The sequence below is a fragment of the Salarias fasciatus genome, chromosome 3, assembly GCF_902148845.1.
Source record: "Salarias fasciatus chromosome 3, fSalaFa1.1, whole genome shotgun sequence".
NCBI lineage: Eukaryota > Metazoa > Chordata > Actinopteri > Blenniiformes > Blenniidae > Salarias > Salarias fasciatus.
In genome coordinates, this window is record NC_043747.1 from 23,023,622 (window position 1) to 23,156,445 (window position 132,824).

Here is a 132,824-nt window from a genome sequence, read left to right on the forward strand (position 1 = left end):
AGGGAAGCGTTGGACTTCAGAGCTGAGACCACATGTAAACAGGCGAAGTTTGTCAAACTACACCACGGCAGCCTGAATAAAGAGAGAAAGAAGTGAGATTAGAGGACAGAGTTTGATGTTGAAGTCATGGAGAGCTGGAGAAGTTTCAGACTGAAGAGTTCAGAAATGTAAAGTCCAAACAGCTGAAGCCAACAAGAGGAGAAGAGCTCTTTTCACACACATCTCGGATCTCCAGTTAACACAGCAGCTACACACCGAATGCCTCTTCTTTTTTTTCATGGACACACATGGACTGAGATTAACAACAAACACCAGGAAACAAAGCAAAATTTGCTCTGACTGTACAACTCTTGGTTCAACATCTTTTATTAGTTGGTGAGCACTGATGAAATGAATTCATGACACACACACACACACACACACACACACACACACACACCAATTAGATGCACCGTGAGAGTAGCTTTGTGCTGCGTAGAACTCTTTGCATGCGAATGTATACTTTCTTGTCAAATCAGTTCTGACCGTATTGAGTGTGGTGTACTCTGATAATCTCAACACGGCACACCACACAAAACCATCTTTTTCACCACCGATCAAGAATTCAGCCCTCCAAGCCAGAAATGATGAGACATGATCCAACTAAAACGAGCAAGAAGAAGCAACACAGGAATAACCACAAAAAAGGGAAGTGCAACACGCAATATCAAATTTTCAGGCTTTTAGAAACAGTTGCGCCGGTGGAGCTGGGCACAGGTGGTGGGAGAGCTTGTTTCATTCGCCTACACCGTCGGCGGCGGGCGTTCTGCGTTAATTCACTTCCGCATTGGTGGAAGCGCTCGTTTTCCCTACCCACGCATTCCAGGCTGGCCAGCGTTGAAGAAACCAGTTTATTAAAATAATCGTTGCCTACCTGTTGTGTTGTTTGGAATGCGCCTTGAATGCGCGAGGTAGAAATGAGCGCTCCCGTCAATGTGGAAGTGAATTAACACCGCACCGTCCGTGGCTGGCGGTGTGGGCAGACAAAACAAGCTCTCTCACCACCTGCGCCCCGCGCCACGGGCCGCTACTGTTTAGTATCTTTTGGTACATTGACAGTGAAATTCACACTGGAGTCAAATTCCTTATTTGTTGTACAAACTTAGCCAATTAAACTGATTCTGATTCTGAAAGAGGACATATGAAAGGATCTAATGATTATGTTCTTGGGATGATTCTTAATGGAAAGATCCCCAACTTTGTGTGTTGTTTTTTTTTTTCTCTGCTTCCATGTTCTTCAATCATTGGCTAAAATTTGTTCCGTGACGCAATTCTCAGAGTGACGACTCGGCAGTCGTTGGCTTTCCCCACACACAAGAAGATTTTTAGTCAGAAATATTGAACAGGTTGAACAATTATGATTGCTGACTCTGACCCGTTTTAGAGCCGATGCAAATTCACTCCTAACACACCTCAGACCACACGATAATCTCATGGATACTCATACAAATAAGATAATCTGTATTTTGTCCGTCCGATGTCAGGGACAACACACACACACACACACACACACACACACACACACACACACACACACACACACACCCACACACACACTCAGTGATTTGACTCCAACAGATTCTAACTTCAGACAGTGAACTGACCTCAGAGTCTCCAGTTTACAGTTTGGACTCTGCAGTCCAGGACACAGGATCTTCATTGAATGAAATAGTCAGGTGTAGTTGTTGTCCAGGTTCAGAGTGTTTCGATGGGAGGATCCGACGTTAGAGCTGAGGAGATCACTTCACAGTGAAATTCAGAGAGTTCGCAGATTATAAAGTCTGTAATGAGACAGAGAGAAGACAGGAAGGTGCAATGAGAGAGGACACTTTGTTGGATTCCTCCTGTTGACATCGGAGCTTCAGCTCATCTTCTCTGGTTTGACTTTGGATTCATGTGCACATAAAGGAGAAAACATGGGAGTTCCAGTGTTTTGATCATGTTCTCAGTTCTAAATGTTGAAATGAAGGTGTGGAGTGGGTTTGAAAAGTAGGGATGTGCGAGTACCGATACAGGTATCGGTATCGGGGCCGATACTGGCCTTATTTCAAAGTATCGGGTACTCGTGAAGGCTACCGATGCCAGCCGCCGATACTCACGGCAAGAAAACCCCACACGTAGTAAGCCCTCCTCACCAGCAGTTGGCGGTAGTGCAACCAAATGGGATGCAAGCTGCCGACAAACATGAAAGAGGAAGAAGCTCCTCTCTGGAGCGCTGACAGGCGCAGGGCTCCACTGCAGCGGGCTGACTTCTCCATGAGTCTCATCCAGAGCAGAGACAACAGGATGAATCCAGAACGGCTGCTTGTCTCACCAAAACTCCGCCGGTGTGGAAATTCTTTTATATAAGTGAAAACGAGCCGAGCTTTGCAGAATGCAAACTCTGCTATGCTAAAATTGCTAAAGGAGGTGTGCGATTAGAGTTGCCAACCGTTCCTTGAAAAACGGAATCGTTCCGTATTGAATGTAAAAGTGTGTGTTCCGTATTGAGCTGAAAAGGAACGCACTTTGTTCCGTATTTTTGTGAGAGTCAAAACGTGAGCAATGGAACATGCGCTTGTTTTTAAAAACTTACGGTAAATTGTTCACCGGCTCTCTGACGTTCTGTGACCAATGAGCTGACAAACATGGCTTGACAACACATCTCATTGGTCAAAAAAAGACCGTTCCGATTAGGCTTCAGCAGTTCATTGGCCAATAGTCAGTTTCGTCACAGAGCGCATGGAAGAAGTAAATCACAACATTACTGCAGCGCGCAGCATGGCTTCCATAGACACGTAAGTTTGTGCCGTTTCCATATCGGATATATCATGTTTAGTTCATTGATTTGTGTCTGCTGCTGCAGACTGTGGAGTGTTTTCAGTTTAGAAACGGAACCTTGTTGGTTTTTCTGTTCAGAAGGTTTTTCAGTTTTGATTTTACACTTTTTTAGTTGAAAATAAAAAAAAGAACATGTTAAAATCCAGAAGAGACAGCAGCTGATTGATGTTATTTTGCACATTTAGCAATAAATATAGAATAGAATAGGAATAGAAGACTTCATTAATCTCACAGTGGAGAATTTACAGGTGTATAGGCTTCATAGAGCCCACAGCGGGGTGCAAAGTAATGAATGGTGCAATAATTAACAAGCTATAGTGCAATCAAGTAGGATTGATGATAGAAGCTAAAGACAATGAAGATCAAACTGTATGTACAACCTGAATCTTAAAAATATAACAGGAAATATATAATATATACAATATATACAATACAATAGCAATAATAACTATACAGTATGATATAATATGTACATATGTTTTAGCAGAGTGAATGGATGATAAAGTGTCACTGAATTTCTGAAAGGGGGGGTGCAGGATATTATAATGTCCAGAATTATTGCACATATTCTACACAGTAGAATTGTACAGTCTGACAGCGGTGGGGATGAGAGACCTGTGATATCACTCGTTCCTGCACTGAGGGTCTCAGTCGGCCTCTGAAGGAGCTGCTGAGCTGCTCTACCGTCCGGTGCAGTGGCTGAGAGCTGCTGTCCATGATGGATGATACTTGAATGATAACTGTCTCACTGTAGGCCTCAAATACAAACTGATCATGAGTTATTGCAATCTTGCTACTGTAGGTGTAATGCAGTAGCCTAATGTGTTTTTATAGTCTGTAATAGGTATAACTGTGGAAAAATGCTGTTATATATGCGTTTTTGACCCCCCAAAAACCCAGTTTTTTTTCAGCTGCCCACGAGAGGTGTTCCTTATTTCAATCTCTGGGAGTTGGCAACCCTATGTGCGATGTTGTTCATTTACCACTAGTAATTTGTTTAAACATCTCAGGGCAAAGCTTGTGGACGAGAGTCTGACGCTGTTGTGCTGGAAAAAAGAAAACTCCGGCAACAACTCGACGGCAAACTCTGCAGAAGACCGAGAAACTGAAGAGCAGAGATCCGAGAGCAGCACAGAGAACACCAGCAACTCTTTAAACTTCTATCTTTGACTTTAGTTCATAACAAAATCATTAAAATTAGTACATTCAAAAACCTTAGTTTATGTAAAGTGTAAAACTCAGAGAAAACTGTTTTATCTTGCACTTAATTTCATTTAAATAAGTGTAAACTCAGTGTTTGTTTTATTTTTCAGACTATTATTTTGGACTTAAAATAGTGGCTGGGCTGCCTTTTTATTAGAAATAAATTTCATTTTCAAAAATAATCTGTCATTGCATTATTTTAAATTTTATATATATAAAGTATCGGTATGCAAGTATCGGTATCGGTGAGTACTGAAGATGAAGTACTCGTACTCGGTATCGGTCTGAAAAAAAGTGGTATTGCACATCCCTATTGAAAAGAGTTTTCAGCTGGTACTCAGTTCAAAAACTGGATTGGTTGTCCTGTTTGTACACCCTCTAGTGGACAGAATATGTATAAACTACTTGATTATGATATTGAAAGAGAACACTGTAAATTCATGGAATAAATCAATTATCAGTGATTTTCCATCAAAAAAGTTCATTTTAGCTTTAAATATATTTTATAATGACAGACCATAATGTATTTAATAAGAACAGGAAGACTGACAGACCAAGATTATATAAATACTGAAAACTACAATCCCTGAGAGTTATCCAAATTGTGGAACAACAAATTCATTTTAAACATTTTAGAACAAAATATCCTCATTTTCTTTTTTTTTTCATAAGAAACCAATTGAAAGTACATAATCAATAATTGACCTTTTAATCACAGAATGAAAACCATTTCATGTTCTGTAGTCCATATTAGAGAGTAGAATATCAACACCATTGATTTTTTTCTTCAGGACGGATCACTAAGAAACATCTCCACAGAGTAACTACAGAAACTTTAGTAACACTTTACTTGAAGCACCCCTGTATAACACATTCTAAGTACATTATAGCACAAACCTCAGAAATGATCATAATGCTTTATAACATCAGGACCTAACCCTAACCCTACCCCTAATCCTGTACTATACTATATACCGTATTGGTCCGAATATAAGACTCCGATTATAACACACCCCTATTTTTCAAATATCATTTTGTGAAAAAAAAAATGCTGAAGACAATAAGGTCACTCATAAAACAACTTTTTATTATACAATTATAAACTCAAACACTCACAACTGAGATAACATTTCACGAGATATGAAATGAAAAAATATTACTATAGTACTGAATAAAAAATATATTCTCTTTCTCAAAATAAGAAACAATAAGCAACAAATAAGAAGCCTCAAGGGGTCCAAACTACATAAATGATGTAAATAACTTTCCAGTGCCTTCAGCTGAATCAGGCTCTGGTGGTGGACATTCCGTCTTTCCGTTTTTCAGTGACGTATTCACTCACCCTTCTATCAGTCTCTCTGAAGTGTCGCTCTTTGGACCACGGAAAGCTTTTCTCATAGTGTTAGCATCTGTAGGCGTTTTTTCTGTGCTCTCCAATAATGGTGCATTCACACCGGACGCGTCGCGGGCGTCGTTGACGCTTGGGACGCCTCGAAGCTGACGCTTGTGACGCTTTAAACACGACGCTTGACACCGGGTGGTCACAAAGCTCGCGACGCTTGCGACGCTCTTGATGCACGTCAGTTAATTGGCACGCTGGAGGCTGATTTCTGTTTCCAGCTATGGCGGATTGCATCAGGAGAGCGGCTTGGCTTTATTTGTTAAATAAAGCTAGACCGCGTCGTCGTCGGAAAAGTCGCTATTGGCTGCTCTGCTCCTCTCTGCTCTGACTGCAGCAGGGAGCGCTGCTGAGACTGACCGCTTGTGAGCGCTTTGGGACGGGGGAGGGGCTCACACAGCACCCGCTGCTCATTGACGACAGCAACGAGACGTCCTGTCACATCTCCAGAGCACCAGAGAAGGTTGCTAGATTTGTCGCTAGTTGCTTTGACAAAAAAACGTCGGCAAGAGGCTTTGGAAAGTCGCCAGATTTAGCGAGAAAGTCATCAAGTTAGCAACACTGGCTGGTTGGACCGCATCGGTGCTCGGATCACTCGTAGCGACGTAGCACCGGAGGGATCGTCTCTGATTGGTTGACGCTCAGCGGCAGCGCGTCGAAAGTTCAGTTTTCCCAACTCTCAAAAGCGACGCTCACGACGCCCCTGACGCCGGGGACGAGCGTCGTGGGCGTCGACGCTCGAAACGCTGGAAAAGCGACGCTCATGACGCTCCTGATGCGCCGCCCCGCCGCCCGCCACTCCACGACGCTCGTCCACCATAGACTTTGCATAGAAAAGCGCCGCTTGCGACGCGTCCGGTGTGAATGCACCATAAGAACGAGGCACTCTGCTACACCAGATCTCCTGGCGGCTTGGCAGTTGTTTGATGACTCTGCTGCGTTGATCACCATCAGTTTAAAGTTGGTATCATAACTTTGCCTCTGTTGTTTGCTCAGTTGTCCAGCGTTCGAGCCCCTTTGTTCCAGATGATCCGCCATTTTTCATCAGATCATTTGATCTCATTTCATCACTCCACTCGCTCTGTGGTCAGTGATACTTTGGCTCCATCTAACGGCGCGGATGGGTATTGACCATCTACCGTAAGTCCGCGATTATAACACGACCCCACTTTTGAGGGTGCAATTTCTGGGAAAAAACATCGTCTTATATTCGGGCCAATACGGTACTTCACCCACCTTGCAGAGTATGAAAGTTGTGACAGTGAATGGTTGGTGGTGGTCGGAGGGGCCGATGGCGCAGATTGGCAGCCTTGCTTCCGTCAGTCTACCCCAGGGCAGCTGTGGCTACACTAGTAGCTTACCACCACCCAGTATGGATGAATGAATAATGCAATGCAATGTAAAGCGTCTCTGAGTGTCCTGAAAGCGCTATATAAAACCAATGCATTATTATTATTATTATTATTTATTATTATTATTATTATTATTATTATACCGAGTGCTTCAAGTAAAGTGTTACCGAACTTTTCCTACAAACATCACTGCGATATTTTAACGACATGCAGACTCACTCAGCCTTCCTGCAGTTCCTCACAGCCGGAACCAGTCTCCTTCGTCCTTCATCTGTTGTGTTGTACTTCTTTAGGTCCAACTCCTCCAGGACCTGGTCTGATGTCTGCAGCATGTAGGCCAGAGCTGAGCAGTGGATCTCAGAGAGTCTCTTCTCTGATCTGTTCTCTGACTTCAGGAACTCTTGGATCTCCTGATGTACTGAGAGGTCCTTCATCTCCATCAGACAGTGGATGTTGATGCTTCTGTCAGGAGACATTTCATTAATGGTGATCTCCTTCAGGTTCTCAATGATTCTCTGGATGGTTTCTGGACTGATCTCTGTCTGACCCAGCAGACCTTCTAAGAGTCTCTGGTTGGATTTCAGAGAGAGGCCATGAAGGAAGCGGACAAACAGGTCCAGGTGGCCGTTCTGACTTCTGAGCGATTTCTGCAGGACTTTCATCAAGAAGATGTCTAGAGATTGGAAAGCATCCTCCTCTCCATCATCATCATCTCTCAGGAAGGCCTCCAGTACGTCTGTCTTCCTGCTGGTGAACAGTGGAACATGAAGACTGCAGCCAGAAACTCCTGAACACTCAGATGGACGAAGCTGTAGACGACTTTCTGGAAGATCACAGACTCTCTTTTGAAGATCTGAGCCAGAATCCGAGGACAGCGAGGCCTCAGTCACATCCAGACCACACTGCTCCAGGTCTTCTTGGTAGAACACCATGTTTCCTTTCTCCAGATGTTCAAAGGCCATCCTGCCCAGCTTCAGAAGAAGCTCCCTGTCAGCCTCCGTCAGCTCCTGTGGACCCGTCTCAGGTCCTTCATGGTACTTGAGCTTCTTCCTGTGTGTCTGAACCAGCACAAAGTGGGAGTACATGTCAGTCAGGGTCTGGGGCAGCTCTCCTCTGCTCGCTGTCAACATGTGCTCCAGAACTGTAGCAGTGATCCAGCAGAAGACTGGGATTCCACACATGATGTGGAGGCTCCTGGATGTCTGGATGTGGGAGATGATTCTGCTGCTCAGCTCCTCATCACTCAGCCTCCTCCTGAAGTACTCCTCCTTCTGGGCGTCAGTGAAGCCTCGCACTTCTGTCAGTCTGTCCACACATGTTGGAGGGATCTGATGGGCCGCCGCCGGTCGGGAAGTGATCCAGACCCGAGCCGAGGGCAGCAGATCCCCCGGATGAGGTTAGTGAGCAGCAGGCTGACTGAAGACTGCTGGGAGACGTCAAGCAGCCGCTGGCTGCTGCTGAAGTCCAGAGAAAGTCTGCTTTCATCCAGGCCATCCAAAATGAACAGCAGCTTGCAGACAGCCAGCTCTTCTGCCGTCAGCTTCTGGAGCGTGGGATGGAAAACAGCCAGCAGCGAGAGGAGACTGTACGGCCGCTCTCCCAGCAGGTTCAGCTCCCTGAAGGAGAGCACCACCAGCACACTGACATCCTGGTTCTCCAGGCCCTCGGCCCAGTCCAGAGTGAACTTGAGCACTGAGAAGGTTTTTCCACTGCCGGCCACGCCGCTGGTCACAACCACTCGGATGTGTCTGAGCTGCTGGGCCGAGGCTTTGAAGATGTCCTGACACCTGATGGTAGTGTTATGGAGGCTCTCCTTCCTGGAAGCTGTCTCCAGCTGTTGCAGCTCAGGTTCCCTCTGAAGCGCCTCACTGAGTCCCTCTGTGATGTAGAACTTAGTGTAGATCCAGTTGAGGAGGCTTCCTCCTCCTGCTTCATCACTTCCTTCAGTCACATGTTCAAATCCCTTCCTCAGACTCTTCTTATGTTCTTCTCGAAGCTGCTGCAGACCAACACCTGCTCAAAGACAACAACAACAATCAGACTGCACATAAACAACAAGCTTTCATGTCGCTCCAGTCCCTCAGCAGACACATGTCCACTCTTACTTGGTGCAGCTCTGCTTCTGGAGCTTTCTGGCTGCTCCTCACAGACATCAGTCCTCTTCTCTCTGTGGACACAAAGCAACATTTACTCTGAGCGACACAGAAACTCAGGAGGGTCATCATCAACACAGTATTGAAGAGATGAACCATGACAGAGGTCAAAGCCCAATCATGAATTTCAGATGTGGCCAAACTATTGTGTTGGATCATTGACAGGTCATGGAGGTTCTGACTGAAGTTTAGCATGAATGAATGTTCACTTTGAGCAGACTAAAACACTGCATCTTTTCTTGTTTTGGTGTTCACATTCATATCATTCGTTTCAATGTCGCACTATGGGATACGCCCTCAGCGTATGCCTCAAAAGCGTTTATCTCATTACGCTAATCCTGATTGGCTGTTGATCGCGACTCCTGCAGAGCTTGGAGCAACCAACCTTTAAGTAGCCTGCGTCATCTACGCAGCATCACTCAAGCAAATCTCACTTCGTGTGGCATATTTCTATCCTCCATGATAGCTGGCTTAACCGTTCACAGACTGCTGCTGCATCGCAGAGCGATCGCTGCCACACCTTGCGACCCTCCAGCCTTCATCATAGCCTGGAGAGTCCACTGCCTGACCACACCACGGGAAGGTTGACACAGTTGAGCTCACCAGCTAACACCGTCCTGCTGAATTAGCATGCCAGTTAATTCGTGGCACTCCGGGTTAGCTCCCAGCTAACCACGAAGGACGCCCACACTTCTCATGCCAGAGGAGATGGAGACTCCGGGGCCTGGCTCTGTGCCTGCGGCAATAAGATATCGAGCATCGACTCACACCAGGTCTGGTCGTTTTGCCTCTGGCTGCAACACGCCCGGGAGGCTATCGAGGCCCCAGGCTCCTGCGAGCATTGCGCCCGTCTCACCGTGAAGAGTCCCTGACGATGCCTAGCACGCCAAGCTAGCTTGGGACCCCTTCATTCCTGTGGGTGATACGCCTGTCACCAGTGGGAAAAAGAAAGGTGAAGACGAAGTTGTCAGCCTGTGGGCTAGCGGCAGCTAGGGCTCCCAGCTGGACCTCGCTGCTCCGACTCCGCTCGCGGAAGACGTTCTAGAGTTAGATTATGAGGATGACTACGAGACAATCTCACAGCTCCTCGTATCCGAGGAGGAGAGTGAGGATGATGTCCTCATTCTCTTCATTCAGCTCGGCACGCCAGGTGCGGAGGCTGTCCTCGGGGTTGAGGAGGGAAGCGCACCTGCCCCCTCCGCTGTCAGCATGGCCGAGTGCAAGCGTGCTGCATCCCAGCTGAACATCCTTTGCCTGAAGCAATAACGGAGACCACCAGGTACCGTATTAGGCAAGAATTTCCCACCTGCTGTGAGGACGGCTAAGCAGCTGCTCCGCAACTTTTCCAAGCTGCTCGAGTTGTCCTCCTCATGGAAGGATCGCCCATTGGGCGGCAAAAGCTCCACATGGAGCTTCCTCCCTGAATTGTGAGGGTATGGAGTAGCTTGGTATTCTCCATATGCCCCCATGGAGCTGATAGTCAATGCGCATTTGCACCCGCAGCTAACCGTTTGATCGAGGGATCCCACACTGCCCTCCAAAGCAGACCGCGTCCAGTCTGCCATAACGGAGCGAGCTTACAGGGCAGAAGCGCTTGTCGTCAGGGTGCTCAATGTCTCCTCCATGCTGTCCGCTTACCAAGCGGAACTGTGTGAGGACATGGCAACCAAACCTGAAATCCACAAACAGGAAATCCACTTGCTATTGGAAAAGAGAGCAATATGCGTGGTGCCTCCCGGACAATTCAGAGCGGCTTTTATTCCAGGTCTTTCCCAGTACCCAAACGAGGAGGGACCTCGATTCGCCCAATTATGGATCTCCGGGCTCTGAACAAATACCTCAGAAAATACCCGTTCAGGATGCTCAAACACGCATCCCTGCTGCATATAGTGCGTCAGCAGGCCCGCCGACAGTGGGGGACAAACGGGTTGTTGCCCGGGCCCAGGGTTGGGGGTGGGGCCTAGAATTAAAGTTGGGGGGCCCATCCAGCACCCCACTCACGGTTCCTGACGCAGCAAGCAGGCACCGTGGCTCCGCGCCCCCCCCCCCAGGAGCCGGGACTGGGCCCAATTAACAGTAAGTTGTCCCGGGCCCAGGAAAAGCTGTCAGCGGGCCTGTTCGTCGGGATGACTGGTTCACGTCACCTCAAAGACACATATTTTCACATCCCGATTTATCCCCCTCACAGTAAATATCTGAGGTTTGCTTTTCAGGTGTTTGTTACAAGTACAGAGTGCTGCCCTTCAGGCTATCTCTGAGCCCGAGAGTGTTTGTACGTTGTACCGAAGCAGCCATTGCCCCACTGTAGCGGCAGGGCATCAGGCTTGCTACGTACTTGAACGATTGGGTCCTTCTGGCACAGTCCAGATCGGATGCCATGGTGTAAACACACACCCTCATAAAACACCTGATCGACCTGGGTTTTATGATAAACTCGGAAAAGAGTGTGTTGTCTCCAGTGCAGAAAACAATCTTCCTGGGATTATCACTCGACTCAGTGTTTTTCACAACCCATCTGTAGGCGGTGAGAGTGAGCACTTTCAGAGCCTGCTTCACCCTGCGCAATCTGGTCTCCTTCAGATTATGCCTCTGACTACTGGGGCTCATGGCTTTAGCCATCCTTGTAGTCCGGCTCGGCTGTCTGCTCATGAGGGATTTTCAGGGGTGGGTGTCCTCCCTCAGGCTGAATCCTGTGCGTCATGGCACATGGAGCATGTCAGGCTGGGGTGGTATATGCGAGGACGGTTACGTGAGGGGCGTTTGGAACGAGGATTTCCAGCACGCTCACATAAACTACCTCGAGCTCTTGGCGCTGTTTCTCACCCTGAGACGCTTCCTCCCGTTTCTCAGGGGACATCATGTCCTGGTGAGAATTGACAATACAACGACGGTGGCATATATCAACTGTCATGGGGGTCTGCGCTCCCGGCAGTTACACATGCTGGCACGCAGACTGATTCCATGGAGCAACGGGCGACTCCGGTCTCTGAGAGCAACCCACTTCCTGGGGACTCTGAACAGGGGGACGGACCTGTTGTCCAGGGGCCTGCCGCTCTCAAGAAAAATGGATATTACATCTAGCCATCATGGAGCAGGGTGGGCCCGCTTTGGCAGAGCTGCTGTGGATCTGTTCGCGTCAAGAGACAACGCACAATGTCTGCTTTTTCTCAATACGCGATCCAGATGCGCCGCTCGGTGTGTATGCGCTCACGCACATCTGGCCGTCGGTCCTCCTGTATGCCTTTCCCCCACTGACTTTGATTCCTCCGACTCTGGAAAGAGTCAGGGAGCATCGCCACATGCTGGTTCTGATAGCTCCACACTGGCCGGCCATGCACTGGCTGGCGGAGATTTATCAGCTCCTGTTGGGGCAGCCGTGGCAGCTCCTCTTCTGCAGGGACATGCTGTTACAGGCAGGGGGAGCAGTATTTCACCCACACCTGGAGCGCCTGGCACTTTGAGCCTGGCCCCTGAGTGGTGTCATTTAAATGGTGCAGGACTCCTCAGAATGTGATCACACTATTCAGAGTGCTGGAGCAGCCCACTAGGTCTCTTTATGACCGTAAGTGGAGGGTGTTTGAGGAGTGGTGTCGTGATAAAGGACACATCTCCTTTCAGTGAACTGTTGGTGTTATTTTGTCATTCTTGCAGGACCTGATTGACAAACGTAAAGCCTTCTCTACAATAAAGGTGTATCTCACTGCGATTGCACATGCCATTTGGGGTTTGGTGGAAAAACGGTCAGCCAGCATCCTTGGGTCTGTCGTTTCATGAAAGGGGCACACGGGCTGCCTCCTGTTTCCAGGCCGCTGGGGCCCCCATGGGACTTGGCGGTGGTTTTAAATGGGCTCTCCGGGGCTCCATTTGAACCACAGGAGGAGGTTATCTTGAAGCATCTGTCTCTGAAGGCAGCGCTGCTTCTAGCTTTAGCCTCTGCCAAGCATGTCAGTGACATTCATGCTCTCTCAGTGCACTCCTCATGCACTCAGTTTGTCCCTGGGAATGCCAGGGCATCATTGAAGCCCCACCTGGCCTTCATGCCCACGGTGGTGGGCTCATGCGCTCATTTGGTTCTTACAGCATTTTCTCCACCACCTTTTTTCTTCTCTGGAAGAACAGCGGTTGCACATGCTGTCTCCAGTCCGTACCTTGCAGATTTATATGGACAGGACAAAGGGGTTTCAGAGGGCCTGGCTGCATTCTGGGCCCTGTGTAAAGGGGTGTCTATTCAGGAGATTTGTGCAGCAGCGAGATGGTCTTCACCTCTCACCTTCATCTGTTTTTATAAGCTGGACATCCCTGCTTTGAGCCTGGCTCATGCAACACTTACTGCAGGGCCGTCTTAGGGCAGAGGACCTTTCCTGAGAGCTGGTGGTTGATCAAGATAAGCATGTCTGTCAGTATTGAAGGTTCCATATCCCATAGTGAGACATCGAAACGAATGCTATGAATGAGAACTTTAGGTTACCCCGGTACCTCTTAGTCCCGGTTTGCAGAGCAGCATGAGTGAGAAGTCTCACCAGACTGCCCTTCTTGATGGGCGAAGTGAGAAGTTCTTATTTTGAGTGACGCTGCGTAGATGACGCAGGCTACTTAAGGGTAGGTGGCTCCACCCTCTGTGGGCGTCGCGATCACCAGCCAATTAGGATTGGCGTAATGAGATAAATGCTTCTGAGGCATACGCTGGGGGCGTATCCTGTAGTGAGACATTGAAACGAATGCTACTCTGAGAATCGAGGTTACGTTAAGAAACCTAACGTTTTTGTGGCTTCTGGACGTGGACTCTGCAGGAGGAGCTGACGTCTCTTACCTGTCCACAGACTGTGATCTGTCCTCTTCATCCACACCAGACATGTTCAGGCAGGCTGAGAGAGAAAGTACCATCAGTTCTCATTGACAAAATATGAAATGAACCAAATGTGGAAACAAATGTGAAACATGAAGCATGAAACGCCCCATACGTCCAGTTTTAAGGTTTAAATGACACGAAAAGTGCAACTGAGGCTCATTAAAACTCACTTTTTCCTCACTACCGGTCAGGATGGAGCAGAGATCCCTGGAGAAATAGACGGAGTTTCACTGAGATTTTAAATATAACCGTTTTTTTGTTTTTTCAGATGAGATTAACAATCACTATAAAGAAGAGAGGACCCAACAAATTAAGTGCGCAGCATGCAAGAGACAGCACTTCTCTCTCCAGTGTAACAGGATTTTTTTTTTTTTTTTAAAGAGACAGTGTCCCTGCTGCTGCGTCAGGACAGCGGGTTGCCAGGCGTGACACAAAATCAGCAAACAGTACATAATAGAAACAAATAAAACCGTGTTTACTGTCCTGCAATTCTGCTCCAAACATAGTGGATTATAATCTTAAAACAGCATGATTATTCAGTGAGCCCTCAGTTAACCTTTTGTAGTGCCTCCAAGCAGTGTTTTAGTGTGAAATCAAGTAGGGACACTGCGGACCTGGCAACCCTCTGTGTGCGTGGTGTGGTGTGTGAGATAGCGAGAGAGAGAGAAAGAGTCACACTTCCCCAAAGTAACACGTGTTTTCACAGAAAGAAAGAGGAACCAAATGACTTTCTTTCTAAAATGAATTCCGGACAGATAGATCTATAGATAGATTCTATTTGTCAGTTTTCTGTAAGTCCAGGACAAACAGAGAAACCGGAAGTGTTTCTCTCTCACTTTGTCTAATATCTAAAAACAAATTCAATATAAATAAGATATATACAAAACATGTGTGTGAAATATTAAGAATATCTCAATGGGGCCTCAGTAGTAGAAGGAGTGCATGATGGGGGTTGGGGGGGAAGGACTCGTGCTTCCTGAACTTGTGGAGGAAGTAGAGGTGTGTTTGTGCCTTCTTGGCCAGTGATGTGTTGCTGGCCCAGGAGAGGTCTTCAAAGATGTGCACTCCCAGAAACTTGGTGCTGCTCACCCTCCACGGCTGATGTTCGGTGGGAGATGGGAGATTCTAAGAATTCATCTACAATGTCTTTGGTTTATCCACATTGAAGAGAAGGTTGTTGTCTTTGCACCATGGACCAGTTGGGTTATCTCACTCTTGTCACTGGCTTCATTGTCATTGGAAATGAGACAAACTACAGCCACGTTGTCCACAAACCTGATGATGTGGTTGGTGCTATGAGACTCCACACAGTTAGGAATCCTGTAAATGATCTGATGAGGAATAAGCTGGTCCAGACTCAGAGTTGGTTATGTGTCTTTTGTTCTGCACAGAGGAGCAAGGTCAGGCCAAATGCAGGCAGTGGAGTTCTGTTACCCATGTCAACACAATGCACTATCCTTTAATTCTGTATTATTTAATGGGGAATTAATTCAGTGGAAATGTAGCCACAGAGTTTTGGTCAATTCTGAATGACTGTCCCTAAACAATGGGCTGGGAACTGGCATGTGTTTCCCTTCACACCCAGAGAGACCTGAGAGCCGAGGTTTGGGCTTTGAGGGGATCATGTCCTGGATCATCTTAGACCGGTTTGCAGAGGGTCACGTTTATTAGTGCAGCCCCACGTCACATTTTCTGATCTTACTGCCAAGCAGAATACAGGCACTGTTCACGATCACCACAGTCTTAGAGTTCTCTTCAAACATCATCTTAATTACTCTCATGTTTAAAGTGTAACATCATTGATAATGTGATTGGGGATCTAAACTGGGAAACTAAACAGACTAAACAGAAGCATCTCCATGAAGCTAAAAAAGAAGAAAAAAGAAAAGAAAAACTATTTGTATAGTATTATTTATATGTACATTGATTTTATTACTTATTGTTGTTGAGCTTGTTATCAGTGTGCCGTCCATTGGCAGGTCTTCATATTTCATCAGGCCTAGATGCATGATGACAATAAAACTCTTAAACTGAATCAAACATAGGTCCTTCACCTCCTGCTGGAGACTAAATTAGTGACCTGTGAATAAATTGAGAATTAGAAAAAGAGACAAACTCAGAACGATATATAATTTCTCAAAGCAGTGTAAACCTATCACAGTTCTATTCTTGGTCTCATTTATTACAGCCACATTATTGAAGAGAAATTGGAATATAATAGTCTTTCTGTGAGTCATGCTACCTTTTGTTATTTGTGTCCCGTGTCTCCATCTGCTGGAGACCTGGCAGGCAGCTGAAGCTGGTTGGACCCTCCTCCTGGTGTGACCGAGCCTTCAGAGCGGAGTCTCATAACTTCTGTGTGAAATCCTAACGTTGATGGTTCGGTTTATCTTTAACTCTGACTTCTCTTCCACTCTCCTCCGCTGCTGCTGCACAGTTCTGCACCGGCAGGCACATTCCTGTTCGCCCCAGCGTGTGTGTTGGTTTAAGATGGCAGAGCTTGAATTGTTGATTGTGTGCGAGCATGGTTGACCTGCCACCAAGGTCAGTGTGTGTGTGTGTGTGTGTGTGTGTGTGTTGTGTGTGTGTGTGTGTGTGTGTGTGTGTGTGTGTGTGTGTGTGGTGTGTGTGTATTTGATTTGTCTCACTTGTGTGGACACAAAGCAGGGCCCTATAAGAAATATTTAGAACAAGTTTCATCATTTTTGCAGCAGAAAAGTTTCAACGACCGACACAGCAACATTTTGAAAATTAAAGCCGCAAGCGGCATTGGACGGGACCTCGCCCTCTGGCAAGGTGGCCCGACTGAGGTCGTCCTCGTACCTTGATGACCGAAGTCCAAGTCACTGGGAACCTTGCTCCTCCATAGACTTCCAGCACCCTCTCACCCACTAACATGGAGTGTTTAGCATCCCCCATCCACTGACGTGGAGCTTTTAGCATCTGTCATCCGCTAACATGTAGCTGTTAGCATCCCCCATCTGCTAACAGGTAGCTGTTAGCATCTCTCATCCGCTGGCAAGTAGCTGTTAGCATCTCTCATCCGCTAGCAAGTAGCTGTTAGCATCTCCATCCACTGCACATGTAGCTGTTAGCATCTCCCCTTCCGCTAACATGTAGCTTTTAGCATCCCCCATCCGCTAACATGGTAGCTGTAGCAATCTCCCATCTGCTAGCATGTAGCTGTTAGCATCTTCCATCCCGCTAACATGTAGCTGTTAGCATCTCCTATCCACTGACATGGAGTTGTTAGCATGTCCCACCCACTAACATGTAGCTGTTAGCATCTGTCATCCGCTAACATGTAGCTGTTAGCATCTCCCATCTGCTAACATGTAGCTGTTAGCATCTCCCATCCGCTACATGTAGCTGTTAGCATCTCCCATCCGCTAACATGTAGCTGTTAGCATCTCGTATCTCTCACCCGCTAGCATGTAGCTGTTAGCATCTCTCACACCGCTAGCATGTAGCTGTTAGCATCTCCCAATCCGCTAACATGTAGCTGTTAGCATCTCTCACCCGCTAGCATGTAGCTGGTTAGCATCTCTCACCCGCTAGCATGTAGCTGTTAGCATCTCTCACCTGCTAGCATGTAGCTTTAGCATCTCTCACCCGCTAGCATGTAAGCTGTTAGCATCTTCCATCCGCTAACATGTAGCTGTTAGCATCTTCCAATTCCGCTAACATGGTAGCTGTTAGGCATCTCTCATTCCGCTAGCATGTAGCTGTTAGCAATCTCCCATCCGCTAACATGTAGCTGTTAGCATCTTCCATCCGCTAGCATGTAGCTGTAGCATCTTCCATCCGCTAACATGTAGCTGTTAGCATCTCTCATCCGCTAGCATGTAGCTGTTAGCATCTCCCATCCGCTAGCATGTAGCTGTTAGCATCTTCCATCTGCTAACATGTAGCTGTTAGTATCTCTCATCCGCTAGCATGTAGCTGTTAGCATCTCCCATCTGCTAACATGTAGCTGTTAGCATCTCCCATCCGCTAACATGTAGTTGTTAGCATCTCCCATCCGCTAGCATGTAGCTGTTAGCATCTTCCATCCGCTAACATGTAGTTGTTAGCATCTCCCATCCGCTAGCATGTAGCTGTTAGCATCTCTCATCCGCTAACATGTAGCTGTCAGCATCTCCCACCCGCTAACATGTAGCTGTTAGCATCTGTCATCCGCTAACATGTAGTTGTTAGCATCTCCCATCCGCTAGCATGTAGCTGTTAGCATCTCCCATCCGCTAACATGTAGCTGTCAGCATCTCCCACCCGCTAACATGTAGCTGTTAGCATCTGTCATCCGCTAACATGTAGCTGTTAGCATCTCCCATCCGCTAACATGTAGCTGTTAGCATCTCCCATCCGCTAACATGTAGCTGTTAGCATCTCCCATCCGCTAACATGTAGCTGTTAGCATCTCCCATCCGCTAAACATGTAGCTGTTAGCATCTCCCATCCGCTAACATGTAGCTGTTAGCATCTCCCATCCGCTAACATGTAGCTGTTAGCATCTATCATCTGATTCAGCAGGGGCCACGGCAATGGATTGCAGTGCGGGAAGCTCCATTGCCGTGGCCCCCGCTGAATCGGTTGGATTTAAATAACTTCTGAAGGAATCCAAGCTGCACCATGTTTGTCTGAGTGAGTAAATGAGCAGGCACACACCTATAAATAAGGTCCAGGTATCAAAAAAACCGGAGTTGCCCTTTAACACTGTTGAATTTGAAATTATCCCTGTGCTTTGTTAAAAATGTCATATTTTGCAAAAATATGGGGTGTGAGGCTCTTATTTTGATAGTCATGTCTGCTCCACTGTGTCAAACACCAATATATCCATGTGAGTGTGATTCCATACATTCATTTGCCTGTTTGAGCAGCAATCCATCACTCGTGTGATTTATGGTCACGGAGCGCCATCTACTGTGGAAAGCAGGGACAACATGCAGAATGTTTTACAGCAGCTCTCAGATCAGCCCTGAGGCTCAATGCCCATATATGGCATAAGTAGGTCACATGATGTTAGAGTGTGACTCGGCAGACACACAGTTTCTCTTTGGTAAAAACAGCTGGGGAAATGCATTCCCGTTGCCCAAAATGAAAAAAAACACCCTCAAGTTTGATAGGCATTTTAGTTGTCTTTACAAATGTCAAGTTTTCAGAGCATTCAGACTTATAATTTTGACCATGGAAGCCTTAATTGGTGAAGAAGGAGAGAGTTTTTGAGCAAAAATGTACAATAAAAGTGTGAATGATGGACTTCCTGTTTGATTTAGGTCATGGGCACGAGTGAGTAAGTTGTAGATCTCGATGAGACGAACGCGTGCATATGTTTCTTTTCTCTGTACGACACTGTGAAGGGTGAAACAGTCCATATTAGTGGTTTTTGAGTGAAAAGTGTTTTGAGGCACATTTGATTTGACAGGAAATAACGGACTTCCTGTTGGATTTAGGTATAGGTATGTCTCTTGGTAAATTGTAGAGCTCGATGAGACGAACTCATCCATGTTGATTTATTTCTCTGCGACATTCGTGCGGGTCGCACTGTCCATTGTAGTGTTGCAAGTGCGTTTTCAGACTTCAAACTTTAAGGGTTAATAAAATCCACACCCTGAGACTTTTGAAAAAGTTTTTAACAACTTTGTGAGAGACACTTGTCCTCTTTTATTTGGCACCACACTGACGTCTCCACGACAAGCGGTCTCGGAGCAGATAATTTTTAAAGGAGGAGTCATTTTCGGCTGATTTTCATCAAAATTTGACATATAACTCGAAATAGCGGACTTCCTGTTGGATTTAGCATAAAAATATCAGATCCTTTTTTGTAGATCTCAAGGAGACGAACGCATGAGAGTTGGTTTGATCTCTCTGCGACATTCCTGCGAATTACGGTGGGCTTTTTTCACGTTTCTAGGTGGCGCTAGAGAGCGGATGGAGTTAAGGGGTTAATTTTTCAATTGGATAAAATTTTTTGCCAGTCTGCATGTGCCTGCCAATTTTGGTGAGTTTTTGAGCATGTTTAGGGGGTCAAATTTGCCGTCGAACACACGGTATGTATAATTAAAGCCGCAAGCGGCATTGGACGGGACCTCGCCCTCTGGCAAGGTGGCCCGACTGAGGTCGTCCTCGTACCTTGATGACCGAAGTCCAGGTCACTGGGAACCTTGCTCCTCCATAGACTTCCAGCACCCTCTCAACCACTAACATGGAGTTGTTAGCATCCCCCATCCGCTGACGTGGAGCTGTTAGCATCTCCCATCCGCTAGCATGTAGCTGTTAGCATCTCCCATCTGCTAACAGGTAGCTGTTAGCATCTCTCATCCGCTAGCATGTAGCTGTTAGCATCTCCCATCCACTCACGTGTAGCTGTTGGCATCTTCCATCCGCTAACATTTAGCTGTTAGCATCTCCCATCCACTCACATGTAGCTGCTAGCATCTTCTATCCGCTAACATGTAGCTGTTAGCATCTCCCATCCGGTGACATGTAGCTGTCAGCATCTCCTATCCGCTAACATGGAGTTGTTAGCATGTCCCACCCACTAACATGTAGCTGTTAGCATCTGTCATCCGCTAACATGTAGCTGTTAGCATCTCCCATCCGCTAACATGTAGCTGTTAGCATCTCCCATCCGCTAACATGTAGCTGTTAGCATCTCCCATCCACTAACATGTAGCTGTTAGCATCTGTCATCTGATTCAGCAGGGGCCACGACAATGGATTGCAGTGCGGGAAGCTCCATTGCCGTGGCCCCCGCTGAATCGGTTGGATTTAAATAACTTCTGAAGGAATCCAAGATGCACCATGTTTGTCTGAGTGAGTATATGAGCAGGCACACACCTATAAATAAGGTCCAGGTATCAAAAAAAACCGGAGTTGCCCTTTAACACTGTTGAATTTGAAATTATCCCTGTGCTTTGTTAAAAATGTCATATTTTGCAAAAATGAGGCTCTTATTTTGATAGTCATGTCTGCTCCACTATGTCAATGTATATATCCATGTGAGTGTGATTCCATACATTCATTTGCCTGTTTGAGCAGCAATCCATCACTCGTGTGATTTATGGTCACGGAGCGCCATCTACTGTGGAAAGCAGGGACAACATGCAGAATGTTTTACAGCAGCTCTCAGATCAGCCTAGAGGCTCAATGCCCATATATGGCATAAGTAGGTCACATGATGTTAGAGTGTGACTCGGCAGACACACAGTTTCTCTTTGGTCAAAACAGCTGGGGAAATGCATTTCCGTGGACCAAAGTGAGCAAACAATGTCAGAAAGTGATAGGAAATGTAGTTGTCTTTCACTGTAGAGCTTTTCAGAGCAGTCAGACTTATAGTTTTGAAACGGGAAGCTTAATTGATGAAGAAGGTGAGATTTTTGAGCAAAATTTGAGCAAAATTTTGAGCAGAAAGTGTGAATGACGGACTTCCTGTTTGATTTAGGTCATAGGCACGAGTGAGAAAGTTGTAGATCTCGATGAGACGAACGCATGCATATGTTTCTTTTCTCTGTACGACATTCTGAAAGACAAACAATACATTGTCTTGGTTTTGGGGTGAGGAGTATTTTCAGGCACATTTGATTTGACAGGAAATAGCGGACTTCCTGTTGGATTTAGGTATAGGTATGTCTCTTGGTAAATTGTAGATCTCGATGAGACGAATTCATCCATGTCAATTTTATTTCTCTGCAACATTCGTGCAGGTCGCACTGTCCATTGTAGTGTTGCAAGTGCATTTTCAGACTTCAAACTTTAAGGGTTAATAAAATCCACACCCTGAGACTTTTGAAAAAGTTTTTAACAACTTTGTGAGAGACACTTGTCCTCTTTTATTTGGCACCACTCTGACGTCTCCACGACAAGCGGTCTCGGCACAGATAATTTTTAAAGGAGGAGTCATTTTCGGCTGATTTTCATCAAAATTTGACATATAACTTGAAATAGCGGACTTCCTGTTGGATTTAGCATAAAAATATCAGATCCTTTTTTGTAGATCTCAAGGAGACGAACGCATGAGAGTTGGTTTGATCTCTCTGCGACATTCCTGCGAGTTACGGTGGGCTTTTTTCACGTTTCTAGGTGGCGCTAGAGAGCGGATGGAGTTAAGGGGTTAATTTCTCAATTGGATAAAATTTTTTGCCAGTCTGCATGTGCCTGCCAATTTTGGTGAGTTTTTGAGCATGTTTAGGGGGTCAAATTTGCCGTCAAACAGGTGGTGACGATAATAATAAGAAGAAACGAACGAAGAACAATAGAGGCCTTGCCCTCAGGCAAGGTGGCCTCAGTTGAGGCCACCTCGCCCTCGGGCTCGGTCCCTAATTAAAGCCGCAAGCGGCGTTGGACGGGACCTCGCCCTCTGGCAAGGTGGCCCCACTGAGGCCGTCCTTGTACCTTGATGACCGAAGTCCAGGTCACTGGGAACCTTGCTCCTCCAAAGACTTCCAGCACCCTCTCACCCACTAACACGGAGTTGTTAGCATGTCCCATCCACTGACATGTAGCTGTTAGCATCTTCCATCCACTAACATGTGGCTGTTAGCACTGAAGTCCAGGTCATTGGGAACCTTGCCAGTACATAAACATTCATTTTCATGACTTGACCTCATTTTTTGTTGTAATTGGGCTTTTAATTTGAAGGAACTTTGGGCTTTTATTTTGGAAAGGCAGTACACGCTGTCATAATCACCAGCTGAGCCCTTGGTACTCCATAAACATACATTTTCATGTTTCTACCTCATTTTCTGTTTTAAACGGGCTTTTCTTTGTAAGGAATTTTTTTATTTTAATTTGGAAAGGTAGTACAGGCAACTTCGGTTTTTTGACACCTGGACATTATTTATAGGTGTGTGCCTGCTCATTTATTCACTCAGACAAACATCGTGCAGCTCGGAGTCCTTCAGAAGTTATTTAGATCCAACCGATTCAGTGGGGGCCACGGCAATGGAGCTTCCCGCACTGCAGCTCCGAGAGTGACTTCTGACATCGCTGAAACTCTGAAAGAAGGATGAATTTGTTGTAAACAAGCTTGAATACTATGTTTTGGGCCTTCAGAGACCTATATGACATGACTGAAAAATAGCATCATATGTACCCTTTAATCACAGCTGCTGTCGACTGCACTGCATGCCCAAATATGGTCAGTAGTGGACTTCCTGTTGGATTTAGGTTATTGGTGTCAATGGGTGATTTTTAGATCTAGATGAGTTGAACACATGAGCAATTGGTTTTATCTCTCTACGACATTCCTACGGGCCACAGCTTCCGTTTTTTAAAAAATATGACTTTTATTTTGAAGGGCTGATAAAATCCACACCGTGTGACTTTTGAAAAAGTTGTGCACATCGTTTGTAGAGAAACTTGTCCTCTATCAGGCCATGCTACTCTGACATCTGTTCAACAAACAGTCTTGAGTGGTATAACGTTTTCATGAGAAGTGTTTTTTACATTGAAAGGGAAATAGCGGACTTCCTGTTGGATTTAGGTAATGCATGTCAATGGATGATTTTTAGAACTTGATGAGACAAACACTTGAGCAATTGGGTTGATCTCTCTAAGACATTCCCACAGGCCGCAGCGCAGGAGTTTTTTTTTTTTCCCAAATTTTACACTGAAAGGGAAATAGCGGACTTCCTGTTCACTTTAGGTATAGGTATGTCTCTTGGTAAATTGTAGATCTCGATGAGACGAATTCATCCATGTGAATTTTATTTCTCTGCGACATTCGAGCGGGTCGCAGTGTCCATTGTAGTGTTGCAAGTGCGTTTTTAGACCTCAAACTTTAAGGGTTAATAAAATCCACACCGTGAGACTTTTGAAAAAGTTTTGAACAACTTTGTGAGAGACACTTGTCCTCTTTTATTTGGCACTACTCTGACGTCTCTACGACAAGCAGTCTCGGAGCAGATAATTTTTAAAGGAGGAGTCATTTTTTGCCAAATTTTACACTGAAAGGGAAATAGTGGACTTCCTGTGCGATTTAGGTAAAAATTGTCTAGGCCGTAATTTTTAGATCTCGAGGAGACGAACGCGTGAGCGGTGATTTGATCTCTCTACGACATTCCTACTGGTTGCTGTGGCTATTTTACTGTTTCTAGGTGGCGCTAGAGAGCAGATGAGGTTATAGGGTTAATTTTTTCATTATATCAAGTGGCCACCGGTCCGGATGTCCGTGCCAAATTTGGTGAGTTTTCATGCATGTTTAGGGGGTCAAATTAGTGCTCGAGTGTGACAGTAAAATAATAATAATAAGAAACAAACGGACGAAGAACAATAGAGGCCTTGCCCTCAGGCAAGGTGGCCTCAGTTGAGGCCACCTCGCCCTCGGGCTCGGTCCCTAATAATTAAAGCCGCAAGCGGCATTGGACGGGACCTCGCCCTCTGGCAAGGTGGCCCGACTGAGGTCGTCCTCGTACCTTGATGACCGAAGTCCAGGTCACTGGGAAATTTGCTCCTCTATAAACATCCATTTTCATGACTTGACCTCATTTTCTGTTGTAAATGGGCTTTTATTTTGTAAAGGTTGTACATGCTGTCATAATTACTGGCTAACCCCTTGGTACTCCATAAACTTCCATTTTCATGACTTGACCTCATTTTCTGTTGTAAACAGGCTTTTCTCTCGAAGGAATTTTGCGCTTTTATTTTGGAAAAGTTGTACATGTGCTTCCATGAACACTGCTGACCCTGAAAATATCTATGTGTTTTGTTAAAAATGTCATATTTAGCAAAAATGTGACTTTTATTTTGAAGGGGTGTGAGGCTCTTATTTTGATAGTCATGTCTGCTCCACTTTGGCAAGCATCATTGTCACTGTGGTCCTTTACCATTGTGGAAGGGTTTACACAGCAGATAATGCTGCTCGCAAGCAGTCGACGCCATCGTGTGGTGAAAATTGGTTACTACACTTTAATATGAATTATCCCGGTTTTTCGTGTTTTGAATTGATGTAATGTAACCAATAGAATTGTATTTGGTGAAATGTTTAACTCTTTAAGCTCGGGGCCATTTTCGCCTAAAAGTTCAACTGAAGACGTACCCAAAGTAAACTAAATGCTGTTCTTGAACTGTTTGGAGTACATGCATGGTTGGGGTTTCAAGCTGACAATCTGTATTTTCACCCAATGCAGTCAGAATTACTGTAGGTGCTACTTGTACAGAGTTATTTATGTTGCAGCACACTGAATTAGGATGAATTTCATTCTCAACTGAATTTTTTCCCTCATAAAACACCTGGAAATAAGTGTGGAAGCATTGTGGAAGCTTGAAAACACAATTTTGCTAAAGCCTGGGGTCTTACAAAGTTCAGGTGAAAATGTCAGAGCAGTACTACAAGAAATGAGTGTTTCACACATGTATTTGTACTATTATGCCCTGGCGGGGTCAATTTTGGACATCCTCTGTATACCCTCTGGATGCCCTCTGTACAATGGTATATGTTGGTTTTTGGCCCATTTTAACATTATTTTCACTCCAAAAACTCATAAAATACTCAAAAAATCACTTCAGAGAGGCTTCAGTGTGGGATAAGGTCCTCAGACTGAGAGGAGCAGGGACAGACAGCAGGTGCAGCCCTCAGCAGATATCTGAGAAGTCACAAAACCCCGGTAGCGGGCCAGCCAGCCATTCAGCAAGCTCATTGGCTACCAGCCCTGTCAGTCAAACGTTTCTACCGACGTGATTGGTTCAGAATACGTTGATGACGAGTGATGACGACCGATGACGTGGGTCCATCAGTTTCGGCAGCGGTTGGCTGGTTAGCCATCGGAGGGCGGGATGAGTTACTTGATTGGTTGAAATATGACGAATAAGCAACGGAAACCGATCAGTCGCCATATTGGATATCCTCAGCGAGGTGTGAGCGGTCTGGATGTTTTTATCTGATAAAAAAATGGATTATTATAGGACGCGCACGCGGAGAGACGCCCCGCGTGTGCGCGCGGTGGCGCGTCTAATTTTGGATCATTTGCTTATTTCAAGACATGTTTTGGACAAAATGCCGTAGTTTCTAGCTTTGCCTGGATGCATACGTTTGGACTGTGGCAGTTTTTGCTGGATTATCTGCGCTGTTTACTTAATTGGAACTATTTACTAAAGGTTTTTATAAGGGATTTAAGCCACATTATCACTTAAGCTGCAAAGAATACGAGTATCACGATAATAATCCACACAAAGAACAAGAAAAACAGAAATATGTGGACTTTATTGACCACTTCATGTTACAAAAGAGGTGATTCGTGTGTTTCTGCTCTTTTTTATAGACTTTTAAAGCATTTTTTTCTTTCCACAGTTCGCGTTTGTCTGTCTCTTAAAACGGTCCTGCCTGCATTTTTTTCAGTCAGTTTTATTTCCCCCGTAATGATCTGCTTTCACGCGAGGTAGAAACCAAAATTTTATTAAAATAAACGTCACTGCTAAACTGTAAATGGGACGCACTTACACTAGTTCATGTTTTGTCATTTTTATCGGCATTGTGTTTAAGTCCGTGTTCCTGTACTGACTTGGTAAGGGTCTGAAAAAATGACCAGCAGGTGGCAGTAGTGCAACAGCCTGCGAAGTAAGCTGCCGTTAAGGTCCGACGAAGAAGAATCACTTTTCAAACACCAACCACGAAGAAGAAATCGCCATTTCGCACTTCACCGGAGGTAAGAAGAGTTCCTTCGTATTGTAATTCCTAATTTAAGCTTTATGTAGCTCAAGGGTGTCGAAATCGTGTCAGAAAGGACCGAGTGGCTGCAGGTTTTCGTTCCAAACAGGCAGGAGAACACCAAACTCCACTTATTTCATCAGGTCTTCAGTGTAGCTTGATGAAATGAATGGAGTCTGGCGTGTTCCTGTTTGGGGGGGGGGGAGGCGTGTGGTGTCTCTGCTAACGGGGCTAACTCCGCTGGTGTTTTCGGACTGTCGGAGAGTTTTTTTTTTTTTTTCTCTCCTCTCCGTTGTCCGGGCGCTGTACAATTTAGCGCGTGCGGCGTGCCCAGACGTATCTTGGATATCTTACTTAGCCAGCAGTACCGGCCATTCGTGTTGTTCTCTCGCGGGGAGCTGCGGCTTCTCTCCGTCCGTTCCTCGTGTTTTGCTAGCATTAGCTTCTCGGTGGATGGCGTTGTTAGCTTCCCGGCTGGTTTCGGTGTTTGTTTGTTTTTGTTTTTGTAGCGGCTACCGGCGTTTGCAACCCAATCGGTTACTATATTTCGTCTGGCCAGCTGGCTTCCTAACCGCTCGCGGTGTTAGCTTATCGGTTAACCGTGTTCAGGGTTACCCCCAGACAACTTGCTCAGCCTGGTGGTTGGACTGCTGGAGGAGCCCGCCGCAGATCGGCCGGGGGTGGGGGCGTAGCGGCTTCAGAGCGCGTGGACGCGGGTCGGGACGGGTCAGGGGGAATAGCGTGCCCACTATTTTTTAAATAAATACACTGCAATGTATTTATATTTTTTGGTGTTTGTTGAAATAAAGTGTCTTGTAACAAATACAGCGTTGCAGTTATGAATATATTTTATGAACAAGAACAAAATGATCAGTAGTGTAACCAAACTAAACAAAAATGTAAAGAGGAGAAAATAAAGTAAATAATACAGAATAAATGGTGCAGTAAAGGGTTTGTGTAAAACTTGCAAAATGTTTGACATGTACAAAAAGTGCATATACAATATTTTAATGAAATCTGTCCTTATTTTTCAGGTCTCAACTTTGCGGTCTGGTGTGATTTGCTGGTTCTGAAGACGGTTCTCCTGCTTGTTCTTCTCCTGGTTCTCTTGCATTTGAGTATCATCTGCTGCTGCACCCAACATCGAACACTACACAAACATATCTAAACACATTTACGTGTATATTCCAGCACACACTCGGTAACACACACACACACACACACACACACACACACACACACACACACACACACACAGACTCTCACACCGCTGCTCAGTGGTAAGTGGTTTTCCTGCTGCTAAGGTAAGTTGAATCATCAATATCAGTGGATTCACTGGTTTCGCAGGTTTAATATCATTAATCGTGATTGGTCATTGACTGTGGTGTCTTTGTTGAACTCATTGGGTTTTTTCTGTTCTTCAGATGCCGAGAGCCCGGGGTCATCGGCGTGCTCAGGCCGCGAGACGCAGGCTGGCGCAGCCCCAGGACTGGAGTCCTGCACCTGCTGTTCCGGAGTTTGTGGCCCGTGAGTGTCAGACTGTTCTGAGATGTTTAACTGTTTACCTTTGACTCTGTTGTTGTGTTGTGTGGCAACGTTGCCAGATTGAGGAGAAAGAGTTGAAGAGTGATGTTTTTCACCATGAAACTTCTTAAACGTGATGTAGTGACAAACGCTGTCTATTTCCTTTGTCCTAAACAGGGCGTGGCACAGGCTTTCGGCACCGTGTGCGGAGATGGCCAACTTCTGTCCTGACTGGGAAGTCCCGCAAGTTGGTCACTCCTGCCCGGGATCCGGAGAAGAAGGTATGAGTTGTTATTTTTTTTATGCAGACAGCAATTGCTGGAAGGACTCACAGCTGGTGTCTCTAACCTAAAGCAATGTCTCTGTGAATGCAGATGGTGTTCGTCGTTGGAGACTCGCACCTGAGGGCCATGGTGGACGGGTATGTAGCTGTGCCCGAGGGACCTCTGTGCTTCTCCTATCTGTGTGTTCCAGGTGCAGTGGGCTCCCAGCTGAGGACGGAGCTCCTGCATGCTGACCTGCCCTGGACCCCAGATGCTGTGTGTGTGTGCGCCCCCAGCAACGACCTTGTGTCCCGGACTGTGGACAGTGCAGGTCTCGACTTCAGTGCTCTTCTGACCACGGCCTGCAGCTTCTGGCCCAAGGTGGGTTGATTTTCTACTTGTGGTTGTCAGTAGTGATGCAGAAATTAGCTCTTTATGTTGTGAAGCCACGGGGAGGAAGTTTGGGTTTAAAGATGGAGGCTGATGAATGTTCTTTCAGCTAGGACTGGGCGAAATAGCAATAAATGTGATTACAATATTTTTTTTCATATCATTGTATTTCAATTATAATCATGATATGTTATATTGTTTTTAAACCAGTTTTAAAGCATCTGCACTGAAAAATAAAACTATGGAATAGTTTAACATTTTATGAACAAACCAAGTAAATAGCAATGCAAATTAAATAATGTAAACTTAGAAAAATACAAGAACAATTTAACTTAACAGTGCAGTAAATGGGGAAAAAAAAATCTAGCTGGTGCTAGATTTTATTATCTTGGTAGATAATAAAATCTTGCGATGCACCGTTTTTTTCATTAAAAAGAAGAACTGAACGGTTGTTAAAGTGTGACTGTTTACAGCCGTGAGGATTCAAAACAAAATTCTTTTAAACAGACTAGTGTGGTATTTGTTTACTTGACGGTTTCATAGGCTGTCAGCCATCTTCCTCAGACTGTTGGTCACATGATGTTGCTGTGGCGTGTCTTGTCAGCTGACTTATACAGGTTTTGGCGCTATTTTCCCACTAATGGAAGTGGGAGAATAGTGCAATCTGCGGTTTGACTTCTTTAGTGCAGCATCCCAGGCGTGTGAAAGCACAGTACATCTGGTATGCTGTACTGAAGAAGTCGAACTGCAGATGGCCCAGGCCTGTCTTCACACCAAGAGCGTTGTCTAGTGGTTTCAGGGAGGAAACGGAGGCTCTCGCTGGTTGTGTTGGTGGTATTGTTGTGAATACACAGCTGCTGTGAGGAGACTGTTTTTTCTGCAGCTTGTTCTCCATCACTCCATTTGACTTCATGGCTAAATGTGTCTTTGTAGGTGTTCGTGCTGGACTTCCCTCCACGCCTGAACATTGAGCCTGGCCTTCAGGAGCTGCTGCGTCAGGAATACCATCGTGTCGCAGCACGTATGGGTATGTTAAGGTTTTGCTGGTGTGTGTGGTTGTAATGGTTGTCAGTCATCACAAATGGTTTTTCTGAATCTACATTTGATAACTGAAGGTGTGTGTTCTGTTCTCACTCTTCAGGTGTCCCGTACGTGTCTGTGGCAGAGCACTTTCCCCTGCACCGGTTGGAGCTGTGGTGCCCTGACCAGGTAAGCAGAGCATGTTTTGTTGTTCTGTGATGCAGACCACTCTGTGGTCTTTTTTGTGAGATACACTGGTTGACTAAAATGTCTCCTTTGCTCCATTGTCAGGTGCACTTGAGTGACTCGCATGGGATGGAGGTTTTGGTCCAGCTGCTGTGGGAGGCTGCTTTCCAGCAGCTGGTGCCTCCTCCATCCCAGGCACCGGTGCGTCCCCCTGCGCCAAAGCGTGCCAGGGTTGCTCCCAGGCTGGTGGTGACGGGACACGTCCCCGTGCCCCGTCACAGGAACCCCTGGGAGTGGAGTGTGGTTGGACAGGGGGGCAAGGTAAGGTGTTTCTGAGTTCATGTGTTGTTTAAAGTTTTTGCCATGTTTTCTCAAGTCCCAAAGCAATTCTAATCAATTGTGTCTGGTGTTGTTTTTCATAGGCTGCACGCCCGGCGGAGGGATCCTCTGCGATCCCTCCCAACCCGGTGTGGTTCAGGGGGCCCATGTTGGACGCCATGGAGAAGGTGTCCCCTTCTTCTGGCTCTGACGGCGGCCCTGCTCTCCCGCCAGCTGGCCAGGTAACTTTCACACTTATTCCATGATGACACTGGTTAACCAAGCAGGAAGACAGTTGTTGAAAAGGATTTTTTTTTTCCTTCTTCTTCAGACCTCCCGTGTGGTGCGTCGGCCAGCAGGTGTTGGCAGGAGGCACAGAGGGGGAAAGCAGAAGGTTGGTAGAATGTTTGTGTGTTTGATGTACAATTGGTTGTGACATTTAAGCTGGACATTTTGAAATTAAAAAAAAAAAGATGATAATTTCACTGACAGCTGTTGTCTTTTACTTTGCAGGTGTTGGCAACGCCTTCACCTGCTTGTGAGCCCATGTCTGCTTCTTGCCCCAGCCCACCAGTCCCCCAGGTTGGTTCTTGGTTTTATAGACTGCATGGCTTATTTGTAGATGACCTGCTTTATTGGTTCTCAGTTTGAATACGCTGTAAAACTTTCTGCTTCGTTTTTGTGTCAGGTGGAAGCACCAACCCAGGAGGTGGTGGAGGAGGTGTTGCCCCCGACCGCAGGCCCGGTTCCAGCAGCGGTCGGGGAGGAGGTTCCTGCAGCGTGCCCTGCTGTGCCAACGGAGCGACGCCTCATCCCCGAAGCTAAGTGTCCCGTTCTTGAGAGTTCCCAGTCAGGCCAGTCAGGTGTTGGTGTGAGCGCAGCGAGGCCAGCAGCAGTGGTTGATGTCAGGACTGGGATCAGGCTTCTGAAGGCTGTGCAGGGATCCTTCCATCAGGGCAGTCAGAGGTTTATCGATGGTGGGCAGCAATGCATGGCGATTGCGGGGTTGAGCTTAGCCAGACACACTTTGAACAGTGTGTTCTCGTGGGGGAGGCAGGAGCTTGATGATGCTTTGGTTTCGGGTGATTCTTTATACAAGTGGGTCATGAGCCGCCCTGGCTTCAAGCCTTGGTCATCTTATCTGTCTGCGACTGACCTGCCAGATCAGATCAAGGTGGATGGTCAGGTGCTGAAATTTACTATTGGCTTCACTGCGACAGGTTGTATGCACATGTCTGAAGGTGATTACACGTCTGAAGGTGCCCGCGTTGATAACAGTGTTTTGTACACTCTGCCGGGCGGACTAGAGAAGGTCTTTGTTGAACATGGACACCGTGCATGTCTGCTTACAATGTGTTCCAACACGTCTGCCATCATCTGCGAAAACGGACGGTTTGCTGTGGTGGACAGCCATCCACGGAGTGGTGTTGGCTTGTTTGACCCCAGAGGCACCAGCGTGCTTCTGCAGTTTGCAGATCTTCAGGACCTGGAACACTACATCTGTCAGTTGTTTGACAGCCTCAGTTCAGGGTCAGGCGAGCCGTACTTTGAGCTGTGTGGTATTGATATTGGTGGGGGTGCAGGTCCACCCCTGTCTGGTGGTCTTCTGGAGAGTCACGTCACTGAGACGAGTTCTGCTCCAGCACCAGAGTCTCCTGAGGCATCTGAGAGCAAAACACCGGCTGAGGCTCCTTCAGGCTCTTGTGTGTCTGAGAGTGATGTTGGTGTTGCTGCCAGTCCAGCACTGTCTGGTGTTTCTGTGGAGAGTCACGTCACTGTGATGAGTTCTTCTCCACCACCAGAGTCCCCTGAGGTCACTGAGTCCAGGACTGTGGCTCAGGCTCCTGCAGGTACTTGTGTCTTTGAGAGTGATGTTGCTGCCAATCCAGCACTTTCTGAAGTTTCTGTGGAGAGTTACGTCGCTGGGACGAGTTCTGCTCCAGCACCAGATTCCCCTGAGGCAACTGAGAGCAAAACATTGGCTGAGGCTACTGCAGACACTTGTGTCTTTGAGAGTGGTGTTGCTGCCAGTCCAGCACTGTCTGGAGTTTCTGTTCAGACTCTTGCCAGTGAGGTGAGTAGTACTTCAGCTGCAGAAGCAACTGTTAGTGACAGCAGGAGGCGTAAGACTTCTCGTTACACTCGTTTGTCAAAGAAATCAAAGCGCTACGATGCTCCTGAGCTCAACGCTGATGTGGAGTTTGTAGCTGCTGTGAGGACCGAGGAGCTGGTCTTCTGTCCTCTTGATGTTGATGTTTGTCGGACTTTGTGTAGCAGGTTTGATGTCGACTTTGAGCGGGTCAGTGCTTCTGCATCTAGCCAGGTTGGTTCGCTGGGTGTTCCTTGCAGGAAGGAGAAGGTAGTGGCTGATGGGAACTGCTTCTTCAGAGCCATCTCTCAGGCTGTGAGTGGCTCTCAGAAGCACCATCGTAAGATCAGACTGGCTGTCTGTAAACAGCTGGAGAAAGAGGCAGCTCAGTACCAGGGCTTGTTGAGGACTGAGTTCTCCTCTGTCTCCCAGTACATTCAGCAGTCTAGGATGAGGTTTGTGGGTAGTTGGGCCACGGAGGTGGAAATTCAGGTTACAGCTGACTGGTTAGGAGTTAGTGTGTGTACCTTCACCAATGGACGCTGGTTAAAGTACGGTTGTAGCAGGAATCAGTTGTCGCCGCAGTGTATTTATTTAGAGAATATTGGTGGAACTCATTTTGAGAATGTTGTTTGTGTTTGTGAGCCTGGACTGGAGAGCTGTTATGGCTACTGTAAAGTGAGTGAGGTGACTGGTTACAGCATGAGGTCGAGGATGGTGGAGGCTGTAGTTTTGGATACAGACAGAGCAGGATGTAAAGGTGATGAAAGTATTATTTGTAGCGAGACTATGAGTACTGTTGATCAGGTTAGACAAAGTAATATCCAGTCAAAGTATCTTAGACAGAAAAAATGTAGGCAGGAGAAAATTAATATCTTGCATGTAAATAAACGTAGGGAGGATCGCAGGAAGAGATATCATAAAAGTAACATATTAAAAAAGAAGGAAATAGCTTGTAGTATAAAAAAGTATTCTGAAGATTTATTACATAGGCAGAGAATTAAAACAATGAGTATTTGTAAATATAGAGATATTGAACACAGAGAAAGGATCAAAAAGGATAGTGTTAATAAATACAGAACAGACCCGCAGCACAGGCAGAAGGTGAAAGAAAGTAGTGTTTTTAAGTACAAAACAGACTCGCAGCACAGGCAGAAGGTAAAAGAAAGTAGTGTTGTCAAGTACAAAACAGACTCGCAGCACAGGCAGAAAGTAAAAGAAAGTAGTGTTGTCAAGTACAAAACAGACTCGCAGCACAGGCAGAAGGTAAAAGAAAGTAGTGTTGTCAAGTACAAAACAGACTCACAGCACAGGCAGAACACTAAATCCATCAGCAGAAAGAAGTACAGTGACAGTTTAGAACACAGGCAGCAAGTCATTGCTCGTGTTGAGTTGAGTAGGAAGCAGATAAAGGACAAGTCTCAGGATTTTGGTTTTGTTATGGATCAGTTTGTCGACAAGGTTAAAGACGGTCCAGATTTTGTCTGTTGCGTTTGCCATCGGTTGTTGTTCAGGCATCAGGTGCTGACTTGTCAGAGGGAGGTTTATAGTTCCAGGTCAGAATCGGCTCGTGTAGCGGAGAGGTGCATCAGTGACGATTATTTGCATTGTTGTATTGAAGAGTGTGCTGAGCCCTGTCAACTGGTTCCTTCTAGAGGACACCTTTGGATTTGCTACACCTGCCATTCTAAGCTCAGTAAAGGTGAGACTCCAGCTGAGTGCTGGATCAATGACCTGCAGCTTGATCCCATTCCACCTGAACTGGGATGCTTGCATAGTTTAGAGCAGCACCTGATCGCGTTGCATATTCCGTTCATGAAGATGTTGGCGCTGCCTAAGGGAGGGCAGAATGGAGTACATGGACCAGTCACCTGTGTTCCAGCCAACATTGTTCAGACGACCAGCGTGTTGCCTCGGTCGAGTATGGAAGGCTCTCTGTTACAGGTCAAGCTGAAGAGGAAGTTGACCTACAAGGGACACTATGAGTATCAGTTTGTGGATACTCTACGTGTCAGGCAGGCGCTAGACTATTTAAAGAGAACCAATGTTTATTACAAAGACATTGAGTTCAATGAGGACTGGGTCAATGAGTTTAGTAGACAAGAAGATGAGGAGCAGGAAGAGGGTGAGTCAGACTGTGAGGATGAGACAGTGAAGGAGAAAGGTGATATTCAGGTTGTTGTAGAGGGCGAGGTGGCCCATCAGGATGGTGGTGAGGTTCAGAAAAGGCCTGCAGTTGTTCATGTTGTTGTGGAGGAATCAGCAGACATAATTCAAGATGAAATGTTACATGACAGACAGCAACACTGCATGTTTCAGGACACTTGTCTTATGCCTGTTGATATTGGTCAGGAGGCTCTAGACCAGTATTTTGAGGACATAGTCAATGTAGCGCCTGCAGAGGGGAACAGTCCAGTCCGGATGCTTTCTGATGATTCAAACGAAGCCAAGTGTTTCCCCGTGTTGTTTCCTTTAGGACAGAAGACCTTCCATCATGAGCGGAATCATGCTTTGACGTTGTCGCGTTATTTTAATAACCGGATCATGCACGCTGATGGCCGTTTTGCGCGAAATGTTGAGTATATCTTTTTTGCTCAGTTCATGTCTGAGATGGACAGGGTGGTGTCTAGTGTTTCTGTTGCACTGCGTAAGGGAAAAGGTGATCAGGGCTCTGCACAGATTAGCCAGAGGATGTTGCAGGATGAGGAGTCTCTGAAGCAGTTGTTGCAGTTTGATGAGGGTTTCCGGTTCCTGAGGCCTATTAGAGGGACTCCTGCGTTCTGGCAGTCTGTGCAGAAGGACATCTTTGCCTGTGTCCGTCAGTTAGGCATCCCTACGTGGTTCTGTTCGTTTTCGTCTGCAGATCTGCGCTGGCAGAACCTTCTGACCAGCATCCTGAAACAGGAAGGCAGAGTGCAGACGGTGGAGGATTTGGAGTGGGCAGACAGGTGTGAGTTGTTGCGGCGTAATCCAGTTACTGCGGCCAGGATGTTTGATTACAGGTGGCATTGTTTTCTGAAAGAGGTTCTCATGTCTCCTTCTGAGCCAATTGGCAGAATCATCGATCATTTCTACCGTGTTGAGTTTCAGCAGCGCGGTTCTCCTCATGTTCACTGCTTGTTCTGGATCGAGGGCGCTCCTAAAATTGACCAGAACACAGATGAGGAGGTGGTCGAGTTTATTGATCAGTATGTAACGTGTGAGCTGCCCTCAGATGACGACGCGTTATTGGATATTGTGTCGTCGGTTCAAACACATTCCAAACGACACTCAAAGTCTTGTCGGAAGAACAAAACAACGTGTCGTTTCCATTTTCCAAAACCTGCTACTACGCGTACATTCCTCTGTAAGATGAAGGAATGTCGCTGTGACAAACAGAAGCTGAAGGAGGCCCAGAAGAATCCTGATTCAGAGAACAAGCTGGTCTGTAAGTGCTTTGAGAAGGATAACCCGATGAAGAAGGAGGTCGCAAAGGAGATTTTGGCATCTGTGAGCAAAGCTATCAGGGAGGAGGAGCCGTTTGATAGTGTAGAGGAGTTGTTTGCCAGTCAACACATCAACCAGGATATCTTTGAAACGGCCTACAGGAGGTTAGAGAAGAAGACCAAGGTTGTTTATAGGAGAGGCTTGAAGGAGGTGTGGGTAAACCAGTATAGCAAGAAGTTGTTGAAGTGCTGGAACGCTAACATGGACCTTAGCTTTGTCACCGACGCCTACGCCGTAATTGTTTACATCATTTCATATATTACGAAAGCAGAGAGAGAAATTGGCCTACTATTGAACAACGCCCAAAAAGAAGCATCCAAAGAAGGAAACCTCTCTGCTCGAGAAGCCCTGAAGAAGCTGGGCAGTGTGTATTTACACAACAGGGACGTTTGTGCCCAGGAGGCGGTGTATAGGCTAACCAACATGCACCTGAAGGAGTGTTCCAGGAAGGTGGTGTTTGTTCCAACAGGGAACAACATCGTGAGGATGAGTTTACCCCTCCATGTCCTGAAGGAGAGGGCGTCATCACGTGATCTGAGCTCAGATGACATGTGGATGACCAGCATAGTGGACAGGTACAGGAACAGGCCTGATGGTGGTGTGTTTGACAACATGTGTATTGCCACGTTTGCGTCGGAGTATCGTGTTCTCACCAGGAATGAAATTTCTCCAAACAGAATCGAGTTGAGGAACAGATTGGGCTTCATCTTGAGGAGAACACGGTCTCAGTTTGCAGTTGTCCGCTACATGCGTTTCAACTTGGACAAACAACGGGAGGCTTATTTTCAGGGTGTGCTGCAGTTGTTCCTTCCTTATAGAAGTGACTCAGAGCTCAAGCCCGAGGGCTTCCAGCTCTTTGAACAGTTCTATAACGACGGTGAGGTGACGTTTGGCGACAGCTCCGTCCATAGAGTCAAGGTGGTGGTGGATGAGAACAGGGCCCGGTTTGAGATCGATCCTGAGAACCTGGAGCGTGCTGAGGAGATCGCTCACCATGTCCACGGCCTTGAGGAAGACGCTTGGGGGGACCTGTGTCCTGAACAGGAGCTGGAACGCGACGAGTGTGCTGAAGAGTTGAGAGAGCAACAGGCAACAGAGATAGCAGATGAGCAGTTGGTGGAGGGTCTGGAGAACGTTCCAGATCTGCAGGAACGTGGCCGACAGGTGGCCCAGTTAGAGAGGAACAGGCTGGTGTTGTCTCGTGCTGAGGGCTTAGCTCTAGTTAGGTCTCTGAATGAGACACAGCAGGCTGTTTTCTACCAGGTGAGGCAGTGGTGTCTGCAGAAGGTGAGGGGTGAAAACCCACCGCCTCTGCATGTCTTTCTGACTGGGGGGGCGGGGTCGGGGAAAACGCATTTAATCAGGGCCATCCAGTACGAGGCAGGGAGGCTGCTGTCAACACTTTGTGATCAACCAGACGAGATCTGTGTTTTGTTAACGGCTCCAACAGGAATAGCTGCGTACAATTTAAACGCAGCAACAATTCACCACACCTTGAGCATCGGCAAACAGTGTAGTTTACCTTACATCCCTCTGGGTGAAGATAAACTAAACTCTCTGCGAGCTAAATTCCGTCACCTCCAAATTCTAGTGATTGATGAGATCAGTATGGTGGATCACCTTCTGTTGGCGTACGTCCATGGCCGCTTGAGGCAGATCAAGCAGACTGGAGACTTTTCCCCATTCGGTAATGTCAGTGTGATCGCTGTGGGAGACTTCTACCAGTTGCCTCCCGTTAAAGGGAAGCCTCTGTACAGCAGTCAGGTGGGTGTGGACCTGTGGTGCCACTTCAATGTGGTGCAGCTGACCACGGTGGTGAGGCAGAAGGACAGCGTGTTTGCCGAGTTGCTCAACAGGTTGAGAGTGCGTTCCAGAGACACCCCCATGTTGGAGAGTGACGTCCACATCCTGAAGAGCTGTGAGACGGGCGAGGAGAGCTCAGCCTTGCACATTTTCCCCACTAACCGTAAAGTGAATGAGCACAACTTGAAGCAGCTGTGTCGGACGTGTCCCGATCCTGTGACCATTGAAGCTCAGGACTTCATGAACAACAGGAGTACGGGGAAGCTGGAGTTGATGGCGGGGCATCACAGTGCGGCGTTGGACACGTCCTTAGAGGAGACTCTGAGTCTGGGTCCAGACGCCCGTGTGATGCTGTGTAAGAATGTGGACGTGGAAGACGGTCTGGTCAATGGAGCATGTGGCACAGTCACTCATATCCAGTTGAGACAGGGTGACAACTTTCCTCAGACAGTTTATGTCAAATTTGACGATGAGAAAATTGGCTCCCAGAGGAGGAAGAAGCGCTCACATGCTGCAGTGGCCTGCCGGCTCTCTACTGCCATCGATCCGGTGGAGGAGAAGGCCACCAAGCGTGGAGGTTTGCGTCGTCAGTTCCCTCTGAAGTTGGCCTGGGCATGCACCGTCCACAAGGTGCAGGGCCTGACGGTGGACCGGGCCGTGGTGTGTTTGGAGAAGGTGTTTGCACCTGGCCAGGCCTACGTAGCTCTGAGTCGTGTGAGGGATTTGTCTGGACTGATCATCATGAACTTTAAAGAGAAGTCCATTTACTGCAAGGACACCATCAAGGAGGCCTTGGACAGGATGCCTCCATTTTTGATTGAGCAGCCACAACCTTCATTAGACACGCCCACTCTGTCAGTGTATCTAATGAACGTTCAAAACTTAAGTCGCCACCTGGTGGATTTGGTGTCCTGCACACAGCATTTGCAGCCTACCTGCATTGCTGTCACAGAGACGTGGCTCACTGCACAGTCCTCACTAGACAGCGTCCAGATTGACGGCTACTCCTTCCACAGCCGCCCTCGTGCTCTGTGTTACAGCAGCAGTCAGCCCAAACTGTTAGAGCTGCAGGCTTTAGAACATGGTGGAGTTGGTTTGTACAGGCCAGCAGATTCAGACTGTGACATCCTGCAGGCACCCGATTTGGATCTGGAGTGTTTGGTGTGCCTGTGGAACAAATTCAACATGGTGATGGCAGTAGTTTATCGTCCACCACGTTACCCAAATTCCCTCTTCAAGCAGAACCTGCAGCGGTTGCTGCGTTGGCTTAATCCAATCAGTGACACCATTGTAGTCATGGGAGATTTCAATGAGAACATTTTAACAGGATCATCAATCAGCAAATTAATGGGAAGCAAAGGATTTGACCAGCTGGTGACACAAGCGAGCACAGAAAAGGGGACTCTGATTGATCACGTTTATGTGAGAAGTAGACGGTTTGATGTGGAATGTGCAGTGATGCCCACGTACTTCAGTGATCATGAAGGAATTCTGTGTAGTTTCAGAGCTGGAGGTGACCAGGGGCAGCTAGAGGAGCTGGACAGGTGGTTTGAGCTGGATGATGTGGAGTTTGAAGATGTTGAGGGGATGTTAGAGGACGACTTGGACTGATTGAGTCAAACTGAGCTACGTGGCAGTGGGCCGAAGCAAGTCTTGCTGTGTGTTGTTGATGAGTTGTATTATAGAGGGGACTGAGTCGTTGTGCAGCGATGCTGCTGTTGAGGGTTTTCCGTTAAAGCACTTTATCTGCCACTCCAAATCCTGTTATGTATTATGTGTATTTATTGAAGGTTTTTAACAAGTTTATTTTATGATATGAAATGAGTTATGTATGAATTACAAGATGGTCTTGCAAATATTTTGGTATTTAACTTATTGACAAGTTTCAGGTTGAACCTGTGAAGAATGTATTTGTTCAATGAAATCATGTATTTATAAATATTAGTGGAATCATGGCTCTGTACTGCCTGCAGTTCTTGGTGTCTCTCTGTGGTTCTGTTTGTGTTGTTCCAGGTGTGCCTCTGTGGTCCTGGACCTGGTCTTTGTAGTTGTAGGTGTAACTTTGGTTCCAAGTGTGGTTCTCGGCTTGGCTCTGTGTTGTACTTAGTGCTCTGTGGTTCCAGATGTGTCTCCAGCTGCAGGTTCCCTGGTTCCAGATGTCAGTCTCTGTTTGCCAGTCCTAGCTGTGCTCTGTGATCCACCTTGTCTTCTTTTCTTCCTGATGTGTTGCTTCAGAGTTCATCAGTCTTCACTGAGGTTTGATGTGTAAAATGTTATTGAACTCCAGTCTTTTAAAGGATGTACAGTCAGTCACTGATGAGACATTAATTTTCATCTCCAACATGTTCTGAATGAACGCATCAGGAAGACTTTCAGTGCAACAACTGAACTGTACATATTATTGGAGACGATGTTTTTTTGACTGGTCTGACATGTAGTTATATTATAGATGTTGTTTGTACAAATGTTGCTTTGTTCCCCCCCCCCCCCCCCCCCCCCCCTGAACAGAATCCAAACAAGACCTGTTATCCCAGAACTGTACTAACACCCCCCCCCCCCCCCCCCCCCCTGCCTGAAGGTCTCAGTCATGCCAGTTTAAAAGAAAACGCCAATGATGATCACTGGTGCTCTGAGCACTCTGTTGATGGAGTCTCTGAAATAGCAATGGTGGACTGAGAAGGAAATGTGAATCTGAGGTGTTTTCATCATTTTTTAAACATTGGTCATATCTGAGCAGCCAAGCAGACTCTCTCTCCTGTTATTCTCCTCTTGTGTGTCTCTAATCTGTGTTGTTGAATCTCCTGAATGAGGAATCAGTGAAGGTGTTTACTACAGGCATCTGTTTGCTTTGTTCTCTCCAGGTGAACCTTCTGGTTGAAGATGCTGCTGTGTGTTCAGCTGATGGTGCTGTGGAGGACACGCCACCACTTTGATGTTCCTGGTGGACATTATTTCCTGGACATGGGCGCTATGGAGGACACACCACTACTTGGATGTTGCTAGAGAGCATTGTTTCCAGGGCATGTATTGTATAAAATTTTAGATATACTAACATTTTCAACACAAGATTTTTTTAGGTGTGTGGGTAGGTTATTTTCTGAATGTAAACACAGTAAAGTTTGATTACTGATTACCTCTTAATAATTTTCAGTTGAACTTTCAATTTATAATTTAGTTAATAAATTTAATCTAACTCACGTGTGTTAGTTGTTATAGATGAATCATTGTGATGAGCTAACCTGTGATGATCAAGTGTTGAGTGTTGACTGTAAAATGTTGTCTGTCTATAAATCAATGAGGAGTTTCTGCTGTAGTGGATCTCAAGTGAGCTTACAGTTCTGTTACTTCACTGAGGAAAATTTGAGTGAACCATTCTCCAGAGATGCTCTTCAGTTCTGTACTTGTTCCTGACAAAGGCAGATGTTTTCCTGTATTCACAGCTGGAACGGAATGTTGATGTTCTCTGACCTTAAAGATGTTCATTTAGTCAAACTGGGGAATAAAACATTTTGATTGTGTTCAAGGTCATTTCAAAGTGATCTGAGTTCAATAAGTTTGTGTTGTGAAACTGTAGCGTGGATCATGACCCATGTGACCTGCTGAAAAACTGATTTCAAGTGTCTGCTGTGTTGTTTCTGCAGTGACTTAATGTAAACATTAACAATGGAAGCCACTAGGAGACTGCTGCTGTAAACCTGTAGTTCACACATTGTGTAGTGAATGTGAAGTGCATCATGCTGAGAACATTTATTTCACAGATGGGTATATGTCGCATAACTTGTGCAAACCAGTGAAAGATCAAAGTGAAGCCAATGATCAATGGTGAAAAAACTGCCAATGTGAAAGCAATACACCTTGCAGTTAAATGGCATTCTTGCCTCAGTCATGTGTCATTGTCACTATACGCCACCTGCTGTAGAAACCAGGTACAACATGCAGACTGTTTTACAGCAGGTCTCAAATCAGTTGGACCAGCTCCTATGCCCATATATGGTTTAATTAGGTCACATGCTGTTAGAGTGGGACTCGCAGACACACCAGTCCAGGTGTCCAGGTCATTGGGAACCTTGCTCCTCCATAAACATCCATTTTCATGACTTGACCTCATTTTCAGTTGTAAATAGGCTTTTATTTTAAAGGAATTGTGACCTTATAATTTCAAAATGTGGTACAAGCTTCCACTAACACTTTAATCCGAAATTATGAAGCTGCTCTTGAACAAATGTCATTTTTTGCAAAGATGTGACTTTTAGTTTGAAGGGATCTGAGGCTTTTATTTTGATAGTCATGTGTGGGTTATATATATATATCAATTTGAGTGTCACAATAGTGTCATTCCATACCATTGTCTGTCTGTGTATCAATCTATCCATGCATCCATCCATCCATCCATCATCGATACACCTGTTAAAGAGTGATTTCAGGTGTATGGTGTGTATCAGGTGATATTTCTGCAGGGTGACAGCTGTTTGGACCATTCCAATGTGTTTCAAGTGTTGCTTCCTCAGTGGCTTGCTGCTGCAGGGGCACTGTTGCTTCAGTCATGTGTGATTTGTGGTCACGGTGCGCCATCTACTGTGGAAAGCAGGTACAACATGCAGAATGTTTTACAGCTGGTCCCAGATCAGTCGGGCCAGCTGCTATGCCCATATATGGCTTAAGTAGGTCACATGATGTTAGAGTGTGACTCGGCAGACACACAGTTTCTCTTTGGTCAAAACAGCTGGGGAAATGCATTTCCGTGGACCAAAGTGAGCAAACAATGTCAGAAAGTGATAGGAAATTTAGTTGTCTTTCACTGTAGAGCTTTTCAGAGCAGTCAGACTTATAGTTTTGAAACGGGAGGCTTAATTGATGAAGAAGGTGAGATTTTTGAGCAAAATTTGAGCAAAATTTTGAGCAGAAAGTGTGAATGACGGACTTCCTGTTGCATTTAGGTCATAGGCACGAGTGAGAAAGTTGTAGATCTCGATGAGACGAACGCGTGCATATGTTTCTTTTCTCTGTACCACACTGTGAAGGGTGAAACAGTCCATATTAGTGGTTTTTGAGTGAAAAGTGTTTTGAGGCACATTTGATTTGACAGGAAATAACGGACTTCCTGTTGGATTTAGGTATAGGTATGTCTCTTGGTAAATTGTAGAGCTCGATGAGACGAACTCATCCATGTTGATTTTATTTCTCTGCGACATTCGTGCGGGTCGCACTGTCCATTGTAGTGTTGCAAGTGCGTTTTCAGACTTCAAACTTTAAGGGTTAATAAAATCCACACCCTGAGACTTTTGAAAAAGTTTTTAACAACTTTGTGAGAGAAACTTGTCCTCTTTTATTTGGCACCACCCTGACGTCTCCACGACAAGCGGTCTCGACACAGATAATTTTTAAAGGAGGAGTCATTTTCGGCTGATTTTCATCAAAATTTGACATATAACTCAAAATAGCGGATTTCCTGTTGGTTTTAGCCAAAAAAAAACAGATCCTTTTTTGTAGATCTCGAAGAGACGAATGCATGAGAGTTGGTTTGATCTCTCTGCGACATTCCTGCGAGTTACGGTGGGCTTTTTTCACGTTTCTAGGTGGCGCTAGAGAGCGGATGGAGATATGGGGTTAATTTTTCCATTTTATGAAATTTTTCACCAGTCTGCATGTACCTGCCAAATTTGATGAGTTTTCATGCATGTTTAGGGGGTCAAATTAGGGTTCAAAGCGGCGGCACGATAATAATAATAATAATAATAAGAAACAGACGAAGAACAATAGAGGCCTTGCCCTCAGGCAAGGTGGCCTCAGTTGAGGCCACCTCGCCCTCGGGCTCGGTCCCTAATAATAAGAAACGAACGAAGAACAATAGAGGCCTTGCCCTCAGGCAAGGTGGCCTCAGTTGAGGCCACCTCGCCCTCGGGCTCGGTCCCTAACTAATAATGTCTTTTTGCAGGGAAATGACAGAAACTCTGAAAGCAATGTAGCAAATATGCCAGGCCACACGTTGGCGCTGTTTGTTTTCGTAATGAAACCAAACATACATGCTGCAGAACACAATTCAGAAGAAAGTTGCACTTTTGTCCGTTTACACAGAGTTGGAACATTTTTCAAAAAGTTTAATTATCCCCCATTTATATTTAGACAAAATGTGAAAAAGCATTTTCACCCATTTTCTAAGAAGATTTTTTTAGAGTATATTCAGAAAGTTGCATTTTCCCCCGTTTACAGGGAGGAGGATTTGGAGCGTTTTCAACAAGTAGCTTTTTCCACCCGTTTACATGGATTTGGAGTATTTTTAAAAAAGTTGTTTCCTCCCATTTAAATTCAGACAGATTTGGAGCATTTTCAAAAAGTTACATTTTCCACCATTTACACGGACTCAGAACATTTTCAAAAAGTTGCAAAAACATAGTTTTCAGGTAAAAAAAAAATTCCATGTCCTAAATTTGGGCTCGTTTTGTTGTATTGATGAATTAGGTCAAAACAACTTGAGTCATCGATATACATATAGTATATGTGAGTGTGTGTGTGTGTGTGTGTGCGTGTGTCTGCTTGTTCTTTTGCACTTGTGCAGACTGAGACATTTTAACAAATAGCCCTGGAGGACACAAAAATTATGAAAATCAGGTCACAAACATGGGGTTAAGCTGTAGGTGTAGGTCAGTTCAAGGTAAGGGTCTGCATGAAATGAAAGTAGGCCAATGAAATGCAAAGGAACACACTTACTGAACTGGGTAATCGACTATGTCAATGAAAAAGACTTACAAGGAACGCCATACTGGAGCCTTTTCACTTTGTAACTAATCCTCTCAACCTACCCTTCAGCTTCTCCATCATGTGTCACTGTTGCTCCCATTAAGATGAAAACACGAGCTTGAAAGCATTCTGTTCACGGGCGTTTACTGAACCGTGAAAACTACATTAAAACACATAAAGCACAAATAAATGCAAGACATTTCACACATAACAAGATACATAAAGTAAATATTTGCAACTCAAACAAGTGTAACACGTCCTTCAATAATGATCATGCACCTATCACATGACGCTTAAAAAATAATAGAGACATAATACAAAATAAAATACTTTGCACACAGGAAAACGCTATACCTCATTGGCCCGGTCGAGGGGCTCAAAAGACGTTCATGAAACTGCACCATCAGGAAACAGACTCCACAGTTATTCCTCTTTCTCCTGCATGCTCTTCTTCATCTCTGCATTAACATAAATCATCCTACTATTAACTAGGAACTTTAGTTCCACCTTTTAAAGTTAGGGTTGGCAATCTTGGAAAACTAGCATGTAGCACGATTGTAGCATCTCCCCAAGGCTCCGCCCAGCTCCCACCCCATTGGAGGAGCTCCCGTTGGGAGCGGAGACGTTCGCGGCGCGCGGCGCTTTCGCGTCCTGTGCGTTCCTGGCGTAACCTGTCCTCAGCGCTTCGTTTCTTCGTTTTTCTTTATTTGCACTACGCCAAGTTATGGCGCACTCAACGGTAAGTAAACCCGCAAAACATTCTTCTCCGCCATTCTGCAACGACTCTCTGTCCTTCTATGCGCGCACTGAACCAGGGTCAGTGCGCGCAGGGGGCAGGTCGAACAGCGAAGGGATTTGATTGGTTTAAAAAAAGGTGTCCCAGGTGTTGTGCCGAGTTCTGCATGCCTGCCGAGATCTGCATCCCCTGCTTAACAGCAGTTAAGAGGCGGGATGAATTATTCGGCAGATTGGCATCCCCTGGTTTTCTGGGGCAAAATAAGTTCCACGTTTATATAATTCACATGGTTTGGTAAACGTGAAACTTATTTGCCCCCCCTTAACAAAAAAAAAAAAAAAAAAAAACAGGATACGCAAATCTCGGCAGTATGGCAGAGACGAAGTGTGTCCTGCCGAACACACGAAACACGTTACATATGCGGGTCTTTTAATCAAACCACATGAATTATATAAACGTGGAATAAACTATCCTGTCTTTATTGTAAATAAATGAGTTTCGGACATATTTTTCGGCATTACATTTTTAATTTCGAATCTGAACTTCAATCAAATGCTTCAACTGCGAAGAAATCCAAGCTTTCATATAGCATCTTTTCATTATCAAAAAGTACTTTGCCGTAGAAAACAGTTTGGTATCTCATAGTTTCCGTTTTAGCGGAGCGGACGTGCTCCCGCGACCAGGGGATGCAGATCTCGGCAGGCATGCATAATTCGGCACAACACCTGCAAGACTATTGGTTGCTGTTTGTCCCGTTTTACTCCTGCTGTAGATAGCGGATATTTTCCAAACTACTTTAAAAACACGCTATGAATTGCTTCCCATTGGGTCATAAAGATCATTTTAACCAGTATTTAAAAAAATGTATCTCATTCAGATCGCCAACCCTAGCTTTAATGAACCCTTTAACATTAATTCTAAAATATGATTCTAACTATTTATTTATTACTGACCTTTAATCTAGATCAAGTTATGAAATGAACTAAAATTGTGTATTTATTAAAACTGCTTCTGCTGGCAGTTACATTCACTCTCGACCAACCCGCCACGTTGTTCTTAAACGCCGCTCTGCACACACTGCTCGGTTTGCCTGGAGTTTGGACGGTGCTGTTTAGGATGACTAAGTTTCAAGCCCTATCACAGGGAATGGAGACTTTCGGCTTTGCTCGGCGGTAGAGCCGAGCCGCTGAGAGCGACTCCCGTTGAGTGAAGCGCCACAACAGCCGGAGTGGAGCGCTGCGTTCACCCTCACGTGAAGACGGCGCGTACCTGCGTCGTTACGCTGCCGTTCAGTCCGCCTACATTCTAACTGTACCCTATGCAGTGGAGGCATGACACAGATTTTGGAAATACCGACCCATGCTGGTCGAGCCATCCCTTGCCAGCAGAAATTGTGAAGTGGAAACGAGGGTTAGGTTAGGGTTGGGGTTAGTGCTAAGGTGGTTGGAAACTGAGTGGAGTGGAGCTGAGTCAGTGTGTGTGTTCCTGGCCCTTTAAGCCTGTTGTGATTGAAGGGACAGCGTGTGTGTCTGTGAGTCAGCCGGTGCATCGGGCCTATGCTGTGCGAGTATGTGTGTGTGTGTTGAGAGAGAGAGAGAGAGAGAGAGAGAGAGGTGGAGGGGTGGGTGGGGTGTCCAATCGAGACAGCTGAGAGCTGCAGCTCCACCGGTCGCTGTCTCAGTCGTTATTCACTTTAGTGTCTTCTCTCCATTTGTTCAGTTCTCTCTCTCTCTCTCTCTGATGTCCATGTATGGGATCATACTGCCATACTTAGCTGTGCTGCACTGGAGCCATGCTGCGGGTCTTTATTTTGTGTGCAGAGCGCCTGCAGACGCCGGACGACGACATCAGCGACTCCTACTGCACCGTCACCTATGAAGGTATGGACGACGTGGGCCCGACGCCGAAGTCGCTCCCGGGACACGCAGGCCAGTCGCTAATATCCCCTGGAACAGCTGAGAGGTTATTCTGGGAAAGCCTCGGGCCACACATCTTTCACTGGGTGGGGTGGTGGTGGAAGGGTGGGGACGGGGAGTGGGGGGGGGGGGGGGGGGGGGGGACTGAGGAGCGAGAACAGAGGATGCAGTAGAAAGGATGGAATCCAGCAAAGCTTGGTTCTGTTCATGGTCACCAGAGTTTATCCTCCCAGAATTCCTCTCTCCAGTGGCGAGTCCAGGTCTTATTGTGTTTGGTCGGCCAGTGCTGTATGTAGGAAGCAGTTGGTTCAGAAACAGGATGCAGGTAATTGTAAAGTCTTTGCTATAAGAAGGGGAACACGGCTGTCTAAAAATGACACACTTCTCAAGATTATGATTTACCTTTGTTTACATTTACAGATCAGGAAAAGTTAGTTGGGTTTTGAATAATTCGCTCATACTGGAATATCAGCAGGTGGGACACGGATTAAAATACTGTGCACCCCTGTCAGACGATCCGATGATCACCCGAATGAACACAGAGAAACCTCAATATATTGCTTTAACAAAGCAAATGTAACCAGTCACCAAAGTTATGTGACTTGACAGCAATGGTGCATAAAAGCCTGAACTTCTGCCAATGTGAAAATGAATGTGTAACATGCAAATGTATATATAAAGTAAAATAATTTATTCTTATGAGAGGTTGTGCAAAACCCGAACAGCTAGATTCAAGTATTGTCTCCCACACTCAGAAAAAGTCCCTGTGATAAATAAATCTGGTCACAGACATCATTAAAAGGCACGACCTCAAGACAAATACAACATCTCTTGAGCAGAAGTTTTATTTCAGGGTCCATCTGGCCTTCCTGAGAGCTACTGTATTTATTTCTGTGGTGACATTTATCAGTGTGTCTGCGTGTGTGTGTGTGTGTGTGTGTGTGTTTTAAATGTATCATGAACTCATGACACTTCGGTGCACAATAGTTTCCCTGTGTAACAGAGGCCATTCCCTGCAGCACGTGATCCATTGTGGTTGAATCTTTCTAGGTTTTGATTACAGTAAATAATAGCGATATTTCAGGATGCCTTGATAAATAAAAAATACACTACTTGTTCCTTGAATTACTGAAACTGCACATAACTCAAATTTGACCTTGTTAAACTTTATTTCTTATTTGTTCAGCCAAGCTAAGCTAAGCTAAGATCTGAAGCTGAAACTACAGTATTACAGTACCAGTATCATAATGTGTAAGATAGCTTATACCTGAAAGAAGAGCTGTTGATCTCAACTAAGTTTGAAGATACTACTTAAAAAAATAGCTTTATTAACAGATTTTGTACCAATAGCTGTGTGTGCTATAGCCTATCGCTGCTTGAATCAGGAGCTCAGGTTGCTATTTTTCTGAAAGCTAAATCGAAAAAAATATTTACACATTTCATGTAAAAATAGATGATTTTTTTCGGCATTTTTGCTTCAGAAAAGTTCCACGTTTACGCTGCAGAAATACTGATAGTTATGTAGTTAGCATAATAGGCCACTGGAGGGCGCTGTTGTTTGTTTTTGTAGTGAAACAATCCATTAAAACCATTAACGATGGCAGATTTGCGGCCGATTTGGATTGATATTCGCTCAGAAACCAGACATGCATGCATGATGGTGAAAGCACCAGCGAATGGTGGAACGAGGACTCGCTCGACCTCCCCCCTCCCCCCTGGATATGTGATATTCACTCTGCTTTAATTCACTTCCTCCTCCTGCGAGCTGCCTCTGCTGCATCTGCTCCCCAAAGCCACCACATCGCTTCCTTTATGAGAGGTCTGTCACAGTGTCATGAAAACCGATCAGCTTCCATTACTGTCTGTCTGATGCAGTACTGACTGGAAGCAGTCATAAGATGAGGAGTCCTGCTTCCTCCTTTCACTCTACTAGAGCCTTTACTGTAGGAAACATTTCTTCATTCTAAAGCAGCAATGTGTGGAACCAAAACCTCCAAACCGTCAGAGACGTGAGGGCGAGAGAAACCCGTCAGAGTGACGGTCTTCACCCCGACTTCAACGGAGAAAGTAGCACTCACAGAAATAGATGTTTAACATGTCAAGAAGTGACACTTAAACTTTTCTGCACATTATAAAAAATGAATGAATGAACCAATTAAATTTCAGGACATGATATTGGAATTATAGTCTGGTGCAAATTATGCTTAAAGCTCGGAAAGAAACTTAGCCATCAGTGTTCGGAACAGATTTACAAAACGAGAAATAAAGAAAGCTCTTGCTGTGTAAATTGACATCGCTTTCAAAATGTGGCCACATTAATGTGAAGATATGATTTAGTCTAACAATATATAATGTTTTTTTTTTTTATTTGACTATACATATTTGTGTCACATGAGTATATTTTCATGCTCAGTTATGAAGTCCAGTTCACAGCTGACTGCATCGTGAGGATCAGACGAGCCGAGCTTCATGTTTTCCCTTCACATGATCTGAAGCGTCACAATCGCCGAGACGATGCGCATGTTCTCCTCTGGCCTGTGCATATCGCTGGGACACTGTCAGAGAGTCATATGACACTTCATTATCAACGCCTGTGAATAGACGGCAATAAAGTCCTGCAGAAAATCAGTGTGTGAAACCTGAGAGATCAGGACAAGAGATCAAGACTGCTTTCAGTTTCCCTCTTGTGGGCCTGTAATAAATAGAAACAATAAAAAAAACACACTTTTTTAAAGAAACATAGACATGAGATTAATCATATTCCAATAATTTTGGGACAATTTTAACTGACACTTGAAATGCATAAATGAAAATGATGTAGTTTTCATGTTGGACCACTAGTGGGTGCTCTCGTTTGTTTTTGTAATGGAGCTACACACACATTTTTATTTGTCTTTTTTTTAATCATATTTTCAATAATTTCCACTTTTTGTTTTTCCCAAAAAGTTGCATTTAATGCATAAAACCAAAGAGTTCATCTTTTGAAAAATTGGAATATATGACTTGACACAAAATACAGTCACAAGTTGTAATAACGTCTAGAGCAGGTTTAAATTAAACAAGAATTTCTGCTTTTTTAAGCTGTTTAAGTGACATTTTGTGACATCTCAAAATGTGGCTCTTTCTATTCTGACTTTAAAAGCAATGCAGGATCTCTTCAGTTGATCTGATTTTGAACCAACAATCGAATTCAGTACAAGTATTAATCGATTGAATCCTAATAAAACATTTTAATATCTGCTTAAATGTGAGTGACATTACTAAATTTACATTACTACATTTCTAAAATTACTAATACATTACTAAAATTAATCCTATTTGCAGATGACACAAATATATTTTATTCTAATGATGATTATAATGATCTAATCCATAATATAAATAATGAATTAATGAAATTGAAAGCATGGATGGACATTAACAAATTATCCTTAAATCTAAGCAAAACTAAAGTAATGTTCTTTGGATACTACAATGTCAATTTAGACCCCGTAATAAATATTGATGGCGTAGACTTAGATACTGTTTCCGAAATTAAATTTTTGGGATTAACTATTGACAGCAAAATAACCTGGAAATCCCACATAAGACACATACAAGGTAAAGTCTCCAAAAGCATTTCAATCATTAATAAGGCTAAACACTATTTAGATTATCATGCATTACTGTTATTATATTGCTCATTAGTTTTGCCTTATCTAACTTACTGTGTTGAGGTTTGGGGTAATAATTACAAAGGTTCATTACATCCCCTCATTATACTCCAAAAACGTGCAGTAAGAATCATACATAAGGTAGGATATTACGACCACACTAACACTTTATTTTTGCAGGCAAATCTTTTGAAACTCCCTGATTTGGTTGAGTTTTATACAGTCCAGGTTCTATTCAAAGCTAGTAAAAACACACTGCCGGTGAATCTCCAGAAGCTATTCATGCTGAGAGAAGGGGGCTATAATTTGAGGGGATGTGGTAACTTTAAGATTAAAGCAGCGCGGACCACCAGAAAGTGCTTCTGTGTGTCTGTATGGGGAGTGAAACTTTGGAATCAACTGGGACCACAACTTAGACAATGTCCAAATATTCATCTGTTTAAATCCAGATTTAAAAATATGGTATTCTCACGATACAGAGGTTTTGTGTTGGGCTAATTCATAAATGTGTTCTTAATTATCAATTATTTAAAGTGTTATATGTATTATATAAGACTATTTTACTAGATTACTGGTCAATTATAGTATTTAATATTCAGTCATATATTGGTGGTATTATTATTACTATTACTGTTATTATTATTATTACTACTACTGCTACATTTGTCACTACAATTACATCATCAACATATGATACTTGATATTACTATTACTACAACTACTATGATATCTTAATCAAGCACAATACTTTGATGTTGTGTTATTATATCTATTATCAATGTGTAACATGTTATTTTACTTTGCAAACATAAAATCAATATAGTAAGTGATAATTGTGCTAATCTTAAACAAATACATAATAAATATTACACTTAACAAGTCTTTAGTATAGGGCAGGCAAGGGGGGCTCTGCTGCTGGGAGGCCACCACCATCTAGCAGTAGACTCCCAATTCTTGTCTTTTTAATGCACAGTACAGACACTTCCAAAGGGTGGTCCTGTTGCCTGAGGACTGCCCCCCTCTGGCAGCAGGTCCATATAACACCATGCTTAAACTAAAGTTAAATATAAACTATTAGCACCATTGATTACAATTACTGGGGATATCCTTCTATATGTTGATATGTGTTGATGATGTGATAAGGGCGGTGGTATTAATAATGGTAATAGGTATGTTTATGTGTATGGGTGTTTGTGTATATGTGTGTATGTATGTATGTATGTATATGTGTATATATATGTATGTGCATGTGTGTGTATGTATGTATGTGTGTATATATGTGTATGTGTGTGTTTGTGTGTGTATATATATATATATATATATATATATATATATATATATATGTGTGTGTGTGTGTGTGTGTGTCTGTATACACACACACACACACACACACACACACATACATATATATATATATATATATATATATATATATATATATATATATATATATATATATGGTAATAGGTATGTTTATGTGTATGGGTGTTTGTGTATATGTGTGTATGTATGTATATGTGTATATATATGTGTGTGTGTGTGTGTGTGTGTATATATATATGTATATATGTATGCGTGTGTATATATATATATATATATATATATATATATATATATATATATATATATATATATATATATATATACCTAACGATGTTTAGGAAGACAAGGGGTGGGAGTTAACAAGTTATCTTCATCCCACTCCTTTTTGAGGCACAGTCAAATTTGAAAACAACATATGTCTAGTTCTTAATTGTAAATATTGTTGTTGGGGTTTTGTTTGTTTTTGTTATTTCTTCTTTTTTTTATATAATTAATTTTTTTTTCTCTTCTTTTTCATTTTTTGTTATTATTGTTATTATTATTATTATTATTATTATTATTATTATTATTATTATTATTATTATTATTATTATTTTATATTGCTTCTGTATAATCTTTTTTTTTTTCTCTGCCCAGTGTGGGGAATTTTGTGTTAGTTATTGTGCAATATATTTTGTGTTGCTTTTCCTGTACCTCGAATAAATGTATTCATTCATTCATTCATTCATTCAATGAAAATGGCTGTGTATGTACGTGTACTCAACAGATTTAGTGTGTTTAAATAACTTGGCCCACTCCTCGAAAATCACAGTTTTAGAGTTAAAAGTGAACATCGGTTTAAAATCAGTTCCTAAAATATAAAACGATCAGCTTGACGGTGGGGTTAAAAGAGATAGATGTTGGTCAGTAGATAATGTGCTGGCAAATATGTGGGCACGACGGGTTCACAGCAATGAGACAGGAGAGGAAAAGAAGCACAGGAAATGTTGAGATTTCCTCTGGATATGAGGTGTGTGTTCCTGACACACTCGCTCATTGCCCTCTTTCCCAACAGGACTGTTGGAGTGAGTCAGACAGAGAGAAACCAGCTTCTTTAGGAATCATCTTCTTTTGTTTTACTGTTTCTGACTCAATCGGATGCGAGTCGGAGCAGAGAAAGAATCATCTTTGTGCTTTTTTCATGGATGCTTTTTCTTCTTTTCACTCAGAAGGATTTAAAGAAACTCTGGATTATTTTTCGACACTGACACATTCAGAATCGTGGCTTCTGGTTTTCTGGTAACGACTGGAGCTGTTTTTGATTAAACGAGCTCTTGTGGTCATGTAACCATCCCTGAACACTTTCTGTCTCCTTTTCTCTTGCCAACATACTCACCTGTTGGCCAGGTGGATTAGGAGTCCTCGCTCTCCGAGTGAGATCTTTTAGCATTTTCAGTAACTCTGCCGGACTCCTGGCCAGCTTTCAGCCATGTTACGTTGCGTTCTTCAGCGAGCCAACAACTTGAGACACTCGGACCCCCTGGCCAGTGTCACCTTCAGAGGTAAGAGGATGTTCAGAGGACTCACAGAGAAGCCAGCACGATTTGAGAGAGCAGATCAAACCTCATTTTTCAGGCGACACAAGGAAAGCCAAAAAAAAACTGTAACTGCTTCATATTATCGGCGTCGAGTGGCAGCATCAGCAGTGTACGAACGGTTTTTAGCCGTTCACCAGCTTGTGCCCATGGCTTGATCGTGACAAGTTCCCTGCCAATGTTTATACCCACATATTTACAATCATAGTAAAATTCAAAAGCACCTTGTGACCTTGTGACGGGGCAGCATTCAAAAAGTGGACCAGCAAGTCTGAGTGTGGAAAGGATTTAGGACTCATGAATTGACAGATTTGAATGGAGCATGCTGTGTTCTGGTCGGCACTGCTGTCTCACAGCGAGACACACCAGGGTTTTGCTCCTGTGTGGGTTTTCTCTGGATTCCTACCACACTCCAAAAGTATGTACTGGAGACTTGTTGCTGAATGTTAACTGCCTCTGGCTTGGATTGTTAGTGTGTGTGTGACTGTTTGACCTGTGATGAACTTATGACCTGTTTGTGATTCACCCGGCCTTCGCCTGTAGTCAGCTGTGATCATGACCTTGAGAAAAGAAAAGGGAAAGAGGATCAAGATGGACGGATTGACTGCTGAACAGAACACTTGCTTGTATCATTTGATAGAAGGTTAGGGTTATGAGGAGAGTCTTTTAACTTAAAAGCGAAAGCGCAAAGCAACCATATCATGTTTTCTTTAACCATCTGGCGGGAAGGACGGCAAATGGCACGAGGTGAAGGCGCTGGGGTTACCTGGCTGTCTGTTTTTTCCATGTGTTTGTTTTTGTACTTTCCACGAGTCAGCCTCTTGCCTCCTTAATGAAGTGAACTCCGCTCGCGGCTTCCTGCCTTTGTCCCAACGCTGTTTCCTGGTGCCATCACACACACATGCTCCTATCAGCCTCTCATAATGAAACCTGGCCTCAGCGCTGAACTCCGACTGAGCGATAGATGCTCACAGCTTTCTTTTGTTTTGTTCGAGTAATTAGCTTTTAGGAGTCAGGGTGTAGATTGAAGAGAGTCTAGATCTTGTTTGAGGAGTCTAACTCTAAATTAATGAGTCTGAGTGCAGCTTAAAGAGAGTTTGGGTCTGGTCTGTTAAACCTAGCTCTAGTCTGAAGAGAGTCTGGATCTGGTTCGAGGAATCTGTCTTGTTTAATGAGTGTGTCTGGTTTTATAAGCCTAGGTCGAGCTTAGAGAGAGTCTGGGTCTACTTTCATGAGTCCAGGTCTTATTTATCAAGAGCCGGAGTCTGGTTTGATGAGTGTGGATACAATTTAAAGAGAATCTGGGTCTGGTTTGGGGAGTCTGGGTCAAATCCATTAAGTTTGAGTCTAGCTTTGAGAGAATTTAGGTCTAGTTTGAGGAATCTGAGCCGAGTGTATAGTGAATCTTGGTCTAATTTGAGGAGTATAGGTCTAGTTTGAGGAGACTGATCCTGGTTTAAGGGGGGTTTAGATCTAGTTTGAGGAGTCTGAGTGTAGAATAATGAGTCTGGTCTAGAAGATGTCAGAGGATTTGTCCTTCCTCATGATGTGTCGTCCTTTAACAGACGTGGTCTCGCTCTCTTCCTTCAGGCGGACGATGTATTAACACCAAACAAAAAGCAGAAAATCCCGTCACCTCAAACAATCTGAACTTGACCAGGATGCTAGTTAATCATGTCACTCAGATCCTGTCTGTCTGGAAGGATTTCAGAGGCAGTGGAGTTTCTGGCCTCGGCAGGCTTCAGGAGAAACTTCAGGAATTCAGAGCAGAGACACAGAGAGAGGAAACATGAACTCTCCTACAGTGAAGACTTAGTATGAGAATTTATTAAAATAAGCATCACAACAATATTATAAGTTAAAGAAGTTCATGAGGGCTGGATATTTCCTCGTTGACTGTCATTAACTCGTCACTGACAGTAAGACTTACTGAACACTGTCTCTTTCCTGATACTTTGAAGTAAATACTGAAAAATAGAAATTTAGCTTTATTTTTTGTGCTCTCAAAGCTTTTTCAGTTTTCTGCACAAATGCCACAAGCACACACACACACACTCCTCTGCTCTCTGCAGGTGTGTATGTGATTAAATGCGAGTGCTTGTGTTTGTGTCCTGAGGGCAGGATTTCCGCTCTAAGTGTTATTGGAACAGTAAGTGTTGTCGTCCGTCAAGAAAAAAAAACCCCAGAAATAAAAGCTGGCTGCCCGGCCACTTCAACCCGGTCCTGTGCTAACTATAGTTCTGACGTACGGCCGCATAAACAAACACCGCGGCCCTGTATTATCCTGTATTATCCTGTTACACCACAAGTTGATTTTTTCAAGTTCAAGACTTTATTGATTTCTTGCTCACTAGATGAGGATTGCTTTGCTACTCAGAAGACAAGTGGAGGATGCATTTTGGGAGACATACTCTTTTTGGCAGATTAATAACCCACAATGTTGAATAAACATAAAGCAAACGGCTGAATACACACTCAACACACACACACGCACGGTTGGGGTCTAAACTTAGGCTTCCCATACGTACGCTTCGCCCTGTCGGTCACAGTCTGTTCTATTTTCAGCTCTCAGACAGAAAATGTGCCAAGCTGAACCAACCAGGAAGTCAACTCAGTGCCACTTCCCATCTGTGATAGCAGGCGGAGATACCAACACATGGGACACACACACACAAACACACACACACAGTAACACAAAAGTAATGTGACCTCTCGACCCTTCTGTGGAAGGGTGGAGATGTTTTTTAAGAACGAGGGAACACTTACAAGTAGTCTTGTGTGAGTCTGCACTTACTTATGTCTGTGTGTGCGTGTGTGTGCGCATGTGTGTGTGTGTGTGTGTGTGTGTGAGATGACTGTGGAGAAAACAGGAAAGCGTTTCTCGGGGTGTGCACGGGGGGAGAAAACATGTTTGTGTTTGTACATTCAGCTGGCAGCCAGTGTGGTGCTGGTGCTTTGACCTCATTGTGTTTGGTGATTTCCCTCCAGAGTCAGAGCCTCATTGTCAATACGAGGAACGCAACAATATTTCGGAGGCAATCAAACCATTCCCAGAAACACGCTACATATGTCAAATCCATTTATCATCAATCAAAATGGATTAAATCCAGCAGGCATTCACAGATAATGTCATTGTTAGCATTGTTGGGTAGATAAATAACAACTTGTCTTGTTGTGTGTTTTCCTCAGGCTCCAAGAAGAAGACAAAGGTCATTAAAAACAACCCCAACCCTGTTTGGAATGAGGTGAGAGCTCCATCAAACACCCAACGATCCTTTACCAAATCAAATAATAAAAAAAAAAAAAAAAAAAATACTGGCTGAATGTCGGGGGTTGAGGAATCGGAGCAGTAAAAGTTCATGAATCTAATGAAGGCTTAAGAGTCACGTTTGAAGTAAACATCAGCTGTGCAATCTGAAGACCACACAAAAACATAGGATTCAGAGGAGCTGCAAAACTTTAAAAAAAAAAAAAAAAAAAAAATCAACATATCTTCTCATGAAGGTCAGCTTGCTGCAGATATTTTTAGAGTACTTGTCCTGACTCAAGGGAAAGATGGACTGAAATCAACAGGTGTTCATTACACAAATTATAGTAAGGTTTTGCAGGCATATGTTAAGTCCTGAGGACAATGTTCGCAGGTTCATCGACATGAATCATCGCAAAAACTGTAAAATGATCAACATTTCTTCTCAAAAGAGTGTAGATAGATAGATGGATGGATAGATAGATAGATAGATAGCTTGAAATTAAATTAATTGTTGAAATTGACTTCTAGTAAGTACTGACTTTTGAAAAAGTATTGAATTATTCTTACCTTCCATGCTCTGTGCAGTTTATCAGGAAACACACCTTAAAGTTTAATTCAAATTACAAAGTTCTGCTCAAAATTCTATATTTTTGGAAGCTAACATGAACTTTTCTCCATCGCCTCAGTAAAATTACCATTGGCTTTGATGTCAGGAATTTATAATTCACCCAGAACTTTACATTTTTCCATATTTCTTCTCTTTACTGAAAGATCACAGTTCGTGTCTTGAAAGCCACAAAATAAAAATCCATCCACAAATTGCTAAATTTTTGGAAGCACGCGTGAACTGTTCAGTACTGTTGATGTTACACCGTAAACTTCTCTCCAAACTATTGTCAGCTATGTTCTCCAGCTGTTTCCCTTTCTCTGCTTCAGGGTTTCGAGTGGGACTTGAAGGGGATTCCCTTGGACTCCGGAGCCGAGATACACTGCGTCGTCAAAGATCATGAGAAAATGGGCAGAAACAGGTACCGTATGCTGTGTGTGTGTGTGTGTGTGTGTGTGTGTGTGTGTGTGTGTGTGTGTGTGTGTGTTTGTGAACCGTCTGTGTCATCGGGCAGAAAAGGAGGGACGGCCGATATGCCTTCAGCTCGGAGAACAGGAAGTGAGATAAGAACCGCGGCATTGTGAGGCGTATCAGGGCGGGGCCGCGGCCGACGGGCCCTCCGCGGGGTTATTTCTGGATCGTTTCGCTCCGTCGCGACGTGGAGCGAGTCGGGTTTTATTCCAGACGCACCAACGCGTCGGGTCATCCTCTCATTGTGGTATCAGTCCACTCATTTCCACCCATTCACTCACTAATTGAGCAGACTGATTAATTGATCCATTCACTGGAAGCTGCTGCTGGTACACAGGACCAGAGCGTGACCTTTGTGTTTGGCGTTACTCCATCACACAGCAGCTCGGCATGAATCAATTCATCTGTTTGTTTGAGGGGAATTTATTGCATTCCTGCCTTTATTCAACGATGTGTTTCTGGATTGTTCGATTACTTCTTAGGATCTTTCATAGGATTTGTTTTTTGATATGAGATTGATAGTTTGTTTACCGATACTGTGCTGAATTTTTTTTTTAAAAGATACCATTTAAATTAGACAACAGTTCTGACTGGGTTCAGAGTGAAAACGGTCAATATGCAGATGTTAAAAATAAACTTTGACCCACCTTGTCCAGGTTTCTGGGGGAGTGTCGTCTGGCTCTCAGAGACGTCATCAACTCTCCCAGCCTGTCCGCCACCTTCACCGTCTCGCTGCTGGACACCAAGAGAAACAACACCGGGGTGAGCACAGTTCTCAAATTTCTGACAAATCAAAAAAAAAAAAAGCTAAGGCCTGATTTACCTAATCAAACAAAACTACATGAATTGTGTGTATTTATAGGTCATTCTGCTGTGGTCGGCCTCAGCTTAGATCATGTCCCTCATTCTGAGATGAATTTTCACCCCCTGGTTTATTCAATCTAAACCTGAACCTGGTCTTCATACACAGAACTGGGTTCACAGAGACACCTTGGTGGGACACACCTACAGCTCAAACACTGCTTTGCTTCCCGTCCCGGTTTCCTGAACCCAAAACAAAGTCTTCCCGTCGGTGTCAGAGTGGATCTGATTGATGTCTCACTTTTATTTATTTATTTTTTTTACACACATCTGAGAGAGGCTATCTCAAGATTTGTGCAAAGCATTTACTGGGAACACGCAGTACCTTCATTCATCAGCGCACGGTGACATCTGAATAATTGAGTGTAAATACTGGATTCATCTGAGCTACATTTATGCAGCGGAGCAGCGTCGTCTGCGTATTTTCGTAGGAAACGGTGAATCATTTCATGTCTGCCAGAGAATGCCACTGCTGTACACATACTGACGGCAGCGTCTGTTTGCTGCTTCTCACGCCGATTTATTTCTGAACAAACAAAAGACTAGCAGGCTGCACAGTGGCGTTGTTTGTAGTACAGTAGGGAGTGTTTCTTTGTGTCAACGACTGCACTCTAGTTTTTTCTAAATTTAAGTGTCTGTTTCTGCCTTTTGACCGACTGAGGACTGGGATTCCCAACAGCCTTGTGTGACCCCGAATCTGTTGAAGTGGTCTAGAATACAAATGGACGGATGGAAAGATGATATGAGGCACTTTAACGCTACTTCAGAAATCACTGTTTCAGAACAATGGCAAGCAGATTCCCAAGAAAGGAAAGTGTTGGACCACTTTCACTTTTAAAATCTTCGTGTATGTTTAAGTTCTTCCCTCTACATAAACAGCTCCGTTCTCTGTTTATTTATGTACTGAAGGAACTGGGGCCTTTTGATGCTGTATAGCATAACGTTGCTATTCTTGTATTTTCAATCAGTCAAACTTATTGTCGTACTCAACGTCATTACTTCCACGTCATCCAGTCTGATTAACTACAACCCCTGCAGGAGCTGACGTGTCGCCATTCATTTCCTGTGTCCTGCAGGCCACTCTGTCCCTGCAGATCTCTTACCTCCCTCCACCAGGATCGGCGCCGGTCTTCCAGCCTCCACCCCATCCGGAGACCCTTCCCCACAGCAACCCCAACGTGGAGCTGGACACCGTCACAAGTAATCCGATCCGTCCCGTGGTTGATTAGTCATGTTCGTTCGTCTCCAGGCGGCCATGTTGAGTTCTCCTCTGCCTGTGCAGTGATTTCACTGGATACTCTTGGCGAGGAAGACACGGAGAGTATGATGATGCTGGAGCCCACAGAGGATCCGGGAGCCGACGACGGGCGCTCCATGGTGATCGTGGGCCCTCAGGGGCCGTCCGGTCGGGAGTCCCCCGCCGCCCATACGCCGAAGCGAGCGCCGCCGTCCTACAACACCCACGGTGGGCTGAGGAAGAGGAGGCGGGGAGCCAGCAGCCAACCCAAACCGCTACCCAACAAACCCCAGGACCTGCAGGTTTGTCACTTCCCAGACTGATAAACAGTTTCTAGTGATATACAATCAAACAGCCACCTCAGTAAGTGTTGTCGTTTAGATTCGTGTAAGAGTCATTGAAGGACGACAGCTTCCTGGCATCAACATCAAACCTGTGGTGAAGATAACGGTGGCCGGGCAGACCAAAAGAACTCGCATCAGGAAGGGCAACAACCCGTTCTTTGACGAGGTGGGAAAGCATTTCAACAATATGTTTGTCATCTTTTTACAGTTTTTGTTACTAATTATGATGTTGAACAAGCCAGAGTGTGACTTTACTTTATTTCCCTTGTCAGACTTTCTTCATGAACTTCTTTGAGACGCCATCAGATTTGTTTGACGAGCCAATTTTCATCACCGTGAGTTTGGAATTTGGTCCATCTGTGACTTAAAATGATTTAATTAGGACACTGTTGTCAATTTTAATGTAAGATGCTTTAAGTAAACTTGATATCTTGAAACTTCCTCTCTCCCTGCATCACAGGTGTGTGACTCTCGCTCACTGAGAACAGATGCAGTGATCGGAGAATTCAAGGTAGGCTGTAACAGCTACAGGAGATGCTACATCTTCACCAAAAATATTGATCAATCAATGAAATGTGAAGAAACAATTGATTTGAAGATGTGTTGCAATGGAAAAAGTACACAGTACCATTTTCCACCACAAGAGGGTGTGGGAGGGCATTCATACAATAAATCCACATTGATGCCATTTATATGAACATAAGTTGAATGCTTAGTTTCCTCTGTGTTGATTTCTGGCACACTGAAGCAGAACATATGAATAAAGGTCTGTTGTTCTTTCTCAGTTGGATGTGGGCACCGTCTACAATGAGCACAGTAAGTACATTCTTGAGTATTATTCAAACCACAATTACTGGCTCACCACTGCAGTAAGCCGCTAGTGTGAATAACATAAGACATTCTTAAAATGCCCTATGAAACTCAGTTGCAGTTACTGAAGTTTCCTTGAGCTTTTATCTTTTATTTTTTTCAAACTTTGTAAAGCTTTAAAGCTGCTTTCTGTCTCTCATTGAATCCAGTGTTAGCTGTAGCATTAGCATCATGTGAAGCTGTTGTCTCCGATGGATAGTAGCTGTGTTACCATTTCACTCAACTCTTGTTTATTGGTGGAGGGCAATATCTTTGATTCTGTAACGTTGTCTATTCACTGACCTTTGCTGAACTCCTGTTTACTGGAGGAGGATTTGATTATTTAGCGTTTACACGGCAGTGGCAGAAACACTGACGGCGATGTAGTTGGCATGCCAGGCCACGAGTTTACACTGTTGGTTCCCGTGGGAATTACAATGAGAGAAGTCATAAGATGGCGCTTTGACAGTTGGAGAGACCTGATTTTGTCGGGACTTCACACAAAAACGGCTTGAACACCCTCATATCAAATATCTGTTGTTACATTTAAAGCTAGGGCTGGCGATCTTGGAAAACTAGCATGTATTTGAATGTAGCATCTCCCCAAGGCTCCGCCCAGCTCCCACCCCATTGGAGGAGCTCCCGCTGTTATGGGAACACACTGGATGCGGAGGCGCCGCGCACGGAGTTTCTGATCACCTCCCATCTTAACCACCTATCTGACAGCCCGCACACAACACGCAGGGCCGCGGCTCGCGCTCTGCAGCGCGCCCGCTCCGCTTCGTTCTATTTTTCACGCGAGCTGCGAGCGCGCTTGGCAACGCGCGCACTGAACCAGGGTCAGTGCACACCATTGACATGTACGCACAGGGGGCAGGTCGAACGGCGAACGGTGATAGGATTTGATTGGTTTAAAAAAAGGTGTCCCTGCAAGACTATTGGTTGCTGTTTTTCCCGTTTTACTCCTGCTGTAGATAGCGGATATTTTACGCTCTACTTTAAAAACACGCCATGAATTGCTTCCCATCGAGTCATAAAGATCATTTTAACCAGTATTTTAAAAAAAATGTATCTCATTCAGATCGCCAACCCTAGCTTTAATTGATTCATCACTGAAGCTATAAGTTTGCATTTTTTTTCAGGACACTGCTTCCTCAGGAAGTGGTTGCTGCTGTGCGACCCCGACGACCTCTCTGCTGGGGTCAAAGGTTACCTGAAGGTCAGCCTGTTCGTGTTGGCAGCCGGCGACGAGCCACCGGTGAGTAACACCAGTTAGCATGTAACATGACTTCAGTGAGAAACCTGATGAGAGTCGTCACCAAGGAGCAGTAATGTCAAATAAACTTTTGGAAACGATTGCAGGCCGATAAACGTGAGTGTGTGGAAGATAAAGAGGACATAGAGGGAAACCTTCTGAGGCCAGCCGGTCTGTCTCTTAGAGGAGCGACATTCACCTTGAGGATCTTCAGAGCCGAAGATCTGCCACAAAGTCAGTCCTCTTTCCACATTTCTGGGTGATTGAACCAGTTTGCAAACGGAAACGGAGAGTTTCTAACTTGTGTCTGCAGTGGACGATGCCTTCATGGACGGAATGAGGCAGATTCTCGGGTTTGATAGCAACAGGAAGAATCTGGTGGATCCCATGGTGGAGATCCACTTCGCTGGCAAGACGGTGAATTCACACGGTTTCTGCCAGATCTATGTGAATATCCTTCAAATGTCAGAACTTTGCCTATAACTGTATTGTCATTCCATTCGTAGGTCTGTACAAAGATTCTGGAGAAAAATGCCAACCCCCAGTGGAACCAGAGCCTGAGCATGCCTATTAGAGTGAGAAACAATGCAAACACTCTATAATATGAACCAAAGCGTGCATCATTATTATTAGTATGTTAAAAGTTTTCTTCTTCTGCCTTCTTAGTTTCCATCCATGTGTGAGAAGATGAGGATCAGAATCCTGGACTGGTGATTCTCATTTGTTTCATGATATTTTTTGTAACTTTTTCAGTTTGCCCTCATAAAGAACATTTCTTTTACATTGGACAACTGACCAACCAACTAACCAACCAAACACTAACAGATTAGACATTAAACTAACTAAATGACCAATTAATAAACTGACTGACAAAAAATCGGTCAAACAACCAACTAACTTACTTGCAAATCCACCAACTTGACCATCCACCCAATCAGACAAGTATTTGACACTGATGAGTCAAACATTCAACTGATGAGTGAACCAACTACCAAAACCCTAATCAACAAAACAACCGATTTGTCAATGTACAATCAATTATCAGCCACACAAGTAAACATCCAAATAACAAACTGACTGACCACAAGGTGCCCGTTTCGTTCAATCTGGAGCCCACAGCGTTTTAACCTCTTTTCTCACGTCCCAGAAGTTGAGTTCGCGTCTCACTTTTTGAGTCTGAATAAATCAAAACCCATGAATCGCTTTACTGACCGATGACTCACAAGTCATCTCGTCTATTACCTCGTGAACTGAGTCAGTCCTGCTACACGTGACTAGGTGCAAAGAGGAAAACAGACGACATCTGTTGTTGGACCATTAGGTGGGTTCGGCATCAAGCAGCTCTTAGCTTAGCCACTGGCAGACTGGCCAGCCGGGTTTTGAATAATAAAGTAAAGCTCTTAATAATAATACATTGGTTTTATATAGCACTTTTCTGGACACTCAAAGACACTTTGCATTATTCATTCACACCATACTGGGTGATGGTAAGCTACTATTGTAGCCACAGTTACCCTGGGGTAGACTGACGGAAGCGAGGCTGCGCCATCAGCCCCTCCGCTCACCACCAACCATTCACTCTCACAACTTTCATACTAGGCAAGGTGGGTGAAGTGTCTTGCCCAAGGACACAACGACAGTTTCACACCTGCGGGAGCGGGGATCGAACCGCCAACATTCCGGTTATAAGACGACCCGCTCTACCAACTGAGCTACTGTCGCCCCTCTTCTCTACTCTACTCTATGACTAGGTGGGATGGGATCTCAACTTCCAGGATGGTAGTACAGAGATTGAAATTATAAACTGAATGGGACAGATGGTCACTTTAACCATCCCAACATTCAACTGTTAAACCGACTGACTGATGAACAAACAAATAAATCATCCAACTAAACAGCAAATCCACTAAATAATCAACCAACTGACTAACCTGCCAAGCAATCAGTAAATCGAAACAATCACCGGACTAACTTTTTGAAATATAGACTTCTTCCAATTTCATATTGTTTTTTTTTTTTTTTTTCAAGTGATCTTTGAACCAGTGTGTAGTTTCCTGCAGAGCCACGGTTTGAAATTTTCATATTGGATTAACAGCACCTAAGAGCTGTGGTTTCATCTGTTCTTCCCTCCAGGGACAGAGCCAGTCACAACGACGTGATCGGCACCACCCACCTCGGCATGTCTAAGATCTCCGCTCCCGGAGGAGAGATAGACGGTGAGTCAGAACTGGTCTAAACTGGACTTGACCGGATCACCTCAGTTTAGACCAGTTCGCTCTCGATCTGACTGCACAGGAGTCAAGCAGATTTCTCAGGTCATTCATGCTTTTCATCAGCTGTTGATGAAATTATAATTAGCTGTCCTAGCTAGGTTGATGGCAGCGAGTTCGTGGTCTTCAGTAACGTTATAGAACATGACTTCTTTGATAATGAAGACAGAAGTAGTTTTACCCTCAGTTTACATGTGGAACACAACATATCTTCTCATACAGTCGAGCTCATGCCAGCTTCTCAGTCACTCTGTCATTGTAGACTTAACAAAACGTGGATGCTTTTCAGATGACATGACCTGCATGAGGACTAACATTCTCCCGTCTGCGTACCAAACACTCTTTGCTGCTGTCTTCATCCTATGGGTATCTTTCGTCTTGCCAAGCTGACATGCATGAGGTTTCCCCTCTTGGGTTTTGTCTAGAAAACCTGACTGGTAATGAATCATTTGACTGCTTGAAGGTACAGTAGAAATGATTCAAGTAATGCCACTGTTGTGCACCGGGTGTTGAAGTGACTCATTGTTTCTGAGAGCTTCATCAGTCAGTTGTCGCCAGGAACTTCAGTACCTAAAATTCCCCATTTTTATTTGTGTCTCAAGCTGGTGCTTCCTGGAGTGGATGCAGGAAAAGAGGCAGAGGAGTCACTGCACCACCTTCTGGCACAATAGGGTATTACATTCCTCCTTACAAATCCTTAATTCTGCAAACCTGGGAAGTTGTTGACACGCCTACAGAATTTGAAATGCATACAGATTAAATAAAGCCAAAGTTAATAATGATAAATAATGACAAAAATGTGCCTAATTTTTGAACATTGACATGGTCATTTTCAATGAGCCTGCACCTATTAGCCATATTAGCCACCTAGACCCATCTTGTAGAGGCCCCAATATTTGCAAGACTGAGGCAGAATTTTGCTCCACTTTAAGCTACATGAGGTTGTCGGTATGATAAAGTCCTATAAAACTTTCACTCCCCACCAACATCAGTGTCACAGGTTAAACTCTTTTCCTCCATCTGATCACTGTTGGTCAGTGTTGACCAATGCAGACCAGGAACACCCCACAGGAGCAGCAGTTTGACAAAGCAGTTGTTGACAAACTGGCTCAAATTCTTGTGTTTCCTGATTGTTTTGCTTCTAACATCAGCTTTCAGGACTCGGGACCCATTTATACGACAATGATTTAAAGTGAAAACGCAATACTTCCACTGTGTTTTGGATGTCCATTTACATGATCCTGCCGTCACTAAGAAACTGAAAAAAAAGCCATAATAAATGACAAAAAACAATGTATGTGCTTAACTTTCAATAAATAATATGCAATAAAAGAGCAAATAAACAGTTTGAAGCACTGGAAAAACGCTCTGGGGAGCTAGGGTTTAATAGCAATTCTACCAATCTGTGATTAACATTATAAATAAAGGACATGAAAATTGCCAGCATCGTTTATTGGCTGCACCTTGGAGCAACTTTTAGATCGCCCATCACTGCATGGTTTATGAAGTACTGCCTTTAAATTAACACTTAGAATATTGGCTGAAATTGGAGAACGATGAATGCCCCGCTTAAGAAATTTCCCACCACCCTCTACTGCTAAAAACTCAACTTTTTGTGTTTGTCACTTCACCTACGGTGGTCATGATGTTCTGGCTGCTCGCTGTAGATTTAGTCAATGAACTAACTGTCTGAAGGGGTTCCCACTTCATCGAAAGAGAAACTTGCTTCAAGGCGTTTGCCTGAAACAGTTGGACTCGTCGTGCACGTCGTGTTCAGTGTGTGTGTTCGAGCTCTTTTGCTGCCGTTGGGATTTGAGTGGCGTTCAAAGACATCTGTTTCCCTTTATGCTTGACTCTGAACCATCCTTCCTCTCTACGCATTCAGATGACTTGACTCCAAGGACCATCCACTCTGGCAGTACGTCCTCCATCCTCTTTTCGCCTACCACTGATATTTCAGCTGTCAATCAACTCTTTCACATCTCCGTGGTTGTGACATCTCCTCAACTCTTAATCACATCTAAAAGTCTGATTCTCTTTCCACAAATGAATCAAATTGAATCTGTGTGTGATCGTTTCTTCATCCAGTTTGATCATACCTTTTCATTGTGAGCTGCTCATAACTAAACGTTATGCTTGTTTCTTTCTGTCATTGCAGTGGATGACAGTCTCGGTTTCCTTCCCACGTTCGGTCCTTGTTTCGTCAACCTGTACGGGAGCCCCCGAGAGTTCACCGCCTTCAACGACCCCCACGAAGCCTTGAACTTAGGAAAAGTACATCCATCTCATCTTTTTCCAAACAACCAATTAGAAAGGATTGTATTACGTGATTTTAAACTACAACACAAACCTCTGCAGCATGTGACCTGTCAACAGTGATGTGCAGATGAAGCTTCATGAAGCTTCATGAACCGCTGTCTTTGTTCTCTGAAGCCACTAGATGGCACTCCTGATTGTAAGATAGAGATTGAAGGACTGGCAATGAAGTGTGCTCTCAAAAGATTTTTTGAACAGATAGCATCATCTGATGGATTCAGAAAATAACAGTGATTCATGAAGCTATATTTGCACATCACTACCTGTCAATTTTCATGAAATTCTACATAAACAAAATCTCGATCAAACTCTGCTGGGATTGACTCTACTGCCTCGCCGGCATGAGCTGGACAAAGTAGTGTTGAAGATGTGTGGATGGATTTTAAAATACTCATGCATTTTTTTTAATATGTGAAGAAAAATTTACCAAGAAATTAACGTTGAAAGCATTAAAACAGCGAATATTGTCAGATTGTCAGTGGTTATGTAATTAGAATTCTTCAATTGAAACATCGACTTTAGTATTGGTGGCTATTGTAAAGGTTGCAAACTGTTTTATGCTGGTTTGTCTTGACTCCTCTTCATCAGGGGGAGGGCGTCGCGTACCGAGGCAGAGTTTTACTGGAACTCACCACGAAACTGGCGGAAAAACCAGAGCAGAGGACGGAGGACGTCTCCTCGGACGATCTGCTGGTGGTGGAGGTGAGAGCGACGGCCGATCCGGAGAGGAGGACGCCGCCTCCGAGTCCTCCCTCAACGTCTTCTCTCTCCTCGGTCTCGCAGAAGTTCCTCAGGAAGAGGAAGTTCTCCCTCTTTGTGGCGTTCTACTCGGCCACCCTCCTGCAGGACGTCGATGACGCCATCCAGTTCGAGGTCAGCATCGGTAACTACGGCAACAAGTTCGACTACACCTGCCTCCCCCTGGCGTCCACCACGCAGTTCAGCCGGGCCGTGTTTGACGGTGTGTTCTCCAACAATTTATGCATTCATTACATTTTACCAATATGAATGGTGATACGTGTGCAATTAAATGATTTTTTGAAGGTATTTTGTTATTTTTGCATTAATTTTTTGATGAACTGAGCCCAGTGTGTAGAGCAGCCACCAGATACAGACAATCACACACTCGGCTGAAACACATCAGGGAGCAGGAATCTCAAACGTGGAGTCAAGAAGGAGCCTGAAACCACTGACAGCTTGAGTGTGTGTGTGGGTGTGTGTGTGTGTTGCAGGCTGCCACTACTACTACCTCCCCTGGGGCAACGTGAAGCCGGTGGTGGTTCTGTCTTCGGAGTGGGAGGATATCAAACCGAGGATCGAGGCTCTGAACATGCTGCTGGCCATCATAGACAGACTGGTACAGACTCCTCATACAGCCTCCTGGACCAATGCATGCAGCTCGTTTTGTACATTTCTCTCTCTGATGCCATTGTGTTTACATAAAATCTCCACATGGGACTTTGAATTTGGATGTAAATATTGATCCAGCATGTTTCCGGTCCAGGAGGCTAACCTGCAGCGGGTGCAGCTGCAGGTAAAGGCAGGAAGTGACCTGGAGGAGGTGGAGCTCCGAGTGGTGGAGCTGTTGGATCAGGTCATCACTGACTGCAGGTAAACAGTGAATAACATCCCGGTTAACACGCTTCACAGTTTCATCCAATCGAAATGATATGAGAGATATGAGAGATGTGAGAGCCAATCGAAAAGACTTGAGTGACTGAAAACGACTGGAGTGAGTCAAAAAGGCTGAAGCTACTCAAAAGGTTTGCATACAAGTTCAAACACAAACGTGGATCTGATAGACTCAAAAAACACTATCAATACACACTCACTCAAAACACAAAAAAGTAAGCCGCCTCTCTAATACAAGCACGTGCAGAGAAAAGCAAAACTTGGAAATTACATTCAAAATTACATAAAACACGTTCATATAAGAGACACACATAAATATTGCATGTTCTCACATATAGATAAACATAACTAATTGGAAAAAAAAATAACATCGTTATAGTGGAAATAAACATGTAAACAAACCTATCAGTTACATCAGTATTAGATAAATACGTAATTTTAACTTCAGAATCCTTCACTTAGAAACATAAAGTGTGTATTTTTTTTTTAAAACAAAATGAAGTACTTTGTTGTTGCGTCGGTGGAAATGATGAACACACATAACCATTAAGAAGCTATGAAAGTTAGTTGAATTGAATGCACTGGTTTGTGTTCTCACAGTGTGAAATCTCTCTGAAGGTGAACTTTTTAAACACTTGTCCTTGGATTTTAGATTTATTTGATCACTTTTCTCACCACCTCAAACAACTTGAAGTATTTAAGATCCTCCAGATGGGTCCATAACTCATGGATCCTGCTGTTGTTTCCCCCGCCCAGCGAGCCGCTGCCCTCTCTGGACCAGTGGCAGTGTGCCACCGCCCTGGACCGCTCCCTGAGGCACATCCGGACGCTGCACCTGCAGCAGATCGTGGCGGCGGCGCTCGCCTTCAAACACGGGCCGGAAACCGAGCTGACCACGGTGATGGAGCAGGCGGAGGACTGGGCCAGCAGGCTGAGGGCCATGGCCGAGGAGGTGTGTGTGTGCGTGTGTGTGTGTGTGTGTGTGTGTGTGTGTGTGTGTGTGTGTGTGTGTGTGTGTGTGTGTGTGTGTGCGCGTGCATGTGTGTTGTTGCCAAAAGTACTTTGTTTGTCTGACATCATGTTTTATGTGTGTGTGTGTCCCTCTCACGCAGCCTCAGAACAGTCTTCCAGACATCGTGATCTGGATGCTGCAGGGAGACCGCCGGGTGGCGTACCACCGCATCCCGGCTCACACCGTCCTCTTCTCCCAGGAGCATTGTGGGAAACACTGCGGGCAGCTGCAGACCGCCTTCCTCAAGGTACGCACACACACGCACACACACGCACACACACGCACATGCACACACACACGCACACACAGCCTCTTCTTGAATGCGGTGTGTGTGCAGCACCCTCAGGGCAGTGGCGGAGAGGCCAAACTTCCCGGCCAGCTGAGGGTCAAAGTGTGGTTCGGACTCGCCGCGGACGCCAAACACTTCAACCAGTACGCCGAAGGGAAGCTGTCCGTGTTCGCAGAGACGGTGAGACACACCACTCCCCGCCACACACACACACACTCACAGCTAGACTCTCCCCCTCAACCCTACCTCGGCCCCGCCCTGTGCTGTCTCCCACAGTATGAGAACCAGACGCGGCTCGCCCTGGTGGGCAGCTGGGGAACTACAGGTTTGACCTACCCCAAGTTCAGCGACGTCACCGGGAGGGTCAAACTCCCCAAAGAGAGCTTCAAACCGTCGCCCGGCTGGACCTGGGCCGGGGACTGGTACATCAGCCCCGAGAAGACGTGAGTCAACTCTCCGTCATCCAGCTGCTCGTTGGAAGAGACGCGTCGTCACTGAAATAAGTGATTTGGTGTTTCTTCTCCAGACTGCTGTTTGACGTGGACGCCGGTCACATGACCTTCACGGAGGAAGTGTTTGAAAACCAGATGAGGTTACCGGGCGGGCAGTGGATCGGCATGCCGGAGGGCTACACCGACGTGGTGCGTACCTGAACTCTGCCTTTATTCATGAATCAACATCGTAATATAATAACTGTGTGTATCTGTGTGTGTGTGTGTGTTAGAACGGTGAGAAAGCGGTGCCTAAGGATGAAGTGGAGTGTCCTCCAGGGTGGGTGTGGGAGGAGGTGGAGTGGAGCGAAGATCTGAACCGGGCGGTGGACGATCAAGGTGGGCACCCCTGCTGTGTGTGTGTGTGTGTGTGAATATTTGTAGATTGGGTGCACCAAATATAACGTTCAGTATACCTAATCATAACATATCTTGTTTTGTGTGTGTGTCCATGTTTTGTGTGTCTTTTTGCGTTTCGTGTGTGTGTGTGTGTGTGTGTGTGTGTCCAGGCTGGGAGTACGGCCTCACCATTCCCCCGGACCGCCGTCCCAAGTCGTGGGTTCCTGCAGAGAAGATGTACCACACCAACCGGCGCAGACGCTGGATCCGGCTGAGACGCCGAGACCAGCAGAAGATGGACGCGCTCAGAAAGGTCGGCTGCCATCTTTCAAGCACATCCTGTAAAATGTTCTTTTTTTTCTACCATTGCTAATTTCAATTGTTTTTCGATATTTAGCTGAATGTTCAGTTAATTATTTCATGATAAAAAATATTTATAAACATTTAGTGGTTGAGTGAAATGTTCTAATGTGTTTTGTAGAATTTTTAAATTTGATTTTATAAAACTTTATTGAGATCGCCAACACTGTTAAATGAAATCTGAGAAATTTGGCGGTTTTCCATGAAATTATTTATTGTTTTTATTTGTGAAATTCTGTCATTATCATTTAGCTTAAAGACAAAGAAATTTTTATTTCAATATATGGAAAAAAATATATTAACCTGTGTCAACAGATGCAGTTCAATTTTTTAACCACCAGATGGCGGCAAATATACATAAATGAGCATCAAGTATATTGAATGAGTGTATAAAAAAACACCATGCTTTCCTGTGTTAAAAAATATACCGTTTTAAATGGTAAAAATCAACTGAATCATATGTTCTACCATATGATCTTTTAAAATGAGGAATGCATTTAATATGAAGATAACTTAATACAGAAGAGTTTTTTTTTTTTTTTTTTGCATTTCATGTGAAGATAACTTAATACAGAAGAGTTGTTTTTTTTTTTTGCACAATCACATTTTGAAGTAGATGCATTGCCGCCTTTTGTTCACAGCTCATACATGTTTGGGTCTTGGTTTTATTATTTGAATCATATTAATGAAAAGCATCTATCAGAAGCACTGACTGGAGGAACATATTGGTGTCCTTCAGCCGATGGAAACACCAGAAAGTGACCAAATATGGCCGTGAGTTGTGACTCCCAGTCCATAATGTCTTGGGACTTAGTAGTTTTAGATTTGACAAAAACAGATGAAATTCCAAAGAAGAAGGGTCACATAAAACAATAATATAAATATTGAGAAAAATAGTTACGTAAAACACTTGATTATGAAGGAAGGTCTTGAGAAATCCATCAACTTATAGATAAAGTTTGGCCATGAAATTAATTCATCAACAACAAATTGAGAAATAAAAATGCCCAGTTTAATTGATTAAAAACAGCTTTTTCATTCATTTGGTTTTTTTTTTATCAAGATTTCCTCTAAAACATGAATCTCTCTTCTGGAGAACTGTTGTTTTAGCATCAATAGTTTGGAAGAACCAAGACAGAAACACCAAAAAAGTTTTTCCTCTCAAGCTTCTGATACGTTGTTTTTTTTCTTGTTGTTCTCCTGGAAAACCAAGCTGAGTTTTCTTTTCTTTTTATGTTTCAACAGCAGCGTCCCGATGAGACGGAGCGGGAAGGCTGGGAGTACGCCTCCCTCTTCGGTTGGAAGTTTCACCTGAAGCCCAGGAAGACGGACAGCTTCAGGAGGCGGCGCTGGCGGTACCGCATGGAGCCGCTGGAGAAGACGGGACCGGCGGCCATCTTTGCCCTGGAGTGCTCTCTGGTGAGCGATACTACATCCAAATGCTCGGGTGAACATGTCATTTCAAAACAATGGACTTTAATGTGACGCTGTAGCAGCCTTCGCTCCTCGGGGAACAACTTTCCAGCAGACTTTAAAGCCCGGCTGCAGGGATTTACCTCCATCCAACTACAAACAAGTCTACCACTGCTGAAAAAAACTGGATGGAAGTGAGATCAGGGCCCTGCACACATGCCAAATTGAGAAAATTCATTTCCTAATGGACCTGGCTTTGCATTCATGTTGAAACCGGAGAGGCTTGAATTCCCTAAACTGTTGCTAAACCTACAGTCTGAACTGTGATTGAATGCTGTCGCATTAAAAGTTTTATACAAGTTCGGCAAGAAATTGAACCGATGGAAAATTCCCCTTCACTGAAAAGCCCTCTGAGGAAAACCTGTTCTACTCTGACCCCTTAAAAGCCAGAATGTGGAATTTAGGGCTTTCACTGTGAAAGTCGTGCACACAAAGGGGAAATAATTCTGGTTCAGGTCAAAGACTTCACCGGCTTTAATCTTTCTCCCACAGAGCAGCATCGAGGACCGCAGCGACGACAAGTCGGTCACAACCACATTTGGAGTCAACAGGCCCACCATCTCCTGCTTCTTTGACCGTGAGACTGAAGACCCCAGTCCACCCACCCACCATCCATTCCATTCATCAAGCCATTGAACCCCAGCAACCATCCTACTCAACCAACCACCTTACAGAACCATCAAACCCCACTAATTATCCACGCCCCCAACCAACCAGCACACCAACCATCCTACCCCACCAGCCAGTCCAAATTACCAACCAACCAACACACCCCACCAACCAGACAGCCACCATCCGAACCAACCAACAAACCCACCAACCAGTCCAACCAACCAACCAACCAACCAACCAACCAACAAATACAACCCACCAACCAAATAATATACCCCACCAACCAGTCTAACCAACCAGACCAGCCAACCTCCAAATCAACCAACACACGCCACCAACCAGTCCAACCAACCTGCCAACCAACCACCCAACCAACCAACCAACACACCCCACCAACCAGATCAACCAACCACCATACCAAACCAACAACCCCCACTAATAATCCCCCCCAACCATACACCACACGAACCATCCCATCCCACCCCACCAGCCAGTCCAACCTACCAACCAACCTGCCAACCAACCACCCAACCATCCCCCCGCCCCGCCAACCGGGCCAACCGACCAACCAACCAACACACCCACCAACCAACTAATGTACCCCAACAATCAGTCCAACTAACCTGCCTTCCAACCAACCAACCAACTAACACACCCCACCAACCAACACACCCCAACCAACCATTCAAACCAACCTGCTAACCAACACACTCCATCAACCAGTTTAACCAACAACCAGTACACCCCACAAACCAACCAACCTTCCAACCAACACACCCCACCAACCAACCATCACACCCCTATAACCATCCCACCCACCAGTCCACCAACCAGTCCATCGGTCAAAACTCACTTTCAACCCAACTTTCCTCGTCAATCATCACGCCCCAACAATCATCCCAACCACCCCCAACCCCATCTAATGTTACCATTCCACAAAAACTAACTGTCCCACTAACTATCAACCCCCACCTACCCTTTGATCCACCAGTCCCACCCAACCAATGACCCCACAGCACTGACCATCCCACCTAACCGACTCACCACACCACCTACTCCACCTGTTTTATCTTTCATCAGCCAGTTGAAAGGAGTGCATGACTGTGTGTGTTTTATTTTGTGTGTTTACAGGTGGAACTCGTTACCATCTGCGCTGTTACCTGTATCAAGCCAGAGACCTGCTGGCCATGGACAAAGACAGCTTCTCCGGTAAACGATTTCAAAGTTAAAAGCACTCGTTCTCATTAGGTAGCACAACACTGGCCGCATAGGACTGAAACATTTTCCCTGCACTTCCACCCATGTGTGCACTTTTGCCACTTCTTCCTTGAGGCCATGGAAACAGAAACAGAGCTGTGTTTGTTGGACAGTGACATTAAAAGTCCTCATTTACTTATAAAACAGCTCAGAATCCAATTAGAGTCTGATGCAGAGATGCAGCATGGAAACACGGAGGGTCAGAAGTGGGTGGCACACACAGATCGAGCAAGTTTTTACTCTGAGGAGTTCATGGAAAGTCAAGCTACTGTGTGTGTGCGTGTGTTAATGAGCAGGCCCGACGGGCTCAGATGTAAAAACAGAGCCTTATTTTTTTTTAAAAAAGGATGGAAATGCAGAGGAAGGGAGGGATGATAGATGTGAGGCTAGGTACAGACAGGGTTAGAGAGAGGCTGAGGATCCCGAGATGATGAATGGGCGCCGGCCCGCCTCGCTCGGCCCGGTCGGCCCGCTCGCTCAGTGCAACGGATGAGTAGAGGTGATGGATGGGCTTCACTCGCGTGCTAATCTAGTGTTACATGCCGTCTGGGCGGCCATGATTAAAGAGTGATGCAGCTATCAAATGCCGGGTGCTTTCTTTTCCTCTCTCTGGATGTTTGCCTTCTCTCCATCTTTCCTCTGATTGTGTTTCAACTTCGGTTCCTCTGTGGTTCCCTTTCACATGTTAGCCTATCTCTGGTAGCTTAATATGTTAGCATCTGCCTTTCTTCTGCCTGAAGCACAATAATGATGCTCATTCTAGAAATGAAATCCTCAAATATGATCGTAAGAAGTTACAATCAGCAAAGTTTCATTGTTTACAACACTTTTTGTTGTCCTGCTCACTGTGCCAGATGTTAACTTTAGCATAGCTTTTATCTTAATCTTACTTTTTACTGAAATCTTCCTCGGACTAACAGCTTTCAACTAACAGCCACATTATAGAGCATCCTCCTCCCACTTACATCCAGATTGTAGAGTATCTTCCTCCCACTCACTGATTTACCTTCAGCACACATCCAGAGCATTTCCAGTGCTTTGACTTCTTTATGTAGAGTTTGCATGTTCTACCTGTCCTTGCATGTGTTTTCTTTGTGTCCTCCAAATTCCTGTGCTTCCTGGATTAACTGGAGCCTCCGAATTGTCCAAAGTTATTAGCATTGGCTGCAGCTCAGTATGAAAGCAGGTAGAGAAGATGAAGGATGGAAATGTAAGCCTTCGAGGGTTTTTTTTCCTCCTGAGACGGGAGGTTAAATGAGGCTCTTCATTGTCTCCTCAGCAATGCAAAGTTTACCAAAGATGACCTCTGTCAGGAACGTTTGTGCAGATTAAGTTGGGATTCTGTCCCTCTGCTTATTGCTGTTTGTTTTTTTCTGGTTTATTTCTGTCCCCAAGTCCGTCATTCTTTGTTTCTTCATCCCTAAAATGTCGTTTAATGATGATTTGAATCATCGCTTCGGCTTCTCTTTCCTCTGTTTATGTTTCCCTCCGTCTCCCGCTGGGAAACGACTGCTGCTGCACACACACTCACTCACACACACACACACACACACACACACACACACACACACTCACACAATCTGGTACAGATACACTCAGTCAGACACTCGCACAAACCCCTCAGGCCTGTTTGCGTTGCTGTTTATATGAGCTGACTGACTGTTGGGAATGGACAGAAATTGAACGTGTCACCGTGTGTGTCTGTGGTACGGCGTGTTTGTTTGTTTTTTTGTTTGTGTGTTCTTGTGTTTGCTGCAAAGTGAAGATGAGAGCAAGTTTTTTTCAACCGACAGCTCGAGGACGTTCTAGAAAGTGAGAACCTTTTGTGAAGACCTATTTGTTTTCATTGACTGTGCCTCTCAAAGATATTTAGACTTCCCACGCATCGATTGATTATTCACCTTATTTTCCCTGCTATTCTCTCTCTTTTGATGTTTCAGCCATCACTGGCTAACCTAATTGAGCAGCAGGGACTTCATCTGATTTTCCACATGACCCATGGATTCAAGGATTTATCAAAACTCAAACAATTATTGTGATATTTAATCGTAGTTGAGCAGTGATGCTAGGGATAATCTGGGTGATAGTGAATCAGGCAAAAGTTTACTTGAATGTGTCCTGCCACTGACCACAGTAGTTTAATAAGGGCCAAAAAGAAAAACTAAGGTCCCGTTTTCCACGTTTCAAATGAAAACACGTTCTGTTTGCGTTTATGTTTCAGAAAAGTTTCCTCTTAACACGGCAACATTTTGAAAACGATGCGAGTTTACACGGAAACGACAGAAAAATGTAAAATTATGTAGAACGCACACCTGCTGCAGAAAACAACATACTCGAAACATTAACAATGGGTGAACACAGACATTCGTATTGACAGACTAACAAGTTGGATTGTTGCTACGGTGACTCAACTATAAAACAAGTTCCAGGACTATCTGGACGGGGAGTCCTGACCCTCTGGAGGTCGCCGCTGTTGTTGTTATTGTCCATCTACTGGGCATGTGCAGAATTATTTACAATAGCTGTGGCGTTCAGGACCAGTAGCAGCATTTGACAAAAGTAGTTTTATTCTTCCGTTTCCATGGAGATGAAGTCTGAACTTTCTCAAAAAGTTCCACCTTGAGAAGTGTTTTCAAAAAGTTGTTTTCAATCACTCCAAGCAGCGTGGTCATGGAAACACAAACGAGACCCAAATAAGTGAAATCAGTGATGCAATGGCTAATCTAGTATAGTGTGTGTGCGTGTGCGTATGCGTGTGCGTATGCGTGTGTGCTGGGTTCAGGGTTAATTGAGGGCTGGTGGGAAAATGAGTCTTAACTTGTGTTTACTCTGATGCTAACAGCTCCACAGAGACGTTTTACTGGAGCTGCAACAACAAACTACACTCTGCTTGTGTATGTGTGTGTGTGTGTGTGTGTGTGTGAGACTGTACATACTTGATGTGTGTTTCTGTATATGTGTGTGTGTGTGTTAACATGGACTGGAGCGGTTGTGACCTGGAATAACAAACTTTTCCTCGCGGTGGTGTTTCCCAGCCGTCCATCTCCCACTCTGCATAGTTTGGAAACGGGAATTTGGTGCTGCTGTAACGAACAGCGTGTTCAGAATAATTCAGAATAATTTGAATTGATCGATTCACCCTCGCCCCGTTCGTCCTTCATAAGTGGATCTATATTTCTTCTTCACAGACGCCTACGCCATCGTTTCTTTCCTCCATCAGTCCCAGAAAACGGTGACGGTGCGAAACACTCTGAACCCCACCTGGGACCAGACGCTCATCTTCTACGAGGTGGAGATTTTTGGCGACCCCGAGGTCACCGCCGCCTGCCCGCCCAACGTGGTGGTGGAGCTGTACGACTCGGACACTTACGTGAGCGCCGGAGAACACAGAACCTGCTGGTGTGGTGCAGCGAGCGCTCCGTCCTCAGCCTGTGTGTGTGTGTGTGTGTGTGTGTGTGTGTTAAATACCCAGGGAGCTGATGAGTTCATGGGCCGGTGTGTGTGTCAGCCCTCCCTGACGCCCTCCCCCCGCCTGGCCTGGTTCCCCATTCGCCTCGGAGACAAGCACGCCGGCGAGCTGCTCGCCGCCTTCGAGCTCATACGCAGAGAAAAGGTCAGAGGTCACGTTTCCCAGCTTCATCGATCCGTCAGCTTTTTTGTATATGACACAAATCTGACATAAAAGACAAAATTGAAAGAAGAAAAGGAGAAAGAGAGAGAGGTCAAAGGAAAGCAAAATCTGAAGTTGACAATAAGAAGAAAAGAAGTGAAATTTCTCTACTTTACAACCCCGGTTATAATGTTTGAATTTCATTGAGTTTGATATCTTATTTTTCTTGTGACATGAGAATAAATATTGTTCAATTTTTTTAAATTAATTTCTTTTATGCTATTTTGTAGCTTTGATCAATGAGATGTTTCTCATTTCTTTAAAATTCCCCCCAAAAAACATATATATATATATATATATTTTTTTTTTTTCTTCATGTAACTTCTTCTGTCATTCTTCTTTCTTTTGAACATTTAAATATCTGTAATTTATTTCCTTTTGGTTTCCTTAATTGTTTTCCTTTTCTTATGTTCTTGTAATTCCTTTTTTTGGTGTGTGTTGTAGTTTGAATGTCTAAATCATTTTGTTTTTTAAGATTCATTTATTTTTAATGATCACTGAAAAACAGAAGACTAAATAGTTTCTGTTTTGTGTCTGCAGCCTGCGATTCACCATATTCCAGGTCAAGAGGTCAGTTCACCTCAGCTTCTCTCCTCATTCTTGTTTTTACTGTTTTCGTTCATTTTCAGTGTGGAAATCTAAGTTTTTCTGCTCCTGTCTCATCCACAGGGAGACATCATGACCTCCACCCACGTTCTGGACGAGGTAAAATTCCCCCACAGAGTCTGAATTCGTTCTCATTTTCTTCCTGTTTAAAGAATTCAATGCTGAAATTTACCTTTTTTCCATGCGAAATGAGAGGAAAACATTTTTCATGACTCAGAATTTCTCCAATCTTTCTTTATTTCTAAGTGTTTCTCTTGTTTCGTTGCTTCCTCAGTTGATGTTTCCCGGATTTCTGGCTGAGAATCTACAACAATGGGTAATGAATTCATCTAAAATCCCAACTCCTGAGACAAAGGTCATATTTATAATGCCAGTGTAATATGAACCAATTCTGATTTTTAGGCAGACTGACTTATGCAGCAAATAGGATGTGAGCACCAAGACTTGCAGTGTGAATGTGGTCGAACCAACTGAAAAACTGGAAGGTGTTCAGGATTCAGACAGTGACGCTCACTGTGTGACCCGCCGCTGTTCCTGCTTTCCTATTGGCAGCCGGAGGAGTCGGACCTCCCGTACCCGCCCCCTCAGAGAGAGCCCAACGTGTTCATGGTACCCCAGGGGATCAAACCCGCTCTGCAGAGGACGGCCATCGAGGTACGGCTCAGGCCCAGACCGCAACACAGTGTCTTCCTGAATGTAGCTTTTCTGTAATGCTGTTGTGTGAAACGGGGTCATGGAAGAAGAATGACTAACCCTCCTGTGGTCTGGCCCCCTCCCGTTAGGTCTTAGCGTGGGGTGTCCGGAACCTGAAGAGCTTCCAGCTGGCCAGCGTTACCTCCCCCAGCCTGCAGGTGGAGTGCGGGGGCGTCACCGTCCAGAGCTGCGTCATCCGCAGCGTCAAGAAGAAGCCCAACTTCGACGTCAACACGCTGGTCCTTGATGTGGTGAGGACACGGAGACGCGCCGTACCGTGCACGTAATCAGGCTCAGAGGCCCGCCGCCGCCTCCCGGGCTAATGAGGCCCCCGCTGTGATGTGGTTGGCGTCCACTCGTTTGTCTTCATCAGCCGAGCCACAATAACGGCGGAGGAGCGGCGAGCTGCGCACGGACAAACCTCCCGCTAGAGAAACATCAACATCAACTCTGGAGAGTCAACAGTTTTGGCTTTCGGAGTTGAAAAGATGCAGGGCGGAGGACGTTTCCCATGCCCACCAAGCCATGAAGTAGGGTGGAAACTTCCACCATGGAGACAGCTTTCAATTGTCTCCATAACTCGAGAAAGTCTCTCTACTTTAGGTCAGAAATCCGAAGAACTGAACATGGCTGCGCTCGCTGTGTAAAATTAGCACGAACCTCCATGTTCTCTGTGGGTATAAAGTGTTCTTGATAATGGAACACACTGGATCGTTTTCATTTGTGCAGAACAAAGACAGCTTTCACTCCCACATGGTTTAACAACTTGCTGTGTTGTGATCAACGGGAATGCGACAGTCAGGCTTTTCAAAGGAAGCGATTTCCAAGACATCTGTAACGTTATGAGTTCTTTCAAGAAACTGAAGTCAATCCAGATCAGAAAGTCATGGGCCTGAAGCAACTGAGAAGTCATTTTGAAGTAATTAAATTCTAGAGGACCTGATACCTGAGCCTGGTAACTTTTTTCCCAGAAAGTCAAGGACAAGGAAAGTTTTTACCCAGAAATTCGTATCGTGCCAAGTTATCGATAACAAGATCTGTTGTTTTCTTTTCCAAGTAAGTGCTTTAGTAGGAGGTAGGAATTTCAAGACGACTGAAATGTTTTAAATAATATGTGATAATAATATGCGCACGGTGGCGCGGTGGTTAGCGCTCTTGCCTCACAGCAAGAAGGTCCTGGGTTCAAACACCGGCCGGGTCTCGGGGCCTTTCTGTGTGGAGTTTGCATGTTCTCCCCGTGTGTGCGTGGGTTCCCTCCGGGTACTCCGGCTTCCTCCCACGGTCCAAAAACATGCATGGTAGGTTAATTGATCACCCTAAATTGCCCCTAGGTATGAATGTGTGAGTGAATGGTTGTTTGTCTATATATATGTCAGCCCTGCGACAGACTGGCGAACTGTCCAGGGTGTACCCCGCCTTCGCCCACAGCAGCTGGGATCGGCTCCAGCCACCCGCGACCCCGAAAGGGATAAAGCGGCGGAAAATGAATGAATGAATGAAAAATAGTCACGTGTTCCCAAGTTAAGAATTCTGAGTTCTGCTACTTCTCGTGTTTTGAGAGAACGATAAATGATCAGTTTGGGATTCTGAGGCATCTGGAATATTCCAACTTTATGAAACCTTGAGTTTATAAAGGGTAAAATTTGAGGGGAAAATAAAAGGCCAGCACGTTCCAGTGTTCTGCTTCGTTATTAACTTTGAATTCTAAACTATGACAGGACTTTCTCAGAGAATTTTGACTTTAATTGGAACAAGACGACCTTTCTCTAGGAACAGTCATGTCGATCCACATGAGGAATTCAAAGGTCTGAGCCAAATGGATTGCTGTGATATATTTTGAGGATAAATTACATAATACCAGAACCAACTCCTGTATGTGCAGAAGAACTATGTACACTGATGAAAATATCCTACAAGTTTACTTTACAAAAAGCATGGCTTTGCATGACTAATGTTGCTCAGGCAAGATTTTTTTTTATTACTTATTTTGTAGATGAAAAAGATCAGTTTTTCATAATTTCAACAAATATTTTTGACTCCAGTACTAGATAGGATTGTGAAAAGATGCTAAATTGAATTTTTATTGTTGAGTTCATTGATTCAGTTAAGTTAAATATACTTTTCCTCCGATTTATTCTCAGTGTACTGCAGACGTACAGGGCGACGGAGCTGAGCCTCTTCACAAAGTTGTGTCTCAGGAGCTATTTTCTAAAAGTTGCATTTTCAGTGAGTCTGAGGAGCAGCACTGCTGTGTAAACACACACCTGAAATACATAAAGAGGAATCATTGCCTTGTAAATGTCTCTTAATTTTGCCAAAATATGCCAAAACAAAAGCATCACCATGATTTTTAGCTCTACACTCATGGAATTCAACGATTCATCACTTGTAGAGAAATATTGATCGTCGGTGCTGAAATGTGATGTTTTAAGGCCAAATCCACTCCTCCACCTCACTGTCACTCCAGTGTTTTCTATTCAGTCGTATATTTTAATCAACCCATATTCAAAGCAAGGAGCCCGAGCAGCCATTATTATATATCATCTGAGAATAACTTTCCACCGAGTTTACATTGGTGCCACTACATTCCACCTAAGTGTTTTCCTTTGAAAAACCTAAGCTGAAATATGGAAACACCGTGCACATTTTTCCAAATGGCAGCTCCAAAAACGGGCTCGAGAGTTTAATGTTAACAATATTAAGGTCTGAAGTTGATCACCTCTGTGTTTTATTATGACAGCTTTAACTGGGGGATGGAAATAGTCGCATATTTTTCCCTTAAATACAGATCCTTGCTTTGGCTCCCGCAGTTTAATGTTAACAAGATTAAGGTCCTGTTTTGACCACCGCAGGAGTGTGACAGCCCCTCAGCCGGACTGTGGAAATATGCACATATTTTTCCCCCCCAAAATTCAGCCCCTGAACCGATTCCAAGCATTTAATGTTAACAATATTAGGGCCTAAAGTCGACTGCGTAAGTGTTCTCGCATGCCACGGGGGCAGCAGAAAATGTCATGTGAATAGTTTCCCTACATGCAGCTCTTTGAAGCGTCTAACCGCCTCATGTTAGCGCTCTGTTTATTGTGTGAGTTTAGCCTCATCAGGCTCATTTAAGTCCTTTTTAATGAAGCTGGAGAGGTCAGATGGATTACAGTTACCGACTTATTCTCGATGCTTTCAGTCCGGATGCCCCGAATGAGAACCTTATGGAAGATATTGTCTTTAAACGAGTCATTTATTTTTTTTCATTTCCACCGTGCACCTCAAAGTTCATAAAAAGATGTTGGTAGAAAACAAAAACAGGAAAACGTCTCTTCACGGGACAAACAGTAACTGACGATGGAGCTCGTGGTAACCAGAGTTCAGACCAGATGCGGCAAGACATCGGTATTAAAGTTAAAAAAATGACTTGCAGTAACTCAGTAACTGGGTTTAAGTTCCAGATATGTCACAACACAGAGACCTGAGCACCAAAAGTCTGAGATGCTGATGAAAGCTAGCGAACTAGCATTAGCATCAAAGCCATAATTGAGGAAACATGCAAATAAATGTTGCTGTATGGAAAGCGACACACTTCCAAGCACGAGTGTGAAGGAGATTTTACATCTATTAGCAGATTTACGTAACTACTGCAATGTATTAAAATACAAGCCGAAAACTCGTTTTCGTTTTGGGCGTCTGTTTAACACAACGTTGGTCAGAGCAACCGAAAATGCAACTTTTTGAGAACTTTTCCTAACAACTGCAGTCAAACACTACGACTGCACATTTCCATTGTGGCTTCATTACTAAAACAAACACTGACAACCCATGACCCAACATGCTTTGCGAATGTGAAACGGGTGGAAAAAAAAGCATTTTCACTTAACTTTGCTGTTTATAGTTTGTTTTAAGTCATTGGCAGCATTTCCAGATGCAGCAAAAATTCTAAGAGAAAATATGAACTAATTTAGGATTAAAATGTCGTTTAATTCCCAGGACTGGACACCGGAGACATTTCTTACAGCTGCACAGAAAATATTGGGAGACTTATACAGCCAAGCAGTGGGTCTCTGTTTTCAAAGCATCCTGTCTAATTAGCAGTAGAACCTTGAAGTGAACTTGAAGCTGTCTGAGTCTTGAGCGTTGACTTGTCCTTCAAAATCGGTGGTGACAGTGAATTCAGACGCTTCACATCTCCACGTACGATGTCAACACCATTCAAGACGCTGTCAGCACGCCTGGCAGGGCTGCTGATGGTCTGTTTACCACCCGAAGCCTTTTGTCTGTAATATAAGATGAGCAGTTCGAGGCTCAGCAACGATTCAGAAAGGGTCTCAGAAAGTAAACAGCTGTCATTTTTACACAAAGAAACCAATCTGGTTCATCATCAACACCAGCAATAAAGAGCTTATCACAGCAGCAGTCAGTGATGGGAAAGCACAGAGTCGGCCATCTTGTCTTTTAAAAGAACTGCTGTTATTCAATGTGTCACCTCCTTTGACAGCGAGCAATGATTTTGGTTTACAGAGGTGCGATGATGCTCTGATTGGACGCTCACCAAGGCGTGACCAATCAGCTCCAGACAGTCAGCAGACAGAACCAATCAGCATCAAGCAGGCAGGCGGCAGAACCAATTAGAATGAAGTAGAATAGAGAAAAAGAATCTCGTCTCGTCTTGTTTATCTTTCACAAGCTTCCTTCATTTTTTTCAATCTACTCTGCCTTCCTCCAGAACTTAACAATTCAGAAAGCTGCTGTTAGGCATCAAAAGTACTATAGTTCAAGGTAAAGACACAGCTTGTGTATGTAGAGGACACAGGAAGAGGAAGACACAGGTAGGGGGAGGGCACACAGTTCTCACCTGACCAGAAACCAAATACCGGACCTGGTATGTTAATGAACCACTGAATAGACGACCTGGAAGTTCAGCCAGATGATGGGGCTTTGACACGTATTGTCTTCGTTTCCATGATCTTTCCAAAGCGACTCCCCTGCGAGGAGCTCTACATGCCCCCCATCGTCATCAAAGTCATCGACAACCGTCAGTTCGGGAGGAAGCCGGTGGTGGGTCAGTGCACCATCCGCTCGCTGGAGGAGTACCGGCGCTCCGAGGAGGAGGGCCGGGCCGCGGACGAGGAGGAGGCGGAGGAGGACGGAGGATGGAGACGTGAGACGGACAAACGAAGTTGTCTCGATTGGACTGCTCACGTATTTTGAATATGTTCTGATGTGTGTTTTGCACGTGTAGGTGAAACGTCAAACCTGACTTCTGATGAGGTTTTCATCGACATCGGTGACGAGGAGCCGCTTGTGTCTGACCAGGTAAGACCGTCTCACGCCTCCCTTCAGTACCGAGTCTGGGACTGCTCAAGAGTTTCCAGACAGCTTCGCTGGGTAACGCATCGGAAACCGCATCTCAGATGATTGTCACTGCAAAGTGAAGTAAACTTCCTGCTATCCAGACAGCATGGAACAGTCAGACAGTGTGCTTCTGTGATGGGTGTTTGGACAACAACGCCGCTCCGTGACACAGAGGAAGAACATAATCATGCCCACAACGAGCACAGATTGGGAGCTTGACGTAAAACCGCTCACTCCTACGACCCAAAGCTGAAACTTGAACCGCTTCCTGATTCAGAGTCTGATGGATTTGCTGGAAGTGTCAAAAAGAAAGCAAGAGAAAATCTGAACTCACCCACAGTTTTAGTTCTGGCTAGTTTGGTAGCACAAGTAGCTTTCACAGCGACACTGTGCATTGCGTTTTTTTCATCCTGTCAATTTCAACAACTAGTGTTTGGGTTGATTGTGGATAAAGCATTGGTTAAAGCAAAGATGTGGAATAGCTGTAACAAGAATATGGGTTAATCATAACAACTAATGTTTGGGCTCATTGTAACCAGACTATTGGTCAGTTGCGAAAAGAGTGGTTAAATTGGTAGCTAGAGTCTGTGTTTCTTGTACTGACCAGTGTTTGGGTTAATTTGTAACTAGACTCTTGGTTAGTTCTAAAAGCAAAGGTAAGAATTAGTTTCAAGCACAATGTGGGTTAGTTATAACTAGAGTGTTAGTCAGTTGTGCATACAAGCGACTGGGTAAATGGGTAACGAGAGTTCGGGTTACTTGTGCTGACTGCTGTTTTGGTTCATTTGTAACTAGAGTCTTGGTTGGTTCTAGAAGTAAAGGTCTGCCTTCTTTGTAATCATAATGTAGGTTAATTATAAAAAAAAAAACACGAGTGCACAGATTATGAACCCAGACTATGTACTAACCCACATAGTGTTGCGACTCTTAACATTTCACTCAGTGTGTTTGAAACCAAACTGTGCATCTTCTGTTTGCGCTGCTCTGACATTTACTAGCACACACATGCAACGAGTTTGTATCCAATTTAGAAGGCATTAGTTTAAAAGAGGCCGGAGAAATGTCACAGTGAACCACCGTCCTCTGATCTGCCCTTCCGACGGGCAGCTGCAGTGAAGACGGCCAACATATTCATGAGTTTACGCAACATAAACTCCTCAGGATGACAACCTCAGGATGTTGATGCAGAGTTTTGAGCTCGTTGTTAAAAGAATGTGTGATCAGTTTAGTAAAGGAGGTGTCAAAAAGCATAAACTCACACCAACTGATGTTTTTGGGGTTTGTTCAATGAATGACTGATGTGATGTTATGAATGGATCCAAATTTAAATTCATGGAACACACTGCTGTTCAAACTACGGCTGAACTCGGAGCCTCCAGTTGTTCTTCATTACAGCCAGCGGTTTCATTCCTAATGAGCCGGTAATTTTCCCTAATGCATGTATGAAGACTGTGTGTGTGTGTGTGTGTGTGTGTGTGTGTGTGTGTGTGTGTGTGTGTGTGTGTGTGTGTGTGTGTGTGTGTGTGTGTGTGCGTGTGTGTGAGTGAGTGTGGTGACATTTTAGTTGTTTATATGCGTGTGTGTGTTTTGATGGAAGTGCGTAAAAGGGGGCGTTACAAGCAGTAAAGTGTAAAGGGCAAGCATGGAACACTCATCTTTCTTCTACGTGTGTGTGTGTGTGTGTGTGTGTGTGTGTGTGTGTGTGTGTGTGTGCGCGTGTGCGTGCACCTGAGTCTCATTGCCTTGTCAGGCCAAACTCAGGTTAGATGAGGTGAATAGCCGTTATTAAAGGGTTAATGTGTGTTTTGTTCACCTATCTGTCACTTTATTCCTCATCTCCTTTATTCATTCATTCATTCATTCATTTGATGTCTGTTTGGCCACTCTCTTAATCTAACTGATATATTAAGGTAATAATGTATTTAGTGTATATATTAATTATGTATTTATTCAGTCATTCAATGTTTTACCTTCCTCTCATTCACTCATTCATCTATTTTTTTCTTCTCACTTTTTCTAACCTCTAACTAATTCATTTGTTTGTCTTTTTTTTCTTTGCTCTTTTTGTGCTTTCATTCATTCATTGTTTGACTTCTCATTCTAACTCATTCATTCATTCATGGGTTCTTTTCTTCTTTTGACATTGTAACCTCAAAGTCTAATTCTTCTTCCTTTTGTCTCTTTTTTACGCTCATTCATTCATTAATTCATTCATTCATTTAATGTCCATTTGGCCACTCTCCTAATTTAATAAATATATTAATGTATTATTCTACTCACTCATTTATCTATTCATTCACTGATTCATTCATTGTCTGCTTGGCCACTCGTAAACTGTTCATTCATTCATGGCTTGACCTTCTCATTCATTAATTCATTCATCCATTCATTTATTCATTCATTCTAACCTGTTTATTGGATCATCCAGTATTATTTTCCATCTTCTCTTTCTCAATATTCTCGTAATGTTTCTTCAGTCTTCAGGAGTTACTATTTTCATTTGTTCATTCATCCATCTCGCTGTCTTTCCTTTCAACTCTCTGATTCATTTGTTGATCTTTAACTTTTCCGTCTTTTACAAAGTTCTATTTTACCCAGCTTGACTCGGCAAGTTAAAGCTCAGAATCTCTACTGCAGCTCATTAAGCACTTTTTCTGTATTTATCAGGAAGAGATCGTGTACAATTAGGACACGACGTTATTCTCCGTTAATGTTTTCCGCAGACCGCACGAGGTTCTGTCAGAGGGGGGTTGGCCTGCACGATAACAACGGAAAGACTGAGGAATGCACCGCCATCAAACTGCGGTCCACGAAATGTCCTCAACCGGGCATAGAGAACAGCAGTCCATGTTGTGTTCAAGATGTTGTTGTTGTTGTGTGAAGGTGAAGGAGGGAGCGGGAAACTGCAGGGGGATGAAGGAGTTGGTCTCAGCATAATATGCTTCAGTTAATTTGATGCAGAAACTTTCGCAAGATGGAAGAGAGGAAAGAGGTCGTGAGTCGTGTCGATGCGTAATTTAGACTAAAACTTCTAAAATATGCAATTAATGCCACCTATCAAGTGAAACAAAAGTTTAGCTTTTTTGCGGCAAAGTTCTGAAAATGACGAGGTTAACATGTCAAGTCAAGCATGTTGGCGAGAGATGAGAAATGCATTGAGAACATTGAAACTTCACTTAACCTAACTGTGTTACTCATGAAATTGTGGTGATCAGTAGTTAGCGTACTAATGCTAATCATTGTAGCATTATGGTAACAATTTATTTACAATAATGGCACTATAACTTACGGAGTAAAAGTCAGTGGATGAGCTTCTTTTGAGCAAATTTTAGCATTACATTTGAAACGTAAGCTAACTGTTATTTATGTGTGCTAATGCTAAATATTATAGCTACAGGCTAATGCTAAATGCTTTAAACAGTGGGTCTTCTTTCATGCTGCTGTCAGGAAAACTGAGTTTATTCAATAGGAATAAAGTGTCTTTTGTACACTTAAAGAGGATTTCAGTGGACTAGCAAGTATTGAGAAAGCAGCGTTGGTTTATACTAAAGCTAACAGTTTAGTCGAGATAGAAACAGCAGTTCTGCAGCTGGTTTTCATGTACAGCAAAAGTAACAAGTCCACTGAAACTCCAGTAAATGTAACAGGAATAGTTTGACTAATGATAATTATCTACATGCAACACTCAGAAAAAGAGAAAGTCAGTGATCGGACAATGCTAATGATGCTAATGCTACAAGAAAAAGCTGAGCAGAAAGAGACAGTGGCTCTCCAGGTTCAGAGTGGTATTTCTATATATTTCACATTTAGTTTGTGGTAGTAATTTATTAATATCCCCTTGTTGGAGTTCTCATAAAGCTCAGCTTATTTTTCAGGAGACTGATAAAAAGCTAACCCTGTAACATGAATTGAAAACAAAACAGTTTCATCTGCTTGTTGTGATTTTTTCCCAAACTATAATTATGGAAAGCCAATAGCTGCTCAGTAAGAAACCAGTGAAGACAGCATGGCAGCTCTTGGAAAACGTCCTGCTCCGATGTTTAAGCCTGCAGAATTTGAAGATAATGGTCTACAACGTGGAAAACCACCGCTTTGGCGCTTTAGGGAGAACTGAAGTGACATTTAGAGACGGTGAATGTGTGGAGGACTTCTGAGTTTTGAGAGAGCGTGACTCCTATCAGCCTGCACCAGTGAATCGCTTCAAGACTTCTGGATTCCTGCAGCTTCTCCTTCACTGTATTCTTCACTTCTTCATCCCCTGTGAAGACCATCAGTCCTCTTCATCCCTTCTCCTCATCCTTCTTGATATTCTCATTCTTCTTCAAGATATTCCATATCTTGTCATTTTTTCTTTTATCATCCATTGCATTGAATTAATCTCCTCTCATAGTGTGAAAGATGCTCAAAACTCTGAATGTTGGCTTCTCTTACCCAATATGGATTTCTAGATGAACTACCAACAAGCAGGTAGTTCAAGGAAAGGAAAGCGAGCCGCTATTAAAGCGTGTTAATACAGACTGACATTGATATTATCCACAGAAGAGCATCTTTCATGTAAACAGTAAACAGGAGTTTAATGAAATGTAAACAGGTGTGGTTGAACGGCTAATGCTAACAGTTAGCTCATAGAGCAGGACATTCAAACAACACCTCTGGAGCTCTACTGTCTTCTTTGCTGTCCTCCATTCTTCCTCCCTCCATACATCCCCCTCAGACCCCCCAACTCCACCCACACCCGCCCCCCTCTCTCTGTCTTGCTAAACCCACGGGCGTCGCTACGCCGTTGCCTCTCCGTCACTTCACCGGACATCACAACCACTTGAAATCATTTCTTCACTCTCACTTTGACCTTAAACTTGGACTTCACCCTGAAAAAATGACTCACTTGTATCGCCGCAACATGAGTAATGCTGCGCACACACACAGTATGTACACACTCTTTAACATAAGGAGGAGACGATCTGATATATACATCTGTTACGTCTTCATCACACTGACCTCCTCCTCAACTAAACCACAAACTCTCATTGCTTCTTTTCCTTTGCATTTCTTTTTCCTTGGTGCCCAAACTAAAATGTCCCGTTGTGTTCCAGGGAGGTGGCGTTTGTTGACATGGGAGGTCCCGAACAGTCTGCTGGGTCTGTGCTTTAGTGAGCGCCGGCCGGTCTCAGAAGGGTGTTGAAATTACTAATCTAATTATACAACTTTGACATGAACACAATGTGTTGGTACAATACCGGTCACATTAATCCGGTCTGACAGTGAACTCAAAACGTTTGCAGATCTTTGTCAGGTTGGATGATTTTGAGAAAAGGGGGCGTTGAAGAATACCAGTGAGGACATATCTTTAATTTCCAGGGAAAAGCAGTTACTGTGCCTGCTTTTTCCAGGAGAGGTTGCATTGTTTCAGTGAGAAGCCAAATTTGAATGGCTGATAGCAACAAATCTAATAGCCAAGGGATCAATTGTTTGGGTTATATAGATCGACAGTGATCCAATTAAATTCACATCACACATCAACACTTCTGTGTGATTTGAGTGGCTCTAATTGTAAAGATGTTTATCAGATAGTTCTCTCAGAAAAGTACAGTTTCTGCAGATATTCAAGTAATTTTATGCGTGAATTTGCAAAAAAACAAACTGCAGTTTGATGAATAAAAAGGAACAAGTAATTCCTCCACACACCCTATTCTCACCAGGCTACTGCCTTCATGTACAGAGTTGTTTCTAATTACTACCTATGATAAACAAGAATACTGCATCACAGAAAGTACTGGAATAATTAAGCTACCCACCATCAAGCCCATTGAGTAAATTTATTTCCACCATAATTTTTTTCAATCATTATTTAAAATTTATAATTTACCATTGTCATTATCTCCATGCATTCATGAAGTCGTCCTGCTGAAATGAAAAATGATAAAAGTTTATTGTATTGTTTTAAACTGTAGCTTATATAGATTTTAAATAATGCTGGATATGTATTGCTTTTGATCTGAAACATGACACTCCAAATCAGGATTTTCTAAATATAAAGAAAGCTTCCCCCTACATGTAAATCATATTCATCATATTTTGTGAGAAATTAGTAGAAACACTATCAAACCGTTGAGCGAGTTAATTTGTTGTCGCTCGCCGATCACCCAGCCTGCTAAAGGCGTGGGTTTGTGCGCTGGACGTGCTCCACGTAAACACCGGTTTGATCACTTCTCACTTATTCTCAACAGCTGCTTGATGGCGTTTGATCATGAAATGTTAAAGAGCCAAACAGCACTGATGTCTCCCTTTCATTTTATCAGCACATCTTAAGAACTCACCAAGGCGTTGTCACTTATAGCACCGCTAAAAATCCATCTGTAGCCATGACCGATAGAAGACCCTTACTTAAATTTCTTTCTTTTTTTTTTTTAAGGCTTCATTGGCTGACAATGTTTTATGTGTGAAACACATCGAATGGAGTCAGAGCATTTTCAAAAGTTGATGCCAGTTAGCTCAGCATTTCCTAGTGGAGGAACTCAGTGTTGACAGCAGCAGTATACAACACACACATTCACATATAAAGGGACTGAGTGTGAACAAAAACACACAAATAGAAAGAATGGTGCAAGCACACAATATTCTAATGTACATTGAATTTAATATATATAATACACATTGTAGATGTGTGTGTGTGTGTGTGTGTGTGTGTATACATAAATATATACACACACACATACACACACACACACACACACATATATATATATACTATATACACATAGTACTATATATATATATATACTACATATATACTATATACACATATATATATATACTATAACTATATACACATAGTTATTTATTTATTTATTAGAATGTACCTTGTAATACATCATAAGATGATCGATTGTATGATAAATACTCGAGAAACTATGCTGTATATAGATTTATGGTAAGTGTACATAAATAACTGTGTGGACCAGACATAAAATTAAACAAATGCAAATATATATACATATGTACGTAAAATAAATGAGTTTTTTTTTTCATCTTTTATGTTATTTGATCACAGCCTATTCATCTTAGCCTATTTACTGTTAGCTTAGTTAATTACATTGACTACGCTTCACTTGGCTAAGCATGGTTTACCTTAGCCTTTAGCTTGTGTTTTGTAAACGTTGCTGTTTTTTTGCCATAACTTGGTATTTTTTAGGTTGTGCTTTGTTCTTGTTATCTGAGGTTACCTAATCGAGCTCATCTCAGCATTACTTATTGTCATTTAGCTTATTCTGGCTAAACTGAGTTGTTCTACTTTATCTTGTTTCTTGTTAGATTATGATCTTTTATTAAAATCTTCTAATCAGATCATGTCTTAAGGCTCCTTATGTGTTTTCGTTAAACAAAGTGCAGTCAAATGCTAAAAATTATGAAGATGTATTTTAAATCTTATTTTATTTAACGGTATTTAGGTGAGTTGCAGCAGAACAGGTATTTGTGTGGATGCTTGTGGTGTCCTCGTGCTCTCAGCTCCTCCGTGACTTCATCTAAACATTTTCTCTTTGGGATCTGTGCTCTGTCAGCACTGATCAGTGTCAACCAATCGCCGCTGTCCGCACCTCGAAGGGTGGGACCTCCCAGGAAACGAGATCTGGTGGCACGCTCACTTTTTCCTGGACGTTCTGGATTCATTGTTGCTTGTTTTGGAGAAAACACAATGACGATGTTTCTGTGTTTGAGCCATTAAAACATCCCGTACTGTCAGTGTCATATTGAGTTCAAGAATACAGAATGTTTTGAGTGTATTTCTAAGAGTTCATCTTTCATTTTCAACTCTTCGGTTATGATGGTGTTATTGTGGCTAATGCTAACCAGCTAACCTGAAAGTGTGTGTTTGTGTGTGTTTCTGTTCTTGCTGTGTTCTGTAGTTTGCGGATGGAACCTCTTCAGCTATCATTAACCTCTCAACCTCTAGCTCCAGCCTCCATGTAGGTAACACACTCATCCTTTAACTCATTTCACTCGTTCATGTTCATCAAACTGTCACCAATATGTCAACCCATGCATTCACTTATCAGACGAGGTGCGATCACAAAATTCAAACACTGTAGTTGATAAGGGGCATGGAAGAAAGCCACAGCTGTGTCATTGCATGAAAACCTAATACCCTTGCTTGAAAATCTATTGCCACTGCTTGAAAACCTTGTACCATTGCTGGGAAACCTAATACCTTTGCATGAAAACATATTGCTACTGTTGAAAACCTAATGCCACTCCTTGAAAATGTAATTCCATTGACTGTAAACCCATTACCATTGCTTAAAAACCCAACACATTGCCTAACTCATTACCAGTGCATGAACACCCAATGCTACTGCTCGAAAACCCAAGATCATTGCATAAAAACTGGCTAAAATTCCATAAAACTTGTCCTATTTTAAGAACATCAGGTCTCCAAGGGTATGATCGCACGTCGTGTTCTTGGTTTTCTTATCATCCCTGCACTTCAGACGCGTTCCACTGGCAGCCTTCAGGCCACTGGAGCCTTCATCCACATTCTTTGTGATATAAGTGCAGAGTCACAACTTAACTCTTTGAGAATGATGAGAACATTTGGCCATCTGTGACCTATTTTCTCCTTGTTATAAATCTGTTCACATTGGCAACACATGACTTTGAGTTTGTTCTAACTGGCATAACAGCTCCCTTATTGATAGAAAATTTGTAATTTGTTTCAAATTTTGTAGGCTTTTGTTTGAAAAGTGCTGTTTTTGTCTGACAAGAGGACAGTCCTTACTTTAAGACCCTCTTTATACAATGGTCATCTTCTAAATACCAGTGATACAAACACCTGAAATCAAACAGCTTGTGTTGAACTTTACAGAACTTGGACTATTGGACCCTGGATGTAAAACAATCCCTCTTTTTCAAGCTCATTGTGAAGGGAGAAGAAGTTTGTCTCGGCCATGTTTTCTTTCATTGGTTTTGTGAAGTAGTGTGAAGTGACAGAGTGCCAGCATCCCAAATGGTTTGAGATGTTTGACAAAAGGATACCATGAGGCTTTTGGCGGGATTATGATTATGAGTGCAAGGACTAACCTGCTTTCTGATACTGAGTCAGTCAGACTTTAATCATGTTTAGCATGTAGCATCGCTGGTGTGTGAGCCTAGAAACTGTTTAGCATGTAGCATGTAGCACAGCTTGACGTAAAATCCTCCATCTCTGTGTTCAGGTGATTATTACATCGTTTAATGGCGCTTCTTGCAGAGATTTCCAGCTGCCTCTTTATTAGGAGGCACTTGTATATTCGGAGTACAAAATTAAAATAGTTTTTGTTTGTGAAAAAGTCCATCCATAAACAGACATGATAATATCTCAGGTGTCAGCCGTCGGGGATCCCTCGTTTTCAAAGTTTTAATTCATATGTAAAGAGATGTGAGTGCCTGCCGGAGGCTGCCTGGAGCTGCAGTAAGACTATTGACATGCAAGACAGAAGTCAGCAGCAGAGGCCTAATTTTATGGAGAAACCCTTTTATTGAAGATTATTTTCAGTGAGATGCTGCTGGAAAAATATTGAGAGATGAAGGTTGATCTGAAAGGAATGCGATTTTTTTTAAAAAAAACCAATCTTTTTTACATTTCTTGGGCTCGTCTCAGGAAAATACATTGTGCTTTTTTTAAACACACCAAGCCTTGCGGTTTAAGAGGAAATCTGATCCCAGATCTGAATGGGAGACCACGCTCCTTGTTACATTCTTCCATTTTATTTTTCTAAGCCAGGTCAATTTGAAGACTGGGGTTGACCCGGACCAGACTGAGCACACAAACACGGCACATCCAGTGGTGCTCCCGCTCCCTCCTCTCTCCACAGTAATTGGGGGTGATTTCTTTCTCTCCAAACAAAGATATTTGTTTTATTAAGGGTCAGATATTGAAACCAGTCAAATTAAAGGCTCGGCTTTCCGTCTGGTCCCGGCCAAAGTCAACAGAGCTGCTATAGATCCTCCATACCGCAGCGCTCTGCCAGCAGACGGTTACAGAAGGACGAGGGAGGGACGGATGAATGGGTTAAAGGGAAAAGGTTTGGGGAAAAAGGAGGAGGTTAATGTCTCGTGGCTCGCGCTTTCTCATGTGTTGTAAATCCTGGCTTCTTAATCTCTCAGTCGCCACCAAAAGAAAAGAAGAAGCCGGTCATGGGCGTGCGCCTGATGATTACCAGATTACCGCAGCGCACTGCGCTACTTCGCAGGGCGGCGTCCAAGGCGGATCAGTCAGATTGGGTTTCGGAGTTGGAAAAGTTTAAGAAGGCCGGCTGTCAGGAGCGCCGTGGCTCCTCGAGCCTCGGAGGCTCCGGAGCCCTCTGGAGATATCCGAGATCTAACGTCGCTCCCATGGAAAATGAGCGTCGGGTGTCACGTCTCGTCTGCGCAGTCCGCGGCTGATGACAGTATTTATCGAGGATAAAGCCCATCTCTGTGTTTTCTCATTTCCATAAACTCATTGGATTTGCTAAAAAAGAAAAAAAAAGAGAGAGAACGCTCTGTCAGGTCACTTTCATATAATGTGGTTTTTGTGTCGGCTTTTTCTGTCGTTGACGTATTTTATATGAATTTTAGGCTTTCAAAAAAAAATGTGGTTTACAGCGACTCTCCTCTCCTAATAATTCCCTTCAAAGCCATTCCCCTCCTCTGCCAGAAAACAGTCAGGTTTGGTTAAAAGGCCTCTCTGGAATTGTTGTAGTTTGCCTCAACTTCCATAAATCCGCTCGCCGCTCGCTTTTAGAAAGAGAAAAACTAACTGAGATGGCTTCGTGCCAGGCGACTTTGTGGCATTTTTTTTTTTTTTTTTTTTTTGAGCGGGGGGCATTTTGTAAAACACACATTTATGGCCCTATAATGACACTGTGACCAGAAACAAGATGTCAAAACAGCTTCCTAAATCATGGTTGTTTTTCTTGTTCCGCTAATTTCAGCCACAGACTGATGTAAGCTGCTGTTCACCTCCGGAATCTCGGCGCTTGCACATATTTGTTGCCTTAAATGTCGACCAGATCTTCTCGATGACACTGGTGCTTTGCTCTTGGAGATCACACTTTTGGTCGAGGAAAGGAAAAACGCTCAATGCTGACATTATCGGAGGCTGTTTTGGTGTTTTTTTTTTTTGGTTCATAGGCACTGAATGGGTTTGTTTTGGTGGAGAGGCAAAGTTCAAAACAATCTGGTGGCAAAACATTAAGCAGCTAAAGAAAAGCTGATATTTCCATCCAGAGATTTGGTAGAAAACGAGCGGTAGATGGTAGAACTGAAGGCGGAGAAGCAGTTTATTCAGTAGCTGTGGCTGGAAATCTACTTAAACTTCACTGGAAGGCCTCGAAACCTGGTGTCAAACCAGGGGTTTTCTCACCGTGAGCTGAGAGCGCTAATCACTCCTCCACCGTGCCACTGCTGCTTCCTTGAAACCGGCCAATGATCTGTTTTGCCACCATCTCCTGTGTGATGGCGGAGGATGGAAAAGCGAGCAGGAAGTGGACCTAGATCGAGTCAGTACTGGTTAATGTCAATCAGCGATGGCAGAGCCGACATGTATTTATGAGAAAATGCCACAGATTCTTACTTGAGGTTTGGTATTCGGCCTCCAAACCACAGTGGAGCAAATGACAAAATCACACAAACAGTTCTGTTGAAACATCCAGTCCAGTTTTTCCACATTCTTTGCGTCGGGCAGTTTATTTTGGAGACGCAGAAAAGGGTCAAAGTCGACATTTTTGGGGAGGATGGCTCATTGATTCAGGAAATTCTTCTCAATCCTCCCGTGCTGGGGAGTTTCAAACTCTCGATTCAGCAGCTGGACCTTTTTTTTTTTAAAGACAGACGTCCCTGCAAGGCCTTCAGAAAAGCTGCATCCCATGGAAAATGTAGAACTCTGCAGCCACGGTGCATTTTTTAATGACTAAGTGTCGTTATCGTGTAAACTCACCACCAAAACACAACAAAACGTCACCGCTGACCTTGCCGATGACAGGGGTTTCCCCCTACAAAACAAAAAGAAGAATCTGTTACGAAGTGGCTGGAGCGGTTATGAAATGCCGGCGCTGGGCTGGCAGAGCGTCCTGGCAGTGCCAGCCTGCTGCGGTCGTCCTGGCCGCGCCTGCAGGGCGTAATGACGGGCTGCCGACCGCACCGACACCCCGGGCAGACCGCCGCCGGCCGGCTCCGGCCCCTCGGCCGACACCTAATACCCGGCGCAGTCTGCCGGCCTTAATCTGTCTGAACCGGGAGTCGCCGACTTTCAGCGAACACACCCCGACGCGCAAGCGCGCGCACACACACACACACTTTCTGGCGCCCCTGTCATCAATGCTTGGCACCGGCTGCACACGGAGGGCGCGTTAACACACAGCAGACACTTCACGCCTCAGACACACCGTGCGTGCGTGCGTGCGTGCGTGCGTGCGTGTGCGTGTGTGTGTGTTAAGTCCCAGTGAAACGCCACGTGCTGCTCTTTTCCATGCCATGCTGCCACTCTGGAAAAATTAGGAATTCTCTCTCATATGTGTGTGTGTGGGAAGTAGGAGAAAGGGGATTCCACACAAATCCAGAGCTATAAGAGCACTTTTGTTCTACATTGATGCTTTCACACACACACACACACACACACACACACACACGAACACATACACACCAACACACAAAGGAAAAAGTGGTGCATGCGTCACAAGTGTGTTTTAAGCTCCAGTGTTCCTCCGGGGGTTGAAGGTTGCAGGGCGGAGATGACTGTTCCTGTGTGTGTGTGTGTGTGTGTGTGTGTGTGTGTGTGTGTGTGTGTGTGTGTGTGTGTGTGTGTGTGTGTGTGTGTGCGCGCGCGCGCGCGCGCGCGCGTGTGTGTGCGTGCGTGCGTGTGCGTGTGTGCAGGCTGGCATGTTGATCTATTCCCTTTGTATTCTTCATTTTTACAGTTGATATTTCCTTGTGAAAAAGCCAACACACACACACACACACACACACACACACACAGACTTTTCGCTTCTGTGAGAAAATAATCAGAATCAAGCCTTTATAACCAGCTCTGGGTCCGGGTTGCCAATGTGAGCAGAGTTTGGTTGGTTTTGATGGATGAGGCAGCTTCCCAGTAGAAAAAAAAAAAAAAATGGATGACTTGATAAAGGCTTATAGCAGGGTTTCACTCAAATATGTCATGCTTATCCCCCCCCCCCCCCCCCCCCCAACCACCACCACCAAAAAAAAAAATCACATCATATAAATCAAAATGACCGGAGTCCAAACCTCACAAAGCCATCAGTCAACATGTGCAAAACAAAGATCCGAACCCTCCCAACACACTCCGCATGAGCCGGCACCACAGTGACTCATTGTTGTAACAGTGAAACGACCTCTGCTTTCTCGCCAGCTGTCATTTTTTTTTTTTTTCTTCACTTCACCAGCATAAGCCTCATCTTGGAACCAAAACCCTGGATGTGTAATAAGAAGTCAAGTTTTAAGAAATGTGTTGAAAAGCGTCATAAACGCCGCGACTGTGAAGTGCGGTCGCTCTTGTCAGCGTGTGTCCGGAGTGATTGCGTCGTGCAGTAAACACCTGATGAGACGTAACCCCTGTCTTTTACTGTTAATGCGGACCAAGATGCTCCAGTGGGTAAGTGCACGAGTGGAGCGATGTGTGAGAAAGCTGCGCGTTTGGTCATGAACTGCCATGATAAATGTTTTTTTTTCTTTTTTTTTTGCAACATAAGCACCTGTGGTTAGTATTGCTACACGGTATGAACTCTGAGAAACAATCACTTTCTAATGAAATTATCATGAAATAAACCTTCAGGCCAGTGCTGGAACCCGGTGGCACTGACACCGTCCAGCACGTTCCCGCTGGTCGTATCTCAACATCCACGTTTACACGGCAACGGCTTCGAGTGGAAACAAGACGCTGGAAACGAAACTTTTTGAAAATGGCCGGGGGCGTCTCCAGCAGACGGTGGAAGTGCTGCTGCTGGTCCAAAGCTGCAGCAAACAGTTGTTCTGCAAAATAAAACCATAAGAACAATGTTTTCCTCCAGAGTGTCGTGATTCCCGGTCCGGATTCTCCTGGTCCTGGCTTCAACACACGGACAGGTGGAGATGGGGAATCGAACCAGTAACCTTGGCTGTTTCTCTAGGTCTTTGAGGACTGCAGTTCAACTCCTCACTCAATCGTGTATTGATCGAGCCAAAACATTAAAACCCCTTCGTACGAAGCTTTTATGTTCAGTAGAAGAGTCATGGGAAAGAGCTCCAAGCAAAGCAGCCGGGCGGCCCTCCTCCTCATGCATAAACATACATTTCTGGATTTTATTTTAGCATAACATGCTTCTTCTAGCGCTCGTGTTGACTTTGTCACTTTGTGCCGGTTCCCATCCCGACGGTTGCCCGTTTCCATTGCCTCAGAACGCCCATATAGCATGACCTTAACGCCACGGAGCCACCAGAGACAGTTTTTACTTGTGTTGACGTGACTTGGCCAACCGCGCGTCGCCATGCGATCACTGGAAAAACCATGAAAAGCGGGTTGTTTCCCCGAGCCCGCCGCGGCGCCGCGGCGCAAAGGCCCGGCGCGCTGGCGCGGCCATGTCGCTGTTAACAAGTGTCAAAAGGTCGAAGGTGGACGCGGGAGTTCGGAGGTTCAGCAGAGTCGCTCCCGATGAAGACGTGTCAATTTTACCGCTGTAGCGCCAAATACAACACATTCACAGTCATTTCAAGGCACTTTTACACATAAAAACCCAACAATTAAACCCATATGAGCAATAAATGAATCAGAGTTCAAGAAATAGCAAGCAGTTGTGGTTCAATTCTCACATTTATGCCTGAATTCTAGAAGCTTCTTGTTGAAATTACCATTATTTCACAAGATGATTCATTTATATTCACGATGTCAGCTGGTCCAGTATTGACAAAATCACACCAAAACCACAAGTAAATAGTTAAGTAGTTTTTTTCTTATTCCTGTATTGTGTCTTGAACTACAGGAAGAAGAGTTCATGGACTGGTGGAGTAAATTCTACGCTTCGACCGGGGAGAAAAACAAGTGCGAGTCGTATCTGGAGAGAGGCTACGACACTCTGAAGGTAAGAGTCCCGGCTCGCCACAGGAAAGCTGTCACACAAGGGGACGAAGGTGAAGCACGGAGGAGGAAGAGGAGATGAAGACAGAGCCGCTCTTTGTTCCGCTTTCGCTTGGCGCTTTTGCTTGTTGCTCCGAACTTCACCTTCTAAATCACATTTTTCCCTCCTGTCAGTCTGTACCTTCATCCTCCTCCTCCTCCTCCTCCTCCTCCTCTTCCTCCTCCTCAGTCCGGCAGTCCGCTCTCCGAACCCTCTGGATGACTCACCCGCCGGTGAAAGTGCTCCAGAGAGCGTCGCGGTGGGACGAAAGGCCGCGCTCTCAGACGAGCCGTTCACATCGACCTTCATCAGCGTCTCGTCATTAAGTGTCGTTCCTCCTCTTCCTCCTCCTCCTCCTCCTCTTCCTCCATCACCCACGCTCTGTTCAACCCCTGTCCCGATTCTCTCGGCCCGAGCGGCGACCTCTCCTTCCACCGGGACTCGCAGCACACGTCAGTCTTCTCCTCTGATGCTCAAACAAATGACTAATCATGACAGAATGTGGTCTTTCCTTTTCTTTTTTTTTCTTTTTTTATTACTTTTAAATGAGACCCCTAACCTCTCCCTTGAAAGCCATTCCACATCAGGGGCAGCTTGAACCGTGTTCTTCAAGTGGCCGCTCGGAGCTTTTGATTCATTCTGCAGCCTTAAAGCTGCTTTTTCTGTGTGTTTTCAAGCGGAACACGCCAAGCCGAGCTTCAAAGTCGCAATGAGTCCACCAATTTGGTAGGCATTGGAAAACATCAGAATTAATCCCGTGAGAAACCCTTTAAGTGGTAAATTCAATTCAAATTCAAATAGATTTTAAGATGACGACTTTAAATCTTGTCATTTTGAATGAATTTACTTGGAACTTACAAAAATGGATTGCGGAAAAAAAGTAATTTCTTAATATTTTGATGTTAAAGAAGTGAATAAAATGACTTATAATTTAAAACAAAAGTAAGGATATCCAAAAACTTTAAAGGAATAGATATATATAAACCACCATTTCCAAGATTTGTTTGGTTTGTCTGTCATAGATGTTGAATTCTGATCAGAAATAAACAATTGATTAAACTGATGAAAAGAACATTATCTTTACAAAATGTACACTTAAATATATCCAATTTATTATATTTATTATATTATGTATTAAAAATTCAATTCTACACTGTAAACTGATTAATAATAACAACTAACAACAGCTTTTTTTTTTTTTTTTTACATTTAATCTTCTTGACATTTATTATTTTACTGATTTGGAAGTAAAGAAACTAAATATGAATTACCTAAATCATATTCCATCTGCTTCAATTTAGCTTGCATTGCTGTCAGTTAATACGTTTTTGTTGATAATTTTGTATTTTAATGTGAAGGAAAAAATATATAAGCTCGTCTTGAATTAAGCCATCTTTTTCAGGCACATGTTGTCGTCATTAAAATCAATCAGTCGGTTAAACTTGTTTCTTAATTCAACTGATACATAAAGAGCGCTTAATGAGCTCACATAAAATTTTTAAAAAATCTTGTTTTTACGGTGTCTTCTGAATGTCCCTCTCAGTCCCGGTCATTCTCTTGTGAAAGATCATTACTTTGAGTGTTTCTTGGGACGGAACCGTTAAACCGAACGGCGCAGCGGAGAGCGATCGCGGCTCCTCGACCGCTGAGCGACTCCGTCCACGTTTTCTCTCCGGGGTGGAAGCCCGTTAAACGCTCTCGCCCCGGCCCGTGGAAACTCCTCCAGTTTTCTTTTGCGACATTTCAAAACTTTGCACCGAATTCACTCGACAGTTGGGTGGAAAGCAGCGTAATGACCGGTGAGCCACAGCTTCCATGGCGACTCCGCCTCGCCGCCACCCCCTCCTCGACCCCGCCGCCTTTCTGTCTCCTCCCCCCGGCTCTGACAGGCCTCAGATCTGCTACCGTCTCTCGGAAATGAGACACTGTTTCCAACCTTTTCGCGCTTTCTGACGGAGCGTAAATCCACCTCTCAGGACTTACGCCGCCGAAATCGGCGGACGTGTCGTTTCCAGCCTCCCCGTGACTTCGCCTCACCTCGTCTGTCGGCCTCTCACCTTCCCGCCTCCCGTCTCCTCTTCCTCCTCCTTCGCCGGCTCCTCGGTTGCGTCACCCGTCTGGCGCCGACACGGAGGTCCGCCAGAAAATGAGCCGTTGAGTTGGAGACCGAGGCGAGAGCCAGGCTGGCATGAGACGTGCCAGAAACCCGACATAATGGGCTAATGAAATAAGAGATAATTATCCAAATCTGTCTGCATGAATGCTGAATATCAGCAGTTCATCATGAGGCACTCTGGATTTTATCATGTCTTAAAAATAGGTGTGTGAGCATTTTCTTAAGTACATCATTCATTTAAAAATATATTTAATTAAATACTATTTTAAAGCAGTATGAAGAAATGTAGATTCACAAGTTCAGCAGCAACAATGACCCCAAAAGATCTGCTTCCATTTAGTAGGAGGCAAATGCTTCAGCAACATTTAAAAGCTCGTATATTTGTTGAAAACTGTGATTAAAGTCTTCAGAGATCTCTGAATATACACAAAAAAGACTAAGAAAAACACACTGGGCTAATTTTTCAGCGTGTTTTTCTTTTAAGCTGTCTTAATTAAAATGGTCATTTGGTGGAAACATTCCTGGCTCCACCGCAGTGTTGCACAAAAGCAGCAAAATGTCCAACATGTGTGAGAGAAGGGACGACGTTGAAGGCTCAGACTTCCTGTTTTGTTGCAGGAGAACTGTGGAGCTGAAGAGAAGATGCAGGAGATCGCATATAGTTATGCTATTCTGCACGTATTCCCAAGGTTATTCCTTTATTTTGTAATTTTTCAGCAGTTGTTGGTCCCAGAGAGACAGGAGGGATTATGATGATCCTGGTCAAAGGAGAGTGGACCAAATGTGATCCTGTCCTCTAGGAAGAGTTTGTTTTCAGGCCTCTAGTAAGAGAGTGGAAGAACAACACTGTATAAACCTCTGAAAATACTCAGCAGGACTGCAGCGTTTTTGGAAAGTTTTTCAATTTCACTTTAAAACATGGTGTCAACGAGGCCTGAACCCCCTTTCACACCTGCGTGCTACTTCAGTGGGATGTCCATAGACGTAGTCAGTCCACTGCCAGAACACTCCGCCAGCATCCACCGATGAGACATCAGTGATTAAACATAAACATAAGTTCTTTTCTTTTTTGACAAGAAATTGCTTCTTGTACAACTCCATACCGTCACACGCTGCAGTCCACAACGATCTGCAGACCTCGGCGGATTCAGAACATCAGTGTGAGAGACCCACCAGAATCTGTCAACTTTTGCTCTTTCCCAGTGAAATAATTGTAAATAGCAATATAACACATGTTGGTAGTTTATCTCAGCTGCTCTGTTGCTGCTTCTTTTAGTTTTCCTTACTTTATATAAGAACAGAGCATATTTCTTCCACTGATAGATCAGCTTGATCACTGATTGGCTGAGCTTCTGTGTCACTGCACATTAAAACGATGCTTTATTACGGCAGAACATATTAAAGAAGAATATTAATGAATGACATTTTTGCCATATATGAAAGTAACTCCTCTGCCTTTAAAGATCTGTAGTAACACCCCCCCCCCCCCCCCCCCCCCCCCCCCCCCCCCCCGTTTTCGTCCCCTCCATCCCTCGGTACTGGGTTTGGTGTCTGAGGATTGAAATGAAGCGCACTTTCCAGGCCTTTCTTTGGCTGACATCACCCCTGTCAGCACGCTTTCCTCCCGCCCTGCTTTTCCAGCGTCTCCTCCCACCATCCCACCCACCCGCCCATCAAGTCCGCCCACCCACCCGACCGAGCACGTCCGCCGTATACCCTTCGCCGCGCTCATCTTCCTCTCCTCCGTCCGCTCGCGGGTTCGGTAACAAAGACGTTACAGTGGATGGAAAGCATCGCGTTTGCTGTCTTAACCTTTCTCCACCCTCTTTAAACTCATTTTCTTCAACATTTAGACGAACCGCAGTCTCTGGTGTGGATGAAACCCACTCATGTAAAAACAACAGAATGAAAAAAAACCCATCTGTCATCTCATAATGAGTTGAAAATGCAGGGATCATGTCTGTGTCTTCACAGCAAACTAACTGGTGAGATTTTTCCTAAATTTGGAAACAATGATTCCCAAGTGATTTGCCTCCATGAGCTGTTTGCTACACCCACAACTGGCAGTGTTTAGACTACAATGCCTTTAAGCGAAAGCTGTGAAACTCAGTTGTATTTTGTATTATGAAGTTTAGTTTACAGGACAACGCTGGTGGGAGTCAATGAAAATCACACTTATTGAAAACAATGTTTTCAAATGGTTTGGTGTTCCTCCTCCACATATACAAGGTAAACACAAGTTTTCTGAAACACGCAGTGCTGCACATGAGCACAATAGCTCCTGGGATGTACTGAGCAAAGCTTTGGTCCCTGAATCAGCACTGGTTATCAGCTTATATATTTCTATATTTTTGTTGTTTGACCTTCAAATAGTAAACGAAAACGAAAAAGTGTGATAAACTCTTTTTTTAGTTATCCCCCAGTTGTTCATCATGTCCTAAATCGGGGTCCCCCAACCACTGATCTGTTGACCCATCATATGGTGCCGGGGCGCACAGAGAGACATTTAAATTCCCCTTAGTTTGCATTGAGTTTTATTTTGAAAAACGTTTCACTTCCATCAAAGCTTCTTTCCTGGACTAAACCGTCAGTTTTTTTTCCCCTATACATTATTAAAGCCCTTGTTAGGGTGTTTTTATACTGTATGTCCTGTATGTTTTCTTGTACGCTGTTGTACAGCTCCATGCAGTGTCTGAAATGCAATGTCAAGAGAGCAAAACCTCAACTTTTAGATGCTACATCAAAACTGGATGTACTGAACCAAGCTCTGAAGCTTCCGCCTGTTGAAACGTTGGCATTGCAGCGATTGCTGGATTGTTTTCACTTTGTACTCCTCACTGACCATCATGATAGCTCGGATTTCAGTCAGTATTTTTTCTGCACATGTAACAAGAGCAACAGCCTTTCTTCAGTAAAATGTACATATACCAGAGCATCATCGGCATACGTGGAGACACATTTGTACGTACAGTGGATATTCAGTAGAGTCATACGACTAAGAAAGACCAAAATGTTGACATTGTACTGTTCACTATACAGTATGCATGTATGGGTGTAAAAGAAAACAGCAGTAACCAAAAGCCTGACATGACAAATATAGCATTCTTTCTGGTATTTCTGTGTGAACAGCAAAAATTTCAATATTTCTGTATAAACGTGAAAGTTTTCAGAAACTATGCAGAATGTAAAAATCGTGCTGTTTCCAGTCGACACTTGTTCAACAGAGACAAAAGCACGAGGCGAGGGGCAACTTTGTATTTCATTTTATGTTTAATTTCAAGCGTTTTATAAAAACTCTTTATTCTAAATAATATTCTAAGTAACAGGAAATTTTGTCAATTTGTTTCTTTCAAAATCTTCCTTTTGGTTTCAAACTAAAAGCGCATCAAAAAACAAAAACTTTTCATCCCCAAAGTTTTGGTAGATGTCAATTAAACAAGAATAATAACTCAAATGTTCGAGGCTTATAATTTGGTTCACATTTATACAAATCCTGTCATGCGGTGAGTATTTACAGTTGCAGAACAGACGGGTTTTTGACAGCGAATGCGGTCACGATAAAGACACCACCGGTCAAAAAAACTCACAAGAAATGGACCTTTATCCCACAAAAGAATTATGTTGTACCATTTAAGTGCAGTCTTGTCAGTCTGATGCTGAACCGCTCTTTCCTGCTTACTTTGTAAGCTTTCCAAACCCAGATATACCGGTTTCTTCAGCGGATCTTTTCTCCATGCTGATGCAATCCAACGTCACCACTGAAAACAAATGAGTCTTTTTCTGCTTCTGACACAAAGACGACCCTGCCCAGATCTCTACGTATCACTCTCTCACACACACACACACACACACACACACGACTGACGTTGTACATTTTCCGAACCCCCCCAACCCCTTAACGTTCACAAATTAATCACAGTCTCAACAATGAAACCACTTCACACTTAAAAAAAGTACATTAGGGTGGGGCCTCACATGTTGGACCCCATCAGAGTAGAGTGTTCCACATTTTATGGCCAAAGACACACACACACACACACACACACACACACCTCTTATGGTTCTGCCTATGCTGTGTTGAAATGCGTCACAGTAGGGGTTTCCAACCTATGGTTTCCTCAGAGATACTAGTGGCCGTTCATGGCTTTATCTCCTGCGAGGTATTCAAAATCAGATTTATACAAGTCAATAAAAATCTCAGTTTAGACACTTTCTAGAATGTGGAGCATGAAGAAACTGCTCAGTGCTTTTTGGCCGAGGTAAAGAAACAATGTTTTCAAGTGAAAACAGAAAAAATGTTCCAGAAAAATGATTCCAGCTCCGTTTCCATGGAGATGGGACCAACTGTATTTGATTATTTCATTTGTTGACAAAAGAAAAAAAATATATAAAACAATGCAATACAAAAAAAATCCAGATCAAAACAGAAGTTTCCAAAGTTATGAATGAAAAGGAGCAGAAGGAAGTCTAAATGTTTATAATCTGCCTCTTTATATTTCACAATCAAATAAAATACATCAGCAAACGTAGTGCCTTTAGAGTCTGAGGCTCCTGCACAGCCTCTCACTCAGATTACAGTATTCCTGCCATGACCACAGTACACCTCTATTACTTAAACTCTTCATATTTATTAAACATGCTGGCTTTAAATACTTTATTAAATATTGCATGTGAATTTGATTCTTTTTAATCTTTGCCTAGATTGTTCGATCATTCGAAACCGTAACCGAACTGCAGCGTTCCATTGATTTAGGTGTAGTTTTTATATCAATGTTTTTTATTGATTCTTTTTAAACAATTGAAAGAAATGGTTGAAACAATGGAAGAAGAGAGTCTATTGAATCTAGCTGGGAAACTGATCATTGCATTTTGTTGAGTGGGTGTGTCCATCCCTAGTTGGCTGTAATGTAATGTGAGATTTTAGAAGTGCTCTGCAGTCATGTTTCAACTGGGGGGAAAATATATTGAAAATTCCTTTTTGCTTGGTATCAGGTGTAAATTTTCCTTATATCACCAAGTTTTTCTAAACTTCTTCTCTGTGTTTTCTCTTCTGTCCATTAATCTTGTCCTCTGTTTCCATTCTTCTTCTTGCTTCACCAAAATTCATTCATATTTCCTCCCTTCTCGATGATGTTTTCATATATCTCCACCGTTTTGGGCCTTTTCTTTCATTTCCTTCCTGGATAACTCTTTTGCTTTGTGTCCTACTGTGATTCTGTTCGTTTCCCAATAGACGAATCTTCATTAAATGCCGTGTTCCTCCTCTTCCTCAGGTCTACAGTCATGAGCTGGAGAAGGCTGAGGGTCTGGAGGGTCTCGCTGATTTCTGTCAAACCTTCAAACTGTACAGAGGAAAGACTCAGGATGAAGGCGAAGATCCTTCGGTGGTCGGAGAGTTCAAGGTAAAAGTCTGTTTCTCGTTTTCCTGCTTTTATGTAACTGGAGTCCATATTTTCCTGGTCCTGGTTGTCCCTGTTTTATCACTGTAAAATGTTTAATGTGTAAAAAGAAAAAAAAAGTAATAAAATTTAAGTTATATAAATATTCTTATTTTTAAATGAGCAAATTTTAACAAACATAAAATGAAAAATAAATGAAATTGTAATTTTTGGGGTTTAAACCACTTCTTAACCCTTCAAACCCCTGATCTCTGTCCACCCAGGGCATGTTTAAGATCTACCCGGTTCCCGACGACCCCACTGCCCCCGTTCCCCCCAGACACTTCAGGAAACTTCCTCCCAACGGCATCGAGGAGTGTTTGGTCCGGGTCTACGTCATCCAGGCTCAGGATCTGCAGCCCAAAGACACCAACGGGAAGGTAGGAGGAGAGGATGGTGGACACCTTTGACGGTCTTGATGTTGAGTGTGTGTGGAACCCGAGTTTGAATCCCGGTTGTGGCATTAAAGACTTTTGACGTAATGTGAAAGTTGTCACTTCGTTTAGACGAGCACGACTGAATGAAGGCAACATGAGGACGACATCTTCCTGTGTAAATCTCTGTTTTCAGTGCGACCCCTATGTGAAGATCACTCTGGGGAAAAAGACCATCAGTGACCATGAAAACTACATCCCCTGCACGCTGGATCCCGTTTTTGGCAAGTATGTATGCTCATGTGGAACGTTCATGACATGCTCATTACATTCACTGCAGATTCCCATCATTAAACATCCTGTTTTGCAAAACTGGGTCCTATTTTGCTCAACGTTTCAAGTGTTTTGCATTTTCATCATATCATCTATTATTAGTTCGGAAGAATGAAGATGCTGCCATGTTTTAAATGGCTAAAAAGAGTATTCATTCCATATTAATTGCCTAAAATTGCCTTTTAAGACAGAAATTGGAGAAAGTCTTCATCATCCTTCAATTTAACCATGAGTCGATTTTTTTACTTCCCAAACTTATCAAAGTTCTCTGAAAGATGGTTTATTGGCCCTGTTTACAGACGTACATTGTTCCTCTCTCCCTGCTCTGGTGCTCGGCCTTGTCTTGATGCCAGTAGGTGTCACTGCACACAAACCAATCACAGTATAAAGCAGCCTCCACATGAGAGGCTCTGCTTTTCCCCAACTACCGGCAAGCAGTCCAAGTGCTGCTGAGAAGTCATGACAAGACACATTTTCTGTTCCTTTAATCGGGTCTCTCACAAGTCAGTCTAAAACACAGAATCCAGCTGATTCAAACCCAAGTTACTGGATTAAGTAACCTGAACATGACTTTTAAACCCTAGAAATGAGTGTTAATTTCAAGTAAATCTGCATGCGTCATGTGATTATATCCAATAATATTCAGTAATGTGTCAGTTAAATTCTGAAGGAAATTAAAGAAATTACACTATTAGATAATAATAAATGTTTTTCTAATGTAACATTGAACTGAATTTCATCAAACATCTCTCTTTGTGTAACAGATGATCTGAGACACAACCACAAAAGTTGTATTTTTTTAATGTATGCATACTTGAAGCTCATTCTCCATGTGATGGTTTCTAATTTATCATTTGAGAGCTTATCGGATTGGATTGTTAAGTAATATATTTAATTTTACTCCATTTTACAGATGGTACATATTAAATGATCATATAACATACAGTGTGTGTATGAGTGTCTAAATGGAAATTTAAATTAATATATGTGCAGATGTGTATAAGTGAATAATCTGATTTTATGTCTTTGTTTTGCACTGACTGAAAAGTGGCATAACAATGAAGAATGATTTAGTTGTTAGCTTACTTGATTGGTTGTTTGGCTGGTTGGTTGATTTCTTGGTTGGTTGGTTGGTTGGTTGGTTGGTTGGTTGATTGGTTGATTGGTTCACTGGTTGGTTGGTTGGTTGGTTGATTTCTTGGTTGGTTGGTTGGTTGGTTGGTTGGCTGGTTGGTTGGTTGGTTGGTTGGTTGGCTGGTTGATTGGTTGATTGGTTGATTTCTTGGTTGGCTGGTTGGTTCACTTGTTGGTTGGTTGGTTGATTGGTTGGTTGGTTGGCTGGCTGGTTCACTGGTTGGTTGGTTGGTTGGTTGGTTGGTTGGTTGGTTGGTTGGTTGGCTGGTTGATTTCTTGGTTGGCTGGCTGGTTCACTGGTTGGCTGGTTGGTTGGTTGGTTGGTTGATTTCTTGGTTGGCTGGCTGGTTCACTGGTTGGTTGGTTGGTTGGTTGGTTGGCTGGCTGGTTCACTGGTTGGTTGGTTGGCTGGTTCACTGGTTGGTTGGCTGGTTCACTGGTTGGTTGTTTGGCTGGTTCACCAGTTGGTTGATTGGCTGGCTAGCTCACCGGTTATGTGGTTGGATGTTTTTTTTTTTTTTTTTGATTGGTTGACTAGCTGGCTGGTTCACTGATTGGTTGGTTAGTTGTCTGATTGGTCGGTCGGTCTGTCGGTCGGTCGGGCGGTTGATTGGTTGTTTGTATTTCTAACTGTCAGGTGGTGTCCTGTGACGTCCTTCTGACATGTTCTACCTGCGTTCTCTTGCTCTTCAGGATGTTTGCCCTCACCTGCTCCCTCCCTCTGGAGAAGGACCTTCGGGTGATGCTGTACGACCACGACATGCTCACCAAAGACGAGAAGATCGGGGAGACGGTGATCGACCTGGAGAACCGCTTCCTGTCCAAATACGGCGCCATGTGCGGACTGCCGCAGTCCTACTGCATGTGAGTGGATCCACCTCCCTCAGCCTCATCCAAACCTGTCATTTCAACCATTTATTTACGTATTTGTCTGTTTTTCTGCTCTCCCGTCTCAGATCGGGGGTGAACCAGTGGAGGGACCAGCTTACGCCGCGACAGCTCCTCTGCAGACTGTGCGAGCGACGAAACCTGCGAAAGCCGGTCTATGAGAACGACACCGTGCGCTTCAGAGGAAAGCTTTACACCGCTGCAGACCTCGGTGAGTGAAGGCCGCTCCAAAAACAACGAGAAAGGAGAAACGCATGGTTAAATATGTGAAAAGAAGTCCACAGTTCACAGAAAACAAAATGCAGAGAAAAATTAGCTTCATCGTGGAAACAATGTTATGCAAATTATTGGTAATTAGATACAGATTACAGTTATGAATTCATCTCTTTTTAACAAAGTCAGTAGATCATTTTCATTGAAAGAATCGCCATATTTTCTATGTAAGAACTAATTATGTAACAGTCAATTATGCAAAGATGTTGGCTGTTCTGCATGAACTTAAAACTGGTATTGTAACAAAAAAAAAAAAATACACCAATCATTAAGAGCGAGTGTTGCACAGTAATTAAGCATAAATATATTTTTGGCAGGCATTGCATTATTGGTCATCATTATATTACGATTTCATTCAATTTATGTCTAGAAGCAACTTGATAATACCGGTCATTACCATCTGTGACCACAAAGTGTCACTGTATGACAACAGAAAGCTGCTACAATAACAGAAAAACCTCCATTGCTACTCAGTCGGACTGACAGCAAGAAAAATGTCTCCATACCAGCAGAGTTTAAAGTAAAAATGATACAGTGTGCATCAGTGGGATGAATACTGCAACTCATACTCTCGAAAATACAGTAATATAATGAAGCACTAATTTTCATGGACTTGAAGAAGTCGGGGGTGAGGTGAGTGAGGTGGAGGAAGGTGGAGGGTTTGGGAGGGTTTCAGAAACCAGCGGACCACCTGAAGAGCGGAGCGACGAGATAAATATTCAAGATTCATTTTCAAACCCGAGCTGCAAACGTTCCAAGACTGCTGCCGCCGCCGCCGCGCTGCAAGGTCATGGATGTCGTTTTGGTGATTTATGGTTAAAAAACCGTGTGTGTGTGTGCGTGAGAAAAAGAGAGAGAGAACAAGCCAATGTCAACACCGTGGTCGTGTCTGGGTTAGCGAGGAGCGCGCTTTTCCACCGTCAACCTGCGTCAGCCGGCCATCCGTCAAACATGGACGCCGGTTGGCCGAAGAGCCGCGCTCCTCTGCCTCCGTTTGTTTTTGTTTTTTCATTAAATCTGTTTTTCTTTCCACCCTGATTTCATCTCTTTGTTTCTCGCCACTCCTCACAAAGGTTCAGAAGTTTTTCCTTCTTCATCAGATTTCTTTACAATTTCTACTTTTTCACATTTTCTGTTTCAACCTTTTCCTTCTCTATTTAATTCCTTTTGCTTCCCTCTTTTTCTTCCCATTGATCTTTCACTCTGTATTTTGTCTCTTCAAACTGTTCCCTTTTCTCTCATCTCATCATTCACATCTGATCTAATCATTTTTCTCTTTCCTTCCTGTTTCATCTTGTCTCTCCTTTTCGAGCATCTTCATTCAGTTTCTCACCACAACAAGAGCACACTGGTGTGTGAATGTGAGTGTGAATGGGTGAATGTGATATTGCAGTGTAAAGCACTTTGGGGCTCTGTCAGTGCAGGGTAAAAAGCGCTATATAAGTGTAGTCCATTTACCATTTACCAAGAGCAGATTGGAAACATCAGTGTGAACATGGAAGCTCGGCTCCATCCTGCCTCGTATCAACGGTTCCCCGGGGAATCTTGGTATGGACTGATGGATGCTTCCAGCAGGATGTCACAAACATCAAATCCCCTCAAAAATCTTTTTGTTTTTAACGCTGGAGTCAAAAGGCCTCCAGAGTCTCCAGATCTCATTCCAGTGTTACACCTTTGGGATGTGCTGGAACAGGATTTTCACATGAAATCTGCAGGAAGTGTGTGAGAGCATCATGCCAGCGTGGATCAGAGCCTCAGAGGAATGTTTTCAGCCTCTGCTGAGAGTTGTGAGAAAGGTGTGTCCAAGAAGTGGCACGACTGTGTATATTTTCTTTCTTCTCATCCATCCTTCCTCCTCCTCCTCCTCCTCCTCCTCACTCAGTCTTTCCTTCCTCTCGTCTCACACTCGAGGTGACTTGAACTTTACAGCCATAAACTTTTGACATTAGTTTGATGTTTTGATTTTGCTTGGAAGCCGCCGCGATTTTCCTCGTTCGCTCGTGATGCCGAGACCGACCGGCGGTTCAGAGTTCAGAGTGGGAGACATGAATGAACTGCTCCTGTGTGATCTTCCCTCCTCCCAGGTTTCCGGGCCCTGCTCCGGGAGCTTCAGCAGCCATCCGAAAAGTGCCAACCCTAATTTGTGTATGTGTGTGTGTGTTTATAGAGGACAAACACACGTCCAAGCGGCACCTCGGTCCGATCAGGGAGCGCCTGGCCCTCCACATTTTGAGGGAGGACAGCCTGGGACTGGTACCCGAGCACGTGGAGACCAGAGCGCTGTACAGTCCACTGCAGCCCGACATCGAGCAGGTGACGGACCGGACCACAGACACACCTCCATACCTCCTCTTTCTGCTGCTTATATCTCTGTGATTTGATTGGCCGGTGGTGCTCTCTGTTAGGGGCGTCTGGTGATGTGGGTGGACATCTTCCCCAAGTCCCTCGGACCACCCGGGCCACCTTTTAACGTCACGCCGCGCAGGGCCAAGAGGTAGCAATGAATTCATAATTGATCACATTTACTAGTTCGTCCTGATGGAAAACGTGTAGCGCCTCCCAGAGCTCTGGGAACTCATTAATTCACAGGAAGATGATGGAAGGTGCTCTATAATGTGTATTTTTCTAAAGAAACGTCTCGTTTTTTTACGTTGTTGTTTCAGTAATGTTTCATGTTTACATGACAACATTTTGAAAATGATGATCATAACTTTGAAAACTTTTTTTTTAGTTTGCAGTTTGAACCACAAGTTCACAATGTTTTTTGCCTTTATAATAAAAACAACACATACGTATGTAAGCAAAGAACAATACTCAAGTTTTAAATTTCCACATACCAGCCTTAGTAATGCATTTAACCGACTAATCGATTAATTATTTTCGAAGATCTGGTGATGTTATCACAGTTTTAATGTCATAAATAAGAAATCAATATCAGAGTTAATTGATCCTTGAGCTAAAGAAATGTGATTCTCTGCAGATTCTTCCTGCGCTGCATCATCTGGAACACCAGCGACGTCATCCTGGACGACATCAGCCTCAGCGGCGAGAGAATGAGCGACATCTACGTCAAAGGGTGAGGAGACGGAGGGACAGTCCTCCACGGCCTCGCAGCCGCCGCCGTCTTTCTCTCTCTGACCACCGTTTTCCGTCCCGCAGCTGGCTGGACGGACACGAGCACAACAAGCAGAAGACGGACGTCCACTACCGCTCGCTGGGCGGCGAGGGGAACTTCAACTACAGGTTCCTGTTCCCCTTCGACTACCTGCCTGCAGAGCAGCTGTGCGTCGTGGACAGGAAGGTAACGGCGTGTCCACCACTGCCCCTCCGGTTTACGCTAACTTAGACAGTGTTTTCAAGCAGGTCGACTGTGGCTCGGTTGGTAGAACGGTCGTTCCCTCAATCTGAACGTTGCAAGTTTGAGGAAGTTGATTAGAGCCAGACACTCAACCTCGAACTGGATGAACTGAGCACCGCACCTGGCAGCTACCTCCATTGGACAAATGTGATTAACAGCGTAAAGCACTGTAATTTACCTTTTTAAGTGAAAACTGAAAACTTTAATAGTGTGTTTGGGGTTATTTTACATGAAAACAGTGCTCAAATCCACTGAAAACTCAACTATTTGAAACCATTTCCACTAAGTCTTCATTAGACATTGTTTTTTTTTTTGTGTTCACAGCTGTTCTAGAGGTATGAAGAGCAGAAAACTATCTTATCAGGGAAACTTGTGCCTTAATATCCTAATATCAGATTTACTGAATGCATTAAGGTTTCTTAGTTTTCTACTTAAAGGTGCTGTAGGCAGGATTCGGCATCTCCGCCATGGCGATTTGGCCCATCTAAGATGGCGATTTGAAACCCAGCACAGCCAATCCTGTCCTGTTTTCTCTGACATCGCGCCCTTACTCAAGTTAAGCCCCTCCCACAAGAACGTGTGACGAACGCCCCTCGACCAATCACGGTTAGATCCTCAGGGGCTCTTCTGATTGGTCAAAGATACCTGGAGCTGTCGAGATTCCTTTTCAGCTCAGAACAGAGACAGATGGAAACGCTGCACCCTCGCGGTAGTGCAGTTATGTTACACTCCTAAAGGATTATCAGTGGATACTTTAACATTTAATCCAAAGAAAGCACAGAAAAATTAGCACTGACTAGCAAAATCCTGCCTACAGCACCTTTGATGCTGTTAAAAAATTTACTTCTCTAACTTTTTACAAAAAAAAAAAAGAGAGAAGATTGATGTATACAGAGGAGGAGGTCATAGGTCATGGGAGGAGATGGGTGGTGCAACAGTCCAGGAAAAAAAGCATAATAGTTTCTGTCACCACTTAGATGTTGTTCAATCTTCAAGCCTCGACAAACGCAGAGTTAAGAGCTATAATGTAAGATCCTAGGGAAGCTGGACTCAACCCGCCGGTCGGCCACTTGTCTTGGCCCCAGAGCGACCCCGAGCCGCCGCTCGCGTCCGCCCGCAGAGAGCAGCGTCTTCAGCCGGCGGGCGGCCGAGAAGACGAAGTGAGAAGCTCAGCCGGGCGGAGAGGGTGGAGTCCAAACCCGAGCCGCAGCCAGGCCCGAGTTTATGAAGCGGCAAACCTCAGAGGCTGAGCGGGATAATCAGCGAGTCCCAGGGAGCCGTCAGCAGCACCGTGCGCACTGCGGGGTTCAAACCGTGGCCTGCGGGCGGCGACCGTCACGCTCGCTGTCTTTTCCACTCACGTTAGCTCATTTGTGTGTTTTCTTGATATTCACCTCAGCGTAACCAGACATTCAGCTGTAGATTCACTTTAGCCTCAAGTCATAGTGGGATATTATGAAGAAAAACATGAACTTCTGCCATCAGGGTTGATTTTTTTTTTTTTTTCTTTTTTACAAAAACAGTCATCAGCTTATTTTATCCATCCACAAGTTAAGTTTCCTGCTGGAGTTCGATACACACCCAGTCTATTCATATTGTCATATTTTATTGATTGGATTGTAAAACACAACATTTCTTGACAGTTCCTTGTTGCTCATAGTGATGCCTTCACTGACCGTAGTTCATCTGACAATCAACCAAAGTGCAAAAATATTATAGTCAGCTTCAACGGGACAAACTGGAGCTGTGAATCCTGAAAGTTGACAGGCACAAACACACACACACACACGCACAATAGAAGATGACAACTGAGCAAATGGAAAGAGACAAAAGAGGAAACTCAGTCTGCAGAGTGAAGCTATTAGCATGAAGGTGAGACGTGATCAGACCGTCTGTCAGCTCCATGTGAATTCAGCAAGGCTGATCATAACTATGGCATGCACACACACACACACACACACACACACACACACACACACACTCACTCATGCGCACCTGTTGTTATAATGAGTGTGTGTCACGCACCTTTAAATGTGTGTACACTTCGGTGTGGGGATGTCTATGTCGTGAGAGACGTGTGGATGGATGAGAGACATCTGCTCAGCAGAAGGAGCAAACAGCTGTGGACATTAGTCAGACTTTGGTATTTTGTCTCAGTTTGATACCTCAAAATCAAAAAATACCAAAGGTGGACATGAAGTCACGAACATGGTCGATAGAAACTCTAAGTTAGAGTGAATTTTCTGTTCTAAAGTGGAAAAATCAATCTTTAATCCCCTGCTTTTGTGTCTGCAGGAACACTTCTGGAGTCTGGACAAGGCTGAGACTAAACTGGCTCCTAAACTCACCATCCAGATCTGGGACAACGACAAGTTCTCCTTCGACGATTACCTGGGTAAAACCCTTGACTCCGACTCCATCCGTCTTTTTTCTAACTGCAGAACTGGCTTTCTTTAGATTTGTGTCTATTTGAGCGAGTTCGTCCTTCCTGAGAGCAGAAATGAGCAGATTTCTTTGAGCGTGGCGTTCAGACAGAGTTCCCTCCAGACGTTAAGAGGTAAATCTTTCCAGGGAACCATATGTGTGATGTAGGAGCAACCACTGTGATAACATTTATCTTTAGAATTAACACCCTTTCGTTTCCACTGTGTCGGCACATTTCACCGAGAGGAGGGGTTCGCTTTCTTTTCCTCTTTTTAAAGCTGTCAAAATTCTGCCTTTCCCTTCACCCCTGACGCCTTCCCGGCCCGGCTGCCTTGAAATAACTCGGCGCCGAGCCTCTCCCGTTTCACTCGGCTTCGCTTTCTGCCGTGAGGGCGACGCTCTGCCGACCTGAGCGTCGCTCCGCGGGCCGAGACCTGCGGGGTTATGAGGAATCCAGACTCCCGTCCGTGAGCCGTCTCGCTCTCAGCCCGAGGCCCGAGCCGCCGCCTCAAAGCATTGCTGCCGCGCCCGCCTGTCTTCGGCTCGTCGACTCAGACCGCCGACTGCTAATCTTCCAGCGCGGTGCGAGGGTCAGACACCAGCCGTTTTCCTACGGTCAAACCGTCAAACTGCAGCAGGCTCTGCAAAATCGCTCAGAGGGGACGTCTGGTCTGTCCTCAGCCCACAATCCCTCCAGAACGTAGAGTCAACACACATCAAGACGCTGCTAATGACCCCTCACCATGGAATCGGCCCACAAGTCATTCAGAGCAGTCAGAAAGAAAGAAACCTTTTTATTTTAGTTATAAACTTTTCACAAGATTATAGACTCTCATGCAAGATTGAACTGATTGAAGATTGCAGTTTTTGCCAGACGTGATTAGTTGGCAAAACAAGTCAGTTTAATCCCGTATTGGTTTACTGTTGTTCGTTTTCTGTTTACATGAAAACATAAAACTTTCATTGCGTTTTTCGGTGTTCATTGACAGTTATAATGCAAGTTTACGATTACAGCTCCCAGGGTGGAACTTTCTGAAAATGCTCAGACTTGGTCTCCATGTAAACAGAGAAAAACTCAACTTTTTGAAAAGGCTTGGACTCCGTCTTGATGTAAATATAGGGAAACTCAACTTTTTGAAAAGGCTCGGGCTATGTCTCTGAGCTGTGGAAACGCTGCTGCAGCACATTCATGAACAGTAGGGCTGTCAAAAGACTGATTTCTTTAAGTGTGGTTAACTGCAGAATTCCCAAAGTTAATCGTGATTAATCGTGCATTGAATTTCAGGTTTGAAATTGTGTTATTGTGCATTTCAAGACAGTTTTAAACCCATATTAACAAGCATTTCTCACCAGAGTATCTATAATGGGAATGAGAAGAACGAATTTCCTTTTTTCACTTTTTCTTTTTTCCTTTCAAATTAAAGTGCCGTGTGGGATAACTTAATGCAATGTCTAGATCAAAAAACAGTTTTCAAATTGAAAAAATGTTCCATGTTCCACTGGTCTACTTGAAAAATACATCTTAAACAAGACGCCACAACAGTGATGAAACCAGGACTTAGAGGAGGAAACAACTTCCAAATATGAAGAAGAATCAAGTAACAGTGCTTTCAAGTCACTCTTTAATGCTACTTTAAAAATAAATATGATTACCAAACCAATCATATGAATCCAACTTGAAATAACAGCAGGCGATATTTTCAAGCTTCAAATGAAGAATCTAATCGTCATAATTCACCTGAACACCACAGGGCTGAAAAAAAAAACGAGCAAATCATCAAATCATTTTCTTCATTTTTCAAGGCCACCTGGTGATGGACCTCAACCACATGCTGCGTCCCGCCAAGTCTCCGGAGAAGTGCAGCCTGGAGCTGCTGAAGCAGCCGGCGGACAAACTGGTGTCGCTGTTCGAGCAGAAGACGGTCCGAGGCTGGTGGCCCTGCGCCTGCGAGCTCAACGGGGAGAAGACCATCGCCGTGAGACTCACTGACGCACAACACACACGCAGAAAGGCTGTTTTCTCTGGAAGTGGCGGAGGGTGAGGAAGTGTGTGGGCCGTCCGGGTTTCAGGGGAAGGTGGAGATGTCGCTGGAGATCGTGACGGAGCAGGAGCAGGAGGAGCGGCCGGCCGGCCTCGGCAGGGACGAACCCAACATGAACCCCACCTGGAGGAGCCGCAGTGAGTCCGACAGCTCCGCCGTCCACCAGCCGCCTTCGCTTCAGGCCAGTGGGATTAAAAACACACCGCTAACACTGTTCCTCCATCATCTGATGGTAAATGACTTGTTTTTTTATCAGCTGCTTTCATATATTTTAGATAAAAAGACACGTCATCCACCAACAGATGATGGAAAAACAGTGTTGAAACATGTCAAATATGTGATAACAACCTACTAGCCTGAAGAGAAGAATGCAAAATAGGAGGCAATATTAAGTTTTTGGAAATAAGTTCATATTTGTCCCTACATGGAAGAAAAATGCATACACACATTTCGGATAAAAGACATATAATCTAACCTGGCAAAAGCCATCTTGACATGTGCATCAACGAATTGCTTCACATGTCAGTCTGGGATTTCACTCGGCAAATCCGTTCGGGGAAGGAGGGACTTGCTGTAGAACTCTTTGCGTTCATTGGATGGAAGGACACAGTGCGCCTGCCTCACCATGTTTAGTTTCAGCCAATCACTGCAAAGAAAAAACCTCTTGCTGATCGTTTTTGAAAGACGCAATAGAGGATTCATCCAACACAGATTTAATCGCTGTCGGGATATCCATTGTTTTTGCTAGCCATGCTAACATTATTAGCAGTCAGTCACTTCCTGCTTCCGTCAAAACTTGATGTCCCGCCCTAAACGACGCGATTGGCCCGACCGAAAAAAATCCAAGCGTGATTGGCCCGGCCAAAAAAAGTCTGATCCCAAACACATAAGGCTGGAGCGGTACAAGATGGATTCTCGTGTTGTGTGAAAACAAATACCGCGAGAATTCAGCTTGCCGGCAAGGTTACATATAATCATGATTTTCGGACAATTTTCTCACAGATTTTATGACCAAAGCTCCACGAAAACAAGTTGTAGCTGAACTGTAACCTTGGCCTAATTCTAAAAGAAGTCTTCTTCACATTGTTTAGTTATTTTCCTAATGGGGACATGGGTATCTGTCCCCAAGAAAAAGAAAACAAATTCAGTTCTTCGTCATGTGAGTAAAATAATATTCAACACAAACTCATGGCTTTAGTACTTCATGAGATATTTCCTGAAACTTAAAACCTTTAACACTTTAATTAAATTGATTTACACTCTGAAAAGTTGATCGTCGTCCCCGCAAAGACAAAAGTCCCCACAGGTCCCCACAATGTATGTTAAACACACACAGCCGAACACAGCCGGTCATGGTTTCCTCCTCTGCTCCCAGGCGTCCGGAGACGTCCTTCCTCTGGTTCTCCTCCCCCTTTAAGACCCTCAAGTTCATCGTGTGGCGGCGTTTCAAGTGGCTCATCATCCTCTTCATCATCCTCTTCCTCCTCTTCCTGTTCCTCGGCGTCTTCCTCTACTCCTTCCCGGTAATCTGAGAGAGAAATTAGAAATGGGGCAGAGAAGAGTTTAGGTAAAGAAAAGAAAGAAAGAACAGTAACTTTATGCCTTTTTTTTTACCAGAACTACGCCGCCATGAAGATGGTCGGACCTTTTGGACCAGCCAAGGCCGCACAGTGACGACGACGATGACGATGATGATGATGATGAAGAAGAAAAGTTGAAGGAACTGACAGAATTAGAAACACTGTGAAGTTTCTGGAAGTGAACTCAGGCTGAATCCTCTCTCTGTCTCTCTCTCTCTCTCTCCGTACGTCGTTAGCCTTTAGCTGTTCGTAGCGTCCATCCGTGCCTTCGCCGCCGCCGCCGTTTGAATATCCTCGCCTCGCCATCAGATCTCAGCGTGCGCCTCGTCACCCGCCTTCGGCTCCTCTTTTCCCGCCTCACGCAGAGAAAAAGAGGAATAAAAACTCTCAGAATCGGCAGTTGTGATGTGGATCTTGCTTGATCTTCTTTTTTTTTTTTTTTTTTCGCCCGCCTCCCGCCGTTTTCCCGGCGGGAGGCCGCGGCGCCGGATTTTGCACCGTGATTCACCGTGTCAAACTTTAAAAAAAAAACTGTGACGTTCGGAGAAAGGAATGAATTCGCCTTATGTGCTCTTTTAATTGCCTTTTACTGCCAAACGCTGCATTTTTACTTTTTTATTTTCTGTGCCTTGAAGTACAATCAGATTCTTAAAGCAGACAAACCAAAGTCGCTTTATTAAAAATAAAACCGAACATTTCGCTTTGATTTCAGCCTGAAAACCTCGCGTCACCCCCTCCCCCCTCCCTCCTCTCTCTGTTTTCTCTCTGCGCTCATCAGTGGCAGCAAATCCCCGACTTAACCCGCCGAACCCGTCTGGGTTCGGAGGGTTAAGTCGGGGATTTGCTGCCACTGATCCGGGAGCTGGAGCTCCACGAGGAGGAAGCATGTTTTAGATAGACGTTGGCGATAACGACACACACACACAAACGACTCACATTTCCGTGTGTGTGTGTGGATCTTCTGATTGCCTGAGAGCATCCGTTAGATTAGCAAATCTAAAGGATGAAAACCAATGACTTATTGTGGAAATTCACACTTTAATCGCTGCTGCGCACAAGATTTGTGGATGGTAGATGAGTAAAACGGTGAAACTTCCCCCGGACGAGGTGAAAGCTGCCATTTCTTTCCCAAAATAAAACTACCTAACATTATTTCTCTTGAATAAAAGTTTTTATTTGTTATGTTTTGTCCTGGTTGCCTGTGCTGAAAATGATAGGAAAACTTAGAAAAAAATTTTTTTTTTGCCTTAAAATATTAATGTAAAATTAAATGTGTAAAAATAAAATAGTTGACTTTGGACTGGTAAATTTCATGGTTACTACTCTGAACATTCTGATTTGGGCAAGTTGGCTTTATTTTTTTGCGAACGTCAAGCAAGTGCATCTGAAGTACAGAAGAATTCTGATGCAGTCTGACATTTGCCAGACCCACACAAAGTCCAAAGTCAGTCTGATTCCCAGTGCATATTATCTATATCTTGAATTTTTTTTGGTCTTTTGAGCTCGCCGCTCTTGCTTCTCAGTGATTGGTTAAAGTCTCACCGAGCTCCGCCCGTTCACACACTGTGAGTTGTAACGCCTGTAATGTGCCTTCAGCCTTCAGTCGTCAGCTTTGCTGCTTCCACCTGTAACTCCTGCTGCAAACCAGAAACCAAAGTAAAGTCCGGTTCCTGCTTTAAGAACGCCTTAAATTCACCGACCGTGTTTCCTGCGCCGTTATTTTAGCTTCACTCTGGATGTAAACTGCACTACGCTGCTAACAGACGGCCTCACAGCCAGAAAACTGCACTGATCAGCAACACCATGAATGTTTTCTCAGAAACACTGGAGTCTGTATTTTCATGCATGAGCAAGGCGAGGACAGGAAAGTATTGACTGTTTGGAGCGCTGAGCTGTTTTTTTTTTTGTTTTTTTTTTTGATGTGTATTTGAATTTATGTCCACAAAGAGCAATACTCTGTGCACTGCATTATGTTATCAATAAAATGCATTTCTGATCAACGTTCAGTGCGTTTACTCGTGCCTCAATATGTAATAAGTCCTTTAATTCAATTTTTTTTTTTTAAATGAAGGTGGAGAATGCCACAGAGATACAGAGGAGATTAATTCAGTGTGGATGGATGAAATATGGACGGTCATGACTTCTTTCGTCAATATTCTGCATCCATGTTGTCCGTGTCATGATGCACCTCCTGAAAGATGCGGATACCACCAATGACCATAGGGGGCAGCGTCGATTAGAATTGGATGGCGCATGGAAAACCCCATGCTGATCTCCACTGTAATCATCACTGACTTCCTCTTTCTTCTCGCTTCATAGTATTTGGTCAGTTTGTTGAGTTGAAGTATCACCTGCTGGTAGACTGTCAAAAAATGAATTCATAAAGCCGGTGATGTTCACACTGATTTTAATGTATTTATTTGAGTTTATGTCGGGCATACATTAACTGCAAGCTTCCAGGAAATGGACAAATGCATGAAGGAAAAGAAGGGAGAAAAAAAATGTTGCAGTACCAATTGCCGCCATAGGGGTGTTGTTAATACGAGAAGAAAATAATCATTTTTCACCACTGTAGATGTCACTGATGTCTCATCAACAAATAGCGTTGCTGTTTTTACTGGTATTTCTGGAGTATGTTGATAGATTTTTATTTCAAACACCGATTTAATGGAAGCATGGAAATACAAACGCAATTATGCTCTTCCATTCATTTTATGATTCTGTCCCTTACTTTCACACTTCTTTACTGTCCGCTTTCTGTTTTTTTCCTTCAATTTTCTGTCCATTACTTTTTTCTGTCCTTTACTTTCATGTTTCTGTTCTTTCCACTGCATTTCTGCTATTTTCTGAGAAAGTAAACTACAGAATAAAGTAAAGGACAGAAATATGAAAGTAAAGGACAGAAATCAGAAGGAAAGTAATTGAAATACAACACAGAGATTTTTTTTTTTAACATTAAAGCTCGTGTCCGGAGTTTTGAAAGAGAGAGGTTTTTTTTTAAATCCAATGTCTCGAGGCTCCGCCCTCCCTCTGCTTTCATGAGCGACCAAGCCACGCCCCTTTAATTGTGCACGCGAATTATTTGTCGGGTGAAAATGAGAGCCTCCGAGTCCTACAGCATCCTCCATGTTGAGCTGTTTACGGTGGATGTTCAGCAGATAGTGGATATATCCGAGGTAAGCGGGGCGGCTGCTGCGTTGCTAACTCTCCTCTGCCTGAGCGAGCGGCCGTGCTCTCTGGCTGCTCCACACTTTGATTGACAACACGAGAATGCGGAAGCTCGAACTCTATTGGCTGAACCTGACCGGCGCTTTTTCGGATAACATGGGGGTCTATGAGACGAAGGCGGGGCTCATAAATACATTTTTATATTGCTTCATGCTAATATTATATTGTAGTATCGAACCAGACTGACACATTTAAGCTCTGTTGAAAAATGATACTTTGGAAACGAACGGAAACTCCTGACACGAGCTTTAAGGACAGAAATATGAAGGTACCGGACAGAAATATTTTGAAAATAGGAGAAATATTTTTTCTTCTTTGCTTTACATTCACATTATTTTGTCCTTTACTTTTTTGTCCTTTGCTTTCTCAGAAAATAGAAATCCAGTGTAAAGAACAGAAACATGAAAGTAAAGGACAGAAATCATAAGGAAAACAAGTGAAACTGTCATGCCTGCTCCTCCACCACTATGGAGCGGGTTTGCTTCTCCCCTTCTGTCTGCAGGTGAGCAGGCTGTGGTGTGGGCGGTTCATCAGCTAACTGGAGTCACCTGTTTGGAGAGTGGCCTCGTCTGTTCCACCTGCTCCTCTGTCTATTTAAGCTGGCTGCAGTCCACTCTCCGAGGCCGGACTGTTCAACTCCCTGAGTCACTTTGTGATTACTCACTATCTGTTCGATAAACCTGATGAACCCACACAAACCGTGTCTGTTACCGATCTGCACCTGAGCCTCCGTCTCACGCACCGTAACAGAAATACGAAAGGAACAGAGATTTTTTTCAACAAAGCACAGAAAGATGACAGAATCATACAGGAATATGAAAGTAAAGGACAGAAGTATGAAGGTAGTGGACAACATATTTTGAAAATAGGAGAAATGTGTTTTTTCTTTTGTTTCACTTTCACATTCCTGTCCTTTACTTTTTTCTTTTCTTTACTTTCATGTTCATGTTTTTCACACTGAATTTCTGTTATTTTCTGAGAAAGTAAAGGACAGAAAAATGTAAAGAACAGAAATATGAAAGTGAAGGACAGAAATCAGAAGGAAACATACGACGGGAACAGACATTTGTTAACATAATGGACATATGACAATCGTGCAGAAATATTCGCTCTGCATGTGAGAGACGCCCGGTGCTTCCAGCCCGGGACGGCTCTAAATCTCCAGCCAGACTCTTCTCCTCTGTTGTTCCCTAATGGTGGAACAAACTACCAAACTCTGTGCCTTCTGCTGACTCCCTTTCTACTTTTAAGAAACAATTGAAGACTCAATTGTTCAAGGAAAACACCTAGGCCCAGCACCCACCCAGCACTTTCTTAGCACTGTGTTGTTTTGTTGTTTCGGTTTTCTTTTAAACCTTTTTCCTACTTGCTTGGTGACTAGTGGGGCTGTTGTGGCCAGTTTTAGCCCACAGGCCTCATGTTTGACAGCCCTGCTTGGATCCTTTTAGTACTGGACATTCAGGTGTGTCACAGCGATGATACCTCTGAGGTGAAGAGTTCAAGAAGTGGAAGTTTCTTCCATTTAATGTAAATTGGAGTCAGAAAATGTACATTACCATGCATACGGTGCGTGCTGCCTTCACTGACCTCTGTGTGAACCTGCAGCGTCTGCAGGAGTTTGACCGACTCGTCTCCTGAGCTTCCACAAGCCCAAATTATGAGTTGTCTTCCCCACCTCTGGCCGGCCCGCTCCTCGGGGGCGTTGTTACGGTCAGGGTGAACTGCAGGTGAACCTCTGACCACGGAGCAGCGTGGGTGGGCCGTCCTCACCGCCACATCTCTCTCTCCACTGTCCTCCTCCTCGCTCGTTATCGCTCTGCCAGTCCTGTTTTTTTCACCCGAGCTCACGCTGCAGATTAAAGAGTCCCAAATGGAAGATCTATGAAGAATCTGTGGTTTCGACAGACAGAAAGTAAAAGAAACCAAACCCGCCAGATATTAAATCTTGTTTTCAGCTGATCTTCTGCAGAAGTATCGGTTTTCTCCACTGCTGACTGATTTCACGAGTTCTGTGATCGTGTTTTAAAGATGATTCGAAGGTTTTTTTAATATATTTGATCATGAGAAGAAGAAACAAAAAGTCTCCGTCAGTCATTTTATTAGACACTGTAAAAAGTCCTTCACTGATTAAATTCACATTCCTTTATTTTACGAAGCATATCTGCTCCAATCAGTCAGTATCAATTTCTTTTAGCATTTGTGAAAGTTGATGATAAGTAATAAAAGCATATTTAACTTCCATAAAACTGGTTATGCAAACACTCAAAAAAATACAAATATAAAGATCAAAAAATAAATCAAAAATATCTTTTAATGGAATTTATTTGTGGCAGCAAAGCCTGAAGTAAAAATGTGGAACCCACCAAACAAACCGTGAAGCTCTGAACGCCTGATAAACTCCATGGAGCACAAGATTGAAGAAAACCTGCTGAGAGCGAAGAAGGCAGGGGTAAATTTCCTTCCTTCACACTGAGCTGGTGAAACTGATGAAACCCTCCTGAAGGTGAGACTTGATCTGACTGAAGCCACGAAGAAGAAGAAGAAGAACAATGTCAAGAGCATAAATTACATGATGTCCAAACATACTGCAGCTTCACAGATGCTCTTCACTCCACTACTGTCCCAGCTGGACGGGTCGGACTCCAGAGCACTCCGTATTTATATGATTAATTTCTGATTTCTTAACTAGTTTTAATAAGTTTTCAATCAAAATACATCAGCTTTATTTCAGGGTTCTTCAGCTGTTGCACTCCTGGCAGAACGTCCTGCATGTTTTACATGTTTCTCTCTTCCAGCATCTCGAAGAAGCATCGCAGTGAGCTCTGGGGATCAGGCTGGAGAACACTGTTCTCTCTAATGGAGTGAAGAACCACAGAGAGAAAGGCCAACGGACTGATTCTGTCAGAATGTGATCAAGTTTTTACTGAAAACTCAAGGAGATACAACCCTGAGACGGTTCATTGAGTGGAGTGTTGAGCTCATCTCTGGCTTCGAAGTCAGTATTGTTTCAGGTAACACACAGTCAGGTCAAATATTTTGATCCAAATCAAATTATTTGAATCAAGTCAGATTATTTGAGCCTGGTCAGACACTCAGACAGGTCAGATTTTGTGATTCAAGTGTCTGAATTCATTCTGTTTCTGACCTCAGTTCAGGTCACGCACTCAGATTAAGGACCTCTGTGTTTTGGTTTTGATTTAAAAAAAAAGGAAAAAAAAACTGTGTTATGCCAATCTGTGAAGGACCAGATATATTTTGTTATGCCCCAAAACATGAAACACACACTCAAAACCTGAAACTGCTCAAACAAGATGGAGTTTCCTTTCAAAATCACAGTTTATTTTGTATTTGTTTGCCATACAGGGAACAGCAGATAGAAACATCCACGGCGGACTGAACACTGAGAGTGTGAGAATCTCCACTTGCCGGGATCCAGATGCTGCTGCTGTTATGATGGAGGACGCCCCGGAGCCGACCGGTCCTCCAGCAGGTTCCTCGCTTCCCTCATGGCCTCATCTCACTGCTATGTTAATCACAAACGAACAGCGGGATTCATCTGCAAAGACTGATTTACAGCGAACACATTGGGTTTGTGTGTGTGTGTGTGTGTGTGTGTGTGTGTGTGTGTGTGTGTGTGTGTGTAGAGCAGCTTTGAACATGCGGAGGTCAAAGTTCTCCTTATTCGACCAGACATGATGGAAAATGACTGGAGGGGAGGCTCGCAAACAGAATTCCAGTTGTTTCATTATCACCTAAAGCACACACACACACACACACACATACACTCATGTATACACACACACACACACACACACACACACACACAAAACAGCGAGGAGGCCTACAACATCAAACACTTGCAGCTAGTAAAACTGTAGTAGCCCCATCTGTACCTGTGAGTCTGTCCTTCACACTGCCAGAGTTCAGAGCGATGATATCAGCTTACAAACACTCTCTCTCTCTCACACACACACACACACACATAGAGAAAGAACACAGACATGTGATATCAGCTTGCAAACACTCGCAGGTCTACAGATGTGCATTAACAGCTTGTGCTGACGCCTGGGAGGCCGTCCAGAGTGCAGATCCCTGCCTGGATGGAGCTGTCTGTCAGTGACGTTTGGCTGCACCGCTCCTGGAGAAGAAATGATTCCATTGTGGTCCGATCCAGCTGAAAAACTGCTCAGTGTTAGCTAAAATAGAAAGATGCACAAGTCGTCTGGACCCGGGACAAACGTTTAGTCAGGAAAATATAATACAAAAGGACTGATAAATGAAGAATAGGTCCTTGATGTGTATCTATTGTAGACAGTAAGGAGACGTTCACCATGGAGGTTTCTGGTCTGGATTCAAACGAAGGAGCTGATTTCGATCCCGTCCGCTTTGTCTGCACGTCTCTGCAGCCAACCATAAAGCTGGAAAATTGAAGAGATTTGGATTATTTTATGAAAATGTAACAAGTAACAGAGCTTCAACCAGTGAAACGCTCAGTATGTTTTAAAGCTGCACCGGATTTACCCTCCGGAAGGTTCTGGAAGCTCATTAAAGATACAAAAATAAAAGGAACGTAAATGAAAAAATCTAAAAAAAAAAAAAAGTTTTTAAAAAAAACAATAAGCTAACTGGAGCATCAGTCTTGTTATCCCACTTAGCACCACATGGTGGTACAGTGAGTTACTGTACTTCTCCTCAAGCCTTCAGTATAACAATTTTAAAAAAATTAACTGCAGATTTGGAAACTCAAAACAAGAAAAGATAAGCAAAAAAGACAACACAATATGTTATTTCATTAAGTATAACATCCGTCCGAGCTTCAGTAATTTCTATATTGTTGCATTCTGCTGGATTTATTACACTCGTGGTGATTTCACTCCAAAAACTTCTGCAAGGTTGCGAGAAAAAAATATACAAAGCAGCTTAATGTCCAGGAGCATTGTTCCAGTTGAATCCAAAGTTACAGCTGATTTACTAAGCACAGCCTATTCAACCATGTAATTCCACTTAGATGCAAAAGATTAATTTTATTTATCACATTAAATTGCTGAATTTACATCGTTAATCGTGATTAATCAGGGCTTTGTAATGCACGTGTAAAAGTCCATTGTTTTGCATTTCAAGGTGGTTTTAAGCCCAAAATGTAAAGCATTGATCGGTCCAGACAGGAAGTTATGATGCTGCTATTTCACCAATTAATTAAAATTCGACCAGTCTCTGAATTCTGCCCAAACTGTCATTTTCTCCAATCAACGCAACTTGGCAGAACTGCATGGTTGAGCAGAATTAACAGCATTGATTGAATTTAATCTAATTGCTGAAATTGCAACATTAAAACTTCCTGGTTGGACTGATTTCTTACGAGTCTCTTAGTTTGGAATAAAATTAACAAATGAAAGAATTTCCTTTTTTTTTTTTTTTTTTTTTTTAAGGAGCCATGTAGACAACCTTAAGGTTGCAATTTCTACATCAAATAATTTTCAAACTGAAAAAAAGAAGTTATAACCCTAGTTATGTGATTAATCGCAATTAAAACAAATTAGTCTTTTGGCAGGCCAACATGAGAGCCCTGGTTATAAAGTGACAGAGTTTAGATATCTGACTATTAAACCTTCTGTCATGGTTCATGTTTAGTGTTCCTGTGTTATCTTGAGATCCTGACTCTGTCTCCTGACTCAGGCCAATACCTGTTGATGTCTTTCTCTTGTGTCTGAGTGTGTGATTGTCTCCACCTGGTGACTGCAGCGTTTATATAAATACGGGTGGAGTTCTGCTTGTTCTTGCTGCTCCATCTGTTTCATGCTCCCTGTGTTCACAGCGTCTCAGTCCCTCTTCCTGTTTGAATTCCTGTGTTTGAACTTTGGCCATTTGGACTTTTAATTGACAGTAATCCAGACTGGCTTCTGTCTGTCTTCAGTTCTCCTCCAAGGCAAATCTAACACCCTCTCTCTGAAAGATTTTTTTTTTGTAGTCATTGATGGTGCAAATCTTTAAAACAATATAAACAGAAATATGAAGTCAACAAGCAAACCACCACCCAGTTTGTCTTGTAATACAAACTTTCACCACCTGATGGTGCAGTGAATTTAGAAAGGTAGAACTATTGGTGTGAAATATTGAAGGAAACAACCTAACATTAAATCAAGTAGAAAATCACTGAAAAGTTAAATGGATTATCGCAGTCTGCTCAGAGCTGTAATTCTGGATTGTGCCACAAGATGATGCATTGAGTCGCTGTACTACTCTTCCAAAATTAATTACAGTATGAGGATTTTCAGAGGAATCCAGAACTCCATCGATAATAACATCTCAATTTTTTTAACTTGATAATTAAACTTTTAGATTCCTCTCCGGCTTGAATTCTTCACATCACCATAACTCCTGGAGAGCCGATGATATCTGAAAAGTTGGGAAAACTAGCAGAAGGCAGAGAAAACAAGCGACTGATGGTACAATCATCTAATCACAAACAAGATTCACCAGCGTGGCGCATATTTTCAACATGAGCTTCTCAGTAGCGTATCTTTGATGAACTGCCATTCTACTGCAGTTCTCCAGTGAATAAAATCAAAATAAATCCAGACATCATTATCGGAAGATAATAAAAGAGCAACACTTGATTATTTGCAGTGTTTTCAGGTCGATATTGACAGTTTATTTCCTGACAGAGGTTTTCAGTTCTTCTGTGTGTGTCGAGGTGTGTGTATTGAGGTGCAACCGTCAGCCCTCGCCGTTGTTTTGTTTTCTGTTGTACCACCAACGCACAGCCGTAAACTCATTTTACACGCCATGCTCCCCTCATTAGTCCCCGTGTTAACTAGCAGCGAGGAATGCAGTTGAACAGCTCAGTGGAAAAAGCAATATAATTTAACAAGATGCTAATCACTGGATTGTTGGGAGGTTTAGTCACCGGTAGCTCCGCCGCCGCGACGTCTTCCAGAGTTCAGGTACGGGAGGTTTGAGAGGTTGGTGGTGATCAGAGGTGATAAAATGACAGATCTGATGTTGAGTGCAGAGCAACACTCAGACGGATGAAGACGGTTTAGTTTTGACGCTTTAACGTAGGAGTAGCGGAAGCAATGAGGAACGGGAATTATTTGTACTTCCCGTTCATTTTGAAGGTACTTTCGCCTCATTAATTTCCCGAACAGACTCGTTCCCTGTTCAAAACTCGATGAAGACGATCCATTCACAGCAGAACCATCAAAATCAACTTTTACTGGCTTTCATGTGGTTCTTTTCCGGATTCACTGTCCAGTTGACCCGATTCAGGCCCTGGCGACTCAGTGAAAACGGAAAACTTTCATTCCGCTTTAGGGTCGCCTCAAAAAAGTAAAGCTTGAATGTATTTTTTCTATTCCTTTGTGAAGCACAGTGCATTTCCTGGTGTCTGGATGGTGCTCTAGAAATAAATCTGCCTTTCCTTGAAAACTCATGGACGTTGCTTTCAAAGGTTTTCCCTTGAAACACTGTCATGAGGACAGGCTCTCATACTTTTTCAGACTCTACCAACACGATATCCAAAATGAGACACTGGTCATATCTCATCTTAAATGCACATAAATAAACTCAACGTAGATGAAGTTGTTGGTGTTTGGATTTAGATGCTCAGAGACAATACGGCTTGGTGTAAATCTTCAGAGGTAGAGTATAAATCTGTCATCGTCCATCAAACCGGCTGTCTGTCGACTCAGGAAGCCGTCCCATTGTTTCCCCGTCAACGCCCCGAGACGGTTATTTTCTCTAATTCTGTCCTCAAGACGTCCGAGACCTTCGGGTTCAAACGGCCGGGCCGGAGTTACGAGCCAGCCGGGCCGAGCGGGAGGAGGAAGAGGAGGAAGAGGGGCGTGGGAGCCGGCGGGGAGAAATCCTCGTCCACCCTGAAGGGACTCTTAAAGGAAACGGGACAAACGGGCGAAGAGTCGCCGTCCAGCATCTCTTCGGGGTTGAAGGACGTCACTCGTGACCCGAGACGGTCCACTTCCTGTGTCGATGCAGGAAGTTCGCTCGGCTCGAGGAGACAACAGGAAGAAGAAAACTGTGTGTGTGAGAGAGCTGTAACTTTATCCTGTCACACAACTAAACGCAGTCCGTCTTTGTTGATCCATTGTGTCTTTCAGGTTGTGTGTGTGTGTGTGTGTGTGTGTGTTGTGACCCAAACAGTGGGACATTATGATTACAAATTAGACTGAGCACTAATAGGATGCGGGTCTGTTTTATTCTCCCGCTCGTTAAACGCAGCCCGTATCGACCTCAGAGGCTGACAGTAAAAACCCGGTGATGACGGGAAATGAAGTGTGCAAAGCTGCAGGAGACGTTCCGGATGACGGAGAAATCATGCTACTTTGTCGTTTCCTAGACCTTCTTCATTCATTTGTCTCGCTCTCGAGCATTTCTGTGAAGCTTTATTGTTTAGTATTTGGTGTGTGTGGCTTTGTCAGCATTTCCTCACACATTTGTTGACAATTTGTGTGTGTGTGTGTGTGTTTTTTTTACTTTTGTTGCTCCTTTAACCTGTTTTTTTATAATACTTCAGTGTGTGTGTGTTGGTCACGGTTGAACAATATCCCTCTGTGTGTTGCCGTGAACAACAATAGATAGTAAAGCGAGTTTCGTACTGTGATGATTGCTCTGTAAATCTCGCGCGGCACGCAGGCCGTTCTGTTTGCGCAGCTCATTGTTCATTGTCTGAGCGCCGAGCTGCCCGGCCGCTGCAGCCTCCGTCGGCCGTGACGTCCTCGTCTTCAGCTCCGCCGTGGCGCCGCTCGTCGAGGCTCAAGTTTATGTCGGTGGCTTTTTTTGGAGGAATTAATTGACCCCCTGCTGTTGTCGCTACGAGTTGCTCCTTCATTACAGTTACTGCTCTGAAACGTAGCAGTTGCTCGACTTTCTCCTTTACGTAGCTTCTCAGGGACTTTCGGCCTCCTCAGACGTGAGGCCACCCAGCCTTAAACGCCCCCCTCGGACTACCTGGCAGCATTAAAGCCTTCCAGACGCCTCACTGTCACGGCCTTTATTGATACCGCTCGTATCCCAGCCGAGGACCACCGTGAGTCTGAGGGAGCTTTTCCTCCTGGTGGAGCCATCAGGCGGCTCCGACCGGCCTCTGGGAGGCCCGGGGGTCCATAACTCTCCGAGAGGTTTCTCCTTCTGTGGTACCAACAAGTGGAGACGATATTCGGCTTCTGGTTTTCACTGGTTAGCTTCGCTGCATACGTGTGTGTGTGTGTGTGTGTGTGTGTGTGTGTGTGTGTGTGTGTGTGTGTGTGTGTGTGTGTGTGTGTGTGTTAGCTCTGACTGACATCCCCAGCTTAAAAAACCAACCCATGAATCCACTTTGTCTCCCGTTATGAAACTTTCCCTTCTCATATTTTTATTAGCTGGCTTCAGTCTTTCCTTGAAAAACTCTGATGTTCTTCTTGTCTTTCTGAAGTTGCTGAAGGAGCAGTTTCACTGCGCTGCCACGAAAAGTGGCGAAGCTACGAGAAGGATTGTCTGAATGTCCTAAAGCGACAGATTCAAATCTAAAGAGTATAAACAGTTTCACAGATGAGTCGAGAGTTTAGCTGAAATACACGTTGTTGATTTTTAATAAAACATCCACATATCTCTCAGTGAAAAGGGGAAACTTTCTCAATTCCCAGTAAGTCATGGACCCACCACAGTCCTGGTTTCCCAAGATCCCACACAGTACTGTAAACAGAATGTACTTTCACTTTTGGAGGCGATTTTACCAAGAAATCTGACGGTACTTTCCCTAGCCAAAAGCCTGTCTTATTTTTTATGTACTGTCTTCCTGT

The 132,824-nt window shown here is 44.0% G+C and overlaps 3 protein-coding genes across 3 annotated transcripts; all 3 read left to right on the top strand.

Moving 5' to 3' along the window:
- Nucleotides 1-16,339: 16,339 nt before the first annotated feature.
- LOC115382515 (uncharacterized) lies at nucleotides 16,340-32,697 on the top strand. Its single transcript, XM_030084265.1, has 15 exons — nucleotides 16,340-16,359; nucleotides 26,968-26,978; nucleotides 27,068-27,138; nucleotides 27,883-27,985; nucleotides 28,160-28,263; nucleotides 28,357-28,626; nucleotides 29,569-29,662; nucleotides 29,777-29,844; nucleotides 29,947-30,162; nucleotides 30,264-30,401; nucleotides 30,491-30,553; nucleotides 30,673-30,741; nucleotides 30,848-31,008; nucleotides 32,437-32,588; nucleotides 32,681-32,697. The coding sequence occupies exons 1-15, from the start codon at nucleotides 16,340-16,342 to the stop codon at nucleotides 32,695-32,697; spliced, it is 1,557 nt and encodes a 518-aa protein (XP_029940125.1).
- Nucleotides 32,698-33,256: 559 nt separating this feature from the next.
- LOC115382524 (uncharacterized) lies at nucleotides 33,257-39,148 on the top strand. Its single transcript, XM_030084278.1, has one exon. It carries the CDS (start codon nucleotides 33,257-33,259, stop codon nucleotides 39,146-39,148), a length of 5,892 nt encoding a protein of 1,963 aa, XP_029940138.1.
- Nucleotides 39,149-46,754: 7,606 nt separating this feature from the next.
- Nucleotides 46,755-120,440, top strand: dysf (dysferlin, limb girdle muscular dystrophy 2B (autosomal recessive)). The gene is given in 59 exon segments (XM_030088043.1): nucleotides 46,755-46,891; nucleotides 56,667-56,722; nucleotides 57,664-57,755; nucleotides 58,462-58,567; nucleotides 59,743-59,866; nucleotides 59,949-60,205; nucleotides 60,285-60,413; nucleotides 60,520-60,582; nucleotides 60,708-60,758; nucleotides 61,033-61,063; nucleotides 62,239-62,354; nucleotides 62,459-62,585; nucleotides 62,665-62,768; nucleotides 62,858-62,926; nucleotides 63,018-63,061; nucleotides 64,485-64,567; nucleotides 66,507-66,539; nucleotides 66,780-66,895; nucleotides 67,526-67,639; nucleotides 67,721-67,898; nucleotides 68,170-68,294; nucleotides 68,442-68,548; nucleotides 69,326-69,521; nucleotides 69,682-69,828; nucleotides 69,919-70,050; nucleotides 70,147-70,313; nucleotides 70,397-70,511; nucleotides 70,595-70,700; nucleotides 70,871-71,013; nucleotides 72,306-72,479; nucleotides 73,026-73,110; nucleotides 74,277-74,354; nucleotides 77,591-77,772; nucleotides 77,875-78,015; nucleotides 78,613-78,642; nucleotides 78,742-78,777; nucleotides 78,953-78,994; nucleotides 79,231-79,332; nucleotides 79,461-79,622; nucleotides 84,337-84,520; nucleotides 84,602-84,675; nucleotides 92,619-92,678; nucleotides 98,330-98,341; nucleotides 99,705-99,803; nucleotides 107,229-107,357; nucleotides 107,618-107,773; nucleotides 107,964-108,055; nucleotides 109,928-110,098; nucleotides 110,191-110,333; nucleotides 112,563-112,708; nucleotides 112,801-112,889; nucleotides 113,376-113,471; nucleotides 113,555-113,696; nucleotides 116,049-116,148; nucleotides 117,981-118,153; nucleotides 118,248-118,332; nucleotides 118,335-118,356; nucleotides 119,595-119,742; nucleotides 119,837-120,440. Coding segments are annotated over 59 exon segments (6,429 nt in total). The 5' UTR covers nucleotides 46,755-46,803; the 3' UTR covers nucleotides 119,894-120,440.
- Nucleotides 120,441-132,824: the final 12,384 nt, after the last annotated feature.

Coding starts and splice junctions, on each gene's coding strand:
- LOC115382515 (XM_030084265.1), top strand. CDS start 16,340: ATGGTTGACCTGCCACCAAG. Junction 28,627..29,568: donor CCTGCAGCTTCTGGCCCAAG/GTGGGTTGATTT, acceptor GTGTCTTTGTAG/GTGTTCGTGCTGGACTTCCC. Junction 29,845..29,946: donor AGCTGTGGTGCCCTGACCAG/GTAAGCAGAGCA, acceptor CTCCATTGTCAG/GTGCACTTGAGTGACTCGCA.
- LOC115382524 (XM_030084278.1), top strand. CDS start 33,257: ATGAGTATTTGTAAATATAGAGATATTGAACACAGAGAAAGGATCAAA.